The sequence below is a fragment of the Sorghum bicolor genome, chromosome 7 (genome assembly GCF_000003195.3).
Source record: "Sorghum bicolor cultivar BTx623 chromosome 7, Sorghum_bicolor_NCBIv3, whole genome shotgun sequence".
In the NCBI taxonomy this organism is placed as follows: domain Eukaryota; kingdom Viridiplantae; phylum Streptophyta; class Magnoliopsida; order Poales; family Poaceae; genus Sorghum; species Sorghum bicolor.
The window spans coordinates 29,767,698-29,911,876 of record NC_012876.2 but is presented as its reverse complement, the minus strand read 5'-3'; the positions used below and the strand labels follow the sequence as shown (position 1 = coordinate 29,911,876).

Here is a 144,179-nt window from a genome sequence, read left to right as displayed (position 1 = left end):
TCGCGAGCGGAGGGAGGAAGGAGAAGGGCGCGGGTGACAGGAGGGAGGGAATGGCCTGGGAGCCCGAGCCGGCGTCCCGACCAGGGGGTGTTGGAGGCCGGCCGCGGCGCGCTCCTCGCCGGCGTACGGCCGCCACGTGGCCGACGCTGGCTGGGACGAGGCACGTCCGCGCGCGCGGGAGAGAGAGGGAGGGGGAAGGCAGGCCGGGCTGCTCGCTGGGCCGAAAGGGAGGCGGGGTCGGCCCAGCAGCGCCCGCCCCTTTTCTATTTTTTTTTGAATTTCTTTTCTCGAATTCTTTTCTAAATTCATTTGGACTAATTTAGAGTCATTTTCACCTCTTGCCCCCAAAAGCAAAGTTGTTCCAAAACAAAAACCCTACAACTTTTTTTTAATAAGCAAGACCAAATTCCAAATAGAATTTAAATTACAAATTAAAACTAGTTCTAGGTTTTCAAATAAATTCATTTTGGGAAACTTTGTATAAATTCCATTTCTCCAATTCTATAGCTCCAAAAATTGCACAAAAATATTCTTAATTTTTCTTACACATAATTCAACCTAGTTTGAATATTTCACATTTTTAGAAGCAAGCATCATGTTTTTAGCATAATTAAAACATATGAAATAAAGCATATAAAATCATGTTTTGGGATGAATGACATGCTCATGATGCTATGCTTGATGAGAATGCTTATGCATTGCTTTGATAAGGCTAAGTGCAAGCTTAACACCTAGGGTGTTACAGCCCTTCCCCCCTTAGGGAAATCTCGTCCCGAGATTTTGGGTTACTAACCATTTCTTATGAAATTTTGGATAAACTGTTTTTAGGTAATCCTCTGTTTCCCAGGTGGCATCCCTATCGTCATGATGACTCCACACCACCTTATATGTTCTGACAATTCTGTTTCGGGTTACCCGTTCCTTGGTATCCACAATTCCCACTGGTTGCTCCTTATACTCTAAGTCTGCTTTTATTTTGATCCCTCGAGGTTCAATTCTTTGCTCAGGTACTTTCAAATATTTCCGCAGTTGCGACACATGGAAGACCGGAAAGATCGAGCTCAACTCTTTAGGTAGCTGAATCTTGTAGGCCACGGGGCCTTTTCTCTCCAATATTTGTTACGGTCCCACATACCTGGGTGCAAGTTTGCTTCGAACTCGGAAACGTTGAACTTTCTTCATTGGCGTAACCTTGAGGTACACATAGTCACCTACTTTGAATTCAAGTGGCCTTCTTCTCTTATCAGCATAACTCTTTTGTCGTGATTGCGCTGCTTGCATATGCTGCTGTATGATTTGCACCTTTTTCTCTGCTTCGTTCACAAAGTCGATACCATAGTATCTTCTTTCACCAGGTTCAACCCAGTTTAACGGAGTTCTACACCTCCGACCATACAAGGCTTCGAACGGGGCCATTTTGATGCTCTCTTGATAACTGTTATTGTAGGAGAATTCAGCCAGAGGTAACCATGACTCCCATGATCCCCTGGACGATAGCACACAGGCCCTCAGCATATCTTCTAACACTTGATTGAGCCTCTCCGTTTGACCTGAGGTCTGAGGATGATACGCCGTGCTTCTTATCAGACTGGTTCCCAAATTCTTATGCATTCGCTCCCAGAAGTGAGCGGTGAACTGTGGTCCTCTATCTGATATGATGGTATTGGGAATACCATGCAATTTGACAATCTCAGCCATATATATATCGGCATACTCAGGGGGTCTGTATGTGTTCTTAACTGGAATGAAATGAGCCGACTTGGTTAATCGATCTATGATTACCCAAATCGAGTCATTCCCCTTCCTCGTGGTTGGTAAACCTGTGATAAAATCCATGCTGACATCTTCCCATTTGCACTCTGGCACTGATAACGGTTGCAACAGACCTGCAGGTTTCATATGGATGGCCTTAACTCTGCAACACGTGTCACAACGGGCCACATATGCGGCTATTTCTTTCTTCATCTTGGTCCACCAAAAGTGGGGTCTCAAGTCTTGGTACATTTTACTACTGCCAGGATGAATAGAAAGCTTAGAGAGATGGGCTTCATCCATGATGCGATTCTTCAATTCGCGATCCTTTGGAACTACTAACCGATGTTGAAACCACAGTACCCCTTTTTCATCAATTCGAAATTGAGTCTTTGGGTCATCTTTGATCTTCTCCTTGATGTGGAAAATACCCTTGTCTGCCTTCTGACCTTCAATGATTTGACTTTCGAGTGAACAACTGAGTTGTATATGACATAAGACTTGATGCATGAGATTGAACCCATCTTCAAACAACGGTTGAACCATTTGGTAGTGCGGTTTGCGACTCAACGCATCTGCTACCACATTAGCTTTGCCTGGATGATAATGAACTTCCAGGTCATAGTCCTTGATTAACTCTAACCACCGTCGTTGCCTCATATTCAGTTCGGACTGAGTGAAGATGTACTTCAAACTCTTATGATCGGTATAAATGTGACACTTATTTCAAAGCAGATAGTGTCTCCAAATCTTCAAAGCATGTACCACTGCTGCTAACTCGAGGTCGTGAGTTGGGTAGTTGACTTCGTGCTTTCTCAACTGTCGGGAAGCATAAGCTATCACCCTGCCATCTTGCATCAACACACTCCCCAGGCCACTCTTCGATGCGTCACAAAACACATCAAAAGGCTTCTCTATATTAGGTTGTGCCAGAACGGGAGCAGTGGTTAGCAACTTTCGCAAGGTGCAGAAAGCTAACTCACACCCTTCCGTCCAGACAAACTTATGATCCTTTTGTAGCAAACTTGTCATTGGCTTAGCAATCTTGGAGAAGTCAGGTATGAAACGACGATAATACCCGGCCAGACCAAGAAAACTTCTAACTTCCGAGACAGAAGTTGGTGCCTTCCAGTCCATGACTTCCTGCACTTTTGATGGATCCACAGCAATCCCTTCTTCAGACAGAATATGCCCCAGGAAAGGAACTTTCTTCAGCCAGAACTCACACTTGCTGAACTTGGCATATAACTGATGCTCTCGTAATCGTGTCAGCACGATTCTCAGATGCTCGGCGTGATCTTGCTCATTTTCTGAATAAATCAGAATATCATCGATAAACACCACAACAAACTTATCCAATTCTGGCATAAAGACTGAATTCATCAGATACATAAAGTATGCAGGAGCATTTGTCAACCCAAAGGACATGACAAGGTACTCATACAACCCATATCTGGTGGAAAAAAGCAGTCTTCGGGATATCTTGCGGACGAATCATGATTTGGTGATACCCAGACCTCAAATCTATCTTGGAAAACACCTTTGCCTTGGACAACTGATCAAACAGGATATCAATCCTTAGCAAAGGATACTTATTCTTGATTGTCACTACATTGAGTGGACGATAGTCCACGCACATGCGCAATGACTGATCCTTCTTTTTCACAAACAACGCTGGACAACCCCATTCCGACGAGCTTGGCCAGATGAACCCTTTATCCAGTAACTCTTTTAGTTGATTCTTCAACTCAGCGAGTTCGTTTGGTGGCATCCGGTACGGCCTTCTAGATATTGGTGCTGTACCTGGTATCAACTCGATTGCAAACTCTACCTCCCTATCTGGGGGAAGTCCCGGCAAATCCTCCGGAAAAACGTCAGGGAACTCACATACCACAGGTAGGTGTTCTAGCGGAACCACCTGCACTGCACATGAAAGACTGGCGAAGTCCAACCGTCGGGGTAGCTTGACCTGAAGCACACCTTTCCCTTGTGGGTCTCTGAGGGAAAGGGTTCTATTCCCGGCATCTATAACCGCGGCCCAGTCAGTCATCTTGTTCATTCCAATGATGACATCCAAAACCAGCCCTGGCATGACCACAAGGTTTACGCGAAACCTCCGGCCACTGATATCCAAGGTAACTCCTGTTACTATTTTATTAGTCAACACATCGGCTCCGGCTGAGCTGACGCGATAGCCATAACCTAACTCAGTAACTGGTTGGTCATGCTTTTGTGCAAATGCTTGGCTCATGAATGAATGTGATGATCCAGAATCAAACAAAACAACTGCAAGATGTTGGTTGATAGAGAACATACCAGCTGTTACCGGTTCTCCTTCCGGGATTTCCTCGATCGAGGTATGGTGCACACGAGCTGGATAGGTTGGCTGTTGCCTCATGGGGTAGGGACATTCCTTAGCAAAGTGCCCCATCTTGTGGCAGTTGTAGCACGAACCCTTAGTCGCATTGTTGGTGGCAGGTGCTGCAGCTTGAATTGCCTTTGGCTTGGTAGGAGCTATCGCCACCTTGTACGGCTTCTGCTGCGTTGGATGCCCGGGGTTCCTCCTCTGCGGTGGTCTGAACCTAGCACCTAGGGCAGGAGGACGATACTGCTGTCGCCCTACCACTGGTGCCCTAAACTGGGATGATCCAGCCTCCAAAGCTCTCTTACGAGACTTGGATGTACTATAGTTGTTATTATTGTTCTCCTGGGTCAGACAGTCACTGATGTAAGCATTGAAGGTAGCCCGGGTCCCCGTACCCATGGTTTTTAGCATCTTTGGATTCAAGCCTCTCTGAAAACTAGCAATCTTTTTGGCCTCTGTGTTCACAAACTCGGGGGCATAGCGGGCGAGGTTGTTGAAAGCATGTAGATATTCCTTCACAGATTTCGTCTCCTGGGACAGCCTCATAAACTCCCCAACCTTCATTTCCACCACACCCGGAGGAATATAATTTCCCCGAAACGCGGTGGTGAAGCGGTTCCAGGTGATTAGGGTCCCCTCTGGGTAGGTAGTACGGTGATGGGACCACCAAATCCCAGCGGGTCCTTGCAACTGATGTGCCGCATACTCAGCCTTAAGTTCTTCTGTCATCCGAAGAAGACAAAACTTCTGCTCCATAGTGTTGATCCACTCATCGGCTTCAAGCGGTTCCAAGGCCTCCTTGAAGACTGGTGGCTTGGTATCCATGAAGTCCTTGAAAGAGCTGTACTGGTTGACTTCACGGCCGCCCTGGTTATCCCCACGACGGGTGTTGTCAGCTATGTTACGCAGAGCTTCTTCCATATTGCGCTGCATTTGTTCCATGTTGCGTTGACTCCCTAGAAACTGCGCGAAAAACACGTCCGCAGTGTACGGAGGAGGCGGTGGGGGTGGCGGTGTTGGTGCTCTGTCCTCATTCCGTTGAGCCCCACCTCCGGATGTACCTGCTCCAAGACCCGGGTTGCTGTTACCCCCGCCACGTGTTTGCACCATCTGCATACGCCAATGATAAGCAATCGTTAGGAGTTGCCATCAACAGTAGAAATGTGTAGAATCATGCCATACTGAATTTACTGAGGGAATAAATTCGCACAATAAACAGAGGCACAACAATTCAACTTCTACGCACAACATCACTAACAGATTTCTTAACATCCAAGCAACAAAGTTCACATACATCCAAACTTGCCAGCATACATACACTGGACTTTCAGCGTTAACTCATAAATTTTTACAAAGCCCAGATCCAAAAGTACAAGACATGCCATGCAACATACAACAAAAAAAGAAGAAGGACTAGCTCTAGAGCCCTAGCATCTACTCGCTATGGTCACTGTCCATGCCAGAGCCCTCCTCCTCCTCATCTCCACTAGCAGCTGCCCCTATCTCGGGATCCTCATCCATCTCGTCCTCAGAGTCTAGCTCAGCTGCTCCAGGCAGGTGGTGAGGGTGGAGCTGGTTATGCAGCTGGTGGATCTCCTCATGAAAGTTCTCATTGTACTCCTCAGCATTGGCTAGCTGCTGCTCGAGCTCTAGCTGTCGGGCCCTCAAAGTGTCCTCCTCGTGCCAGGCTTCATTCCTCTGTCCAAGCACATGGACTAGCATGCGCTCGCAGTTCCTGTGAGCAGTAGTCACTCTATCCCTCTGCTCTCGTACTGCAAGCAGGTCCTGACTCAGCTCACTGTTCTTCTGGACTGCCTGATCTCTCTCTGTGGTCACACGGGCCAACTCTGCCTGTAGCCTCTCAATCTCAGAGTCAAACTCACGCTGCAACTGACGCTTCTTATCCTGGACAGTGAGAAGAGACCCGGACAAGCGACCCAAACAACGCTCCAGGCCTCCATAGGTCTTCATCAGAGCGTACATGGCACTCATAGCTGTACCGTCACTGTGCTGGTCCTCATCCGCACTCCTCTCTAGAGCATTCACCTCGGACTGATCCCACACCGAAGTGTAGGGGTCACCCCGGGGAAACACCCCAGCGAAGGCGTGGGCCAGCTCCTGTGGAAACCTCTCCATGAGGTCCCTCAAAACTGCGAAAGCTGCCCTGCTGGCACCGTGGAAAGGCGTGACACCTCGGGACTCGTACACCCAGCCGCCCCAAGCAGGGTCTCCTCCACTGGTAGGGACAACTGCCTCGATCCCCACCAGGGTCTCGTCACCAAGCGGCTCCTTATCCCAATAGTAGCGAGGCTCCCTTCCTTCGGGATACCCCATCGAACTGAGCACCCTCCAAAGCAAAGTGGGCATCCCAAACTCCTCCAGGAACTTGCTCTTATGTCGAGAGCTCCTAGCTGCCAACGGATGGCGAGGGGCCCGCCCACCAGTGGACTTGCGAGCGGTGAGCCTAGTGCGCGCCATCTGCTGCAAATGGAATACATTGGGTAAGAGCGAGGATTAACTTTAATTACTTTATTTAGAATTGGGACAGATTAAATTAAGGGGGAAAGTGAGCAATGATGTGAAATGAACATGATGCATGCACGAACTTACGATCTCACAAACTTAAGGAACAGAAGTTAGCACTAAGCGATATATGCGGTGGCACACAACGTTCTCTCATAACGTAGCTAGCGCTCTTAGCGAGAACGTGGTTAGCGTACCTGCAGAAAACTCATTTCAGCCCACCCACAGTATGATCGTGCAGAACAAGAATTTTAAACTATACACTCCACATACACGGACACCCGTCCATGCATATAACGTGTCACTACCCACATCATCGCCCTAATGACGGCATCACCTCTCAGGACGGAAATCCCAACATGCGGTACTGTTTCCACGACACACCAAAACATGTGTGCATGACACAGTGCCTAACAACACTCCCCTAGACCGGCAGTGTATCCGATCATGCTCTCACAGCTCCCACTTACCGTGGCGTAGAGGAAAAATGGATCCATACATTACCACTCAAATGAATGGTACTCATACTATTGCACGTCGTATGAGTGACGAAATAAAATATGATGCATTAACCCCCAAGTCAGTTAACTAGCCACCTTAGAGTCCTTAACTGGGCATAAAGGATATGACCATGGCACACTAGATAGTTTCCCAAAACTGGGTTTAACACCTTGATCATTATTGATTAAATAATAAAAATCTTTTATTAAACTGGTTTAGATTTTTGTTTAGGACGTACTTATAAATAGTAACCCGCTAAACCTTGCTCCGATGCCAGCTGTAACAGAACCGACCAAATTATAAGAGATTAAGCCTAACGGAGACCATTTGCATAGTCAACTCATCAGCCTTAAGCCCATATAATCCCGGTAGTCCGTGAAATCTCGAAGGATTTCAAACCACACATCGCACCACAGCCAAGATCGTAATAAGTTTAGCGGTCGCCATCCACAAATACATCCAGATTACAACATTCATAAAAACACATCAGAGTTCTTAAAATTATTACAAACCAAGTTCTTCAAGTAGCGGAAGCTTCATAGTTCAAAAATACAACACACCCATTTAGTCTGATACAGTGCCATAATTCGGTCATTCCCACAAAAGCAAAAGAGAAGACGGAGTGACCATCGCCCTTGGTCTAGTCATCACCCATGGCTGGGTACAGACAGAGGATGCAATAACCATAGTACATTTGACCATCTGCAAAACAACATGGGAATAGAACCCTGAGTACGAGAAGGTACTCAGCTAGACTTACCCGTCATAAACCTTAAAATAAAGACTCTTCAAAGATCATGAAGGCTATATAGTGGGGTAGCTGACAACCATTTTGCAAAACCGCAGGATTTTACTATCATAACCTACATAAATCTTTCTTCTTTTAATTTTCTCCAGTTGAAAGTGTCATTACCTATTATCTAGGTTTGCACTTGCACTATTACAAGCAAGTATAGGGATATGATAGTACTTCATCATAGCATTCAAAAACCCTTTTATTTTAACCCAAGTGTTCCATAGTCCTTACTACAAGGACGAAGCTCGTGTCAAGTGCTCACTATCCAGGAGCGATCGCGATTCGAATCGATTTCTAACCAGCTGGCGAGTTTATTCCCCACACAAACCACGCTCACTGATCAAGTGAGCTACAGGTCTCCGTATTGCACTATCCAGGACCAATTCGCGGGATCGACAGGCACCGCCCGTACCCGAGGACCGTTCCGGCGACCGAGGTATCCAAGGTATACCAAGGTTGCGCGCCGCGCCCTCGTCGTTCTCCTCAGCCATCACCAATACAGCGCGTACATCAGGCCGATTCCCGGCCCGGATAGTGCTCAGGCTTCGCGGTCGGAACGACTTATCCTTCCAGCTAAATGTGGGGCATGCGTTCAACATGACAAGAGGGCCGTCAACGATCGGTCCTTAATCGACACAGGCAGGGGCACTATGGTCAACCCACCATAAGACCCTGCCCGGTCTCCAATTACATTCCACACTTGGTTATTCTTTTCTCCAAGCAACCACTGCTTGATCAAGCAAGCATCCACCTATATCTCGCAGGTGACCGGAAATCACCCGATTTCTACCAGACTAAGCAAGCTAAGCATCGACTCCGTACCTATCTACATAGGACAAGGTAGATAAATGAGGGGTGATATCAAGGAGTACCAATGCATCAACGGTATCAACCAACTCCTATCACTTAGATGCAGTAATATAGAACAAGCATAATATATCCTGTAAGTTAGCGAGAATAGGGAGACTTAGAATGCTCCGGGGCTTGCCTTTCTCAAACGTGCTGGGTCGGTGATCTGGACACTCCTGTAGCTCCTCTCCGGGTTCCTGTGCTTCCGGAGGTTCCGGCTCCTGAATCTCCTCTGGCTCCTCGGGTCCCACCTCGTTCTCCTGCGAGCCTGTATGATGCATGTGTGCTCATGAGTGGAGTGCGAGATGCCCGAGTGGATGATTGCAGGAAAAGGTACCAAATGATCATGACATGATGCATAGGTGATTCACTGGGTCATGCTTGTTACAAGGTAGTCAACATCATCCAAGAACAGACAATTGAATTAAACATCTATTGCATTCTGTTTTACAAATTTTTTTCAAGTGTAACCAGCAATCCACAAGTTGTTTCAAGATACACCAAACCCAATCTTATTCTATTTAACTTATACATAACAATTCATAATTTTCTTTATTCATTTCTAGGCCATCAAAAATTTGCATGCAGTTCTGTTCATCAATAAATCCCACAAAAATTACAGAGGACTATCAGTCTACTGTAAATTTTTCATAATTTTTGGATACTTATTTTGAGCCACAAAAATCACAAGATTATTACATAAAGGCAGTTACAATTACTCTACTGTGGTGTAAGTGTCAAACAACAGATTTCATATTTTTACAATTTGTCTAGTATCATAAGAAACATCCACAAAAATTTCTAGATTAATTGCATGATCCAAATTTTTATTAAAAATCATAAACCACTACCATGCAAGCATTTAAATTACCATAAATTCATTTATACACCAAATAATGTGTAGCAATATTTTCCCAGTGAGTAAACATACATGCAGAGCCAACAAATTAAGTTTTACATTTTTTTGAACCATATTTTAATTACTATGCATTTTCCAAGTTTAGCAAAAACATGGATTAAGTATTTTCATACAGAAAAGTTACTCAAACATGACATGCAATTTTCATACAGATCTCGCCGGCGGTGAGGTTCCCGGCCACGGGGTGAGCACCATCGTGCTCCTCGCAGCAAGGCGCACCCAGCGGTACCCTCGGATTGACCGGAGGATGGCCGGAGCACCTCCGACGAGCGTGCATGGCGGCACGGCGGCGCTGCTCGCCGTGGCCAGGCCGCTCCGGCGCGGTAGAGCGTGCGCAAACGGCTCTCCGAGCTTCCTCACCACCCTACCGACCTAGCGCAACCAAAAACCAGTGAAAAGAGGCAGGGAAACGCAAGATCCGTCGCGGCGGAGTACTCCGGCGAGCTCGGGGTAACTTCGGCGAGCTATTCACGGCGCTCGACGGACTCTCACCTCGGTAGAACTCTCGCACAAGCTTACCCTAACGATGGCGAAGGCGCTGGTGGCTTCGGCGTCGAGTTTTAGCCACCGGAGTGGCCGGCGGTGAGCAGCGGAGCTGCTCCGGCGATGGCGCTGCGGCGGAGTTCTACGGCTCGGTTGCGCTCGCGAGCGGAGGGAGGAAGGAGAAGGGCACGGGCGACAGGAGGGAGGGAATGGCCTGGGAGCCCGAGCCGGCGTCCCGACCAGGGGGTGTTGGAGGTCGGCCGCGGCGCGCTCCTCGCCGTCGTACGGCCGCCACGTGGCCGACGCTGGCTAGGACGAGGCGCGTCCGCGCGCGCGGGGGAGAGAGGGAGGGGGAAGGCAGGCCGGGCTGCTCGCTGGGCCGAAAGGGAGGCGGGGTCGGCCCAGCAGCGCCTGCCCCTTTTCTATTTTTTTTTGAATTTCTTTTCTCAAATTCTTTTCTAAACTCATTTGGACTAATTTAGAATCATTTTCACCTCTTGCCCCCAAAAGCAAAGTTGTTCCAAAACAAAAACACTACAACTTTGTTTTAATAAGCAAGACCAAATTCCAAATAGAATTTGAATTACAAATTAAAACTTGTTCTAGGTTTTCAAATAAATCCATTTTGGGAAACTTTGTATAAATTCCATTTCTCAAATTTTATAGCTCCAAAAATTGCACAAAAATATTCTTAATTCTTCTTACACATAATTCAACCTAGTTTGAATATTTCACATTTTTAGAAGCAAGCATCATGTTTTTAGCATAATGAAAACATATGAAATAAAGCACATAAAATCATGTTTTGGGATGAATGACATGCTCATGATGCTATGCTTGATGAGAATGCTTATGCATTGCTTTGATAAGGCTAAGTGCAAGCTTAACACCTAGGGTGTTACACCTGTCTCCATCCCGCTGGGGATGAGGACTAGCCGTCGGGCACGGTTCTCTAACAAATCTCGTATCTGATGCTTTTGGAAGGATGGCATAGACTCTGGCAATAACCAAAAACCTGTGAACTGAACTTTGAACAAGTGTGTGTAATTATTTTGCTTCCGCTACTTCGAACGTGTGTTGTAATAACTTAATGACTCCGATGTGATGCCGCTTCGACGGCAATGAATGACTATGTAACATTCGCTGTGTTTATGTTGAACTATTACGATCTTGGTTTGTTGCGAGTTGGTTTGAAGTCCTTCGTGATTTCGATTGACTACCGGGATTATATGGGATCAAGTTTGGAAACTTGATTGCTTGTCGATCGTTTCTATACTTGATTTCTTATAATTTGGTCGGTTCTGTGACAGCGGGCGCCCCCTGGTGGGCCCCACTAGCCCCGGCCCGAAGCCCGTTGCCTTTCTCTCGGGCCCCTGAGTCCAAATCCACCTGCAAATTGATGCACTTCTATATTGGGCTTTTGGGTACTTGTTTATTTGCGCATTTTTTTGACGTGTCGGATTGCGCCTTTTTATTTGCTTTCCACCTGTATGCCTGTATATGATCTGCAAAGCACAACTTGCACTACATGTGGAACTTGGTAAGCATTTAATAAGTATATGTGAGTAAAATACATGCTTTTCTTCCTTCGCATGGACTATGTTGGCGGGGTAAATATGTCATTAAGAACCGCCAACAGTTACAACCGAATACGACTAAGATTCAAACAAGGTAGACAAGGCTCTTACATATAAGGTATACTAAAATAACTATAGAAAAAGAAATAATAACTACCTATCCCTATGTTCACCTAGCTACGACAAAGCCTTCATCATCTCCAGTCTTAAGTCTTCATCGGGTCCTGCCCCATCGGCAGCAGCCTCCATACCTTCCTCCATCAGCATCGGCCATCATAGTAACAATTAGCAAATATCGTTTTTGACCTTATACCAATCCTGAACCATCAGAAGTCTTCTATCGATCGTCCCTTATCATCAGCACTATCTTTATCTATCGATCCCCATCGGCATCCCTCTACCACGATACAATAACCTTTCAATCGGTTTGCTTCAGTTTAACTTGACCCGTCCCAAAAACGGTGTCAACACATGCCACCCACTTTTGGAATATAAAATCATTAATACTTTGAAATTTCTTCCTAACAATGATTATCTTTGCACAATTATCTCTCTTTTTAACAAAAATCTATTACCAAATCTAGATAAACCCAGCCTTGATTTTCGCATTTTAGTAAACACCATATATCTCTGAACCACCCGTACTCCGATTAACACCAAATCATAGGGAAAACCGCCCATCGACAAAAAATTGATATCAAGACATGCTGCCGATGACTTATTAAAATATTGCACACAGTGAAATATCCTCAAGATCATGATTACTTGCCATCAAATCACCTGCACAATCCCTTGATTATCGTACAAACAGTTACCATATCCATTTGAACAACCTTGAATTTCACGAATGCGGCAAAGAGATAAGTCAAAAAGACCCCCACTCATCTCAACTTATAAATACTTCCTTCCTCAGTACTCATCTTCTACCTTGCCATTCTCCAACTCCAATCTCATCTCTTCTAGCGGCAACCTCGACGAGAAACTCAAGAACTTCAACAACGGGAAGCTCTCCTGTAGCAGGACCCTCAAGCCAGGATCTTCAAGTCCCTAGTCTCATCCTCACCTCACTCTGAAGAAATGGCCATCAACTTCAACGTACCTGAGGTTAATCCTATTCCTGTCCTCTTTTTCCTTACTGTAGCTTCCTTTACTTTCGTAAGTTCATATACTCAGTATTTTTCTTCCTTCTTTCTGTCTTTTTTTATTCCCCAAACATAGGAACTGAGCAACAAAATAGTCATTCCCACTAAACAACCTCACGTCTAGTGCTTGGGTCCAATGGTCAATCCAGATCCAACTGATATAATAAATATAGAAACCAACAGGATCTCTTTCAAAGTCGAAAACTTTAGTCTAGATCTATGGAAAGACACCTTTCGATCCTGGCCGAAAACCCCTAAGGGATGGAAGGACTGGTTTCTGAGAGTTTGTGGGGCCAAAGAGCGATACTGGGCAGAACACAAACTAGACTAATGCATTAGACTCTCCATTGCCGATATGGAGAAAATGTGTCGATGATGATAGCAGCTGTATACGTTTGGTCAGATACCTTCAATGCTTTCATGTTTGGTCACGGCCCGGCTGCCCCCACACTTGTCGATGTGCTCATGCTTACAGGCCTAGACATCAAAACTACCGATGATCGTAGTCTTTTCAATCGGAAACCCAAGCACAAAGCAGACACCCATAACATCGGCGGTTGGTCAGGATATATCCAAAAGTATCGGCAAACTGGATCAATTGGCTAGAGAGAGCATGCCATTTTCTTGAACATGTGGCTGGATAAGTTTATCTTTTGCGGCCGATCGGTAGGGCCGACTTGCATTTACCTAGCAGCTGCCGAGCGGTTAGCCAATGGTTCCCGATTCCCCCTTGGCCGATACCTTCTGAGTTCTGTGTATCATCTCCTTCATCAAGTGACTGAGAAGCTTTTGCTGGGTGAACCCATCAGTAATTTGGGAGGCCCCTGGTGGTTCATCAATATGTGGCTTAATGCCCATATGCATTAGCGTCTGCAATGGGACTTCTTTGCGCAGCAGTTTCCACAAGATATTGCTGAAGAGTACGAGTTGGTTGAAGATGAATCGGCAACTCGTTCGCCCCTCAACTTTGGCAAAGCCATCATAGTCCTTCCTAGGACCGATGCAAATGAGAACCAGATCGGCAGATTCTTTTGGACTTTCTACAATTGTTTTTCCCAGGATCTTCGAGCTTGGATGCCTTATGTCGATGAGGAGTCTAGATTCCCTCTCCTCTTTCATCCCACCGATGAAGCACTCAACAAGGATAATGACTTGATGATGGCCATTATCACCCCAAGGGCAATTCCAGTGAACACTTTTGGCAGTGGAAATAATACCAATACAACTGTTGGTCAACTGCCAATCAAACTCTGCTATGCCGATGTGGTCAAGCTAAGGGAAACAATCACTAGTGCCCTTGAGTGGATCAGAGTAGCTCAACTCCCACTAGACACCGATACAGCAGATGTCGATTTATCGACCTGGGTTCCAGCTTCCTTCGTCACCAAATCCCATAAGTTATGGTGGGAATAATAGAAAGAACAATTATTCACAGCATCGGCTCATGTATAGCAGAACATGATCGACTCCGAGCACGAAATCCCCATTGACGTTGTAAGTGTCCTTCCGATTCTGAATTCTTTCTTTACTTCTAACTTCATCGGCAACTGACTTCCTTATTTTGATAGGTTGATGACCCGGCACCATTGGTGAGCAAAAGTGGGTGTCCGTTCGATCTCCGACCAGTATCTCTAGTCTCTTCGATCGGCCATGACACTCCCAGCCAAGCAGCTCTGATGCACCGAGGAGTTCGCTACAAGAAGATGACCACCAAGCGAACAAAGGCCACTCCGTCGGTTGCAGCTGCCACCCTGGCACAAGCTTTTAAGGTAAAAATCCTCAATTTATTCTCGTCATACCAATTTAAGCCTATACTTATACTCTCCTTTCAGGGTGTATTGACTACGAGTGGAACGTCATCGGTAACTTTGCTCTGCACTAGACACCTTTTATTCTTAATGAGTTCTAGAAATATTCCCCTACTTTTATACTCAACTATTATATCTTGTAACAGCAAACCAGTGCATCGACAAGGGTCCAAGATGTTCAATAATCAGTTGCCGATGCCCCCCAGTCAACAGCTAGCAAAGCTGAACCCATGAGGAAATGGCAGAAGGCAGCACCATCCTCTCCATCTCATCCGGCGCCCTAAAGTCAAGCAGAACTGGCTGATACACCTGAATAGACAATTGATCCGTCTGACCAGGGCACTTCATCGACCGTTGTTCCTGAGCAAACAACCATCGCTTGCCCTCAACGTAAAATATCGATCATGAAGTCATTGCTGATGAACTCTTACAAAGATACCATCATCATTTTTAGTATTTAAACGACTTTGTAGCTAAAGATATTCCATCGACAGATCCAGCAGATCATGGCATAATACAAGTCACATCTCTAAGCCAAAGGCAAGAGATCGCTCTGAAACAAGTAAGCCATCTGACCTGTTCGATTTTGTACTATCCATATTCAACCTTGACTAACTCATCTTCTCTTCCTGCCTTCAGGAACAAGACTCTCTTGACAGCCTATTTTCTTTCACCATCGACATCTCTGATGATGAAGGAGAAGAAGCGAGTTGTTCCTTGGCACTTGGAATCGCATCGGCGGAAATCAAATCCAAGTTGGAAGATCTGTTAGGCCTACTGCAGCAAGACACAGCGCAACTGGTAGATGAATCCGACCTGGCCAAAGCTATCTTCAAGACTCTTCATGGTCAGATCGTTGCCGATGCCGAAGAGGTGCTTTCCCAAGTTGCCCATCTGGAGAGCCGCCAGCTGTAGTACCAAAAAGTTGTTCAACGCCTTGCCGACAGAGCTACCCAGGCCCAACTCAAAGAGGAGATGTTGCAGGTAAAACATGCTACCAATGAGAAGCACAAGAGCATCGGCACATTGCAATCTTCAGGCGCTGAACTAAAGCAGAAGATCTCCGATCTATTGGCAAAAAGAGAAGCTCTTCTTGCCGAACTTAAACAGGTTGAAGAAGCGCTAACCCAACCCAAGCAAGAAGAAAGCCAACTGCTCGATATGCTCAAAGATCTTTAGCAAGAAAGGGATCTCCAAGCCCACAAGGCCCTATAGATGAAGAAGAAACTGAAACTAGTAGAAGGCTCGACCGATGAAGACACCCGAGAAATAGAGGAAGCCAACTAGATTCACCTGCGTGTGATATCAGCCATCGAGACTCTGCTGAATTTATAAACTTGTTCATCGGCCATATGTCACACCAACTTTCTTACAAACACTAGTATTTGTCCAGCAGATAGGATTGTTATCGGCACTTAAACTTTATATGCATCGACCCAGATACTAGGGTAGTACCTTTTTAAATACTTTCCATTTAATGCTCTGGGAAATTCAACCCCTTCGAGGGTCTCCAGGATGTATGCATTGCCAGGAGCAGATCGACTTATCCAATAGGGACCTTGCCAATTAGGAGACCATTTTCCAAATTTTGAACTTTTAGTCCCAATCAGTAGAATTAATTTCCAATCCAAATCTCCATTAGCAAACTCCTTAGCTTTTACTCTTTTATCATACCATCTAGCTACTCTCTTCTTGTTCTCTCCTATATTCACCAAAGCTTTCAACTGATGCCCTGCCAAATCCTCTAACTCATCTTTCATCAGAGTAATATAATCATCGGTAGTTAAATGATCTTGAGAGAATACCCGTCGGGAGCCAATTTTGATCTCCCAAGCTAATACAACATCGTGCCCATATACCAACTGATATGGTGACACTTTAGTCGCACCATAACACGCCATCCGATACGACCATAGGGCTTCATTTAATACTGTATGCCACCGTTTAGGATTTTCTTCAATCTTACACTTGATGAGCTTAATGTTCCCCTTGTTAGAAGCTTCGGCCTGCCCATTAGCTTGAGCGTAATAAGGAGAAGAATTCAACACTTTAATTCCCATATTGATTGCAAATTCATCAAACTCCTCTGATGTAAACATGGTACCCTGTTCGGTCGTAATCATTTGAGGAATACCAAATCAGTAAAAAATATCCTCCATTACAAAATCAATCAGGTTGGCCAATATCACTTTTTTGAAGGAATAGCTTCAACCCATTTAGTGAAATAATCAGTGGCAACAAGACTAAACTTATGCCCTTTACTTGACGGTGGATAATTTTGGCCGATGAGATCAATAGCCCATCCCCGGAATGGCCAAGGTTTAATAACAGGATTCATAGCCAATGCGGGTGTTCTTTGAATATTGCCAAACTTTTGACATCCTTGACACCCTTTGAAATATTTGAAGCAATCTCCAAGAATAGTCGGCCAATAATATCCATTTTTTCTAATCATCAACTTCATTTTAAAAGCCGATTGGTGTGCTCCACATACCCCCTCATGAATTTCACCCATCAAACTTTTTGATTCATCGTCACCGAGACATCTGAGTAAAACTCCATCCACAGTACGATAATATAGCCTGTCATCAAGAAGTACATACTTGGTGGCTTGAAACCTAACGCGTCTCTCAACTTTCTTAGATGGATCTTTTAAGTACTCAATGATTTTCATTCTCCAATCATCGATACCGATTGCCGCTGAAAACGCCTCTAAGATAGGCTGATACACCGAAGCATGTTGAGCTAACCGATTGGCTACTTTGTTATGTAATCGGGGAATGTGTTCTAGATAGAAATCCTTGAATTCCTTCAATAATTGTAAACACCTCTCATAATGATATTAAAATTTCACTTCGGCATTCAAAAACTCCAACCAACTATTTTATAACAAGCATAGAATCACCAAATATTTCAACAGCATCGACACGAACTTCTCTCAGTAACTTTAATCCTTTCACCAGAGCTTGGTACTCAGCATGATTGTTTGTCGATGTAGCAACAATCGGTAATGAAAATTCATATCTCTTTCCTAGGGGAGAAATTAACACTATGCCGATACCTGCCCCTTGATCACATGTAGATCCGTCAAAGAAAAGCGTCCAAGGAGCAACTTCCAAAGAACCCACCGAACTACAATGTTGGGTGAAAAAATCGGCCATAATCTGTCCCTTGACTGCCTTAGCCGATTCATAACGTAAGTCAAACTCCGACAATGCTAGTACTCATTTACCGATTCCACCACTCATAATCGGCATTGACAACATGTATCTGACCATGTCTTCTTTGCATATGATAGTACATACGACCAATAATAAATAATGCCTTAATTTAGTACAAGAAAAGTATAGACATAAACACAATTTCTCAATGGCCGAATACCTCGTCTCAGCATCCACCAATCTTCTACTTAAATAATAAATCACATGTTATTTCCCTTCAAATTCTTGAATTAGAGCTGAACTGATAACTGTATCAGCGGTCGATAAATATAATCGGAAGGGTTTTCCATGTTGAGGTGGAACTAGCACCGGAGGATTTATCAAATAATTCTTAATTTCATCTAAGGCCCACACAAACTCTTGATCAGCTTTTAATTTGAGCAAAGGACTGAAGGCTTTGATCTTAGCCGACAGATTGGATATGAACCTCCTAATGAAATTAATCTTGCCGATCAAGGACTGTAGCTCAGTTTTATCGACAGGAGCGACTACCTTGTTGATTGCATCAATTGACCTTCTACTAATTTTAATTCCCCTCTGATGTACCAAGAAACCCAGGAACTGTCCTGCCGATACACCGAATGCACATTCTTCAGGATTCATCTTTAAACCATGCTGCCTGGTGCATTCAAGTATCTTTCGTAGGTCGGCTAGATGCTTTATAAAATCTTCAGACTTAACCACCACATCGTCAATATAGATCTCCACTAACGTGCCGATGAACTCATGAAAGATAAAGTTCATAGCCCTTTGATAGGTAGCACCGGCATTTTTCAAACCAAAAGTTATAACTATCCATTCAAACAAACCAACATGACCTGGACATCTGAAAGTAGTCTTGGGTATATCTTCTTCAGCCATGAATATTTGATTATACCCTGCATTGCCATCCATAAAGCTAATAACCTGATGCCAGGCTGCAGCTTCGACCAATAAATCGGCAACTGGCATCGGATAGTCATCCATTAGTAAAGCTTTATTAAGATTCCTAAAATCAATGCATACGTGAAGTTTTCCATTTTTCTTGTATACAGGAACAACAATTAGAAATCCACACAGCATACTGACACTGCCGAATGAACTTAGCTTCAATTAGTTTGGTTATTTTAGCCTTAATATCGGGAAGAATATTAGGGTTACATCGACGCGTTGGCCGCTGATGTGGCCGAAATCCAGACTTAATAGGCAACCGATGTTCAACAATTGATCGGTCCAATCCAGGCATCTCAGTGTAATCCAAAGCAAAACAATCTTTATATTCTCTTAGCAAATCGGTCAATTGTTACTTACACTCGGAATCTAACTTAGCACTAATAAAAGTAGGCCTTGGTTTATCTACGCTACCTATATCTACTTCTACCAAATCATCAGCCGATGTAAACCCTATCCTAACTTTCCATCATCGGTGAATTTATCCATTAAAACTCTTCATCAGAACCGACTGCTTGGATCGGTGGAATTTCATAATCAACAATTTTTCGGAAATCTTTTTCCCTGGCTTCCCTTGATATGCACCTAGTTCCTTCATAAGTATCTGACTCTATCGATGCAATGATGTAAGAAGAATCTCAAGGGACGACTTCAATTTTATCGCCAACCCATTGAACAAGGCACTCATGCATTGTGGAAGGAACACAACAATTGGCATGAATCCAATATCTCCCCAACAGTAAGTTGAATGCGCCCTTTCCATTGATAACAAAGAACGTCATCGGCAAAGTCTTATTGCCTATAGTCAATTCAACACAGACAGCTCCTTTAGCTGGAGACACATTGCCCTCAAAGTCTTTTAGCATCATATCGGTCTTAGTTAAATCTTGATCTCCTTTGCAAAGCTTCGGATACATCACATAGGGCATAATACTGCTAGCAGCTCCTCCATCAATGTGTATTTTAGAGACCGGCTGCCCATCAACCCTACCTTTAACAAACAGAGCCTTGAGATGCTGCCTCTCATTATTAGAGGGTTTCTAAAAAATAGCCATCATTGGATCAAGTGCCAACTGAGCTGTCTGACCAGGGAGACTAATTTCCTCATCATCACTAGAGGGTGCAAGAAATTCCATTGGCAACATGAATACCATATTGACATCTGCCGATAGTCCTTTCCCCTTGCGGTTCAATTGTTGCCGATTTTCAAACTTAGAAGAGCTTTCTTCCCAATACAAATCTTCCTGATGTTCCCACTGCATCCTCCTCCTTTGTGTTCTTGTCAAACCTTCCGGACACCATCGGGGAAGTTTTGTCTTCCAAACTGGCTGATAGCGGACTTCCTTTGACTCCACAAGATGAATGGTAGAATCTCTGCAGAATATCCATTCATCGGGAACCCGTGCATTCGCCATCTCTTCAAGTTCTTCTTGATTCATTGGGAAATAACCGACACGTCCACCAAGTCTTTCATGCACATTAAGCGTGCTGCCAGCTGATCATGTACTGATGTTATTCCCCTTATCAGCTCATTGAAATGTCGATCATTGAACTGGAATCTCTGATTTGTCTAATCATGTCAACAGTAGCAATTACATTCAGGACAATCTTCAACAGTCGGCAACTTGATATTTTGTTCCCAATAGTGAACAAAGAATGTGCAATCCCAATGATCTTTATGTCGATTCCACTCTTCTCGATGCCTTTCTTCCTGCTGACGTCGATACTGATCCTCATGTTGCTGCCAATTCTCTTGATACCACCTATGGGTAATCACAACACCAGATCGGGGACACCATCCAGAGCTGCTGCCTTCCCTTAATAAACCCTTTTCTTTGGTGTCATCGATAGTTATCTGATGTTGGGGATCTACCAATGTGTTCTTCTCAGCTGTTTCTAACATCAAGACCTTAGTCTTACCCTTGGCATGTAATATATTTGTGGGGAAAGGGTGCTAATCAAGTTTCATCGGCTTCTGAGTTTTATCAAACTTGATCCTCCTAGATTCTCTAGCCGATTGCAACTGCTGCCTAAATACTTTGCATTTATTTGTACTATGTGTCGGTGTTTTGACCTCGGGGGGTGACACCAACGAGTGAATTTCTGCGCATGCTCCCTTTTCCAGGTGGTGATACAAGAATGACACAAAGATTTATCCTGGTTCGGGCAAAGGAAGGCGCTACGTCCAGCGGGGGAGGAGACTTTGTATTATCTTGCACCGAAGTGCTTGTACAGGGGTGAATACAAGCAAATGTAGCCAAGAGTTCTAAGTCCTAGCAAATGGTGGTGGGTGAATCGTATTCTACGAGTTGTGTTCTATGCGTATGTCGCCCTCAGTGTCCCCTTTTATAGTTCCAAGGGGAGACCTAGGTTACAGGGTATAGGCATTAGAATAAGCCTTGATAGGGGTATGGCGCGCTGACCTACTCGAGGCCTCCGTACCGGCGTGACCACGAGCCGTCTTGTTATAGGGTACTTCGGTGACAATAGCGCGTGCGCTCCTGAATTCAGCTCCTATACATCGTCTTGTATTGGCTTAGGCGCTAGCACGCTTGTACGTCGTGGCAGTAGTCACGTCTGGGGTGGTTGAAGCGCTGACTTCCATCGTCTAATCCTTTCCTGGGAAGGAACATGTCTGCTCGAGGGCCGGGTGGCACGAGCGGCCTTGCTGTGTGGGAGCGCTAACTTCATGCGTCTCGAGGGGTGCCGTGATGAGATACCACGTCTGCTATACTGTACCGCATCATACCTTTATCCATCCTTGGGGATAAAGCTGGAAAAGGTGGAGATTTGATGGGTGCTTGTTCCCCTATCACGCTTCCCATGACTGTCGAGTTAGGTGGGAGCATGGCAGTCGCATTAAATGCCCTGACTTCTATACCCGCGATAGGCGGCGGGAGACGCTTTTGCGCTCGAGGCGTGTCGGCTCGCTCGAGCTACTTCCGTATTCGACGGTTTCTGGTTATCGAGCCCCTAACAATTGGCAGGACCCTGTTTCCGTGCTCGATGCCACGATCGACACCGGGCCCTGGCGATCGCGCATTTATGCTGGAGCGTTGAGTTGGAGCCTTGATTTGTTCGTGAATCCTCTTGTTGTGAGCGTTGGCTAGGATACCCCCTATTGATATCCTCAACAGTAGCCCCCCGAGCCTCTGTTCGAGCACTTGTGTTCGAGCAGAGGTTCTTCTGATGGTCGAGTTTTCGTAGGGGTTCCGCGAGCGACCCCAGCGGGGGTAGCCCCCGAGCCCTTGGAGGAGTCTTGGACTCCTTTGAGGGTTGTATTGCTTTTCAGATGCGACAGCTAACCTATTCTTCCTTTTCACCAAATGGCGTTTGTTCCGGGAGGGAGCCTCTGATCCTCGTTGGCTGGCTTTACCTTTTCGAGGCAAGGAGCATGACGTACTCCCGGTGGAGCGAGTGTCATCGTCCTAGGTGAGCTTCTATCGTGTAATCCAAGCGAGAACTCGTGCCGCGTTCGATGAGGTTGGCTGCAGCCTGGAGGTGTTCTCATTAAAGCTGGGCCAGCGTGGTCGAGGATACTGGTCTCGTTCGATAGAGTCCAATGGCTCGACGCCTCCCTCAGTGGGGACTCCATTCGACCTTCTTGCCCCTGCCTTGGATACTCCCAGCGGGTTCTTGAGGCAGGCCTCATTTTGACCCCTCGCTGGGCGCCCCTGACTCTGGTACTCGAGGATGACCGTCGAACCCATCCGGTGGGTCGGTCTACACTCCCTCGAGGTTTTCATGGCGGCGCGTGCCTGCCTTACCTTGCGACGGAAGGAAGCGTCGTGGCGGTTCACTTTCTTGCCTCTTGGGCGCACCTTTTTAGGAGGGAGCCGTTGTGGTGTAGTTCAGTTGGCGGAATCCGTAACGTCTTGTCAGAGAGAGAAATAAGACCGTTAGGCCGTGCATTTGTTGAGGAAGTTACCGTGTTTGTCGGATCCGTCCGTTGGGGAGCATCTACAAATATCAGGGGGTTGTCCGGCTGCCGTCTCTTCTGCATCCTACCACTGCTCTCGCCCTTGCTTCCTCTGCATCTTCTTGTGCGCTTTGAAGCACAACACACCCTCGAGTGAAGAGATCCATAGAGTCACCCTCCACCTCCAGATGCCTGTGAGACTCTGTCGACGAAAGCTAGTCGGCAGTCTACCTTGGGGTATACCCACGGTAGTAGTTTATCGGTAGACGGTGCGCAAACTACGAACTCGATGGTGACGCAAGACACGGACAAGCTTTTTATCCAGGTTCGGCCGTCGAGTTGGCGTAATACCTACGTCCTGCGTCTGGTTGTATTGATTTGTGCTGAGAGAATATGATGTCCTAGGGGGGTCCCTTGCCCCTCCTTATATAGTCTGGAGGGCAGGGTTACGGATCTGGAAACTAATCCTAGTCGGTTACAATTGCCATAGATAATTCGATATCAATTCCTATTCTAACCGACTAGAATCCTGCTTGATCTCCACGTCTTGTTTCCTTGCGCGAAACTCCGAGCTGTCGGATCAAGCCTTGAACTCGTCTCGTAGTGGGCCAAGCTTCCTGGCTGAAGTCTAGCCGTAAGGGTATAGGGGTTTATACCCCCACAGCTAGTCCCCGAGCACCATGTATTGTGATGCAACACGCCGTCTTGAGCTTCTTCGATCAGCGAGGCTTGGCGTCTTCAATAAGTGGGAAGATCGCCCAAACAGTTGCAACGGTTCCTTGACCAACTCGAAAGACAGTTGATCAACATTGACATCGAAGAAGCAGGTTGTTCGAAGAATGCATGGTGCTCTTAAAAAAAATTTCTTTCCTGGTGAAGTGTGCCCACTTTACCTTTTTGAAAGGTAAAAGCATCAAAAAAGCAAGCAAATTCACCGCTAGGTGAAGTGTGCCCACTTAGTCCCCGAGCCTGGTAGTAGGTGACGTAGGCACGTGGTGCCAGGGTCAAAAGAAAATTCCCCAAAAAGTTTTGAGACTGAGATGCATCGCTAGATGCATCGTACCGATGTAGTCCCCGAGCTTGCTGGAAGGCGAATTATGAGCCTTGGAGCAAGGTCTAAAGTGAATTTACCAGTCCCCGAGAATGTCATGCTCGCCTGCAATTGAAAAGACCAATCGACCAGTCCCCAAGCACTTAGTGTGCTTCTTGGAATTATATGTTGCTATACTGTACGACCAGTCCCCGAGCGTCGAGTGCTTAGTGGTCGGTGCATGCTTTAAAGCTTTGAGCTGATAGACTGAGCGACCAGTCCCCGAGCGTCGAGTGCTCGGTGGTCGGTGCAGTCATTGAAGTTCCGAGCTGAAAGACTGGGCGACCAGTCCCCGAGCGTCGAGTGCTCGGCGGTCGGTGCAGTCCTTGAAGTTCTGAGTTGATAGACTGGGCGACCAGTCCCCGAGCGTCGAGTGCTCGGTGGTCGGTGCAGTCCTTGAAGTTCTGAGTTGATAGACTGGGCGACCAGTCCCCGAGCGTCGAGTGCTCAGTGGTCGGTGCAGTCCTTGAAGTTCCGAGCTGATAGACTGGGCGACCAGTCCCCGAGCGTCGAGTGCTCGGTGGTCGGTGCAGTCCCCGGATTGTTGACTCACTGGCGTATGTGTCTTCTTACTTTTGAAAAGATCTTTCCAGTTAAAGTTGACGTGACGAGGTCTCCTGACGATATGTCAGACGGATGCATGAAAAGTTGCGCCTGGCAACTGTACAACCGCTCTTTGCATGGTTTGAGAAAAGGAAACCATCAATTGGTACGAAAACTCCGCCGCATTAATTGTCTATAATCATTGTAAACCGAAACGCCGCGTCCGCCGCATGGCCTGCCCACTTCCCGAGAATACAGGAAGTGGGAGAGGTGGAGTCGCGGGTTTATAAGGGCCTAATAGGTCCGCCTGTACCGCTTCGCCTGCCATTGCCTTCAAACCTTCCGCTCTCATCTTCTCCAATCTCCTGCATCTTCCTAACTCCAGCCCACATTCGCACCTCTAATGGCGAAGAGCGACTCCAGGAAGAGGGCCGAACTGATGGCCAAGGAGTGGAAGAAGTCTCGCAGCACCACAAAATCTCTTGGTGACCTCGTCGATATGGGGCTTCTGCACGGCGCAAAGCTCGGCGGCTGGAGGGCACCGGAGGGGGAGAGCTACCCCGACCCTCGCGCCGGTGAGATCGTCGTTTTTGAAGATTTCGTTAAGAGAGGCTTTGGTGTTCCTGTTCATCCTTTTCTTCAAGGTCTTTTTTTGTACTATGAGATCGGGATTTGCAATCTGCACCCGAACTCAATTCTCCTTATTTCCACCTTCATCCACCTGTGCGAGGCCTATGTTGGCATAGAGCCGCACTTCGATCTTTTCCGGTATCTTTTCTGCTTGAGGAAGAAGGGAGCAGTTGGAGGCTCCAAGGTTGCAGGTGGAGTATACCTCAACCTTCGTGATGGGATGAAGAATCGCTACCTGCACTGCCCATGGAACACTTCCTTGACCGAATGGTACAGGAAGTGGTTCTACATCAGGGAGGAACCGGGCAGCTCCACATTCTGCGACGTGGGATACATTCCTGAGAAGAGGACGAGCTGGACCGACCGCCCGAAGTTCGACGGTCCAGTGGCGGATCTCATGAAGCTGATCGACTGGTCGCGCCTAGACGGGCTTGGCGTGGTCGGCAACTTCATTTGCCGTCGGGTGATGCCCTGCCAGAAGAGGGTGCACTCGGCGTACGAGTATGCCGGAAGCGCAGACCCGACCAGGATGCGGTCGGAGATCTTGGAGAAAGCGGAGGTACAACAGCTGTTGAACGAGCTGTTTAACTTCGCGGATGGGGGCTTCATCCGTGGCAGTGATCGGGTGCAAGCCTTCAAGTTAGGACGACCAGCACCAAAGGTATGTAGCAGATTCTGTTTGATCATTCGTATATCGTCTGCAGTTGACTCATCTCTGTTGCTTTTGCAGGTCGGCGATGTCGACCGGTGCACAGTGTATGTATCACTGGCACCGGGGATGGAAAATCCTGCGGGAGAGGTCCCGCCAGAGGAGGACGCTGCTCGGTGTACTCATTACACCAGCAGTGAGGAAGAACAAGCCCGCCCCGTCCCGACCTCCGAGGAGAGGGTAGCGGGGAAAAGGCCATTGCCGGCAGATCCCTTGCCGACACCGGAGCTGCCGGCAGATCTACCGGCGGAGAGCAGCCAAGCACCGAAGCGTCGTCGGCTCGTGCGGATCGTCGACAACGACGACGACGAGGAGGCTGCGCCTTCGTTGGTCCGACGGCCTCAGAGCCACCCAGACACTGCGCCGGTCGCCACTGATCGAGTGGCCAGCGGCGCCGCTGCCCCGCAAGTTGTCGAGATGGGGGCACAGGTGCCGACCGGCCGGGCGAGGAGGAGGTTCACCGCGACCCACCGTCGATCAGACCTGTAAGTGTTCGACTTACGTATTTTGGACTCCTCTTTTTTTTTTAACTTTTGTTCCTGTAGTGCGGCATCGGATGTCGACCCTGGTCAAACTGCCAGCCAGGGAACGGGCGAGCCTGCCCGCGGTTCTGGGGATGCGGCCCCCCAGACCACTGAGCAGCCAACAGTTGCAGTCGCGCCTGGGAGCACCGAGGGGCTCCCGAGCGCGGCGCCGACTACAACAAGCAGCCCGACCAGAGTTGGAGAGGCTCCCCCAACGGACTCCTCAGAGAAGGGAAGATCTCCGACCGCTCCTCCTGCCGGGGGGAGTGAAGTCCCCCCGCCGCCCCGAGCAGGGGCCTCTTCGGCTGCGGGCTCCCCAGGTCTGGTCCAAGGGCCAGTAATACCTGGGACCACCACCGGGGGTGACGCAGCACAGGAGGAGGAAACCCGGGCGGCCTCCGATGACGAGGTGGAAGAGATCGAGGGTCGTCCCCGTGATGGCCGCCAACACGTGTATGTGTGGCGCCAACGCGGGGATCACTTTATCGGGCATGAGGAGCTCGCCGAGACCGAAGAGGCCGCCAGGGTGGAGCGCGCGGCCAAGCGCCTCGTCGACGAAGTCAAGGTAAGCGGCTTTTTGTACTGCTGCGCATTCTTTTGCCTTGTCTTGCATGGTCGTTATATGCTTGCTTTGTAGGACGTAATGAAAACGGCGAAGTACCGGAAACGGTGCTTTGACCAGATAGAAGGCGTCATGGCCGAGAACAAGGCCCTTGCCGCGGAGGTAGACCGGTTGCGGGCGGAGGTCGGGGAGAAGGTGGTCGAGATGAGTGCCGAAAAGGAGCGTCGTCTCGACCTCGCTCGTCGTTTGGCCGACCAGTACCGGCTGCAAGAAGGTTAGTCACACGCTCCGAGCAGCTTCGCGTACTTGTATAGTGTGCTTTGCTGACCAGTTTAGGATTCACGCAGACTTGGAGGAGGAGGTGGCGAGCCTCCGACAAGAGAAGGAGCAGCTCAGCCAACAGCTCACCGGTGCGCTGGAGTCCGGGCGGCGAGCAGAAGAGGAATTGGGTCGAAAAGACCGGGAGCTATCTGGTAATGGTTGCCGCCTTGTTGGTTGCTGCCTGTCCCTTTGTTTGATTAGTATGCCGAAAATAACGCTTCGTTTCGTTTGCAGTGCTCAAGGTGAACGCCAAAAAGCACCTGGATGATCTGGTCAAGGATCGGGACTCCTGGAAGGTCAACTGTTGCAGGATCTGGAAAGGAGTGTCCCCGGTCCTAGACCTGATCAGTCCCAAGCTCCCGGAGAGCCAGCCCCGCGCGCCGCAATTGACCCCGGTCGAGAAGGCGCAACGGGCGTGGGATTGGCTCCAGCAGTTCGTGAAGGACGCCGGGGAGTTTGCGGGCGCGCACGTCCTCAGCATGGTGCGCGCCCACTACCCCCTGGTCGACTTGAGCAGGCTGGAGAAGGGGTACCCGAAGGAAGTCGGCCCACAGGAAGCGGACGAACTCCGGGGTAGTCTGCTGGACTTGTCGTCGACAGTGATCGGCGACAACAATCTGTGCGGAACGGCCACTCCTCCAGACCAGCCGAGTTCAGATAGGTCAGCCAGGGAGTTGTCGGGCGCGTCCGTTGCGGGAGATGGGCGGTCGACGCCTGCAGTCTCGACCAGCCAGGCGCCAGTGGCCCCGACCCCTTCGTCCGGGCAGCAGGGCCAGGCGGGTGATCAGCCCGAGCAGCTAGGCCAATAAAGTAGTCTGTAGGAATAGACTAGTGTCTGCCCGTCAGGGTATTTATTGTAAACTTTGTATGTAAAGTTTGTAATAAAGTTTGCTTTTTGTCATGACTGTTGTTTTGAGCGCTGTAAGAATATCTGAGTGACGTGTCACCGTATTTGTCTTGGTTGTCGCTAAGAGCATCCGTTGCAGGAGTTTTGCCGAGTGCTGTGTGTGACAAGGTATGGGCCAAAAATAGAGAATTTCATTATCAAAAATTATAAGATACTTACAAAAGAAAGTCATTAAAACTTTATGGATAGAAACGTCGCAGTTTGTCGATGTGCCAAGAGTTAGGCACTCGTGTTCCGTCTGGGTATGCCAATCTGTAGGACGTAGGTCGTGTGACCTCGGTCACCACGAAGGGTCCTTCCCAGGGAGTGGATAGCTTGTGCATTCCCTCCTGGCTTGTTTTCCATCGAAGCACCAGATCGCCGACCACGAAAGAACGGTCCTTGACATTCCTGTTGTAGTATCGCCTGACTGCTGCGAGATATTTTGCTGTTCGGAGACACGAAACTAAACGCTTTTCCTCCATGCAATTGATTTCGAGTTCTGTGGCGTTGTCGGCGGTCGCCTGGTCGAAGTGCTCGATTCTAGGAGATCCGAAGTGTATGTCAGACGGCAAGACCGCCTCTGCACCGTACACCATGAAGTAGGGAGACACCCCTGTGTTTCGACTGGTCTGAGTTCGGAGGCCCCAGACCACTGCCGGCAATTCTTTCATCCATCGACCGGGTGCTCTGTCGTTTTCGGTGTACAACCTTTTCTTTAGGGCGTCAACGATCATTCCGTTAGCACATTCAACTTGACCGTTGGCACGTGGATGTGCCACTGACACATATTTTATGACTATGCCTCTGTCATCGCAGAAATCCCAAAAAGTGGTGCCAGTAAACTGAGTGCCCAGGTCGGTGATTATGCTGTTCGGGATGCCGAATCTGTGTATGATTTGATTTAGGAACTCCACAGCCTTCTCGGAGGTTGCCTTGACCAGGGGCATGTATTCAATCCACTTGGAGAACTTGTCGATTAACACGAAGACAAACTTGAAATTGCCCGGGGCTGGTTTAAATGGTCTGATCATGTCAAGCCCCCAGCAAGCAAAGGGCCAAGACGACGGGATGGTTTGAATTTCATGGGCAGGTACGTGGGTCCTCTTAGCGAAAAACTGACATCCTTCGCAATGCCGAACCAGTTTTTCTGCGTCGCCGACCGCGGTTGGCCAATAAAAACCTGCTCGGAAAGCCTTTCCGACCAGCGTTCTAGATGCGGCGTGATTGCCGCAGGATCCGGCGTGTATGTCCTCCAAGAGCTTGATACCATCATCTTGAGGTATGCACTTGAGCAGTACTTCGGAGCTTGCGTTTTTCCGCATGAGTTTTCCGTCGACCAGGATGTAGTTCTTTGATCGTCGGATGAGGCGCTCGTTCTCTGTTTTGTCCTGAAAGCCTGTCCCGTCTGATATGTATTTGATGAACGGGGTACGCCAGTCACGCCCACCGGTTGTCGGAGTGGCGTCATCTATGAGCATTGCCTCGGTGTGTTGCTTGTCGACCAGGGGGGAGCTTACGCTTGGCTCATGGATATCCTGGACGAAAATACCCCGCGGGATTTGGGCCCGAGATGAGCCTAACTTTGACAACGCATCTGCTGCTTGGTTCTTATCCCGGACTACGTGGATGTACTCTATGCCATAGAAGTTAGTTTCCCATTTGCGAATTTCTTTGCAGTAGAGATCCATCTTCTCGTGGGTTGCGTCCCACTCCTTGTTGAGCTGGTTGATGACCAAAGCGGAGTCGCCGTAGACATAGAGGCGCTTGACCCCCAGTTCAACGGCTAGTCGTATGCCATGTAAGCATGCTTCGTATTCGGCGACGTTGTTTGACGCCGGAAAAAGGATCCGAAGGACGTAACGGAGTTTGTCCTTGTTGGGTGATACGAACAATATCCCAGCGCCTGCACCGTTGATGTTCAAGGACCCATCAAAGAACATTGACCAGTGGTCTGAGACATCTGGAACGGAAGGCTCGTTGAGATCCGTCCATTCGGCAATGAAATCGACCAGGGCTTGAGACTTGACAGTGGTGCGACTCTGGAACTCTAGGGAAAATGGACATAATTCCATTGCCCATTTCACGATTCTGCCATTGGCGTCTTTATTGCGCAGGATGTCCCCGAGAGGAAAGCTGGTTGTCACCAGGACTCGATGGCCGTCGAAGTAGTGCTTCAGCTTTCTTGACGTTATCAGGATGGCGTATATAAGCTTCTGTATTTGTGGGTACCTGGCCTTGGATTCGTTTAAAACTTCGCTTATGAAGTAAACGGGTCTCTGGACCTTGAAGACGTGACCTGGTTTATCTCGCTCGACCACTATTGCCGTGGAAACAACCCTGTCGGTTGCAGCAATGTAAAGGAGTAGGTCTTCATTGGGCTGAGGCGCTGTGAGGACAGGCGGTGAAGTGAGGAAGGTCTTAAGCTGAGTGAACGCAGCGTCGGCTTCCTCTGTCCAAGAGAATTTTTCTGACGCTTTCAATAGTTTGAAGAAAGGGAGGCCTTTTTCTCCCAGCCTTGAGATGAAACGACTGAGGGCGGCCATGCATCCGGTTAGCTTCTGAATATCCTTGACGTTCTTCGGTGGTCGCATGTCGAGTACGGCTTTGACTTTTGAAGGGTTTGGTCGTATGCCGTCGCGACTGACGACGTTGCCGAGCAGTAGACCGGAAGGAACGCCGAAAATGCATTTCTTGGGGTTGAGCTTCCACTTGTACCTATTGAGTGCCTTGAAGGTTCGGTCTAAGTTGTCGATTAGGGTGCTCGCGTCCCTTGTTTTTACGACCACGTCGTCCACATAGGCCTCGACGAGGTCATCGCGAATCTCGTCGTGGAGGCATTGCTGGATGGCCCTTTGATAAGTGGCCCCGGCGTTTTTAAGTCCGAAAGACATGGTAGTGTAACAGTATGCGCCGAAGGGTGTGATGAAGGATGTTTTGATCTGATCTTCTTCCTTTAACGAGATCTGGTGATAACCAGAGTAGCAATCTAGAAAGGAGAGGAGTTCGCATCCGGCCGTTGAGTCGACCACCTCGTCGATGCGAGGAAGACCAAAAGGATCTTTAGGACAGTGTTTGTTGAGATCGGTGTAATCAACGCACATTCTCCATTCATTATTCTTTTTGCGTACAAGAACCGGATTGGCGAGCCAATCGGGATGATACACTTCTTTTATGAATCCGGCTGCTAGAAGCCGTGTTATTTCTGTCCTAATAGCCTCCTTTTTGTCACGAGCGAACCGTCGCAGTTTTTGCTTGATTGGTCTTGCGGTCTTCGAGACATTTAAGGAGTGCTCGATCAGGTTTCGTGGGACACCGGGCATGTCTGCGGATTTCCATGCGAAAACGCTCACGTTGTCCCTTAGAAACCTGACGAGCGCGTCTTCCTATTTTGGATCCAGGTTAGCCCCGATGAGGGCTGTCTTCTCGGGGTTGCCTTCGACCAGCTGCACTTCTTTGTACTCCTTGGATTTCGAATTCTTTCTGGCTGTCTCCTGCTCAGGTAATCGGAGCTGGTCGGGAGGCAGCTGTGCGGCTTGGTTTGCTGTTTCCGCCATGCGGATTGAGAGGTCAATTGCCTCGGTGATCTTGAAGCTTTCTTCTTCGCAGGTGTACGCAGTGTAGACATTGCCTCTGACGGTTAGGACACCCTTCTCCGTGGGCATCTTAAGGACTAGGTATGAGTAGTGCGGGACTGCCATGAACTTTGTCAGCGATGGGCGGCCCAGTATGGCGTGGTAGGTCCCGTCGAAGTCCGCGACTACGAAGTTGATGAACTCCGTCCGGAAGTGATCGGGTGTGCCGAATTGGACAGGCAATGTTATCTGTCCGAGGGGCACCGAACTTTGACCTGGCAAAACCCCCCAGAATTGGGCGTCGTAAGGTTTTAGTTGCGCCGGTGATATCTTGAGGGCGGGCAGGCTGTTGCGGAAGAGGATGTCGATGGAGCTTCCCCCGTCCACGAGCACGCGCTCGAATCTGATGCTATTGATGCAGGGATCAAGAATCAGTGGGAAACGACCCGGCTCTGGGATAGCGGCCCACTGGTCCTTCCTGCTGAACGAGATCTCCCTGTGGGACCACGCGGGAAATTTCGGATCTGCGATCAGCCCGTCCGTGCTGTCTATGTTGAGGCAGGCTCTCTTTAACAGCTTTCTTTCTCGCTTGGACTCAGTGCAGACCTTGCCCCCGAAAATGGAGGGGACCACGTCGGTGGGGCTGACGTATTGGTGTCGGGGGTCCCTGTCTTGGTCCTCATCCTCATCTTCGTGGTCGTGCCCGTCGCGCTTGTTATTTTTCTTGGCGGAGTCCTCTTGGGCGGCCCGCCGTGTATAGATACTTTTGAGGACGCGGCACTCTTCCATGGTATGGTTAGACTTTGGGTGTAGCTGGCACGGTCCCTTCAACGTTTTGTTGTAGTCGTCTTGGTAGTCCCGTCGTCCATTGGGACGTTTGACCGTATTTACTTCGTGGTCGTATTCGCGAGGGCGCTTTCCTCTGAAGTCGTCGCGGCTGTCGCGCCGCCGATCCCAACCCTCTCGGTGATCGCGGTTGTCGGAGCGGCGGTGATTTCTGTTGTCGTAGCGACCACGACCGTCATCTCGCCGGGAGGGCTGGTCGGGGCCTCTCGCATCGTCTCGGATTAGTTTTTCTGCGTCATCAGCATCGGCGTAATTTTTAGCCGTGGCGAGGAGCTCTGCTACCGTTGATGGGCGCTTACGCAACAGCTTGTTCCTCAGCGATTCATGGAAACGCAAGCCCTTGATAAAGGCTGATATGGCCTCGTCATGAGAAATTTTCGGGATTTTGAGGCGCATATCCGAGAATCGTCGGATGTAATCGCGCAGAGGTTCATTCTTCCTGTCTCTTATCCTTTCAAGGTCATACTTGTTTCCGGGCTGCTCGCATGTGGCGATGAAGTTGTCGATGAAAGCCTGTCGTAGCTCTTCCCAAGAGTCGAAGGAGTCCTCGGGCAAGCCGAGAAGCCACTGATGACCAGCCTGGTCGAGGACTACGGGGAAGTAGTTAGCCATGACGTGCTCATCTCCTGCCGCTGATCGGACGGCGATTTCATAGAGAGTGATCCAGTTCTCTGGATTTTCCTTGCCGTCGTATTTTTTAAGTTTTTCGAGTTTGAAATTGCGGGGCCACACGACCTGGCGGAGGTGTGAGGAGAACTGCCTTAGGCCCGGAGGACCGTGAGTTGCATCGTACTCGATGCGGCGCAGGTTTTCGTGGGCTGCCCTCTCTGCGGCGCGCCTGTTGATGCGGTCCCGGGCATCTTTGGGAGGGATGTTGTGGCGGAGATCCCTGTGTTGATTTTCTTCTTGGCCGCGTGCGCGGTTCTGCTGGCGGCGGCCATCGGCGTCCCGACCACCATCGTCGCGCCGTGAGTCCCCTCGACGGTTGTCGGGGGAGCAGCTGCGGTGACGCCTGCTGGGTGAGGCCCGGCTACGATTAGTCTGGTCGGAGGCGGCTTCCGTATAAGAAACGTCCTGGACTCTCTTGAGCAGAGTGGCTGTCTGTCCCATTGCGGCGATCAGGTGTGCTCGGATGCTGGTCCGGACTCCCTGGCATTCGGGGGTGTCAGGAAGCCGATCCAGGTTGGCCATGGCGACAGCCACATTGGCGCTTGGCGTTTTGTAGACCGGCTGGTCCCCGACCATGTCAAAGGCATCGTTGAGGTTACTTGGTGGCATCTGTTGTTGCTCGTCCGCACGCCGTCGGGCGCGATCGGCGTTACGCTGTTCGCGGAGTTGCCTCTGGTCATCTGTTTCTCCGTCAACAGCCGGTTCGTCGGCGCTGACATTGAACACAATATCCCCTCGCCGGGGGGGGGGGAATATCGGGAATCGGTCGAAACCCGGAGGGTGTGAAGGAAAATCCAGGTCGTAGCCCTCGTCTTCGGTGTTTATAACCTCGGTGGGGACGGAGCCGGTGCTTGAGTTGGTGCTGGAAACCTGGCCGTCCCGTAGCTCTCGGATTGTCACCATGTTGACATGGTGACGATTGTTCCTTGTCGGCGACCAGCCCGCTTTGCTGAAAACGGATTGGACATGCTGTGAGTAAACAGAGGCCGAGTTGTTCAGGCCGCAAGGATAGTCTTCCTTTTTGAGCTCGACGGATCGTCCTGAGGGGGTTGAGGTTATCGTCAGGGACGTTCCCAGCCATTCGTGTGTGGCGACACGAGTTGGCCGGCGGGATTTCGAAAAATCCGCTCGAGCAGCTTGGTCGGGCCGGCGCAGAACTCCATCTATTAGTTGGGAGACTTCGAGTAGCTTGGAGTCAGCGCGATCGAGCGCTTGGAGGAGGTCCGAGCAGTCGATCTCCTTTCCCTTGTAGAGTGGGAACGGTGGTCGGGAGCTTGGTGCCGTCATGCGTGCGGTCGGAGACGGCGTGATCTCAGATTGGATCTGTATTTCCTTCGGAACCGTGGTCGCGAAGCCGCCGCTGCACGTCGTCCACGTGATCTGGCCGACGGTGAACGTGAGGCCTTCGGGCACGGTCGCGGAAGCTGGGATCGTGACCATCTTGTTCGCCGGAAAAGTTGCACGCACACCCCCTATCTGGCGCGCCACTGTCGACGAAAGCTAGTCGGCAGTCTACCTTGGGGTATACCCACGGTAGTAGTTTATCGGTAGACGGTGCGCAAACTACGAACTCGATGGTGACGCAAGACACGGACAAGCTTTTTATCCAGGTTCAGCCGCCGAGTTGGCGTAATACCTACGTCCTGCGTCTGGTTGTATTGATTTGTGCTGAGAGAATATGATGTCCTAGGGGGGTCCCTTGCCCCTCCTTATATAGTCTGGAGGGCAGGGTTACGGATCTGGAAACTAATCCTAGTCGGTTACAATTGCCATAGATAATTCGATATCAATTCCTATTCTAACCGACTAGAATCCTGCTTGATCTCCACGTCTTGTTTCCTTGCGCGAAACTCCGAGCTGTCGGATCAAGCCTTGAACTCGTCTCGTAGTGGGCCAAGCTTCCTGGCTGAAGTCTAGCCGTAAGGGTATAGGGGTTTATACCCCCACAGACTCGTCGTCCCCGATGACTGGCGTCAATCGACGATGACAGAGCGCTGGCTGCGGGACTTGGAGAAGGAGAGGCTCCTACGCTCCTGTGCCTCATCCACGTGGCCTGAGTGGATCGCGCCACCGGCGAATCACTGGGAGCCAAACCCGCCGAAGGGCTATGTCGTCTCCTTCGCCAAGTTCCGCCGCCAAGGGCTTGGATCCCCTTCGAGCCGCTTCATGAGGGCCCTCTGCCACCATTAAGGGGTCGAGCTCTAGCACTTCTCCCCCAACGCCATCACCGCCGCGGCGATCTTTGCCGCGGTGTGTGAGGGCTATCTAGGGGTGATGCCACACTAAGACTTGTGGCTCCACCTCTACCGAGGTGAGCTGTTCCGTGCCCCTGGTGGGACCACTGGGGTGAGGAAGGCGGTGCGGGCCGGCTGCCTCAACATAGTCCAGAAGACGGGCCGGGTAGAAGAGCCTCGAGAGTACATCCCCACTGGGTTGACGTCCAACCACACCCAATGGGACTCCCAGTGGTTCTATCTCCGCAACAATGACGACCTCTTCCTCGCCTACACCGGGCGGTTGATCTCGGAGCACCCAAAAACTGGAACTACGGCGTCGTCAAGACCCTCCAGGCTCGACTCCGCCCCCTCCTCGATGCACTAAAGAAGCTGCGTGAGGAAGGTCTGACCGCTGCACTCGTCCTCTCGGTGGTCCACCATCGACGGGTGCTCCCATTGATGTCTCGACGGTTGAGAATGGACGAGATGGGGCCTGATGTCTCGTCGCGGGAACTTGAGGCGTGTCGGATGTCCAACGTGGCGACTGCGGACGAAAAGGTTGCTGCTAGGGTTAGGGCGGCCGTCGCGGGCGATTTCTAGCCGGAACAGGTGAACGCCTTCCCCATGAAGTGATATGACCATGCCACCAAGCAAGATGTCACAAGCTCCAAGTCAAGCTACACCCACTCAAGTTTCACCTACACCGACACCAGCCCAAGTCATTGATGGACCGATTACACGTAGTCATGCAAAGAAGCTACAACAAGAGGTCCACGTGCTACTTTGTGAGATTCATTTTAACATTAATAAGAATTATGTACTACCTAAGTGTTATACCTTGATTGTACACACGTATATAGAAGAAGAGAAGGATGAATCGGACCCTGAAGAATGGACCAGTGCAAGTTCCAGAAGAAGTCAAAAACGGACCAGTGGAAGTCAAAAACGGACTAGTGCAAAGTAATCTTCATAATGTTTTACTCACAAAAGCTATGAAGGTCCATGAGGACTTGTTGGAAATCTTGTCGAGTCTACTTTCCAATGAATCTAGTGGCGACCAGTTTGGATACTCCATATTGCCTGCAGACCAGTATTAGTACAGACTGCTCAGAAGGTCAACAATCTGTCATGACAGAATGTTGGTACAACTTGCCAAGTAAAACTGTACCAATTGACAAAGTTTCGTGTAGGTTGGCATACATTTCTGGAAAGCCCTTTGAGTCTAGTTTCACAGCCAAGAAACGGGTCATCATTCGGACTTCCCAATAAAAAGTTATGGTCAATTTATTGGAAACTGCTCTAGAGGCCAACAGTCACGCGAAGCCACTTCAGGAATCCATTTTGAGGGGACATTTCACATTGCATTCCCTCAGAAACTCTCTTTCGCTTTCATACCTATCTAGCAGGGCTATTGCAAGTATAAATACCCCCTAAGACTCATTGTAATCTTAGTCTTTTGATAATTGAAATACAGAACCCCTTTGTTCAGCTCCGTGCTAACAAATTCTGAGAGTGATCTCTACCCCTTTGCTCTTGTGATTTCCTCGCATGATTACATAGGCGGCGGCTTCATCCACTCCCAATTGGTGCTCCTACTCCCTTCAAGGTATTCCGTGATTGATTGTAGGTTGTGTTGGTTGGTTCTTTGAGACTGTGGTTGGGCGAATCCTCGATTCAGGTTGCCGGTTAAAATGGTGGTTGGCTTTGAGCTTTATTTGCCGGGTTGCACTAGTTATCGCTGCTTGCAGCAAGTTATCCGGCTGTTCTTGAGCTAGTTGTCGGTGTTCTTCCTACGTCGTGAAGATCGGGATAATGTGTCGCATCATCTAGTATCAAAGCTTTCGATACCACGGTAGGATGTTTATCCCTAGCTACATATATATTTTGCATCGTCTTATCCACCAAAAAGCCAGAAAAATATATTTGCTTAGACCTTTGTTTCAAAAAAGGAGAAGAAAGGAAAGAGAAAAAAATTCAGAAAGAAAGTTGCAAGATCAGGTTATGTCAAGTGCATCATTGCTGGAAGTTTTTGTATTGAGTTGAACAACCAGTTTGCTATCTCTAATTGCTGCAATATTTTGGTTGGGTCTGATTGCAACACTTGCATCCCAATCATACTCCTTGTTTGCATCAAATCCAAATCTTCTTTGCGCGTGTGTGTGATCATTTACTTCTTTCATATCTTGTGGTCAGCGCTAGGCAGAGAACTTCTAGTTTGGATCGCTAATTAACTTTACAACAACTAGAATTCAGATGGCATTCCTTGTTAATTTTTCCCCACAAAGCTCCACATAAAAACCATTGTAATCGGTACTCTGTGTTCTTGTATTTGCCTCGCCATCACTTTCATTTGCCACCACACATTTATTTTCTTTGTAATCCGCAGCAGAGGAATTCATAAGAGTTTTTGTAGTTAAAGAGGTGAGAGCTACCAAATTTTCATATTCCACAAATACAAATTATTTGTATTCAGCTAACCTTACAGGAAGATGGGTGATGGAATAGAGGATTGTGTCTCTATAGCACAATTTAATGAACTCCGACAAAGCATGGAAGAAAAGCAAGATAGGTTGACACAAGATCTTCAGAATCTTATGACTAAAATCAGAAGGCGTCGCCAACCTCATGATGGTGCAAGCAACCATGGTGAAGACGGAGATATGAGTGATAGAAGTGCTGCTAGTAGAAGCTCAAGAGAACAAGGGAGGAGGAACTAAGGTAGGGGAAGAGGTAAAGGTCGAAGAAATCGATGAAAAATCTGAAAAAGAGGATGATGATGATCATTCTCAATATCGACATGGTCGCCGACATCGTAGAGGAGGCAATCATGAGGATAGGCTGGGAAAACTGAAGTTTACCATACCAAAGTTTGATGGTCGGTCTGATCCTGAAGCTTATTTCACTTGGGAGTTGAAAGTGGATAAAATTTTTCGCTTGCATAATTATTCAGAATAGAAGAAGTTGGCAATGGCATCTCTGGAGTTCGAAGGATATGATCTGATATGGTGGGAGCAGCTCCTCAGTGATCGTGAAGAAGATGGAAGACATCCTATTGCAACTTGGGATGAAATGAAGAGAGAAATGAGAAGTTGTTTTGTGCCGAAGCACTATCGGCGTGATCTTTCTAATAAATTGTAGAATTTGAAGCAAGGAAGTCTCTGTGTTGAAGAGTATTACAAGGAGATGGATAAAGCTATGATTAGAGCCAATGTGTATGAAGATGAAGAGCAAACTATTGCACGTTTTATGGCTGGGCTGCATCGCAATATTCAGCGCATTGTTAAGTTTCAGCCATACCGTCATGTTATTGATTTGGTACATCAAGCAACCAAAGCTGAACGTCAATTGCAGCAAGATGCTAAGAGCAGCAAGTCCTTGTCCTTTGGTACGAGGTATTTCTCTAGAGGAAGCAAATCAATCACAAAGTTTGTTGCTGAACCATCCATGGTGAAAGGCTCAAGTGGAGGCTGACGATCTAATTTTCAGGGTACTTTTAGTGGAAAGAACACTGCTGCACCAAGTTCAAAACCAGCAGCATCAAACACTACTTCAGTGGGTTCCACTTCCAAGAGTAGTCGAATTCAGTGCTTCAGGTGTCGAGGCTGTGGACATGTATCAAGAGAGTGTCCAAATAATTGTGTGGTCATTGTGAATGATAGTGGAAAATTTGAATCAGCTAGTGAAGAGGTAGCTGAGGAAGAAGATGTTGATGAGTCCCATAAAGATGAGGAACCTACTGGGTGTGAATTTGAGCATGGTGCTGCTCTTGTGGTGACTCAAATCTTGAGTGTTCAAATGAAAGAAGCTGAAAATGGGCAGCGACATAATTTATTTCATACCAGAGCAAAGGTGCATGATAAGGTGGTGAAGGTGATTATTGGAGGGAGCTGCCATAATCTTGCTAGTCGTGAGATGGTAGATAAACTTGGCCTGAAGCTGCTATGACACCCTCATCCATATCATGTACAGTGGCTGAATGATTTAGGAGATATCAAGATTGGATATAAAGTAAACATTCCATTCAAGATTGGTTAATATGTTGACACAGTAGAGTGTGATGTGGCACCTATGTTGTTGTATCACTTGCTGCTTGGAAGGCCATGAAAATATGATCGACATAGCCAGCATTGTGGGAGAACAAATCACTTTACTATCGATCTAAAGGGGAAGAAGTTTGTTCTCAAGCCTATGACACCCCAACAAATCATGGCTGAACACTTACAAAAGAAATTTGAAATTATTCTAGTGAGTAGAGAGGAAGGAGAGCAAAAGAAATTGAGTGTCATCCACAATTCAGTGAGTGAGTGCCACAAGCCAAATTTTAGGGAGAAAAAGAAAGGAGAGGGAGAGCATTTAGTCATGCTAGCCACAAAATCTGAAATGAGAGAAGTGAGGAACAACCCCAAACAATTGCTCTTTTTTTAGACCCAAGGCATTCACCCAGCTTTATAGAAAGCGTATCAAACACCCAAAGGACAGGTTACTGGGGTTACCAGTTTTACATAGAGCGCAAGAAAGAAAACAACTCTAGCTGACAAAGGGAAACAACTCAAAAAACTGAAACTCTCACAAACGCCCCTCCAACAAGCCAGCAGAGAAAGCAAACTCTAGCAGAAAGAGAGACGCTAAGAAACAGAGAAGAACTAAGACGGCACTTTTAGTGCGCATTTGCCGACATAAGATTGATCATGTCATCGGTCATGGCGCTGAGTTTCGGCTTCACCAGGGGTCGCCAAGTCTTGATCAGCATCAGCGTTTTGTAAACCACCACCATTGGTGTTGAAATCACTTTCTTGTTGAAGACCAGATCGTTGCGAGTCTTCCAGATGGTCCACATGGCTCCTGCACAAATAAATAGCGTAACTTTTTGAATTTTCCTCTACGATTGTCAACAAACTCTAATAAGAACTCCTCACAACTCGTTGGTGACTTTGACCAACCAAAAGTATAGCGCAGAAAGACCACAAGAACACAGCAATAGAACATTGAAAAATAATATGGTCAGAAGTTTCAATCTTATAACAAGTTCAGCATGTTTCTGACCGAGACCATTTCTGCTTCCTCAGTTGCACTGCCGACTGTATTCTATCATGTGCCAACATCTAAATAAAAATTTTAACTTTCAGAGGGATGTCACAACCCCACACTGCCATCATGCGAATATCTCTAACACCCCCAGTTGTTAAATTCTTATACAGAGATCGAACTGTGAAATTTTTTGATTTCTCTAAGGCCCAGTGCACCCGATCTCTATCATTATTCAAATTAATCCCCTCCAACAAGGACTGCAATCTGCACCATTCCTCAATTTGTGATTCATGAAGTTGTCTTCTAAACTGTATGTCCCACTGACCATTGACAAAGACCTTAGCTACCTCAATATTGGGGTTTGAAGAAATCTGAAACAAGCTGTACAAAGACACTTTAATTTTAGCTAACGACCTGACCTCTCTCCCTAGTGTTGTGTGTCATCTTTTGCAGGACTATGGAGATGTTTTTCCAGAAGAAACACTAGCTGGACTACCTCCAATTCGTGGGATTGAGCATCAAATTGATCTAATTCTAGGGGCTGCACCACATAATCGACCACCATACCGAACCAATCCAAAAGAAACAAAGGAGATACAAAGGCAAGTGCAAGAACATCTTGATAAAGGTTTTGTTCGTGAAAGTTTAAGTCCTTGTGGTGTTCTTGTAATTTTAGTGCCTAAGAAAGATGGTTCTTGGAGGATGTGTGTTGACTGTAGAGCTATAAATAATATCACTATTCGCTATCGCCATCCTATTCCACGTTTAGATGACATGCTTGATGAATTAAGTGGTTCCACCATATTCACTAAAATTGATTTGAGAAGTGGATACCATCAGATAAGAATGAAAACAGGGGATGAATGGAAAACTGCATTTAAAACAAAATTTGGGCTGTATGAATGGTTAGTTATGTCTTTTTGTTTGACTAATGCTCCTAGAACTTTCATGAGATTAATGAACCATGTCCTGAGAGCTTTCATTGGAAAATTTGTTGTTGTCTACTTTGATGATATCTTAATTTACAGCAAGACTTTTGAGGAACATGTGAATCATATTCGGCAAGTCTCGGAAGAGCTTAGACAGGAGAAATTATTTGCTAATCTTGAGAAGTGCAGTTTTTGCACAGACCATGTGGTGTTTCTTGGCTTTGTTGTTTTAGGAAAAGGCATATAAGTGGATGAAAGCAAGGTGAAAGCCATCAAGGATTGGCCAACTCTGACAAATGTAAGTCAAGTAAGAAGTTTTCATGGCCTTGCTAGTTTTTATAGGAGGTTTGTGAGAGATTTCAGTACCATCGCTGCTCCTTTGAATGAATTGACGAAGAATGAATCACAATAAAATGCATTTCAAGAATTAAAGAAATGTTTGACTGAAGCACTTGTGCTTGTTCTTCCTGATTTCACTAAAACTTTTGAAATAGAATGTGATGCTAGTGGAATTAGGATAGGAGTTTTAATGCAACAAGGAAAAGTTGTAGCATATTTTAGTGAAAAATTAGGAGGTGCTCAACTGAATTATTCTGTGTATGATAAAGAATTATATGCTTTGGTGCATGTGCTTGAAACATGGCAGCACAACTTATGGCCAAAAGAATTTGTTATTCACTCTGATCATGAAGCTTTGAAGTACTTGAAAGGACAAGCAAAACTAAACCGTCGTCATGCCAAATGGGTTGAGTTCATCGAAACATTTCCATACATTGTGAAATATAAGAAAGGTAAGGACAATGTTGTTGCTGATGCTCTGTCACGAAAGAGTGTGTTGCTAAACCAACTTGAGGTAAAGGTTTTGGGACTTGAAAGTTTGAAAGAACTATACAGTAATGACCCTGAATTTTCAGAACCATATAATCATTGTAAAAATGGAAAAAGGTTGGGAAAAGTATCATATACATGATGAATTTTTGTTTAGAGCTAACAAAATCTGTGTTCCAAATTATTTGGTTAGATTGCTTTTGTTGCAGGAATTTCATGTGAGAGGATTAACAGGCCATTTGGGACAAAGGAAAACCTATGAGCTGCTAGAAGATTATTTTTATTGGCCCAAGATGAAATAGATGTCATCAGATTTGTGGAGCGATGCGTCACTTGTCACAAAGCTAAGTCTAAACTGAACCCTCATGGTTTATATACTCCTTTATCTACTCCTAAAACTCCTTGGGAATACATAAGCATGGATTTTGTCTTGGGGTTGTCTAGAACTCAGAAAGGAAAAGATTCAATTTTTTTTGTGGTTGATAGATTTTCAAAGATGGCTCATTTTATTCCTTGTAACAAGAGCGACGATGCTTCACATATTGCTAATTTGTTCTTCAGGGAAATTGTGCAGCTGCATGGAATGCCTAGAACCATTGTATCTGATCGTGATGTCAAGTTTGTGAGCTATTTTTGGAAAGCATTATGGGCAAAGCTCGGAACCAAGCTTTTGTTCTCCACCACTTGTCACCCTCAAACCGATGGACAAACTGAAGTGGTGAATCACACATTGTCAATGTTGCTGCGAACAATGGTAAAAAGAACCTGAAGGTTTCGGAGGAATGCTTGCCACATGTGGAGTTTGCATATAACAAGGCAGTACACTCTACCACTAATATGTGTCCTTTTGAAATTGTATATGGGTTCAAACCTATTGCTCCCATAGACTTGTTGCCCCTTCCATTGCAGGAAAGAACCAATATGGAAGCCTCCAAGCGTGCTACATATATCAAGAAGGTACACGAGAAGACCAAGGAAGCCATTGAACTCAAGGCAGGACACAAGGCTGCAAGTATGAACAAACATAGGAAGAAGGTGTTATTTGAACCCGGGGACTTGGTGTGGATACACTTGCGCAAGGATCGCTTTCCTCAGCAGCGCAAATCAAATTGCTGCCACGAGGAGATGATCCATTTCGTGTTCTTGAGAAGATCCATGACAATGCATACAAGATTGATCTTCCTGCAAGTTATGGCGTGAGCAACTCCTTCAATGTTGTTGATCTCTCACTATTCACAAGTGAAGACACTTTAGAGTCGAGGACGACTCCTTTTCAAGGGGGGAGGATGATATGACCATGCCACCAAGCAAGATGTCACAAGCTCCAAGTCAAGCTACACCCACTAAAGTTTCACCTACACCGACACTAGCCCAAGTCATCGATGGACCGATTACATGTAGTCGTGTAAAGAAGCTACAACAAGAGGTCCAGGCGCTACTTTGTGAGATTCATTTTAACATTAATGAGAATTATATACTACCTAAGTGTTGTACCTTGATTATACTCAGGTATATAGAAGAAGAGAAGGATGAATCGGAACCTGAAGAACGGACCAGTGCATGTTCCAGAAGAAGTAAAAAACGGACCAGTGGAAGTCAAAAATAGACCAGTGCAAAGAAATATTCATAACATTTGACTCACAAAAGCTATGAAGATCCATGTGGACTTGTTGGAAAGCTTGTCGAGTCTACTTTCTAATGAATCTAGTGGCGACCAGTTTGGATACTCCATATTGCCTACAGACCAGAATTAGTACAGACTGCTCAGAAGGTCAACAATCTGTCGTGACAGAATATTGGTACAACTTGCCAAGTAAAACTATACCAATCTACAATGTTTCGTGCTGGTTGGCATACATTGCTGGAAAGCCCATTGATTTTAGTTTCACACCCAAGAAACGGGTCATCATTTGGACTTCCCAATAAAAAATTATGGTCAGTTTATTGGAAACTCCTCTGGAGGCCAACAGTCACGCGAAGCCACTTCGGGAATCCATTTCGAGAGGACCTTTCACATTGCCTTCGCTCAGAAACTCTATTTTGTTTTCATACCTATCTAGCAGGGCTGTTGCTAGTATAAATACCTCCTAAGACTCATTGTATTCTTATACTTTTGATAATTGAAATACAGAACTCCTTTGCTCAGCTGCATGCTAACAAATTCAGAGAGTGATCTCTACCCCTTTGCTCTTATGATTTCCTCGCGGGATTACATAGGCGGCGGCTTCATCCACTCCCAATTGGTGCTCCTACTCCCTTCAAGGTATTCCTTGATTGATTGTATGTTGTATTGGTTGGTTCTTTGAGAGTGTGGTTGGGCGAATCCTTGATTCAGGTTGCTGGTTAGAGATGGTGGCTGGCTTCGAGTTTTATTTGCTAGGTTGCACTAGTTATTGTAACACCCCAGTGTTATGGTTGCATCAATCACATGCATAACATGAGCATCATCATCTACTTAAGCATACCATGATCATCATTTACCTTGGGTCATGTCATTTTATGCAAAAATGTGATTTAACTTGCTTAATTATGCTTCCTATGCTTGTGTTTGTTGGTACCATGCTCATGCTTGTGTGCTATGCCTTGGTAATTAGTTTAACTATGCTTAACTCAATCTTAGGAACAATGTTCATGTTGATCACTTCTCCAAATTAAGTACTTAAGTCATACTTCCATGTATAGGCCCTAGAAACCTCTTTTGCTTCAGCTTTTAAAAAGTGTTTCATAAAGTGTTTGCATGTCAAAACTTTGTACAGCACAGTTGTAGAAAATTTTATAAGGAACAAAAGTTGTTTTATGGCCATCTCATGAAAATGTTCACATCATGCCCAAAAATGGCCCACAAGGCAGATTTGGGGCTGTTTCCAACACAGAAAATTTTCTAAGTGTGGGATCGTAGCAGTCTGCTCGAGGGTGTTTTGTTTAGCTTCCAGTTTGAATTCTATGCCGAATCAAACCATGTTCTTGTAAGCAATGTTGGAGTCCTCATGTAGCTCTACAGCATGGAGCAATTAGCCAGCAAAATCATCAAATGGATTAGGAGATAATCGCAGTGCAAAATCGAGTTTCAGTCGGCTTTTGAAACTGAATGGAGACGCCATCAGTAGAGGGGAGCTCACCGGTGACGCCGCGTGTCTGGACTCGTGGCGTCCTTACGTCGCCCTTGGTCCCGCTCGTCAGTCCTCAGGGTGTCCTACAGCTCGCCACGGCGCCCTCGGTCGCGTGGACAGCGCCATTTCCACTCTGGTTCGCCCTCTCTCGCGTCTGTCGTCTTCTCCGCGTCGCCGCCGCTGCTTCGGCGAGCTCACGCGCTCGCGTCTCAGCGTCTCCGGCCAAGCGACTATGTCCAGTGCTCCGCTAGCTTCCTCGCAACACTGTCGTCGAGTTGGCTGCGGCTGCCGAGCCTCGGTAAGCCCGCATTGTCTTCTCCGTCGCGAGCTTACCTCGTCGGAGCTCCGCCGTGGTCACCGGTGTCGTGGCCAGGGCTCGGTAGTCCACCATTTCTCCTCGTTCTTGTCCCAAAAGCTCCGCTGAGTCGTGCTGATGCTCGTTCAAGTCCTCTTTCGCCTGGTCTCCAACCAGAGACGCCGGCGGTCGGCCGCACACCACCGCCGTGCCGCCATTCGTGATGGCGCGGTACCTAGGGTTCGGTAGAGTTAGGGTTTCTGGTACCAATCGGTGTGGAATGAAGTGAGGAGCACGATGGTGCTCTTGGCCATCACCAAGACCTCGCCGTCGACGAGATCTCCGGCGGTCAAGTCGTGCCTCTGCTCTCGGGTCACTGACATGTGGGGTCCGTTGACCTGCGGGGTCCCGCTGTCAGTCTCTCTTTCCCTTTTTTGTTTGATTTAGGGTTTGTGCTGTTTTGCAGAAATCATATCTCTAGTTCCTGTGATACAAAAATTATGAAATAAATTTTGTGATGTTCCTTGAGATGGCTAGTTTTTAATAATAATATAAAATGCACCATGTTTTCTAGGAAAAATAATTGTTATGATTTAATCTTGTTATTTATGTGTAAATTCATATCTTTGGTATACTGCTCCTTTTGCTATGAAATTTTTATGGTAGGCACTGTGTAGTATTAGAATGCTATTATAATTATTTCATGATTTTTGGAGTATTGTACCTGTGATATGTAACTTATGTTTGCGATATGGCTTGTTTTCTTACTCAAATCATAATAAATGTTTGGTGCTTATGCTGGTGCTCTACTGTGGTGTCAAACTTGTTTATGGTAATAGTAACCTGTAAATAACTTGTTTGACACTATCTAAGCTATATTTCTTAATTTATGAAATAAGCACCTTGTCACATGTTAAATGCTTATCTTGAATTTGGCACGTGCAATTGTTCTAAAAATTTTATGGTAATGTCAAGATGCTATGCTTGTGCTTGTGTAATTTTTGTAGATTTTTCTGAGCAATTTTGCTGGTATCTTGTAATCATGTCCTTTATGGAGTTAATTTAATAAATGCCATGTTATTATATGTTTAGTGGTTAATATGTGGTGCTCTGGTAACCTTAGGATATACTTATGCTTGTAATCCATTTGGTTGGCACTAATTATGTTTTGGCTTTGTCATCAAATAATTAATTAAAGGGGTAAAAGCTGTTCTGGACAGCAAGGGAGTAATCTTACCTTTGCTTGATGATAACTTGGTTTTCTGGAAGACTTGTCTAAATCAAAGTTGGTGTAGACTTTATGAACTAGCTGTGGTTTAAATTTGGGATCAATTGGTCTAATAGTCTAAAAGTTATGGCTCTTCCAATTTAGGTTCCAGAAATAGGTGCTTTCTGTTTTTTCTGGGACAGAACCTGTAACTTTGTTTAATTGACTTGTTTAACTTAAGAATCTTACTGTGATGTTTAAATATGAAATGTAGACAATTTCTTAAGATTTCCAAAATGTCTTCATTTATGTTTGTTAGATTTATATAGCAATAGTTATGATCCGTTTACTGAGCTGTTATGTTATGTGATGCTTGACTTGGTAAGTTTGGCTAAGCTAATTAGTCATCTTGTGTGAAATTGTTATGAAAGTTACTCTGTAAATGAGTGTCCAGTGAGTTCTAATTATGTATCAAGCATTCATCCTCATCCAGGGTGCACACATTCTTATTCATCGTGCATGCAATTGGTGCACCGGAAGCGACAACTGCGTTCGAGCTCCAGGTGAACCCCGAAGGCCAGGAGACCAACCCGGAGACGGAGGTTCAGCCAGCCGGACACGAGGAGCCCGAAGAGGAGATCGAGTGCCCTAATCACGAGCCTGCATCGTTCGTGAAAGGCAAGCCCCGGAGCATCTCAAGTCTCCCAATTTAATTTTGAAAGCTTACTTGATTATGTTATATCTATTGGTGCATTACGTATAGGAGTTGTGATGAAACACTTGCTGCATTATACTCATTCCTTGTCTAGATATCTTACCACTACCTAGTTGTAGAGTTAGGCTCGAGTAGATGCTTAGCTATTCTTTAATCGGTAGAAGTCGGGTGATGTCCTGTCACCTGTGCGAAATAGGGTTGTGTCGGATCACGATTGACTATATGTGCTACCGTGGGAAAGAACCTGATTAAAATGACATAAGCCGGGCGGAGTTTTGCCAGGTTGTAGTAACTCCGTCTGTGGTAGCTAAGGACCGATCGCTGTACGTCCTCTTGTCATGTTGAACGCATGCCTAACACTTAGTTGGCCAGATAACTCGTTCCGACCGCGAAGCCTAGTAGTATGACTCAGGCCGGAAGATCGACAAGTATAAAGTGCACACTACCGGAGGAAGTGCGGTGTGCGAGGGACCATTGGCGTAAGACCAAAGGCAGGTGAGTTAAAAGTCCTGACCTCCCTGGCAGAGTGGTAGCCCTGGGAGTGCGGTGCTGATCGGAGCCGCGATTCCTGAGTCGTACCAAAGGTGACCCGCTTGCTCTCCGACGGGGGATGCTTGGGTGAGTGCTAGGAATAACCCTACAGCTGGATAGGAATCGATTCGAATCGCCGTCTCTCCCGGATAGTGAGAACTTGACAGAGCAGCGGCAACTGTAGCATTCACTAAAGAACAATGGTTCGTAATAATGATGATAGCAAGGAAGAGCATATGATGAATTTGATATGGTTATTATTGTTTGTATTAATCAAAGTGAAGTGCTTTAGTACAGGTGATAATCTAATGATAGGCTAATCAAGATTAATATGATGCCTTTACAAATAGTATATTAATCATTTGAGATTTTAGCAAATGTGGAGTCAAGCCAGCTACACTTTATACTTAGCCTTGCATGATCCTTGGTGTCTTTTATATTTTACTAGACGGGTAAGTCTAGCTGAGTACATTCTCATACTCAGGGTTTATTCCCACCTGTTGCATATGATATCTTTTATGATGGCTTCTGCAAGACCTGTCTCCATCCCGCTGGGGATGAAGACTAAACCGTTGGGCACGGTTCTCTAACTACTTCGTACCTGTTGCTTTTGATGGATGGCATGAGACTCTGGCGGAAACAAGAACTTGTGAACTGAACTTTGGAATGTGTGTTGTAAACTATTTTGCTTCCGCTACTACAAACTTGTGTTGTAATAACTAAGTAACTCTGATGTGGTGCCGCTTCGACGGCGATGAATGACTATGTAACATTCGCTGTGTTATGTTGAACTATTACGATCTTGGTTTGTTGCAAGTTGGTTTGAAGTCCTTCGTGATTTCAGTTGACTACCGGGATTATATGTGCTCAAGTTTGGAAACTTGATTGCTAGTCGATCGTTTCTACACTTGAACTCTTATAATTTGGTCTGTTCTGTGACAGCTGGTATCGGAGCAAGTTCAGCATTATAAATGCAGCGTTTGTGTATTTAAAAACAAAAGAGTTTTTAAATAAAATTGTGAAAATCAATACTTAAGTTATGCCAGTGGTCGAATCCTCCTTGCCCATATAAGGACTTTAGGTGGCTAATTAAGTACTGACTTGGGGGGTCTTATTTATGCATATCCGACAGTACTCAGGTATGGACGTGTGATGACCGCACTATGCTACCCTGTGGTCAAATGGTAGTGGTAGCCTTCATATGTGAATTAGCCACATATGTCGCTAGATTTAAATTATACAACGTCGCACCTATGCCCTAGTAAGTGTGAGCTGTGAGAGCATGATCGTCCAAACGGTGGTCTAGGGGAGTGTTCGCGGTGATTTTTTGGAGTGGTTACATGTCAGACCATGGAACCCCAAAAGAAACTTAATTGGGGAGAATTTATTTTCTTGGGTAGCTGTGGTGTTATTGTTTATGCATGTTGGGCATGTATAAGCAATGTGCACTTAGTTTACTGCTTTCTTGAGTGATATATTGGAAATTGTTGGGTTGCAATGAAGTTTTCTGCAGGTACTCTAACAGCGCACATGTAAACCACTAGTTATCGTATCGAGAGATGAATGTATGCCACCGTATATCCGTTAGAATATTAATTTTCTATGTTTGTGAGGACGTACGGTTCGCTCATGCATCATGTCGCATTCATACATACATTTTGTCTACTCCTTCCCTTACAATGTCGTCCCTTTTAATTAAACAAATGTTGCTTAAACTAATCCTCTTTTACCCATGGTTATTCCTTTCCACAGATGGACGTGCCCGCTTCACCTCGCCCTAGTGACACCTTTTTGAGCGAGTTTGGCACTCCTACACTGCTCTGGAGGGTGCTACAGTCTGTGGGGTATACTGAGCCACCTCAATACTCTTGGTGGGAGGTGGATATGACGGGAGATTTGCAGGGGTTCGCTGTGCAGGGGGTTGTCCCACCACATGGGGGCAGGCCTGCATGGACTGGGTGGACCTGCAACTCAGATGGGTAGACCCCATGGGAAGCAGCTCAGGTTGCAGCCCATGCTATGCTGCTCAACATATGTCAGAGGTTTGGCGATGAGCTGACAGGAGGGCCAGCGGCCTCCATTCCCTGTGCTGACCCAGCAGCAGCGGAGGCTGATGGTTGTGCATTGGTCCAAGGCCGAGGAGAGCGAGCTGAGAGTTCTAGTACTGCTATGAGTGATATGATGGCTGTGCTCAAGCTGTTCAGTCAGCGAGAGGACACCTATGCCCAGGTGATGGTGGCTGTTCGCCAGGAGATGCAACAGAAAGCTGAAAAGCGTGCTCGCAAGTTGTGCAAGCAAGCTAGACTCCTGGAGCAAGCCTAGAAGGACCGCAATGACTAGGAAGACATTGCGGAGTACCGTAGGCAGCAGTGGGTGAAGGCCATTAGAGAGAGAGATCACAAGCAGGATCGGATGAGTCAGTTGGCTAGGGAGAGGGAGACAGTGCAGGAGCGCTTGGTGCAAATCACTCATGAGAGGGATACTGCGCTCCGCGTGTCGGAGAACAGGCTCCGGGCTTGGGAGATGCACCGGATCCAGTCGCTTGAGCGGGAGAACTATTTGTAGGATCAGATTGAGGCTGGTCTTGTGGAGATTCACCGTCTCAACAACTTACTACACCCTATTCCTCGCCCTGCACCAGTGTACCTAGAGGTGGGACCTCAGGTAATCGTGGCCGATGATGATGGTATGGAGGTAGATGGACCGGCCACCGCTGCACCATTTTTGCACGAGGACGTGGAGGACGAGGATCTTGAGCCGGTTAGCGACAAAGAAGGAGAGGCGATCTTCGACGCTGACTCGGACGACGAGCCTAGAGTGTAGTGGATAGTTGCTAGTTATCCTGTGAGGATCTTTTGTAGTTTGGCGGTCAGCAGTTGTGCTTTTGTAATCATGTTGTAATCCGGAACCTTGATCTTTAACTTATAATCTGTATTGTGATGGTGTAATAACTTTATGGACCCAATGTTGTTAACCTTATCATGTTCGACCAGTTGTGACGATGTTTTCTGTTGTTGTGCATATTGCAGATATCTGTGTTATGTGTTGGATTGGTGATGTTGTTTTGTGGAATTGAATTATTGTGCCTTTTTCTGTAAAGTTATTCTCTCGAATACTTTCAAGCATGAATATAAGTTCTTCTACGGCAAATTTTGGTCATCATCAATGCTCACTGTCTGTGTCTTTACAGATGTCTCGTGGCACTCGAGGTGCGGAGCAGCGTGCGAACATGAACCCACCCCCTCCTCCTCCACCACCAAATCCAGCTGAGCTGATGCAAATGATGGTGGAAAATCAGAGGCTGCTCACTGAGACCATCAATCAGATGGCGAATCTGGGTGGTCGGAATGCACCAAATGGGCAAGCGCCTAACCAGTACAATAGCTTCAAGGATTTCATGGATACTAAGCCCCCATCTTTCAGAGAGGCTGAAGAACCCCTTCAAGCTGAGGAGTGGCTGAACACGGTGGAACAAAAGTTCCGCTTGCTTCGGCTGACTGATGGTTCAAAAGCCGAGTATGCAGCTCACCAACTGTAGGGACCGGCAGGCATATGGTGGAATCAGTATCGAGAGGCTCTTCCGGACAACGCTGTGCTTGACTGGAATCTCTTCCGTGAAGCTTTCAAGGGGCATTTGATACCTCCTGGTGTCATGGAGATGAAGCATACTGAGTTCATGCAGTTAGCTCAGGTAAACAAAACTCTGAAGGAGTATTTGCATGCTTTCAATCATCTGTCTAGGTATGCTCCTGAGTTTGTGAGTACGGAGTCAAAGAAGATTGCTAGCCTCAAGCGGGGTCTTGGCCCCAAGTTGCTGAAGACTATGGGCCGCACTAAGTGTGCAACATTCAATGAGTTTGTCAGTGATGCTCTCACCCAAGAGAACTACAACACCGTGTACACTGCGACCAAGACTCGCAAGAGGGCTTTTGAGGCCGGGGTAGGGGCATCTCAGTCCAAGGCTCCAGTGGCAGCTAGGCCCCAGTATCGTGCTCCAACTCCTAACCAGCGATATCTTCCCCCATCGAAGAAGAATCAGGCGAAGACAGGATTCCGCAAGGGTTACTCTATTGCTCTTCCTAGGGGCAACACGAGTCCCAGCTATGCCAAGACTCCACCTTACCCGCCAAAGAAGGGCAACCAAGGGATTGTCCGCCAGGGGCGTGTTCACTATACGACTGTGGAAGCAATCCCTGCTGGTGAGGTAGTTACGGCTAGTAAGTTTCTAGTTAACCAATGTGGTGCACTTGTGCTTTTTGATTCAGGAGCATCGCATTCTTTTGTGAGTTCAGACTTTGTGTCTAAGCGTAATCTCAAGGCAATTACACTTGATAAGGGCAGTTATTGCATTAGTGCTGCTGGAAATGATATTTCTACCAATCAAGTGGTTTTGGGGGCAACTCTAGAAATAGGAGACCGTCAGTTTCTTGTTGATCTGGTTGTTTTACCCGGTGTGGGTATAGATGTAATTCTGGGTATGAAGTGGATGAGTGGCGACGGAGTTCTTATCGACACCACCACTCGTGTAGTGATGTTGAGAGACCTGAATACCAAAGAGGCGTTCTTAGTGCAACTTCCTCGAGATATTCATATCCGTAGCACAATGAATGCAGTTACATCTAGGGCCATCGAGGATATTCCGGTCGTGTGTGAATTCCCGGATGTATTCCCTGATGATTTGCCCGGGCTTCCTCCAGATCGGGATGTGCAGTTTAAAATTGAATTGATTCTAGATACTGCTCCTATCTCTAGAAGACCATATAGAATGCCACCAAATGAGCTAGCTGAACTTAAAACCCAGCTGAATGAGTTGTTAAAGAAGGGTATTATCCATCCTAATTCTTCTCCTTGGGGTTGTCCAGCTATCTTTGTAAAGAAGAAGGATCAGTCCTTGCGCATGTGCGTGGACTATCGTCCTCTGAATGCGGTGACCATCAAGAATAAATACCCTCTTCCTTGCATTGATATCATGTTTGACCAGTTGTCTAAAGCCAAGGTATTCTCCAAAATTGATTTGCGATCTGGGTACCATCAGATCCAGATCCGTCCTAAAGATGTACCTAAGACAGCTTTCTCGACGAGGTATGGGTTGTATGAGTATCTCGTCATGTCCTTCGGTCTTACAAATGCACCTGCTCACTTCATGTATCTCATGAATTCGGTGTTCATGCCCGAAGTGGACAAGTTTGTGGTGGTCTTCAGTGATGATATCCTGGTATACTCTCGCAATGAAGAAGAGCACACGGAGCATCTGCGTGTGGTGTTGTCGCGTTTGCGTGAGCATCAACTTTACGCCAAGCTCAGCAAATGCGAGTTTTGGCTAAAGAAAGTACCTTTCTTGGGCCACGTCTTATCTGAAGAAGGTATATCGGTGGATCTGGCTAAGGTGCAAGAAGTGCTGGATTGGAAGGTTCCAACTTCGGTGCACGAGGTTCGGAGTTTTCTGGGTCGGGCTGGGTATTATCGTTGATTCATTCCAGAATTCTCAAAAATATCCAAGCCTATGACTTGCCTACTCAAAAGGATGAGAAGTTTGTGTGGACGCCTGAATGTGAAGAGGCATTCCACAAGTTGAGGACATTGCTAACATCAGCTCCTGTCCTAGCTCAACCCGATATCGAGAAGCTCTTCGATGTCTTTTGTGACGCGTCTGGTATCGGCCTAGGCTGTGTGTTGATGCAAGAAGGTCGCGTTATCGCGTATGCCTCACGCCAACTCCGAAAGCATGAGGTCAATTACCCTACTCATGACTTAGAACTGGCTGCAGTTATCCATGCCTTGAAAATCTGGAGGCACTACTTGCTGGGTAATCTGTGCAATATCTACACTAATCATAAGAGTCTCAAGCACATCTTCACTCAACCTGAGTTGAACATGCGGCAGCGAAGGTGGCTTGAGTTGATTAAAGATTATAATCTTCAAGTGCACTACCATTCGGGCAAGGCAAACGTAGTTGCAGATACCTTGAGTCGGAAGGTGCACTGTCATTCAGTTCAAATGGAAGATCCATTGTTGTCACATTTGATGCACCCACTTGTGCTCAGCCATATTTCTCTGGATAGTTTTCTTCGCAATCGAGTCATCGAATTGCAGCAAACCGATGTAGGCATCTACCATATAAAGAGGAAAATGAAGGAAGAAGAAACCAGGCATTTCTGGGTCGATGAGAGCAGAATCCTATGGTTCAAGGATCGACTCGTGGTCCTAAAAGACTGTGAGCTGCGAAATCAAATCTTATCTGAAGCTCATTCATACAAGTTTTCTATCCATCCTGGTAGTAGTAAGATGTATCAGGATCTGAAACCTCGGTTTTGGTGGACAAAGATGAAAAAGGAGATTGTTGCTTTTGTCGCTCGTTGCGACAACTATTGTCGTGTGAAGGCCGTTCACATGAAAGCAGGTTTACTTCAACCATTATCAATTCCTGGTTGGAAATGGGAAGAAGTCAGCATGGATTTTATCATTTGACTCCCAACTTTTGTTAAGGGTTATGACTCTATCTGGGTGATTGTAGACCGTTTGACCAAGGTTGCTCGTTTTATTCCAGTCCGAACTGACTATCGTCCACATCAGTATGCAGAGTTGTACTTCGAGCACATTGTCCGTCAATATGGTGTGCCTCGAACTATCATATCAGATCGTGGACCACAGTTCACTGCCCGTTTTTGGGAGTGTCTTCATGAGCAAATTGGTACTTACTTGGTTCGTAGTTCGGCATATCATCCTCAAACAGCCGGTCAAACTGAACGTGTTAACCAAATCCTAGAAGACATGTTGAGGGCATGTGGTCTCTCTTCAAAGGGTTCATGGGTAAAGTGGTTGCCGTTAGCTGAGTTCTCTTATAACAATAGTTACCAAGAGAGCATCAAAATGGCTCCATTTGAAGCCCTATATGGTCGAAAATGTTGAACCCTGTTGAATTGGGTGGAATCCGGGGAACGAAGGTATTATGGCATCGATTTCATAAACGAAGCGGAGCAGCAAGTCCGTACCATCCAGCAACATCTGGAAGCTGCTCAAGCTCGTCAGAAAAGTTATGCTGATAAGAGAAGGAAGCCGATCGAGTTTGCAGTTGGTGACCATGTGTATATCAAGGTGTCTCCGATGAAAGGCGTACAAAGGTTTGGAGACAAGCGAAAGCTTGCACCTCATTATGTGGGTCCTTATCAGATTCTCGAGAGAAAAGGGAACGTGGCGTACAAAGTTCAACTACCAGTTGAGCTTCGAGCTATTTTTCCATTCTTTCATGTATCACAATTGAAGAAATGCCTTCGTGTTCCGGAAGAACGAGTGGAAGTTCGGGATATCAAGTTGAAGTCTGACTTGGTGTATGAAGAGAAACCTGTAGCGGTTGTTGACCGCAAGGAACGGGTAACCCGCAATCATATGGTTAAATTCTACAAGGTGTTCTGGAGTAACCACGGGGAGGAAGATGCCACTTGGGAAACGGAGGACTATTTAAAAGAAGTTCATAAAACTTTCTTCGAAAATAAGTAAGCTTCCAAATCTCGGGACGAGATTTTTGTAAGGGGCAGGGCTGTAACACCCCAGTGTTATGGTTGCATCAATCACATGCATAACATGAGCATCATCATCTACTTAAGCATACCATGATCATCATTTACCTTGGGTCATGTCATTTTATGCAAAAATGTGATTTAATTTGCTTAATTATGCTTCCTATGCTTGTGTTTGTTGGTACCATGCTCATGCTTGTGTGCTATGCCATGGTAATTAGTTTATCTATGCTTAACTCAACCTTAGGAACAATGTTCATGTTGATCACTTCTCCAAATTAAGTACTTAAGTCATACTTCCATGTATAGGCCCTAGAAACCTCTTTTGCCTAAGCTTTTAAAAAGTGTTTCATAAAGTGTTTGCATGTCAAAACTTTCTACAGCACAGTTGTAGCAAATATTATAAGGAACAAAAGTTGTTTTATGGCCATCTCATGAAAATGTCCACATCATGCCCAAAAATGGCCCACAAGCAGATTTTGGGCTGTTTCCAACATTTAGAAAATTTTCTAAGTCTGGGATCGCAGCAGTTTGCTCGAGGGTGTTTTGTTTAGCTTCAAGTTTGAATTCTAGGCCGAATCAAACCATGATATTGTAAGCAATGTTGGAGTCCTCATGTAGCTCTACAGCATGGAGCAATTAGCCAGCAAAATCATCAAATGGATTAGGAGATAATCGCAGTGCAAAATCGAGTTTCAGTCGGCTTTTGAAACTGAATGGAGACGCCGTCAGCAGAGGGGAGCTCGCCGGTGACGCCGCGTGTCTGGACTCGTGGCATCCGTACATCGCCATTGGTCCCGCTCGTCAGTCCTCAGCATGTCCTACAGCTCGCCACCGTGCCCCCGGACGTGTGGACAGTGCCATTTCCACTCCGGTTCGCCCTCTCTCGCGTCCGTTGTCTTCTCCGCGTCGCCGCCGCTGCTTTGGCGAGCTCGCGCGCTCGCGTCTCAGCGTCTCCGACCAAGCGACTCCGTCCAGTGCTCCGCTAGCTTCCCCACAACACCGTCGTCGAGTTGGCTGCGGCTGCCAAGCCTCGGTAAGCCCGCATTGTCTTCTCCGTCGCGAGCTTACCTCGCCGGAGCTCCGCCGTGGTCACCGGTGTCGTGGCCAGGGCTCTGTAGTCCACCATTTCTCCTTGCTCTTGTCCCAAAAGCACCGCTGAGCCGTGCTGATGCTCGTCTGAGTCCTCTTTCGCCCGGTCTCTAACCAGAGACGCCCGCGGTCGGCCGCACACCACCGCCGTGCCGCCATTCGCGAGGGCGTCGTACCTAGGGATCGGTAGAGTTAGGGTTTCTGGTACCAATCGGTGCAGAATGGAGTGAGGAGCACGGTGGTGCTCTTGGCCATCGCCGAGACCTCACCGTCAATGAGATCTCCGGCGGTCAAGTCGCGCCTCTGCTCTCGGGTCACTGACGTGTGGGGTCCGTTGACCTGCGGGGTCCCCCTGTCAGACTCTCTTTCCCTTTTTTGTTTGATTTAGGGTTTGTGCTGTTTTGCAAAAATCATATCTCTAGTTCCTTTGATCCAAAAATTGTGAAATAAATTTTTTGATGTTCCTTGGGATGGCTAGTTTTTAATTAAAATATAAAATGCACCATGTTTTCTGGGAAAAATAATTGTTATGATTTAATCTTGTTATTTATGTGTAAATTCATATCTTTTGTTATACTGCTCCTTTTGCTATGAAATTTTTATGGTAGGCTCTGTGTAGTATTAGAATACTATGATAATTATTTCATGATTTTTGGAGTATTGTACCTGTGATATGTAACTTATGTTTGTGATATGGCTTGTTTTCTTACTTAAATCATAATAAATGTTTGGTGCTTATGTTGGTGCTCTACTCTGGTGTCAAACTTGTTTATGGTAATAGTAACCTGTAAATAATCTAAAATCTGTTGTTTGACACTATCTATGCTATATTTCTTAATTTATGAAATGAGCACCTTGTCACATGTTAAATACTTATCTTGAATTTGGCATGTGCAATTGTTCTAAAATTTGTATGGTAATGTCAAGATGCTATACTTGTGCTTGTGTAATTTTTGTAGATTTTTCTGAGTACTTTTGCTGGTATCTTGTAATCATGTCCTTTTATGGAGTTAATTTAATAAATGCCATGTTATTATATGTTTAGTGGTTAACATGTGGTGCTCTGGTAACCTTAGGATATACTTATGCTTGTAATCCATTTGGTTGGCACTAATTATGTTTTGGCTTTGTCATCAAATAATTAATTAAAGGGTTAAACGCTGTTCTGGACAGCAAGGGAATAATCTAACCTTTGCTTGATGATAACTTAGTTTTCTGGAAGACTTGTCTAAATCAAAGTTGTTGTAGACTTTATGAACTAGCTGTGGTTTACATTTGGGATCAATTGGTCCAATAGTCTAAGAGTTCTGGCTCTTCCAAGTTAGGTTCCAGAAATAGGTGCTTTCTGTTTTTTCTGGGACAGAACCTGGAACTTTGTTTAATTGACTTGTTTAACTTATGAATCTTACTGTTATGTTTAAAGATGAAATATAGAAAATTTCTTAAGCTTTCCAGAATGTCTTCATTTATGATTGTTAGACCAATATAGCAATAGTTATGATCCATTTACTGAGCTGTTCTGTTATGTGATGCTTGCTGTTTATAGTTGACTTGGTAAGTTTTGCCAAGCTAATTAGTCATCTTGTGTGAAATTGTTATGAAAGTTACTCCATAAATGAGTGTCCAGTGAGTTCTAATTATGTATCAAGCATTCATCCTCATCCAGGGTGCACACATTCTTATTCATCGTGCATGCAATAGGTGCACCGGAAGCAACAACTGCGATCGAGCTCCAGGTGAACCCCGAAGGCCAGGAGACCAACCCGGAGACGGAGGTTCAGCCAGCCGGACACGAGGCGCACGAAGAGGAGATCGAGTGCCCTAATCACGAGCCCGCATCGTTCGTGAAAGGCAAGCCCCGGAGCATCTTAAGTCTCCCAATTTAATTTTGAAAGCTTACTTGATTATGTTATATCTATTGGTGCATTACTTATAGGAGTTGTGATGAAACCCTTGCTGCATTATACTCATTCCTTGTCTAGATATCTTACCACTACCTGGTTGTAGAGTTAGGCTCGAGTAGATGCTTAGCTATGCTTTAATCGGTAGAAGTCGGGTGATGTCCTGTCACCTGCGCGAAATAGGGTTGTGTCGGATCACGATTGACTATATGTGCTATCGTGGGAAAGAACCTGATTAAAATGACTTAAGCCGGGCGGAGTTTTGCAAGGTTGTAGTAACTCTGTCTGTGGCAGCTAAGCACCGATCGTTGTACGTCCTCTTGTCATGTTGAACGCATGCCTGACACTTAGTTGGCCGGTTAACTCATTCCGACCATGAAGCCTAGTAGTATGACTCAGGCCGGAAGACCGACAATTATAAAGTGCGCACTACCGGAGGAAGTGCGGTGTGCGGGGGACCATTGGCGTAAGACCAAAGGCAGGTGAGTTAAAAGTCCTGACCTCCCTGGCAGAGTGGTAGCCCTGGGAGTGCGGCGCTGATCGGAGCCGCGATTCCTGAGTCGTACCAAAGGTGACCCGCTTGCTCTCCGACAGGGGATGCTTGGGTGAGTGCTAGGAATAACCCTCCAGATAGATAGGAATTGATTCGAATCGTCGTCTCTCCCAGATAGTGAGAACTTGACAGAGCAGCGGCAAACGTAGCATTCACTAAAGAGTAATGGTTCGTAATAATGATGATAGCAAGGAAGAGCATATGATGAACTTGATATGGTTATTATTGTTTGTATTAATCAAAGTGAAGTGTTTTAGTACAGGTGATAATCTAGTGCTAGGCTAATCAAGATTAATATGATGCCTTTACAAATAGTATATTAATCATTTGAGCTTTTGGCAAATGTTGAGTCAAGCCAGCTACACTTTATACTTAGCCTTGCATGATCCTTGGTGTCTTTTATGTTTTACTAGACAGGTAAGTCTAGTTGAGTACATTCTCGTACTCAGGGTTTATTCCCACCTGTTGCAGATGATATCTTTTATGATGGCTTCTGCAAGACCTGTCTCCATCCCGCTGGGGATGAAGACAAAACCGTTGGGCACAGATCTCTAACTACTTCGTACCTGTTGCTTTTGATGGATGGCATGAGACTCTGGCAAAAACAAGAACTTGTGAACTGAACTTTGGAATGTGTGTTGTAAACTATTTTGCTTCCGCTACTACAAACTTGTGTTGTAATAACTAAGTAACTCCGATGTGGTGCCGCTTCGACGGCAATGAATGACTATGTAACATTCGCTGTGTTATGTTGAACTATTACAATCTTGGTTTGTTGCAAGTTGGTTTGAAGTCCTTCGTGATTTTAGTTGACTACCGAGATTATATGGGCTCAAGTTTGGAAACTTGATTGCTAGTCGGTCGTTTCTACACTTGAACTCTTATAATTTTGTCAGTTCTGTGACAGTTATCGCGGCTTGCAGCAAGTTATGGCTGTTCTTCAGCTAGTTATCGGTGTTCTTCCTATGTCGTGAATATCGGGACAACGTGTCGCATCATGAAGCCTGAGGAAGGTTACTTTGATTTGGTAAGCCTCTCGAGCTATCCCTACTCGACCTTTGTTGTTGGCTCCGTCGTTTTCTTTCCAATCATTCTGAGACTTATGCCTATTTTGCCAGGGGACGATCGACGCCCGATCCTCTAGGCCTCCGGTGGAGGATGACGCCGAGCGCAAGAAAAGGCGCGCCTCCACGGAGAAGCATAAGTCCGCAAAGGACGCGAAGAAGAAGAAGGAAAAGAAGAAGAACCTCGAGTGGCAAGCGCTCGAGGAACGTCGAGCCAAGTCGAGGCACGAGTGGGTTGTCCTTCCTGTAGGGTAAGGTTTTCATACCGTGATTCTGTTTTTGTTATCTTATTTGTCAACCGGTGCCCACCATCTTAGGCCCTTTCTTCATTGCTCAGGTTGAAGAGGCCATTGGAACAGGCCCAACCCTCGATGGCTAAGAGGCTCAAAGTGGGGCGCAAGCTCCAAGGCTCTGGGTAAGTGACTTCGCTCCTCTTCTCGTGGTCTTGGGGTTAGCTTTACTTAGAACTGAGTTTCCTTGTGATTGATGCATCGTTTTGGGTCGTATGCAGGTTCTCCCAACCCTCGACCGCCCACTGGAGATGACAAGACCCCGCCTCGATTGTCGGAGGGGGGTGGTGGTCCTGGAAGCGTCTTGCTGTCCGCTGGACAAGGCGAGACGCCTCGCCTACAAGGTCAGGAGGGAGCCCCCGAGCCGCCCAAGTCGGGGGAGCGGGTGACCCCGTCACTATTCGATGAGAACTCATGTCACGGACGAGAGGGTCGAGACCCCATAGGTTAAGGGACGGACTCTGTGGCCCATTGGGCTCCACTCCATCGAGGAAGCGAAAAGGAGGAAGGACGAGGAGGAGCAGCAGGAGATGAGGGAGGAGGAAGAGGGAGAGCATCATCGTCGGCAAAGGCAGCAGCAGCAGCAGCAAGAGGCGTAGGTGCAGCAGTGGCAGCAGCAGGAGGCATAGGAGCAGCAGCAGCAAGAGCAGGAGGCACAGGTGCAGCAGCAGCAAGAGGCGCAGGTGCAGCTTGAGGAGCAATTGGAGCAGCATCGGCAGCAAGAGCTGCCGGAGCTTCAACTGCAGCAGCAGCTGGAGGAGCTGCTCGAGCAGCAGTAATCGCAAGGGCCGCACGAGTAGCAGTCACAGCCGCTGCAAGGGCTCGAGACAGGAAAGGAGGAGCTTCCAGTTTATAGCCCCACGACTCCCGCGTGGCTCCGTCTTGGGGGGCTGTTACCATCCCGGCCGAGCCACGGCGGGAGGACGGTGTTGTGGCGCTGGCGTGTGCCGTGCGCACACCGGCGGATCCCCGCTCCGAGATCAAAGGTACCATCTATGGTATCGAGGGGATCGCCCCAGGGTTCCTTGAGGGTCGACGACCGTGGGAGGATCTTAGTGCCGGTGGTGGAGACGAGGCTGGGACCTCAGGCGGCGGCGAGGCGGACGAGGCCGGGACTTGGAGGTCTATGGACGATGATGGGCGGTTTCCCTCTCTCGTCAACCTGTTCCTGCGCCATGGAGGCTCGCTCGAGACGGTGTAGGAGCTTATCCAGGGCGTCAAGGCACGCACGGAGGAGGAGCTCGAGCACTAGGGTCTAGGCAGGATCCGCCTTCGAGCCTCCACATCTCCGGATGAGCCCAACATCATGATGGACGATCGGAAGGAGGCGGAGAAGTGGGAGCACCTCGAAGAGCTTCATCTCTGGATGAAGCAGGGCGTGGGCCTCATGTCCGACATCGTCAACAACGGCCTAGGCCAGGCCTTCTTTGTAAGGATTCCTATACTCTCGTTACTTTGACTTTTCTTGCTAGGCCAGTATGCTTATCGCCTCGTATTTCATTACAGGATTTGAAAGAAACATCCCAGCTGAAGTCGGGCTTCATTCACGCGACAAGGGGCGGCTGCGAGCAGATTCCTCTTCTCAAGGATCAGCTCCTCGAGTCGCAAGAGAAGCTCCTCAAGGTGTACAAGGATCTCACTGTGGCTCTGGAGGAGAAGAAGGAGAAGGAGGCCGCTTTGACCGGCGCTCGGAAGAATTTGTCTAGCATGAATGGCGAGGTTTCCTGTGCAGAGGAAGATGCCCAAGTCGCTCGAGAAGCCACGAAGAAAGCAAAGGAGGAGGCTACTCGGTCGAGGGAGCAGGCCGTCTCGACCGAGGAGGCGGCGGCTAAGGCACGGGAGGAAGCTGCGCGATATAAGGGCACGGCCGCCGAGCTAGACAAGGAGAAGAGGCTTGTGGAGTCAGACCTTGCCGCCGCTTGGAGTGCTTATGGCGGGGTGAAGGAGGCACTCCTAACGAGTGAGATCACTTGAGGCGCCGCAGAGGAGGCTGAGAAGAATGACCGTGAGGACCTTGAGGCAGAGCGAACCCACTCTTGCGGCCTTTCTGACGATGTTGATCGTCTAAAGAAAATGCTGCAAGAGAAAGTAGAAACTATACTACAGTCGGGCAAGATGATCGAGGACCTGCGGGTCAAAAAGACAGAGTTGGCTCGATCCTACAAGGAGATCGAGAGGGCCAACACCGACCTGGTTGGTGAGAACACGACTCTCGAGGAGAAGATCCATGGTAAACCTTTCATGCCCTTGTGTTTCTTTTGTTTCTGTTATGCAGCTTTTCTGTCGTCTAACTCCTTATCTCAATTTCTACAGGGCTTAAGGATGATCTACTTGCCGCCCAGGTCGACGTCCAATCTTGGAAGGCTCAGCTCGAGGGGGAGGTCACCTTGACTGGTCGACTAAGGACGGCGATCAACAACCTCTCGACCTCCTGGGAGCTAGAGCCTGCGAATGAGGCGGGGGAGGCTGCTCGAGGCGATGCCCTGGTCGACCAATTATGCTATCTATTGACACCGTTTTTGGACACGTATCTTTGGATGCACACCTGGTGTTAATGAAGTGTAGATCGGCAGGTGGAAAGATGGGACTAGTCTATAGGAGAGTTGCCGATGAGGGTTGGTGCCGATGGAAAAATGATAGGATATGACTAAGTCCAGGAGTGGTGATGGGTTCGTGCTGATGACTAGTATTGATGGCTGCCGATGGCTGCGAAAGGTAGTCTGCCGATGGTTATGAAGAAAAGCACAGGGGTTGCCGATTGATGGAAAAACGATAGGATATGACTAAGTCCAGGAGTGGTGATGGGTTCGTGCCGATGACTAGTATTGATGGCTGCCGATGGCTGCGAAAGGTAGTCTGCCGATGGTTATGAAGAAAAGCACAGGGGTTGCCGATTGACTCGTGATGGTGTACCGATCGGTTGTGGAAAATAATTTAATGCTTTCCATAGTTATTAGAGTTTGTTTTGTATACGGGTTCTGTTTAATATGGAGTTCGAGTCCTAGTCGTGTCTGGTTGTAGCTCTTTGGGACAGGGTATAAATTTAGACCCCGTGGCAATGTAGTGAGATATCAATCATTCAAACACAAGTTTTTACACATATTCTAGCATCTACTTTTCAACGACTTCTTCATATTTTTCTTTTTACTATGAGTTCTTAAGGATTCTTCGAGTCAATCTCGACGAATTCTTGAGTTCCGCGTGAGCACCTCTTGGCCGTGACATCCGGGCGTATCGCTGTTGTCGGGACCAAAGTGTTTGAGTTACCACCTTTGTCGGTTGTAAGGTCAAATCGGCTGGCACGCCTTAACATTTAAATCGGGTATTAGCCCTTTGTGTTTGCAGATCAGCTTTTGCATCAACATATCTTTTGGCATGCCTGGTGGGACATAGATTCAAGATCAAGATCAACATGTCAAATACCGATTTTGACTTGGAGAACGTCATCCCCGTGACAGAAGCCAATCTCAGAGATGAGCAGAAGCAAGCTATGGCGAAAGCTATGGAGGACTACAAGCAGCTATGCTTGAAATCCTTCAGTATCAACTGGAGTGGCGAGGTGATCCAAAAAGAAGCATTACCGGCACCTCGGCAGATTACTTTTGAAGCCAATCCTGGTAAACTTCAAGAGATGGTCGATAGTGCTATCAACCGTGCTCTGATCAATCAATCTGGTGTACTGTCCAATACAGTTTTCAATGTTGTGGCTAGAACTTTCAAAGAAGGACAAGTGCCACCATCTTATGTGGGTCCTACCTATCATCGGCTAGGGTCATCATTGGTTATGGCTCCATCGGCTACTACAGCTGTTGCGGGTACAGAAGCTACTTCTCCAAGCACATTGGGATCACTAATGCGCAGTCTACACCAATGACGACTAATCCGTCAACGTCAGACGGGCAAATCAAACTTGCTACCTATTTGTTAGCATCGGCAATGTCAGGATCTGTTCCTCTCAACTGGTGGGGATATGGTATGCCTCCAGAATTTATGGCAAAAAGCTCTGGGACATCTCAAGCGGCTGACGTGACAGGCAAGGCTCCTATGGCATCGGCACCTCCAGGCTCGCCGATAACCCAGAATCCCCAGTAATCTACAACTACTACGATAAGACCTTTTACTGGGAATTCTCAAGCACCAACGTTCTAGATGCCTAACGCATCGGCAGATCCAATGCCAACGCAGCAAAGGTTCATGACACAACCAGGGTATGTCAATTCAATGATGATGCCCAACTATCAATCATCGGCAGGACCTACGCCGATGAATGTTAATAATGGATGGACAGGGCAGTTTGTCTTTCCACAGGTGCCTCACTAGAATCTTCAGGCTATGGGATTTTAGCAGGGACCGATGCAACCTGGATTTCAGAATCAAGGGATGATTAACCAGCCGATGAATCTTGGTCAGCAAGGTGGTGGTCAGCAGGTAATGGCTAATCCAATGTTCCCTGGAGATCGTGCGCCATACAGACACGTGGAAGCTTATTAGTAGGTGCCAGATCCATAGCCAGTTCATTGGCAAGATGCCAATGCTTATTGGGTCGATAAGATAGCTGAGGTGATGAGAGAGCAATTTGGGATAAAACCAAAAGTCAACACTTACTCTTATCGGACATCGTATCCTCCTGCATATGACTTAATCCCGCTTCCAAATCGGTACAAGGTACCAGATTTCACCAAGCTCTCTGGGCAGGATGATACATCGACTATGGAGCATGTTAACAGGTTCATCATCCAGTGTGGAGAAGCTGCTAACAGAGATGAGTTAAGGATTCGCTTGTTCTCATCATCTTTGTCTGGATCGGCCTTTACTTAGTTTATTTCATTACCTCCTAACTCAGTGATCACTTGGGCCGATCTAGAGAAACAATTCCATAAATACTTCTTTTCTGGAGTTCATGAGAAGAAGATTACCGATTTGGTCAGGCTAAAGCAGCGCAATGATGAATCAGTTGAAAGCTTTGTGCAAAGGTTTCGAGAGGTTAAGACTAAATGTTATAGTCTGGTTCTGGACGATCGGCAGCTAGCCGATTTGGCTTTCCAGGGATTGTTGCCACATATCAGAGACAAGTATGCTTCTCAAGAGTTTGAAAGTCTGAGTGATTTAGTGCAGAAGATTTCTGACCAAGATATCAAACCTTTTGAACCTAAGAGAGCATGGAATAAAAAGGTATCATTTATCGATGAGGCAACAAGCTCAGATTCTGATGAAGAACCAGTCATCGGCTTAGCAGAGTGGGTGAAAAACAAGAAGCCAATGTCTTGCCCTTTTGGGCATAAAGAGCAATAAAAGTTTGCATTTGATATCACAAAATCCGATAGGATATTTGACTTTCTACTTCAAGAAGGGCAAATTAAATTGTCACCCAATCATGTGACTCCATCAGTAGAGGAATTAAAGAAGATGAAATACTGTAAGTGGTATAATGCAACATCTCATAGCACAAATGAGTGAAAGCTTTTCAGGCAACAGCTGCAATCGGCTATAGAATCTGGGAGAATTAAGTTTGATAATTCCAAAGCTCAGAAGCTGATGAAGATCGATCAACATCCTTTCCCTACAAATATGTTGGATGCTAAGGGAAAAACCAAGGTCTTGACATCTGAGGCAGCTGAAAGAAGTGCATCGGTAGATCCTCAGCACCAGATTACTGCTGATGATGCCAAAGGCAAAGGTTTGATCCAGGAAGGGACCAGCTCACAAAGACCTCCCCGTTCTGGCATTGTGATAACTCATAGAAGGCATCGGGAGACCTGGCAGCAATGTGAAGATCGGTATCGACGCCAACAGGTGGATCGTCGTCGAGAAGAAGAAAGACGCCGACAAGAGTGGAATCGGCATAAAGATCACCAGAATTGTCCGTTTTTTATCCACTGTTGGGAGCAAAACATCAAGCTACCAACTGTTAGAGACTACCCTGAATGTAATGGCTATGATCGATATGATAGACGAAATCGGCAGTATCAGGACAATAATCGGCGTTTTGATGGGCCGATTAGGGGAAGAGCATCAGTTCATGATCGGCTGGGGAGCAGGCTCAGTGTGCATGACAGGCTTGGTGACTGTGTCGGACATTTTCCTAGAAATCAAGAGGAGCTTGAAGAGATGGTGGATGCACAAGTTCCCGATGAGTTCATATTTTGCAGAGATGTTAATACTTATCGAGTGAAGTCATGGGAAAATCGTCGCCAATCGGTAAGGCAGCCACAACTTCCTCCATGGTGTCCAGAGGGGCAGACTAGAACACAGAAAAGAAGGCTGCAGCGCGAAAGACGAGAAGAGTTGAGTAACGGAGAGAATTTTGCTAAGTCTGAAGATCAGCAGCAGCCAGATCCTAAAGGAAAAGGGCCATCGGCAGATGTTAATATGGTATTTATATTGCCGATGGAGTTCCTTGCGCCATCCAGTGATGATGAGGAGGTGGATTTTTCCGACTAGATAGCTCAGTTGGCTCTGGATCCGATGACGGCTATCTTTGAGAAGCCTGCCGACAATGAAAGGCAGCATCTTAAAGCTCTGTTTGTCAAAGGTAGGGTTGATGGACAGCCGATGACCAAAATACTTGTTGATGGTGGGGCTGCTATCAATATTATGTCGTATGCAGTCTATCAGAAACTTGGGAAAGGAGATTAAGACTTAACCAAGACCGATATAATGTTGAAAGATTTTGAAGGGAATGTGTCCCCAGTTAAAGGAGCCATATGTGTCGAGTTGACTATCGGCAGCAAAACATTGCCGACAACTTTCTTCGTCATCAGCGGAAAGGGTGCTTATAATCTATTGTTGGGGAGAGATTGGATCCATGCCAATTGTTGCATCCCGTCTACAATGCACCAATGTTTGGTTCAGTGGGTAGGTGACAAGATTGAAATTGTCTCGGGAGATTCTTCTTATGTCATCGCATCGGCAGAAACAGATACTTATGAAAGGACTAGATGCATTTCTAGGGAGATTTGGGAAAAATATTTTCTTAAAGTTACCGATTATGAAATTCTACCGATCCAAGCAGTCGGTTATGATGAGGAGTTTTAATGGATAGGTTCACCGATGATGGAAAATTATGACAGGGGTTTACATCGGCCGATGATTTAGTAGAAGTAGATATAGGTAATGATGATAGACCTAGGACTACGTTTATTAGTGCTAAGTTAGATTCTGAGTGTAAGCAACAATTAACTGATTTGTTAAGGGAATATAAAGATTGCTTTGCTTGGGATTATACCGAGATGCCTAGTTTAGACCGATCTATTGTTGAACATCGGTTACCTATCAAATCTGGATTTCGGCCACATCAGCAGCCAGCTCGCCGATGTAATCCTAATATTCTTCCTGATATTAAGGCCGAAATAACCAAACTTATCGAAGCTAAATTTGTTCGGCAATGTCGGTATGGCGAGTTGATTCCCAATGTCGTTCCAGTTTACAAGAAAAATGGGAAGCTTCGAGTTTGCATTGATTTCAAGAATCTTAACAAGGCTACACCGATGGATGGCTGTCCAATGCCAGTTGCCGATTTGCTAGTTGATGCTGCAGCTGGACATCGGATTATTAGTTTTATGGATGGCAATGCAGGGTAAAGAAGATATTCCAAAGACCGCATTAAGATGTCCTAGTCATGTTGGGTTGTTTGAATGGATAGTCATGATCTTTGGCTTGAAAAATGCTGGTGCTACTTATTAGAGGGCTATGAATTTTATCTTTCATGAGTTTATTGGTAAACTGGTAGAAATCTACATTGATGATGTGGTGGTTAAGTCTAAGGATTTCACAATGCATCTTGCTGATATGAGGAAAGTGTTGGAGTGCACAAGAAAACATGGCTTGAAGATGAATCCTAATAAATGTGCCTTTGGTGTATCGGCAGGGCAATTTCTTGGTTTCATGGTGCATCAAAGAGGGATTGAAATTAGTAGGAGATCTATTGATGCCATCAACAAAATAGTTGCTCCTACCAACAAAACTGAACTCCAGTCTTTGATCGGCAAGATAAATTTTATTAGGCGGTATATATATAATTTGTCTGGTAAAATTCATGCTTTTAGTCCTTTACTTAAATTGAGAGCCGATCAAGAGTTTGTGGGGGGAAAACAGCAACAATCATCCTTGGATGAAATCAAGAATTATTTAACAAATCCTTCAGTTCTGATTCCACCACAGCAGGGAAAGCCTTTCAAATTATATTTGTCTACCGATGGGATGGTCTTTGATTCAAGAATTTGAAGGGAAGGAGCGTGTGATTTATTATTTAAGTAGAAGATTGGTTGATGCTGAGGCCAGGTATTCGGCAATCGAGAAGTTATGTTTGTGCTTATACTTCTCATGTGTTAAGTTGAGACATTATTTGCTATTGGCTGAATGCACTGTTATATGCAAAGATGATGTAGTCCGATACATGCTATCTATACCGATTATGAGTGGTAGAATCGACAAATGGATTTTGGCGCTGTCGGAGTTTGGTCTAGTTACGAATCGGCTAAGGCAGTTAAACGATAGATTATGGCTAATTTTGTGACTCAGCATTGTGCTATAGTGGAGACTTTGGAAATTGTTCCTTGGACGGTCTTCTTTGATGGATCTACGTGTGACCGGGGGGTAGGAATCAGTATAGTATTAGTTTCTCCTAAGGGAAAGAGGTATGAGTTCTCTTTGCCGATTGTTGCCACGTCCACAAATAATCAAGTTGAATATCAAGCTTTGATCAAAGGGTTGGAACTGTTGAAAGAGGTTCATGCTAATGCTGTTGAAATCTTCGGTGATTCTATGCTTATAAATCAATTGGTTGGAATTTATGAATGCCGAAGCGAAGTCTTGATAACCTATTATGAAAAGAGTATGCAACTATTGAAGGAATTCAAGGATTTCCGATTAGAGCATGTTGCTCGATTACATAATGAGGAGGCTAATCGGTTGGCTCAACATGCCTCGGGATATCAACCCATATTAAACGCGTTATCGACAATCAGTGCCGAGGATTGGAGAAAGGGAATCATTGATTATTTGAAAGATCCATCTAAAAAGGTTGAGAGGCGTGTCAGGTTTCAAGCCACCAAGTATGTACTCCTTGGGGATGAGCTATATTATCGAACGATAGATGGAGTTCTTCTTAAGTGCTTAGGTGATGATGAAGCTAAAAAGTTTGATGGGTGAGATCCATGAGGGAGTATGTGGAGCGCATCAGTCAGCTTTTAAGATGAAATGGATGATTAGGAGAAACGGGTATTATTGGCCGACTATACTCAAGGATTGTTTTAAATATTTCAAAGGATGTCAAGGATGTCAGAAGTTTGGCAATGTTCAAAGGGCACCCTGTGCTTGTTCTTCCTGATTTCACTAAAACTTTTGAAATAGAATGTGATGCTAGTGGAATTGGGATAGGAGTTTTAATGCAACAAGGAAAAGCTATAGCATATTTTAGTGAAAAATTAGGAGGTGCTCAACTGAATTATTCTGTGTATGATAAAGAATTATATGCTTTGGTGCATGTGCTTGAAACATGGCAGCACTACTTATGGCCAAAAGAATTTGTTATTCACTCTGATCATGAACCTTTGAAGTACTTGAAAGGACAAGCAAAACTAAACCGTCGTCATGCCAAATGGGTTTAGTTCATCGAAACATTTCCATACATTGTGAAATATAAGAAAGGTAAGGACAATGTTGTTGCTGATGCTCTGTCACGAAAGAGTGTGTTGCTAAACCAACTTGAGGTAAAGGTTTTGGGACTTGAAAGTTTGAAAGAACTATACAGTAATGACCCTGAATTTTCAAAACCATATAATCATTGTAAAAATGGAAAAAGGTTGGGAAAAGTATCATATACATGATGGATTTTTGTTTAGAGCTAACAAAATCTGTGTTCCAAATTATTTGGTTAGATTGCTTTTGTTGCAGGAATCTCATGTGAGAGGATTAACAGGCCATTTTGGACAAAGGAAAACCTATGAGCTGCTAGAAGATCATTTTTATTGGCCCAAGATGAGAATAGATGTCATCAGATTTGTGGAGCGATGCGTCACTTGTCACAAAGCTAAGTCTAAACTGAACCCTCATGGTTTATATACTCCTTTACCTACTCCTAAAACTCCTTGGGAAGACATAAGCATGGATTTTGTCTTGGGGTTGTCTAGAACTCAGAAAGGAAAAGATTCAATTTTTGTTGTGGTTGATAGATTTTCAAAGATGGCTCATTTTATTCCTTGTAACAAGAGCGACGATGCTTCACATATTGCTAATTTGTTCTTCAGGGAAATTGTGCAGCTGCATGGAATGCCTAGAACCATTGTATCTGATCGTGATGTCAAGTTTGTGAGCTATTTTTGGAAAGCATTATGGGCAAAGCTCGGAACCAAGCTTTTGTTCTCCACCACTTGTCACCCTCAAACCGATGGACAAACTGAAGTGGTGAATCGCACATTGTCAATGTTGCTGCGAACAATGGTAAAAAGAACCTGAAGGTTTCGGAGGAATGCTTGCCACATGTGGAGTTTGCATATAACAAGGCAGTACACTCTACCACTAATATGTGTCCTTTTGAAATTGTATATGGGTTCAAACCTATTGCTCCCATAGACTTGTTGCCCCTTCCATTGCAGGAAAGAACCAATATGGAAGCCTCCAAGCGTGCTACATACATCAAGAAGGTACACGAGAAGACCAAGGAAGCCATTGAACTCAAGGCAGGACACTGTTGATATTTGGGAACGCAATAAGGAATTGATCCGCAAGGGCACGGATATCGGTGAGCACTTCACCCGGGAAATTATCCAGAGTATCGTATTTATTTTTTTACCACTAGGAGAAAGAGTGCATCTGACTAACCGGTCTATTACTACTAACCCTTTAGGCACAAAGAATGTCTTTCGATGTGAGTGATAAATAGAGAAGACTGCAACCGTAGTCTCCTTCTAACCTTGGTAAGGATGATCTACTGTTCTAATGGGGAGGCTAACGGAATCTAGACACCACAAAGGATGTTCAACCCGCACCTATAAACCTATCCTTCCTGCTCACTAGATGTGATCTGCAAAGGTAACTCGGAATTGTCACGTTCCTTACTACTACCACGGTCTAGCTAGTCAGGGAATATCTATGAGTACCCCAGCCTAAACACCATGTTTACGCCAGCAATGATTACTCTAAACTCTACGCAAAGAGATTAAAGTAAACTCATAAACCAGAAGAACAATAAAACATGAACTTACTAGAATTTAGAAGTCGAAATACGGAAGAATCCTACTAGCAAGCTTCGGGTTAGGAGAACTTGATCCCGCAGGTACAAGCTTGGAGTAGACACCGACAGGCTGGGCTTCCTCCAATCTACACCTCCACTCTATCTCACTCAATCTAGTAGAAACTAGAAGATCTATTTCTACCTTACATTGGTTGCTAAGCCTAAAAAGAAATATTAATTAGAGAAGAGGTTTTCCTTCGAGGGCACCCCTCAATCTCTATGATAATTTTTTTCATGTCTTCTCCAGGGGCTAGGAGTGTCTCCTTATATAGTCCTCCTCCTCTATGCGTTTTTGGGTCGGTAGACGAGGTGGTACTATGTTTTTCTTGCTCCAATAGGTCGGTGGAATATCCCGTGCGAAGAGAGTCCTGATTGACATCCAGCAGGGGGCGGGCGCCCAGGTCACCAGGGTGGGCGCCCTGGGCCTGGCCCCTTTCGGCCTCTGTTTTCTTCCCGTGGCTTCTGGAGTCTTCTAGATGGTAGAAAATCATGCGGTGCGTTGATATCTCTATGTAATCCCGACATGTGGGCCTTTCTTCCTTGTTTCCTGATAACCCCCTGCAGAAATAGATAAACAACAAAACTCATGGAATTCCGTCAGATCAAACCCTAATTCTAGGTGTTGGTTGCATATTGGTCCTTTCCCTTGTTTATTTGATAATTAAAATTGGCACTTAAGAACCGTCAACAAATACCCCCATACTTAGGCTTTTACTCGTCCTCGAGAAAAGGATGGTTAAGAACAATATCTGGGGTAAAACATTTTAAAACATTCTTTATATTTGCAGGGTGTTAAAATTCCACTATGTACCATAGTCAGGGATGTTTATGGTTAAGAGTAAAGATCCTTTATTCTCAATCCTGTCACTTGGAGTTTTTGTATATTTTTGAAAGAGAGTTAGCATACCTTTTTATCCTCATAGGTTCTCTCAGATCACTCATTATCTTTTATATATCTCACTAAGGTTGTTTTAATTTGCAAAAATTCTCAAGCATACTTACTTTGCATTTATTGCCTCATCAAAACGGGATCCGAGGAGGGGAATGTCATACTCTTAGATCAAAGACTTTGGAAATTAAAATCTTTGTCAACTCTTGCTGGCATATTGCTTATTAGAGGGACCATGGGCTATCATTTTTTTCCTTTCTCTCTTTTTTTTAAGTGGATACCGAGGTACCCCTAATTCTACTGCCGGACACTTGTCCATTTTTTCTGCGAGGTTGTCGAGCACTTGCTCCTTTTTATTTCCTCAATATATCTCTATTTTTGCATAGCCCATGCCTCTAATGTAATAATACTTCGGAAGAGTGAATCTTTCTGAATAAATGTCTTGATCTTAGGAGCATGAAAAATCTCTCAACAAGGGTCTAACTCATTTTGGACTAACTCAATACAGAGTAGATAACTTTTATAATTAATATTCAATATTTTCAGTTCTATCAGGCATATAAAACATTGAGGATGGTAGCTAGAGTTTTGAATATTTTGAAATAAATTCTCCAAGCAACAATGATATCCATAATGACTTAAGTAACACAGGGTTTTAAAATGATTTTCAATAATTGCAAGTTTTCAGGAAATATCACAGATTGAGATTAGTCATGATTAGAAATATTTTAATCTTTTTAATTTATCATGTCGGAAACAGTAATCTGCATAATCAAGATAGTTGTATGTGTAAAGTAAAGTGTGCAGAGTGTGTACCTGAATCGTGGAGTGGTGTAGTCGGAGTGTGTTTGGCATGTCGAGGGATCTCCCCCATACTTGTTTTCTGCTTTCTTGCACAAAAAATAAAGTAGAGACACACAAGACATAATAATAATAATAATAATAATACTCTTTATTAATCTTGAGGCATTTATTACAAAAGACTAGTAGCAAACTGATAATAGCAAACTGATGATAATAGCAAACCGAATTTAAGGATAGATGACTAAAATGCATTGCCTCAAGGTCTAATCTAGATAACTTAGCGGCGCTCTAATTCCTTAATCTTCTTGTTGGCACCGGCAAGATCCTGCCTAAGGCCTAGTATAATAGTGTTGTGGTTAGAGAGCTGCCTTGTGAGGGAATTAATCGAGGACTGGAGGTCTATGATAACTCTGTCTAGTCTGCGAACGTCCTCATCAATATCCATTATAGTCTTGCGACGCTTGGGAGGTGTCTCAAAAGCATTGAGAGCGTGCTTCGGGGCTGCCCTTGGAGGGATGAAACGTACTTTTGCTGCTCGAATCCCTTCAAAGTAAGGCCTTTCCTCCTCCGTAGTGTAGCGTACACTGCTGATCTCGCCGCTCCGGTTGGTCTTGACTCCAACGACCCTCTCATTGGGTCTAGGTGGAAGGGTCCTCGTGCCGGTTGGCACCTTGATAGTGGGGATGATGATCCTTTGAGGAGTAGGGGTTGTGGCGGTGCGGTGAGAACTGGTTGAGCATGGTAGGATTGGGCGGAGCTGTGTTGGCGTAATGGCATGGCTTCTAGCTGTCGCTCTGTGTTGGCCGGGACGAGAGCACGGGCATCGGGGTCTTCCACAGGCTCCATGTTGAGGTTGAAGGGGACGACTTCCAAATCATCATGGTACTTCTCGGCCATTGGAGCAGCAAGGAACTAATCAAGCTCTAATTGAAGGGGAGAAGGCTTGGTGGCTTGCTGTTTGAAAACTGAGGTCAGGGGTCTGTTTATATAGGGGTCAAAAGGTGCCTCTATGGGTTGTTCGGGTTGCTCCCGTCGACGTGCGTACGAAACTTTCCATCCGAGGGATTATTCGAATTACCATAAGTGCATTTTCCATAACAGAGAAAATCGGGACCGAGAGGGAACAGGAGCTGGGCGCCCGCCCTCTCTCTGGCCCCTCTGTGGGCCCACTTTCTCGAGCGCGTTTCTAGATGCAAAATTAATTAGAAATATATATATGACCCAAAATCATCAGACTAAAAAGGTCGGGCTCTAATTCTCCATGGGAAGGTAAAAATGGACTACGTCTATTTCTTCAAATTCTTCATTGGGCTCTAAAAATAATTTAAGACGTTGACCATTTAGCTTGAATAACGTACCTTCGCTATTTTGAAGTGTGATAGCTCCGTGGGATGATGAATTAATTACCTTGAATGGTCCTTCCCATTTGCTTCGAAGTTTTCCATGCCCGAAAAGCTTCACCCTGGAATTAAAAAGTAATACCTTATCTCCGGGTGTGAACTCCTTCTTCTTGATTCTCTTGTCATGCCACCTTTTGACTCTTTCTTTGTAGATCTTTGAATTGTGATATGCCTTCTCTCGCCATTCTTCCAATTCTGATAGTTGCATTCTTCTATAATCTCCAGCAACATCTAGGTCCATATTCCATCTCTTTATGGCCCAGTGTGCTTTGAACTCTAGTTCAACAGGTAGATGGCAAGTCTTCCCGTACACCAATTGGTATGGAGATATTCCGATTGGGGTATTGTATGCTGTCCGGTATGCCCAGAGTGCATCGGGTAACTTGTCTTTCCACGCCGTTCCCATTTCATTTACTGTCTTCTGAAGAATATTCTTGATTTGTTTGTTGGAAGTCACTGCTTGGCCACTTGTCTGAGGATGATAAGGGGTAGCGACGTTGTGACGGATTCCATGTTTTGATAGATATTGCTTGAAGCGTTTGTCGATGAAGTGTGCTCCTCCATCACTTATAACTACTCTGGGGACTCCAAATCTTGGAAATATAATTTCTTCAAACATCCTCTTTCAACTGACGTTGTCGGCATGCTTGCAAGGTAATGCTTCTACCCACTTGGAGACATAGTCAACCGCCACCAAGATGTACTCGCACTTCTTTGATGGAGGAAATGGACCCATGTAGTCTATTCCCCAGACATCAAAGAGCTCAATCTGAAGGTTGTTGGTGAGTTGCATTACATCCCTTGTATTTATGTTTCTGTGTCTTTGACATGGCCCACATCTTCTGATATATTGCTTCGTGTCTTCATACATTGTAGGCCAGTAGAATCCACGCTGCCAGATCTTTGAATGTGTACGGAATGCTCCATAGTGACCTCCATATGGTGATGAATGACATCTGTCGATGATCTTCCATCCTTCTTTAGTGGTCACACATCTCCTGAGTAAGCCATCAGAGCATACTCGGAAGAGGTATGGCTCATCCCATATATGTGAACGACTTTCTTGAATAAGTTTCTTCTTGTTTGCTCCTGGTGGTACATACCCTGAAACCATAAAATTAACAATATCTGCATACCAAGGGTCAGACCTGTTAATCCCGTAGAGCATGTCGTCCCGAAGTGAATCATTGATGGGGGTTTCCTGTGGACTCTTAAAATACATTCTAGACAAGTGATCAACAACAGAATTTTCTATTCCCTTTTTATCTTTTATTTCTAAGTCAAATTCTTGGAGTAATAAGATCCATCTAATTAGGCAAGGTTTAGCAGTAAAAATATTCAGACATGATATTGATCCCCACAACAGGATTATATAGAGCATTAAATCGATCAGAATTATAAGCACAACGTATAGTTATAGAGGGTGTGTCCAAACAGATCACATCAGAGGAAAGCTCTGATTCCTCCAACCATTCGCTACTCATTACTGAGATAAGCTCTCTCAATTGATATTCACTTGGCAAATAAATGCTAAACTGGCCATTTTGGGATTTGTCAATAGAATGGTAGTTTGAAATATTTCCAAAATCGGCAAAAAGATCGGATTCTATATCCTGCATGAAGTCCGATGGTGGAATTTCTTCCTCTTGTGGCTCAGAACTTGGGATAGCTAAAGTAGATGAAGAATTTGGCAGAGTGTCTACTTCGGCTTCGTAGGTTTCATCATGAAGGGTATTATCCATCTCAGCTTCTAGGATTCTATCTAGGATCACTCTAGCTTCATCAGTAGGGATTCGAAAGAAAGAACCTCTAGACATTGTGTGTAGCATTTGTTTGTGATTTTTCTGAAGACCTCGAAAAAAGTGGAATAAAAGAACAGGGTCTTCAAGATTAAGGTTTGGACCAGATTCTAAAAGATCAGAAAAACGTTTCCAAGATTTTCCCAAAGTTTCATTATCTTTTTGTTTAAAAGATAGGACTTCGAGTCTAAGGTCGGCTATACGGTCAAGGGAATAGAAATCTAGACAAAAGTTAGCTCGTAAAACTCGCCATTCACCTTGTTGTTGACTTACCTTCTTACTGTACCATTGTCTAGCTTCTCCCCTTGAGGAAAAAGGAAAAAGCTTCCAACGTAAAGTTATATCAGAAATGCCTTCAATGCGAAGACAATCACATGTTTGCTCAAAATCTCTAATATGAAGGTAAGGGTTTTCATCTTCCTTTCCCGAAAAAGATAGGTTTTGAATCATGGTAATCAACCTAGAACTTAACTTATACTGGGATGTTTGGATAGGCTGTGATGACTCCCATGGTAAAAGGTCAGTTGCTAAAGGGATTGCAGATTCATGGATCGATTTAGAATTTTGGTTTTCCATAAGGTAAGAGTAAAGAAAATAAATAAAGAATATAAAAGACAAGAAAAGATAAAAGTATAGATACAAGCTAGTAGTAAGACTCAGGTCATCTCAGCAACCGTCTTTCTCCCCGGCAACGGCGCCAGAAATGCTTGTTGATATTTGGGAACGCAATAAGGAATTGATCCGCAAGCGCACGGATATCAGTGAGCACTTCACCTGGGAAATTATCCAGAGTATCGTATTTATTTTTTTACCACTAGGAGAAAGAGTGCATCTGACTAACCAGTCTATTACTACTAACCCTTTAGGCACAAAGAATGTCTTTCGATGTGAGTGATAAATATAGAAGACTGCAACCGTAATCTCCTTCTAACCTTGGTAAGGATGATCTACTGTTCTAATGGGGAGGCTAACGGAATCTAGACACCACAAAGGATGTTCATCCAGCACCTATAAACCCTATCCTTCCTGCTAACGAGATGTGATCTGCAAAGGTAACTCAGAATTGTCACGTTCCTTACTACTACCACGGTCCAGCTAGTCAGGGAATATCTATGAGTACCCCAGCCTAAACACCACGTTTACGCCAGCAATGATTACTCTAAACTCTACGCGAAGAGATTAAAGTAAACTCATAAACCAGAAGAACAATAAAACAAGAACTTACTAGAATTTAGAAGTCGAAATACTGAAGAATCCTAGGAGCAAGCTTCGGGTTAGGAGAACTTGATCCCGCAGGTACAAGCTTGGAGTAGACACCGACAGGCCGGGCTTCCTCCAATCTACACCTCCACTCTATCTCTCTCAATCTAGTAGAAACTAGAAGATCTATTTCTACCTTACATTTGTTGCTAAGCCTAAAAAGAAATATTAATTAGAGAAGAGGTTTTCCTTCGAGGGCACCCCTCAACCTCTATGATAATTTCTTCATGTCTTCTCCAGGGGCCAGGGGGGTCTCCTTATATAGTCCTCCTCCTCTATGCGTTTTTGGGTCGGTAGACGAGGTGGTACTATGTTTTTCTTGATCGAATAGGTCGGTGGAATATCCCGTGCGAAGAGAGTTCTGATTGACATCCAGCAGGGGGCGGGCACCCAGGTCACCAGGGCGGGCGCCCTAGGCCTGGCCCCTTTCGGCCTCTGTTTTCTTCCCGTGGCTTCTGGAGTCTTCTAGATGGTAGAAAATCATGCGGTGCGTTGATATCTCTATGTAATCCCGACATGTGGGCCTTTCTTCCTTATTTCCTGATAACCCCCTGCAGAAATAGATAAACAACAAAACTCATGGAATTCTGTCAGATCAAACCCTAATTCTAGGTGTTGGTTGCATATTGGTCCTTTCCCTTGTTTATTTGATAATTAAAATTGATACTTAAGAACCGTCAACAGACACAAGGCTGCAAGTATGAACAAACATAGCAAGAAAGTGTTATTTGAACCCGGGGACTTGGTGTGGATACACTTGCGCAAGGATCGCTTTCCTCAGCAGCGCAAATCAAAATTGCTGCCACGAGGAGATGATCCATTTCATGTTCTTGAGAAGATCCATGACAATGCATACAAGATTGATCTTCCTGCAAGTTATGGCGTGAGCAACTCCTTCAATGTTGTTGATCTCTCACTATTCACAAGGGAAGGCACTTTAGAGTCGAGGACGACTCCTTTTCAAGGGGGGAGGATGATATGACCATGCCACCAAGCAAGATGTCACAAGCTCCAAGTCAAGCTACACCCACTAAAGTTTCACCTACACCGACACTAGCCCAAGTCATCGATGGACCGATTACATGTAGTCGTGTAAAGAAGCTACAACAAGAGGTCCAGGCGCTACTTTGTGAGATTCATTTTAAAATTAATAAGAATTATATACTACCTAAGTGTTGTACCTTGATTATACTCAGGTATATAGAAGAAGAGAAGGATGAATCGGAACCTGAAGAACGGACCAGTGCATGTTCCAGAAGAAGTAAAAAACGGACCAGTGCAAAGAAATATTCATAACATTTTACTCACAAAATCTATGAAGATCCATGTGGACTTGTTGGAAAGCTTGTCGAGTCTACTTTCTAATGAATCTAGTGGCGACCAGTTTGGATACTCCATATTGCCTATAGACTAGAATTAGTACAGACTGCTCAGAAGGTCAACAATCTGTCGTGACAGAATATTGGTACAACTTGCCAAGTAAAACTATACCAATCTACAATGTTTCGTGCTGGTTGGCATACATTGCTGGAAAGCCCATTGATTTTAGTTTCACACCCAAGAAACGGGTCATCATTTGGACTTCCCAATAAAAAATTATGGTCAGTTTATTGGAAACTCCTCTGGAGGCCAACAGTCACGCGAAGCCACTTTGGGAATCCATTCGAGAGGACCTTTCACATTGCCTTCGCTCAAAAACTCTATTTTGTTTTCATACCTATCTAGCAGGGCTGTTGCTAGTATAAATACCCCCTAAGACTCATTGTATTCTTAGACTTTTGATAATTGAAATACAGAAATGCTTGTGTTTGTTGGTACCATGCTCATGCTTGTGTGCTATGCCTTGGTAATTAGTTTATCTATGCTTAACTCAATCTTAGGAACAATGTTCATGTTGATCACTTCTCCAAATTAAGTACTTAAGTCATACTTCCATGTATAGGCCCTAGAAACCTCTTTTCCTTAAGCTTTTAAAAAGTGTTCATAAAGTGTTTGCATGTCAAAACTTTGTACAGCACAGTTGTAGAAAATTTTATAAGGAACAAAAGTTGTTTTATGGCCATCTCATGAAAATGTTCACATCATGCCCAAAAATGGCCCACAAGGCAGATTTGGGGCTGTTTCCAACACTTAGAAAATTTTCTAAGTGTGGGATCGCAGCAGTCTGCTCGAGGGTGTTTTGTTTAGCTTCCAATTTGAATTCTAGGCCGAATCAAACCATGTTCTTGTAAGCAATGTTGGAGTCCTCATGTAGCTCTACAGCATGGAGCAATTAGCCAGCAAAATCATCGAATGGATTAGGAGATAATCGCAGTGCAAAATCGAGTTTCAATCGGCTTTTGAAACTGAATGGAGACGCCGTCAGTAGAGTGGAGCTCACCGTTGACGCCGCGTGTCTGGACTCGTGGCGTCCTTACGTCGCCGTTGGTCCCGCTCGTCAGTCCTCAGCGTGTCCTACAGCTCGCCACGGCGCCCCCGGTCGCGTGGACAGCGCCATTTCCACTCTGGTTCGCCCTCTCTCGCGTCCGTCATCTTCTCCGCATCGCCGCCGCTGCTTCGGCGAGCTCGCGCGCTGGCGTCTCAGCGTCTCCGGCCAAGCTGAGGACTGACGACGCAGTGCTCCGCTAGCTTCCCCGCAACACTGTCGTCGAGTTGGCTGCGGCTGCCGAGCCTCGGTAAGCCCGCATTGTCTTCTCCGTCGCGAGCTTACCTCGTCGGAGCTCCGCCGTGGTCACCGGTGTCGTGGCCAGGGCTCGGTAGTCCACCATTTCTCCTCGTTCTTGTCCCAAAAGCTCCACTGAGTTGTGCTGATGCTCGTCCGAGTCCTCTTTGGCTCGGCCTCCGACCAGAGACGCCGGCGGTCGGCCGCACACCACCGCCGTGCCGCCATTCGTGATGGCGCGGTACCTAGGGTTCGGTAGAGTTAGGGTTTCTCGTACCAATCGGTGCGGAATGAAGTGAGGAGCACGATGGTGCTCTTGGCCATCACCAAGACCTCGCCGTCGACGAGACCTCCGGCGATCAAGTCGCGCCTCTGCTCTTGGGTCACTGACGTGTGGGGTCCATTGAACTGCGGGGTCCCCCTGTCAGTCTCTCTTTCCCTTTTTTGTTGGATTTAGGGTTTGTGCTGTTTTGCAAAAATCATATCTCTAGTTCCTGTGATCCAAAAATTGTGAAATAAATTTTGTGATGTTCCTTGAGATGGCTAGTTTTTAATAATAATATAAAATGCACCATGTTTTCTAGAAAAAATAATTGTTATGATTTAATCTTGTTATTTATGTATAAATTCATATCTTTGGTATACTGCTCCTTTTGCTATGAAATTTTTATGGTAGGCTCTGTGTAGTATTAGGATGCTATGATAATTATTTCATGATTTTTGGAGTATGGTACCTGTGATATGTAACTTATGTTTGCGATATGGCTTGTTTTCTTACTTAAATCATAATAAATGTTTGGTGCTTATGCTGGTGCTCTACTGTGGTGTCAAACTTGTTTATGGTAATAGTAACCTGTAAATAATCTGAAATCTGTTGTTTGACACTATCTAAGCTATATTTCTTAATTTATGAAATAAGCACCTTGTCACATGTTAAATGCTTATCTTGAATTTGGCACGTGCAATTGTTCTAAAAATTTTATGGTAATGTCAAGATGCTATGCTTGTGCTTGTGTAATTTTTGTAGATTTATCTGAGCAACTTTTCTGGTATCTTGTAATCATGTCCTTTATGGAGTTAATTTAATAAATGCCATGTTATTATATGTTTAGTGGTTAATATGTGGTGCTCTGGTAACCTTAGGATATACTTATGCTTGTAATCCATTTGGTTGGCACTAATTATGTTTTGGCTTTGTCATCAAATAATTAATTAAAGGGTTAAAAGCTGTTCTGGACAGCAAGGGAGTAATCTTACCTTTGCTTGATGATAACTTGGTTTTCTGGAAGACTTGTCTAAATCAAAGTTGGTGTAGACTTTATGAACTAGCTGTGGTTTAAATTTGGGATCAATTGGTCCAATAATCTAAGAGTTATGGCTCTTCCAAGTTAGGTTCCAGAAATAGGTGCTTTCTGTTTTTTCTGGGACAGAACCTGGAACTTTGTTTAATTGACTTGTTTAACTTATGAATCTTACTCTGATGTTAAAAGATGAAATATAGAAAATTTCTTAAGCTTTCCAGAATGTCTTCATTTATGATTGTTAGACCAATATAGCAATAGTTATGATCCGTTTACTGAGCTGTTATGTTATGTGATGCTTGCTGTTTATAGTTGACTTGGTAAGTTTTGCCAAGCTAATTAGTCATCTTGTGTGAAATTGTTATGAAAGTTACTCCGTAAATGAGTGTCCAGTGAGTTCTAATTATGTATCAAGCATTCATCCTCATCCAGGGTGCACACATTCTTATTCATCGTGCATGCAATAGGTGCACCGGAAGCGACAACTGCGTTCGAGCTCCAGGTGAACCCCGAAGGCCAGGAGACCAACCCGGAGACGGAGGTTCAGCCAGCCGGACACGAGGAGCCCGAAGAGGAGATCGAGTGCCCTAATCACGAGCCTGCATCGTTCGTGAAAGGCAAGCCCCGGAGCATCTTAAGTCTCCCAATTTAATTTTGAAAGCTTACTTGATTATGTTATATCTATTGGTGCATTACGTATAGGAGTTGTGACGAAACCCTTGCTGCATTATACTCATTCCTTGTCTAGATATCTTACCACTACCTAGTTGTAGAGTTAGGCTCGAGTAGATGCTTAGCTATGCTTTAATCGGTAGAAGTCGGGTGATGTCCTGTCACCTGCGTGAAATAGGGTTGTGTCGGATCACGATTGACTATATGTGCTACCGTGGGAAAGAACCTGATTAAAATGACATAAGCCGGGCGGAGTTTTGCAAGGTTGTAGTAACTCCGTCTGTGGTAGCTAAGGACTGATCGTTGTACGTCCTCTTGTCATGTTGAACGCATGCCTAACACTTAGTTGGCAGGATTACTCGTTCCGACCGCGAAGCCTAGTAGTATGACTCAGGCCGGAAGACCGACAAGTATAAAGTGCACACTACCGGAGGAAGTGCGGTGTGCCGGGGACCATTGGCGTAAGACCAAAGGTAGGTGAGTTAAAAGTCCTGACCTCCCTGGCAGAGTGGTAGCCCTGGGAGTGCGGCGCTGATCGGAGCTGTAACAGAACCGACCAAATTATAAGAGATTAAGCCTAACAGTGACCATTTGCATAGTCAAACCATCACGCTTAAGCCCATATAATCCCGGTAGTCCGTGCAATCTCGAAGGATTTCAAACCACATATCGCACAACAGCCAAGATCGTAATAAGTTTAGCGGTCGCCATTCACAAATACATCCAGATTACAACATTCATAAAATACATCGGAGTTCTTAAAGTTATTACAAACCAAGTTCACAGATAGCGGAAGCCTCATAGTTTGAAAATACATCACACACACTTAGTCTGATACAGTGCCATAATTTGGTCATTCCCACAAAAGCAAAAGAGAAGAAGGAGAGACCATTGCCCTTGGTCTAGTCATCACCCATGGCTGGGTACAGACAGAGGATGCAATAACCATAGTACATTTGACCATCTGCAAAACAACATGGGAGTAGAACCCTGAGTACGAGAAGGTACTCAGCTAGACTTACCCATCATAAAACAAAAATAAAAACTCTTCAAGGATCATGAAGGCTATATAGTGGGGTAGCTGACAATCTTTTTGCATAACTGCAAGATTCTATTACTATAACCTATATAGATCTTTCTTCCTTTAGTTTGCTCAAGTTGAAAGTATCATTACCTATTGTCTAGGTTTGCACCTGTACTATTACAAGCAAGTATAGTGATATGATAGTACCTCATCATAGCATTTCTTAAAACCATTTATCATTATAACCCAAGTGTTACATAGTCCTTACTACGAGGACAGGGCTCATGTCAAGTGCTCACTATCCAGGAGCGATGGCGATTCGAATCGATTTCTAACCAGCTGGCGAGGTATTCCCCACACAAACCACACTCACTGATCAAGTGAGCTACAGATCACCATATTACACTATCTAGGACTAATTCGCGGGTTCGGCAGGCACCGCCCGTACCCGAGGACCGTTCCGGCGACCGAGGTATCCAAGGTATACCAAGGTTGCGCGCCGCGCCCTCGTCGTTCTCCTCAACCATCACCAATACAGCGCATGGTGGCTCGATTCCCGGCCCGGATTGTGTTCAGGCTTCGCGGTCGGAACGACTTATCCTTCCAGCTAAGTGTGGGGCATGCTATCAACATGACAAGAGGGCCGTCAACGATCGGTCCTTAATCGACACAGGCAGGGGCACTATGGTCAACCCACCATAAGACCCTGCCCGGTCTCCAATTCCATTCCACACTTGGTTATTCTTTTCCCAGAGCAATCACTGCTTAATCGAGCAGGTATCCACCTATATCTCGCAGGTGACAGGAAATCACCCGACTTCTACCGGACTAAGCAAGCTAAGCATAGACTCCGCACCTATCTACATAGGACAAGGTAGATAACGAGGGGTGATAACAAGGAGTACCCATGCATCAACGGTATCAACCAACTCCTATCACTTAAATGCAATATAGTAGAACAAGCATAGTATATCATATAAGTTAGCGAGAATAGGGAGACTTAGAATGCTCCGGGGCTTGCCTTTCTCAAACGTGCTGGGTCGGTGATCCGGACACTCCTGCAGCTCCTCTCCGGGTTCCTGTGCTTCCGGAGGTTCCTGCTCCTGAATCTCTTCAGGTTCCTCGGGTCCCACTTCGTTCTCCTGCGAGCCTGTATGATGCATGTGTGCTTGTGAGTGGAGTGCGAGAAGCCCGAGTGGATGCTTGTATGAAAAGGTACCAATGATCATGACATGATGCATAGGTGATTTAATTGGTCATGCTCTTTACAAGGTAGTCAACATCATCCAAGAACAGACAATTGAATTAAACATCTATTGCATTCTCTTCTATCAATGTGTTCAAGTGTAACCAGCAACCCACATGATGCTTCAAAGATACACCAAACCCCTTTTATTCTATTTAACCTATATATAACAATTCATAATTTTCTTTATTAATTTCTAGGCCCATCAAAATTTACATGCAGTTCTGTTCATCAATAAATTCTACAAAAATTACAGGAGACTATCAGTCAAGCATAAAGTCTACTATAAATTTTTCATAATTTTTGGGTACTTAGTTTGAGCTACAAAATTTACAAGATTAATTAATAAGGGCAAGTACAATTACTCTACTGTGGTATAAGTGTCAAACAACAGATTTCATATTTTTACAATTTGTCTAATATCATAAGAAATACCCACAAAATTTTCCAGATTTATTGCATGATCCAATTAATTATTAAAAATCATGAATCACTGCCATGCAAGCATTTAAATTACCATAAATCCATTTACACACCAAATAATATGTAGCAATATTTTCCCAGTGAGTAAACATACATGCAGAGCCAACAAATCAAGTTTCACATTTTTCTGAACCATATTTCATTTACTATGCATTTTCCATGTCTAGCAAAAACATGGATTAAATATATTCATTCAGAAAAGTTACTCAAACATGACATCCAATTACATCAAACTGTAGATCTGGAAATATAGAGCACACCAAAATTTATTTCATCCACTTTGGAGCTGTAGAACTCAAGATATGAATTCTACAAGTTTTGAATCAATTTCTGGAAATCATTTATTCAAAAAAACCGATGAAAAAGGATACGCGCACCCAGATCTACACCCACCGGGGTCCTCCTGCGACTGACAGTGGGTCCCCGACCCCACCGGTCAGCGAGACCGAGAGGGAGCTCACCCCGACGAGCAGATCTCGCCGGCGGTGAGGTCTCCGGCGACGGGGTAAGCACCAACGTGCTCCCCGCAGCGAGGCGCACCCAACGGTACCCTTGGATTGGCCGGAGGATGACCGGAACACCTCCGACGAGCATGCATGGTGGCACGGCGGTGCTGCTCGCCGTGGCCAGGCCGCTCCGGTGTGGTAGAGCGCGCGCAAACGTCTCTCCGAGCTTCCTCACCACCCTACCGACCTAGCGCTACCAAGAACCAGCGAAAAGAAGCAGGGAAACGCAAGATCCGTCGCGGCGGAGTACTCCGGCGAGCTCGGGGTAACTCCAGCGAGCGATTCACGGCGCTCGACGGACTCTCACCTCGGTAGAACGCGCGCAGGAGCTTACCCTAACGATGGCGAATGCGCCAGTGGTCTTGGTGTCGAGGTTTGGTCACTGGGGTGGCCGGCGGTGAGCAGCGGAGCTGCTCCGGCGATGGCGCTGCGGCGGAGCTCTCGGCTTCGGTTGCGCTCGCGAGTGGAGGGAGGAGGAAGAGGGGCACGGGCGACAGGAGGGAGGGAATGGCCTGGGAGCCCGAGCCGGCGTCCCGACCAGGGGTGTAGGTGGCCGGCCGCGGCGCGTCCAACGCCGGCGTACGGCCGCCACGTGGCCGGCGCCGGGTGGAGCGAGGCGCGTCCGCGCGCGCGGGAGAGAGGGGGAGGGGGAGCAGGCCGGGCCGCTCGCTGGGCCGAAAGGGGAGTGGGGTTGGCCCAGCAGCGCCTGCCCCTTTTCCTTTTTTTTATTTCTTTTCTCCAAATTCTTTCTAAATTCATTTGGACCAATTTAAAATCATTTTCACCTCTTGCTCCCAAAAACAAAGTTGTTCTAAAACAAAAATCCTACAACTTTGTTTTAATAAGCAAGACCAAATTCCTAATAGAATTTGAATTACAAATTAAAACTAGTTCTAGGTTTTCAAATAAATTCAATTTGGAAATTTTTGTATAAATTCTATTTCTCAAATTCTATAGCTCCAAAAATTGCACAAAAATATTCTTAATTCTTCTTACACATAAATCAACCTAGTTTGAATATTTCACATTTTTAGAAGCAAGCCTCCTATTTTTAGTATATTTAAAGCACATGGAATAAAGCACATAAAATCATATTTTGGGATGAATGACATGCTCAAGATGCTATGCCTGATGAGAATGCTTATGCATTGCTTTGATAAGGCTAAGTGCATGCTTAACACCTAGGGTGTTACAGCCCTTCCCCCCTTAGGGAAATCTCGTCCCGAGATTTAAGTTACTTACCATTTCTTATGAAATTTTGGATAAACTGTTTTTAGGTAATCCTCTGTTTCCCAGGTGGCATCCCTATCGTCATGATGACTCCACTCCACCTTGCACGTTCTGACCACTCTGTTTCGGGTTACTCGTTCCTTGGTATCCACAATCCCCACTGGCTGCTCTTTATATTCTAAGTCTGCTTTTATTTTGATCCCTCGAGGTTCAATCCTTTGTTCAGGTACTTTCAAACATTTCCGTAGTTGCGACACATGGAAGACCGGAAAGATCGAACTCAACTCTTCAGGTAACCGAATCTTGTAGGCCACTGGCCCTTTCCTCTCCAGTATTTGATACGGTCCCACATATCTGGGTGCAAGCTTGCTTCGAACTCGGAAACGTTGAACTTTCTTCATTGGCGTAACCTTGAGGTACACATAGTCACCTACATTGAATTCAAGTGACCTTCTCCTCTTATCAGCATAACTCTTTTGTCGTGATTGTGCCGCTTGCATATGCTGCTGTATGATTTGTACCTTCTTCTCTGCCTCATTCACGAAGTCGATACCATAGTATCTTCTCTCACCAGGTTCAACCCAGTTTAACGGAGTTCTACATCTCCGACCATACAAAGCTTCGAACGGGGCCATCTTGATGCTCTCTTGATAACTGTTATTGTCGGAGAATTCAGCCAGAGGTAACCATGACTCCCATGATCCCTTGGACGATAGCACATAGGCCCTCAGCATATCTTCCAATACTTGGTTTAGCCTCTCCGTTTGACCTGAAGTCTGGGGATGATACGCGGTACTTCTTATTAGACTGGTCCCCAAACTCTTATGCATTCGCTCCCAGAAGTGAGCGGTGAACTGTGGTCCTCTATCTGATATGATGGTCTTGGGAATACCATGCAACTTGACAATCTCAGCCATATATATATCAGCATACTCGGGAGGTCGGTAACGAGTTTTTACAGGGATGAAATGAGCCGACTTGGTTAATCGATCTATGATCACCCAAATTGAGTCATTCCCCTTTCTCATTGTTGGTAATCCTGTGATAAAGTCCATGCTGACCTCTTCCCATTTCCATTCTGGAACTGACAATGGTTGCAACAGACCTGCAGGTTTCATGTGGATGGCCTTAACTCTGCAACACGTGTCACAACGGGCTACATATGCGGCTATTTCTTTCTTCATCTTGGTCCACCAAAAGTGGGGTCTTAGGTCTTGATACATCTTACTACCGCCAGGATGGATAGAAAGCTTGGAGAGATGGGCTTCATCCATGATGCAATTCTTTAATTCTCGATTCTTCGGAACTACTAGTCGGTGTTGAAACCATAATACCCCTTTCTCATCAATTCGGAACTGAGTTTTTGGGTCATCTTTAATCTTCTCTTTGATGTGGAAAATACCCTTGTCTGTTTTCTGACCTTCGATGACTTGACTCTCAAGTGAACAACTGAGTTGAATGTGACATAAGACTTCAGGATGCATGAGATTGAACCCATCTTCAAACAACGGTTGAACCACTTGGTAGTGCGGTTTACGACTCAACGCATCTGCTACTACATTAGCTTTGCCTGGATGATAGTGAACTTCCAGGTCATAGTCCTTGATTAACTCTAACCACCGTCGTTGCCTCATATTCAGCTTGGACTGAGTGAAGATGTACTTCAAGCTCTTATGATCGGTATAAATGTGACACTTATTCCCCAGCAGATAGTGTCTCCAAATCTTCAAAGCATGCACTATTGCTGCTAACTCGAGGTCGTGAGTTGGGTAGTTGACTTCGTGCTTTCTCAACTGTCGTGAAGCATAAGCTATCACTCTGCCATCTTGCATCAACACACTTCCCAGGCCACTCTTCGATGTGTCACAAAACACATCAAAAGGCTTTTCGATATTAGGTTGCGCCAGAACGGGAGCAGTGGTTAGCAACTTTCGCAAGGTGCGGAAGGCTAACTCACACCCCTCCGTCCAGATGAACTTATGATCCTTTTGTAGCAAACTTGTCATTGGCTTAGCAATCTTGGAGAAGTCAGGTATGAATCGACGATAATACCCGGCCAGACCAAGAAAACTTCTAACTTCCGAGACAGAAGTTGGTGCCTTCCAGTCCATGACTTCCTGCACCTTTGACGGATCCACAGCAATCCCTTCTTCAGATAGAATGTGCCCTAGGAAAGGAACTTTCTTCAACCAGAACTCACATTTGCTGAACTTGGCATATAACTGATGCTCTCGTAATCGTGTTAGCACGATTCTTAGATGCTCGGCGTGATCTTGCTCATTTTCTAAATAAACTAGAATATCATCGATAAACACCACAACAAACTTATCTAATTCTAGCATAAAGACTGAATTCACCAGATACATAAAGTATGCAGGAGCATTTGTCAACCCAAAGGACATAACAAGATACTCATACAACCCATATCTGGTGGAAAAAGCAGTCTTCGGGATATCTTGCGGACGAATCTTGATTTGGTGATACCCAGATCTCAAATCTATCTTGGAAAACACTTTTGCCTTGGACAACTGGTCGAACAAGATATCAATCCTCGGCAAAGGATACTTATTCTTGATTGTCACGGCATTGAGCGGACGGTAGTCCACGCACATGCGCAACGACTGATCCTTCTTTTTCACGAACAACGCTGGACAACCCCATTCTGACGAACTTGGCTAGATAAACCCTTTATCCAGTAACTCTTTTAATTGATTTTTCAACTCAGCGAGTTCGTTTGGTGGCATCCGGTATGGCCTTCTAGATATTGGTGCTGTACCTGGTACCAACTCGATTGCAAACTCTACTTCCCTATCTGGGGGAAGTCCTGGTGATTCCTCAGGAAAAACATTAGGGAACTCGCAGACTACTGGGATCTGTGGTAATGGAACCATGTGCGTAGCACAAGAGATGCTAGCAAAGTCAAGACGACGGGGCAGAGGTACTTGAAAAGAGCCACCGCCCTGGGGTTCTTTGAGAGATAACATCCTCTTCCCAGTATCTATGAGGGCATCCCATTCTCTCATCCAGTTCATGCCCACGATAACATCCAAAACTAACCCAGGCATGACCACTAGATTTACTTGAAAAACTCGGCTACTTATATCCAGGGTTGCCCCTCGAACCACTCTATTGGTCAACACATCTGCCCCTGCTGAGCTGATGCGGTAGCCATAACCCAGATCTGTAACTGGTTTACTATGCTTTTGTGCAAATGCCTGGCTCATGAATGAATGCGATGATCCGGAATCAAACAAAACAACTGCAAGATGTTGGTTGACAGGAAACATACCAGCCGTTACCGGTTCTCCTTCCGGAATCTCCTCTATTGAGGTATGGTGCACACGAGCTGGATAGGTTGGCTGTTGCCTCTTGGGGTAGGGACATTCCTTGGCAAAGTGTCCCATCTTGTGGCAGTTGTAGCACGGACCCTTGGTCGCATTGTTGGCGGCAGGTGCCGCGGCTTGAATTGCCTTTGGCTTGGCAGGAGCTATCGCCACCTTGTACGGCTTCTGCTGCGTTGGATGCCCTGTGTTCCTTCTCTGCAGTGGTCGAAACCTAGCACCTGGGGCAGGAGGACGATATTGCGGTCACCCTGCCACTGGTGCCCTGGATTGAGACGACCCGGCTTCAAAAGCCCTCTTCCTTGACTTGGATGCACTATAGTTGTTGTTATTGTTCTCCTGGGTCAGACAGTCACTGATGTAAGCATTGAAGGTAGCTCGGGTCCCTGTACCCATGGTTTTCAGCATTTTTGGACTCAAGCCTCTCTGGAAACTAGCAATCTTTTTGGCCTCCGTGTTCACAAACTCGGGGGCATAGCGAGCGAGATTGTTGAAAGCGTGTAGATACTCCTTCACAGATTTCGTCCCCTGGGACAGCCTCATGAACTCCCCAACCTTCATTTCCACCACACCCGGAGGAATGTAATTTCCCCGAAATGCAGTGGTGAAGCGGTTCCAGGTGATTGGGGTCCCCTCTGGGTAGGTGGTACGGTGATGGGACCACCAAATCCTAGCGGGTCCTTGCAACTGATGTGCCGCATACTCAGCCTTGAGTTCTTCCGTCATCCGAAGAAGACGAAACTTCTGCTCCATGGTGTTGATCCACTCATCTGCCTCGAGCGGTTCCAAAGCCTCCTTGAAGATTGGGGGCTTGGTATCCATGAAGTCCTTGAACGAGCTGTACTGATTGACTTCACAACCACCCTGGTTATCCCCACGACGGGTGTTGTCAGCTATGTTACGCAGGGCTTCCTCCATGTTGCGCTGCATTTGTTCCATGTTGCGTTGACTCCCCAGAAACTGCACGAAGAACAGGTCCGCAGTGTACGGAGGAGGCGGTGGTGGTAGTGGTGATGGTGCTCTTTCCTCATTCCGTTGAGCCCCACCTCCGGAAGTACCTGCTCCAAGACCGGGGTTGCTGTTACCCCCGCCACGTGTTTGCACCATCTGCATGCGTCAATGATAAGCAATCATTAGGAGTTGCCATCAACGGTAGACATATGGAGAATTATGCCGTACTGAATTTACTGAGGAAAATAAATTCACACAATAAATAGAGGCACAACAATTCATCATCCACCCACAACATCACTAACAGATTACTTAACATTCAAGCAACAAGGTTTGCATACATCCAACTTGCCAGCATACAAACACTGGACTTTCAACATGGACTCATAAAGTTTTACATAGCCCAGATCCAAAAGTACAAGCCATGCCATGCAACAACAAAAGAAGAAGGTCTAGCTCTAGAGCCCTAGCATCTACTCGCTATGATCACTGTCCATGCCGGAGCCCTCCTCGTCCTCATTTCCACTAGCAGCTGCTCCTATCTCGGGATCCTTGTCCATCTCGTCCTCAGAGTCTAGCTCAGCTGCTCCAGGCAGATGGTGAGGGTGGAGCTGGTTATGCAGCTGGTGGATTTCCTCATGCAAGTTCTCATTGTACTCCTCGGCATTAGCTAGCTGCTGCTCTAGCTCCAGCTGTCGGGCCCTCAAAGTGTCCTCCTCGTGCCAGGCTTCATTCCTCTGACCAAGCACATGGACTAGAATGCGCTCGCAGTTCCTGTGAGCAGTAGTCACCCTATCCCTCTGCTCTCGCACTGCAAGCAGGTCCTGACTCAGCTCACTGTTCTTCTGGACTGCCTGATCTCTCTCTCTGGTCACACGGGTCAACTCTGCCTGTAGCCTCTCAACCTCAGAGTCGAACTCACGCTGCAACTGACGCTTCTCATCCTGGACGTTGAGAAGAGACCCGGACAAGCGACCCAAACAACGCTCCAGGCCTCCATAGGTCTTCATCAAAGCGTACATAGCACTCATAGCTGCGCTGTCACTGTGCTGGTCCTCATCCGCACTCCTCTCTAGAGCGCTCACCTCGGACTGATCCCACACCGAAGTGTAGGGGTCACCCCAGGGAAACACCCCAGCGAAGGCGTGGGCCAGCTCCTGTGGAAACCTCCCCATGAGGTCCCTCAGAACTGCGAAAGCTGCCCTGCTGGCACTGTGGAAAGGCGTGGCACCTCGGGACTCGTACACCCAGCCGCCCCAGGCGGGGTCACCTCCACTGGTAGGAACAACTGCCTCGATCCCCACCAGGGTCTCGTCACCAAGCTGCTCCTTGTGCCAATAGTAGCGAGGTTCCCTTCCTTCAGGATACCCCATCGAGCTAAGCACTCTCCAAAGCAAAGTGGGCATCCCAAACTTCTCCAGGAACTTGCTCTTATGTCGAGAGCTCCTAGCTGCCAACGGATGGCGAGGGACCCGCCCACCAGTGGACTTGCGAGCGGTGAGCCTAGTTCGTGCCATCTGCTGCAAACGGAATACCTTGGGTAAGAGCGAGGATTATCTTTAATTACTTTATTTAGAATTGGGGCAGATTAAATTAAGGGGGAAAGTAAGCAATGATATGAAATGAACATGATGCATGCACGAACTTACGATCTCACAAACTTAGAAACAAAGGTTAACACTAAACGGTATATGCGGTGGCACACAGCGTTCTCTCATAACGTAACTAACGTTCTAAGCGAGAACGTGGTTAGTGTACCTGCAGAAAACTCATTGCAGCCCACCCACAGTATGATTATGCAGAATAAGAATTTAAAGCTATACACCCCACATACATAGACACCCGTCCATGCATATGACGTGTTGCTACCCACATCATTGCCCTAATGACGGCATCGCCTCTCAGGACGGAATTCCCAACATGCGGTACTGTTTTCAAACACACCAAAACATGTGTGCATGACACAGCACCTAACAACACTCCCCTAGACCGGCAGTGTATCCGATCATGCTCTCACAGCTCCCACTTACCGTGGCGTAGAGGAAAAATTGTTCCATACATTACCACTCAAATGAATGGCATTCATACTATTGCACGCCGTATGAGCGACGAAACAGAAATATGATGCATTACCTCCAAGTCAGTACTTAACTAGCCACCTTAGAATCCTTAAGTGGGCATAAAGGATATGACCATGGCACACTAGATAGTTTTCCCAAAACTTGGTTTTAACACCTTAAACCGGTTTAGATTTAGTTTAGAACGTACTTATGAACAGTAACTCGCTAAACCTTGCTTCGATGCCAGCTGTAACAGAACCGACCAAATTATAAGAGATTAAGCCTAACAGTGACCATTTGCATAGTCAAACCATCACGCTTAAGCCCATATAATCTCGGTAGTCCGTGAAATCTCGAAGGATTTCAAACCACATATCACACAACAGCCAAGATCGTAATAAGTTTAGCGGTCGCCATTCACAAATACATCCAGATTACAACATTCATAAAATACATCAGAGTTCTTAAAGTTATTACAAACCAAGTTCACAGCTAGCGGAAGCCTCATAGTTTGAAAATACATCACACACACTTAGTCTGATACAGTGCCATAATTCGGTCATTCCCACAAAAGCAAAAGAGAAGACGGAGAGACCATCGCCCTTGGTCTAGTCATCACCCATGGCTGGGTACAGACAGAGGATGCAATAACCATAGTACATTTGACCATCTGCAAAACAACATGGGAGTAGAACCCTGAGTACGAGAAGGTACTCAGCTAAACTTACCCGTCATAAAACAAAAATAAAAAATCTTCAAGGATCATGAAGGCTATATAGTGGGGTAGCTGACAATCTTTTTGCATAACTGCAAGATTCTATTACTATAACCTATATAGATCTTTCTTCCTTTAGTTTGCTCAAGTTGAAAGTATCATTACCTATTGTCTAGGTTTGCACCTGTACTATTACAAGCAAGTATAGTGATATGATAGTACCTCATCATAGCATTTCTTAAAACCATTTATCATTATAACCCAAGTGTTCCATAGTCCTTACTACGAGGACAGGGCTCATGTCAAGTGCTCACTATCCAGGAGCGATGGCGATTCGAATCGATTTCTAACCAGCTGGCGAGGTATTCCCCACACAAACCACACTCACTGATCAAGTGAGCTACAGATCACCGTATTACACTATCCAGGACTAATTCGCGGGTTCGGCAGGCACCGCCCGTACTCGAGGACCGTTCCGGCGACCGAGGTATCCAAGGTATACCAAGGTTGCGCGCCGCGCCCTCGTCGTTCTCCTCAACCATCACCAATACAGCGCATGGCGGCTCGATTCCCGGCCCGGATAGTGTTCAGGCTTCGCGGTCGGAACGACTTATCCTTCCAGCTAAGTGTGGGGCATGCGTTCAACATGACAAGAGGGCCGTCAACGATCGGTCCTTAATCGACACAGGCAGGGGCACTATGGTCAACCCACCATAAGACCCTGCCCGGTCTCCAATTCCATTCCACACTTGGTTATTCTTTTCCCAGAGCAATCACTGCTTAATCGAGCAGGTATCCACCTATATCTCGCAGGTGACAGGAAATCACCCGACTTCTACCGGACTAAGCAAGCTAAGCATAGACTCCTCACCTATCTACATAGGACAAGGTAGATAACGAGGGGTGATAACAAGGAGTACCCATGCATCAACGGTATCAACCAACTCCTATCACTTAAATGCAATATAGTAGAACAAGCATAATATATCATATAAGTTAGCGAGAATAGGGAGACTTAGAATGCTCCGGGGCTTGCCTTTCTCAAACGTGCTGGGTCAGTGATCCAGACACTCCTGCAGCTCCTCTCTGGGTTCCTGTGCTTCCGGAGGTTCCTGCTCTTGAATCTCTTTAGGTTCCTCGGGTCCCACTTCATTCTCCTGTGAGCCTGTATGATGCATGTGTGCTTGTGAGTGGAGTGCGAGATGCCTGAGTGGATGCTTGTATGAAAAGGTACCAATGATCATGACTTGATGCATAGGTGATTTAATTGGTCATGCTCTTTACAAGGTAGTCAACATCATCCAAGAACAGACAATTGAATTAAACATCTATTGCATTCTCTTCTATCAATGTGTTCAAGTGTAACCAGCAAACCACATGATGCTTCAAAGATACACCAAACCCCTTTTATTCTATTTAACCTATATATAACAATTCATAATTTTCTTTATTCATTTCTAGGCCCATCAAAATTTACATGCAGTTCTATTCATCAATAAATTCTACAAAAATTACAGGAGACTATCAGTCAAGCATAAAGGCTACTATAAATTTTTCATAATTTTTGGGTACTTATTTTGAGCTACAAAATTTACAAGATTAATTAATAAGGGCAAGTACAATTACTCTACTGTGGTATAAGTGTCAAACAATAGATTTCATATTTTTACAATTTGACTAATATCATAAGAAACACCCACAAAATTTTCTAGATTTATTGCATGATCCAATTAATTATTAAAAATCATGAATCACTGCCATGCAAGCATTTAAATTACCATAAATCCATTTATACACCAAATAATATGTAGCAATATTTTCCCAGTGAGTAAACATACATGCAGAGCCAACAAATCAAGTTTCACATTTTTTGGAACCATATTTCATTTACTATGCATTTTCCAAGTCTAGCAAAAACATGGATTAAATATATTCATTCAGAAAAGTTACTCAAACATGACATGCAATTACATCAAACTGTAGATCTGGAAAAATAGAGCACACCAAAATTTATTTCATCCACTTTGGAGCTGTAGAACTCAAGATATGAATTCTACAAGTTTTGAATCAATTTCTGGAAATCATTTATTCAAGAAAACCGACGAAAAAGGCTACGCGCACCCAGATCTACACCCACCGGGGTCCTCCTGCGACTGACAGTGGGTCCCCGACCCCACCGGTCAGCGAGACCGAGAGGGAGCTCACCCCCGACGAGCAGATCTCGCCGGCGGTGAGGTCTCCGGCCACGGGGTAAGCACCAACGTGCTCCCCGCAGCGAGGCGCACCCAACGGTACCGTTGGATTGGCCGGAGGATGACCGGAACACCTCCGACGAGCATGCATGGCGGCACGGCGGCGCTGCTCGCCGTGGCCAGGCCGCTCCGGTGTGGTAGAGCGCGCACAAATGTCTCTCCGAGCTTCCTCACCACCCTACCGACCTAGCGCAACCAAGAACCAGCGAAAAGAAGCAGGGAAACGCAAGATCCGTCGCGGCGGAGTACTCCGGCGAGCTCGGGGTAACTCCGGCGAGCGATTCACGGCGCTCGACGGACTCTCACCTCGGTAGAACGCGCGCAGGAGCTTACCCTAACGATGGCGAATGCGCCGGTGGTCTTGGTGTCGAGGTTTGGTCACTGGGGTGGCCGGCGGTGAGCAGCGGAGCTGCTCCGGCGATGGCGCTGCGGCGAAGCTCTCGGCTTCGGTTGCGCTCGCGAGTGGAGGGAGGAGGAAGAGGGGCGCGGGCGACAGGAAGGAGGGAATGGCCTGGGAGCCCGAGCCGGCGTCCCGACCAGGGGTGTAGGTGGCCGGCCGCGGCGCGTCCAACGCCGGCGTACGGCCGCCACGTGGCCGGCGCCGTGTGGAGCGAGGCGCGTCCGCGCGCGCGGGAGAGAGGGGGAGGGGGAGCAGGCCGGGCCGCTCGCTGGGCCGAAAGGGGAGCGGGGTTGGCCCAGCAGCGCCTGCCCCTTTTCCTTTTTTTTATTTCTTTTCTCCAAATTCTTTCTAAATTCATTTGGACTAATTTAAAATCATTTTCACCTCTTGCTCCCAAAAACAAAGTTGTTCTAAAACAAAAACCCTACAACTTTGTTTTAATAAGCAAGACCAAATTCCCAATAGAATTTGAATTACAAATTAAAACTAGTTCTAGGTTTTCAAATAAATTCAATTTGGAAATTTTTGTATAAATTCTATTTCTCAAATTCTATAGCTCCAAAAATTGATCAAAAATATTCTTAATTCTTCTTACACATAAATCAACCTAGTTTGAATATTTCACATTTTTAGAAGCAAGCCTCCTATTTTTAGTATATTTAAAGCACATGGAATAAAGCACATAAAATCATATTTTGGGATGAATGACATGCTCATGATGCTATGCCTGATGAGAATGCTTATGCATTGCTTTGATAAGGCTAAGTGCATGCTTAACACCTAGGGTGTTACAGGAGCCGTGATTCCTGAGTCGTACCAAAGGTGACCCGCTTGCTCTCCGACGGGGGATGCTTGGGTGAGTGCTAGGAATAACCCTCCAGCTGGATAGGAATCGATTCGAATCGCCGTCTCTCCCGGATAGTGAGAACTTGACAGAGCAGTGGCAACCGTAGCATTCACTAAAGAACAATGGTTCGTAATAATGATGATAGCAAGGAAGAGCATATGATGAACTTGATATGGTTATTATTGTTTGTATTAATCAAAGTGAAGTGCTTTAGTACAGGTGATAATCTAGTGATAGGCTAATCAAGATTAATATGATGCCTTTACAAATAGTATATTAATCATTTGAGCTTTTAGCAAATGTTGAGTCAAGCTAGCTACACTTTATACTTAGCCTTGCATGATCCTTGGTGTCTTTTATGTTTTACTAGACGGGTAAGTCTAGCTGAGTACATTCTCATACTCAGGATTTATTCCCACCTGTTGCAGATGATATCTTTTATGATGGCTTCTGCAAGACCTGTCTCCATCCCGCTGGGGATGAAGACTAAACCGTTGGGCATGGTTCTCTAACTACTTTGTACCTGTTGCTTTTGATGGATGGCATGAGACTCTGGCGGAAACAAGAACTTGTGAACTGAACTTTGGAATGTGTGTTGTAAACTATTTTGCTTCCGCTACTACAAACTTGTGTTGTAATAACTATGTAACTCTGATGTGGTGCCGCTTCGACGGCGATGAATGACTATGTAACATTCGCTGTGTTATGTTGAACTATTACGATCTTGGTTTGTTGCAAGTTGGTTTGAAGTCCTTCGTGATTTCAGTTGACTACCGGGATTATATGTGCTCAAGTTTGGAAACTTGATTGCTAGTCGATCGTTTCTACACTTGAACTCTTATAATTTGGTCGGTTCTGTGACAGCTGGTATCGGAGCAAGTTCAGCATTATAAATGCAGTGTTTGTGTATTTAAAAACAAAAGAGTTTTTAAATAAAATTGTGAAAATCAATACTTAAGTTATGCCAGTGGTCGAATCCTACTTGCCCATATAAGGACTTTAGGTGGCTAATTAAGTACTGACTTGGGGGGGTCTTATTTTTGCATCTCCGGCAGTACTCAGGTATGGACGTGTGATGACCGCACTATGCTACCCTGTGGTCAAATGGTAGTGGTAGCCTTCATATGTGAATTAGCCACATATGTCGCTAGATTTAAATTATCCAACGTCGCACCTACGCCCTGGTAAGTGTGAGCTGTGAGAGCATGATCGTCCAAACGGCGGTCTAGGGGAGTGTTCGCGGTGATTTTCTGGAGTGGTTACATGTCAGACCATGGAACCCCAAAAGAAACTTAATTGGAGAGCATTTATTTTCTCGGGTAGCTGTGGTGTCATTGTTTATGCATGTTGGGCATGTATAAGCAATGTGCACTTAGTTTACTGCTTTTTTGAGTGATAAAATTGTTGGGTTGCAATGAAGTTTTCTGCAGGTACTCTAACAGCGCACATGTAAACCACTAGTTATCATATCGAGAGATGAATGTATGCCACCGTATATCCGTTAGAATATTATTTTTCTATGTTTGTGAGGACGTACGGTTCGCTCATGCATCATGTCGCATTCATACATACATTCTGTCTACTCCTTCTCTTACAAAGTCGTCCCTCTTAATTAAACAAATGTTGCTTAAACTAATCCTCTTTTACCCACGGTTATTCCTTTCCACAGATGGACGTGCCCGCTTCACCTCGCCCTAGTGACACCTTTTTGAGCGAGTTTGGCACTCCTACACTGCTCTGGAGGGTGCTACAGTCTGTGGGGTATACTGAGCCACCTCAATACTCTTGGTGGGAGGTGGATATGACGGGAGATTTGTAGTGGTTCACTGTGCAGGGGGTTGTCCCACCACATGGGGGCAGGCCTGCATGGACTGTGTGGACCTGCAACTCAGATGGGCAGACCCCATTGGAAGCAGCTCAGGTTGCAGCCCATGCTATGCTGCTCAACATATGTCAGAGGTTTGGTGATGAGCTGACAGGAGGGCCAGCGGCCTCCATTCCCTGTGCTGACCCAGCAGCAGCGGAGGCTGATGGTTGTGCATTGGTCCGAGGCCGAGGAGAGCGAGCTGAGAGTTCTAGTACTGCTATGAGTGATATGATGGCTGTGCTCAAGCTGTTCAGTCAGCGAGAGGACACCTATGCCCAGGTGATGGTGGCTGTTCGCCAGGCTCAGGAGATGCAACAGAAAGCTGAAAAGCGTGCTCGCAAGTTTCGCAAGCAAGCTAGACTCCTGGAGCAAGCCTAGAAGGACCGCAATGACTAGGAAGACATTGCGGAGTACCGTAGGCAGCAGTGAGTGAAGGCCATTAGAGAGAGAGATCACAAGTAGGATCAGATGAGTCAGTTGGCCAGGGAGAGGGAGACAGTGCAGGAGCGCTTGGTGCAAATCACTCATGAGAGGGATACTGCGCTCCGCGTGTCTGAGAACAGGCGCCGGGCTTGGGAGATGCACCGGATCCAGTCGCTTGAGCGGGAGAACTATCTGTAGGATCAGATTGAGGCTGGTCTTGTGGAGATTCACCGTCTCAACAACTTACTACACCCTATTCCTCACCCTGCACCAGTGTACCCAGAGGTGGGACCTCAGGTAATCGTGGCCGATGATGATGGTATGGAGGTAGATGGACCGGCCACCGCTGCATCATTTTTGCACGAGGACGTGGAGGACGAGGAGCTCGAGCCGGTTAGCGACGAGGATGGAGAGGCGATCTTCGACGCTGACTCGGACGACGAGCTTAGAGTGTAGTGGATAGTTGGTAGTTATCCTGTGAGGATCTTTTGTAGTTTGGCGGTCAGCAGTTGTGCTTTTGTAATCATGTTGTAATCCGGAACCTTGATCTTTGACTTATGATCTGTATTGTGATGGTGTAATAACTTTATGGACCCAATGTTATTAACCTTATCATGTTCGACCGGTTGTGACGATGTTTTCCGTTGTTGTGCATATTGTGGATATCTGTGTCATGTGTTGGATTGGTGATGTTGTTTTGTGGAATTGAATTATTGTGCCTTTTTTCTGTAAAGTTATTCTCTCGAATACTTTCAAGCATGAATATAAGTTCTTCTACGGCAAATTTTGGTCATCATCAATGCTCACTATCTGTGTCTTTACAGATGTCTCGTGGCACTCGAGGTGCGGAGCAGCGTGCGAACATGAACCCACCCTCTCCTCCTCCACCACCAAATCCAGTTGAGCTGATGCAAATGATGGTGGAAAATCAGAGGCTGCTCACTAAGACCATCAATCAGATGGCGAATCTGGGTGGTCGGAATGCACCAAATGGGCCAGCGCCTAACCAGTACAGTAGCTTCAAGGATTTCATGGATACTAAGCCCCCATCTTTCAGAGAGGCTGAAGAACCCCTTCAAGCTGAGCAGTGGCTGAACACGGTGTAACAAAAGTTCCGCTTGCTTTGGCTGACCGATGGTTCAAAAGCCGAGTATGCAGCTCACCAACTGCAGGGACCGGCAGGCATATGGTGGAATCAGTATCGAGAGGCTCTTCCGGACAACGCTGTGCTTGACTGGAATATATTCCATGAAGCTTTCAAGGGGCATTTGATACCTCCTGGTGTCATGGAGATGAAGCATACTGAGGTCATGCAGTTAACTCAGGGAAACAAAACTCTGAAGGAGTATTTGCATGCTTCTAATCATCTGTCTAGGTATGCTCCTGAGTTTATGAGTACGGAGTCAAAGAAGATTGCTAGCTTCAAGCGGGGTCTTGGCCCCAAGTTGCTGAAGACTATGGGCCGCACTAAGTGTGCAACTTTCAATGAGTTTGTCAGTGATGCTCTCACCCAAGAGAACTACAACACTGTGTACACTGTGACCAAGACTCGCAAGAGGGCTTTTGAGGCCGGGGCAGGGGCATCTCAGTCCAAGGCTCCAGTGGCAGCTAGGCCCTAGTATCGTGCTCCAACTCCTAACCAGCGATATCGTCCCCCACCGAAGAAGAATCAGGCGAAGACAGGATTCGGCAAGGGTTACTCTATTGCTCTTCCTAGGGGCAACACGGGTCCCAGCTATGCCAAGACTCCACCTTACCCACCAAAGAAGGGCAACCAAGGGATTGTCCGCCAGGGGCGTGTTCACTATACGACTGTGGAAGCAATCCCTGCTGGTGAGGTAGTTACGGCTGGTAAGTTTCTAGTTAACCAATGTGGTTGTTGACACTTCTTAACGCAACCACCGGATATCGGCGACGGCGCCAGAAGTGCCCTGGTAGGGTAACTCTATTTACTATTGGATAATTCCGCAAGCGCACAGAATGTACCGCTGTAGCACTTCACCAAGGAGTATTCCAAGGTATCGTAATTTATATTTTCCCAAGGGAAAGCGGCTAAGTGTGTTTAACAAAAAGGGGAATGAGATTCCTTGAGTTGTCTAGTATCAACTAGTGAATAAGGGTGGTAAATAACGAATAGGAAGGGTAGTGGTGAATCCAAGGTCCTATGCTAAAGGTAAATGGTAGAGTTAGCTAGGTGGGAGCACAACGAGTGAGTAAAGGACTCCTATGTATCTAACTTGACTTCTGTGACTTACTTTAATAGATAATTGCCTTAACTACGCTAGAGCCTTACTAACTGTGTGCGAGGGATAGCCGAGCTGGTAAGACGCTTAGAAGGTTTTTCACCTAACCCCTTACCGAAAGCGACTATTGGGCTTATGGACGCCTTACCTTTTAAGAACTAGCCTGTACGTGAGGAGAACCTAATGCCGCCCACGATCTGTCACCTACTAGGGAGTGCGCTCCTACTTTCGGTTCAAGCCAGCGGTAATCAAAGGTAATCTTAAGTATGAGCACCACGCTCACACTTAATCCTACAACGCTAACTAGTTGCAGCTAGCTAGAGCTCCTATACAAGATAGGATGATGATGCACACACAGGAGTGGTTACAGGTCACTAACTTCACTAAGACAACTATATTACTAAAGTAAATGCACAACAAGACTAAAAGACTTGCACTAAGTAAGAACTTAGTAAAGTAAAGTAAGAATAATATATTAATAAAAGGAAAGTCTTACAAAAGTAGAAAGGTACAAGAGCTATACCAGACTCTCCAGAAGATGACTCCGGAGACCCCGAGCTTCGCTCGACTCGACTCTAACTCCCACTCTAGACTAACTACTACTCTACTTGTATGCTTGGAACTTGTAATGCATTTGGCCTTGGAATTGCACACTTGAAATGAAGGGTGGAGGCTGCCTTTTATAGAGGGAGATGGAGTAGGGGTTCCTCCATCGCCACGTCATCGATCCGCGTGACATCTTCTCTCCACCCTTGGATCAAACCGACCCCACAACCGCCATTTGATCAACGGCAGGGGCAAATCAACATGTGGGACATGTGGGGAAGGTCGGTGGGAGGCCACCGACCCTGGAACCGCCTTTGATGTGGGGTCGGGCGACCCCACTTCTGGGCCTCTGGGCCCACCAGCAGTGTCCACAGGGGTCCCTTATGTCGGTGGACTAGGTGGCACACCTGGGTCCCACCAAAGAGGGGTCGGGCGACCCCCTCCCTGTGGGCCCAGGGTGTCACCTGTTGTCCCCTCGATCTCCTCTTGATGATTCTGATGTTGGCTTTGTCAAATAATGTCTTGAATTTGTTGTTCCTGCATAAACAAGCTAAGAGTACAAGTGGAACTAGTTATGGATAAATTATGTTCATGTCATGTCATTTCCCCTTGCAACCGAGGCATGTTGACGGTGTTTTGTATGTGGATTTCTATGGTATATCCACCGTCAACAAGATCCCCCAAGCTTAACCTTTGCTCGTCCCGAGCAAACAATCAAACTTAGCCTCGGTGGATCAGGTATTGTTACTATGTTCACATTTCAAGAGTACCATGTGTACAACAAAGTTCTTCTCTTTGCATGAAAAATTTAGCTATGTAAACTTACCCCTATTACCTTAGTCCCTTATGGGGCTTATGGCTTTTCCTTTGTCTTAGGTGGTTGAGAGACAGAACAGTTTGACTTGAGCACTAACTTTCTCATTCTTAGCAAGTTTCATATCAGAGGTTTTGTGATATTTTCAAAAGAAAGCTTAAATGTTCCTCTTATGGTTCTCTCATGTCACTCAAATGGTGTATGATTCCTCACCAAGGCATATGGTAAGAGTTGCCTTCTCTATTTCATCCTATTTCTAAAAGGCTTATGTGGAGTTCAAGGTAGGGATGAAAGGAGATAGCATACTTACTTTGCATATATTGCGAAGTCAAAGCTCGGATCCTTGAAGAGAAGTGTCATACTCCCAGATCAAGATGTGCAAGTGTGATATATGGTGGACTAGGTTGCTCCTTTATTTGATAGACTCTCTATGTATTGAGACATGGCTAGCTTTTTTTTTTATATATATATATGAGCTTTCATGTGCTCAATTTTCTTTTTCTGTGGACTTGCATATGTCCATCTTTTTATTTCATTTTGCCTAGCCTTTTGATGTCTCATTTACCAAATAATGCTTAGAGAGATGTTCTAACATTTAGAGTATGGAGCAACCTATTTAGTGGATGCGAAATACATGTGGTTGCGTACTTCCAGTGTAGAAGCAGCATATATATATGTGGTGTGTACGTGATCTTGATCTTAGGAGCATGAAAAGTCTCTTAACAAGGGTCAACAAGACTTGACGACACTCAACACAAAGCAAATAGCTTATGTGGAAAGATTGCAATTATGTAAAGTAGATATGGCTGTGGTAGGAATTCATCACCATTGAGGAACAATTAAGGTTTTGATCATTTTAAGAATAAATCTCTGATAATCATGCATGCTTAGAAAAATATTATAGTAGCTCTTGTCTTACTATCTCATGTCCCACAACAACTTAGACTTAGTTCTAGCACTTGCAACCCACAAAGTTTTTAGGTTCATGGCCGTTTAAGTGAGCTAAGTGATCCATACTTAGAGAAATACTAAGTTGTATACTAGGTACTAGAGAAACATTAACAAGCAACTAGTCATCATTTCCATGAGGGATATAAACATACATGAAGCATATATGCTAAAGGGAAATGCTAATAAATATTTTTTTTTAAGTAAGAATGATAAAATGCATGAAAATAAATAGGATAGAATACTTACCTTAGTGGGGGAGAGGATCTCCCCCAAGCTAGATCTTCGCTCACTGTGGTGGCGGGAAATTCTGGTACCATCCAGCCCAGCGTTGTGCGTCTTCCTCTCGCACACGTCGGATATGTTGGCCGTTTTGTAACGCCAGTTGCAATGTTGCTTCTTGCCCAATCTGCAATTCGCCCATGTCATTAATGAGACTGTCCATACCTGTGGGCTGGTGACGCCTAGCCCTGTCCCTTGGGCGTGGAGTGCGTTGTGGAGGTAGACCCATGGAGTCTGAAGCATCCACTGACATCGCTTCATCGCCCTCTTCAACGTCATGGTGCGAGGATCCTCCTTGCTCCATCTGGGCGGCTTGCATCATCCTTCTTGTCACCCTGCGTGTCCCTGCAATATCTGGACTTGCCACTTGGGCTAGTCTAATGGTAAGTGTTCGGACCCCATACAACCGGCGCCTCGCACATGGGAGAGGAATTTCGGTTGTATAGCCCGGATAAATCATTTTAAGTTCACCATTTGGATTTCTTATGAGCATGTTAGCATTGATAAAGAAGTTCTCATCTACCACTCCTCTAACATAGCCAATGTCTTCAAAATAATGTGATTCAAGTAATCCAAAAGTATCGGCTATTCGAGTAATAAAGGATGTGAAATAGATGGGCTTCCCATACTCAATAGAGTTAAGCCAATAGTTCACTAGCAGTTTCACAGGGGAGACCTTGATTTTACTAACCATGGCATAGAGAATTTTAAGTTCGTCATCAATTAAAGTATCAGTTCCCATGCCAGGATATAGAGTGCACATGATCCAGAAGTGAAGAAAGCGCAAGGTTGGATTATGGATTTCAATGGGAGTAGGATTTGAACAATCATTAGAGCCAGAAATTGCTTTCCAGAATCTAAATTTATCGAACATTCTAGTGGCATGATCTAGATCAAGTTCACATTCATGTTCACACCCTAAAGCAGTGTTTAGCAAACTCCAATTTAATTGATGTTCTTGCTCACACATGCGAAAAGATATTCCATTATTTGTGAGTTTTAGGGTGCATAGAAATTCCTTAGCAAGCAATTCTTTTCCAAATTCAGGCACTTGCCAAAAACTACTCCAACCAATTGCTCTAAACACCTTATCGAATTCAACATCCATACCTGTGCGGGCCAAAAGGTCCGGATCGATGATGCTAGTGTGTAGGAAGAGACTTTCTCGGATGATGTAGCACCTTTGCAACTCTTCTTGGCTTAACATGAGGCCGCTCTCGGGCTCTCTCATCCTTGATGGAGGCTCGTAGGGTACCATCCCATGGTAACCTTCTTCTTCCTCCCTTCCATGAGCATGGTGAGAGCCTTGAGAAGAGCTCTCACCCTTTGCTTTCTTGAACTTGCCGAAGATATGCTTCTTCATCTTCCTACACAAGTGAGGCAAAACAAGCTCCTACTACTACTACTATGCAAGGGGAATCTTTTTGGGTTTTGGTTTTGATGACTATTTCTAAACTAAACTTGAGAAATGGCTTGTAACAAAGAGAGAAGAGAAAGGATTGTGAGCTCGAAATGGTTCTGGTGGTTTTGGGTGTGGAGTTGAGCTCACAATGCTGTGGTATTTATAGGGGGAGAAGGGCAAGTAGTGGACCCACAATATAGGGGTCCGCCGACCCCCCCTAGAAACACTTTGAATTTGAACTTAGCTTTATACAGGGAACCATTCTGCATGCTTTCAAGATTTTGCAGAGATGGTCCAAAATGGGGGTCGGCCGACCCCCATCCTAGCCCCTCCTCCACTTTAAACATTGTGTCATTGATTGTCCAGAAAAGTAAAGGCTAGGTGTGGACCAAAAGTTTTCAAATTGTTTCTGAGATTCCCTGTTTTAGTGCTTTGTGAAAGGTAAAAGATGAATGGCAAAAGTGGAGACATGTCTAAAGTGATTCCTATGGACCATGGGAGCACTCAAGCATGCCTAGGTGACCACTTTGCAGAATTTAAGCTAGTGGAGTGGTCCCAAAAGAATCAAAGATGAAAGGAGCATCTTATGACTAAAGTAAAGGATCAAGGGACCACTCTTTTTCAAACTTTAGCTAGTGTTACAAGCATAGGACTCCATTGTGATTCAAATGGTGGCCAGCAGGAAGCAAGTGGGGCCAATATGGGGGTCGGCCGACCCCCACATTGGAGCTCCCAGAGCATCCAAGTGCTGGGTTGGAACCTCTATGACTAGCAAGGTTGAAATGTGGTGAAGTGGGCCCTAAGGTGGGGTCGGGCGACCCCCCTTTGGGAGCTCCAGCAGCTCAAATTTTTATGACAAGTTATTCTCAAGATTTTATTTATTATGGCTAAACATTTTGTCGAAATAAGATATGCAAAATTCAAAGTAAGAATGCAATTGAAAAGTGAATAGTAGAAATTGAAATGCAGAAAATAAATATGGGATAACTACTGATTTACCTTATCAGCAAGGGCTCCATGTTTTAGGTCCGTAGAGCAGGACCTCTCCATCTTGTTCATTCTTTGGGTGCATCAGATGGTCCCGGAGACGTGGACCTTGATTGCACCTCTTTCTCCCGCCATACTTGCTTGGTATTGATTTTTGGTTCAGCGGGTTCCTCTTCTTTCTTTTCGGCCCTTTTGGCCGACTTACCTCTCTTGTCCCTTCGGCGTCGCATGTGGCGAGGCTTAGTCGGAGGTTCTTTGTCCTTCACCTGCATGTTAGCTTTATAACCATTGAATGGACATTTTACCTTCCATCCTGGGAATTGGAGGTGAATCTGGCCGGACCCCACATAGATGACTGCATTGACCGTGTTGAGGAATGGCCTTCCCAAGATGATCGAGACATCATTATTGGATCCCATATCCAAAATGATGAAGTCGGCAGGGACGTAGTCGTCTTGGACCTTTACCAGTATGTCCCTTGCCAACCCCTCAGGGATCCTGATCGTCTGATCTGCCATCTGCAAACGAACAAATGTGGGGTGCAAAGGCCCCCCTAGCAAATTATCATAAGTTACCTTGGCCATGATGTTGACACCCGATCCAAGGTCGCAGAAGGCGTTGTGGAAGATTTGCGGTCCGATCTCACAGGTGATGGTCGGCAGGCCTGGGTCGTCTTTCTTGGTGATGAAGGGTGAATCCAGAAGATAGCTCCAGTTGGATTGTACCGGAGGCTTACCGAACCTCGTAGTAACTAGTTTAACTCCTTCAATTGGGTCCTCAGGTTTCCCTGGGATCTTACCTTGCTCGAAGGATGGGACAGCTGCTGCTAATTGAGCTAATTGTGTTTCTAGCATTTTGTTAAAGCTCAACTGATTTTTCATAGCAGAGTTAAAGCTATCCAACTTTTCACTTAAGTTTTCAAGGATCTTATCATTAGCCATCATTTTCTTGTTAATGCTATCATTGATTTTAGATTGGCCTAAGACAAGATCTCTAAGAGAAGGTTGGTTACCAAAAGAATTATTGAAATTTTGATTGTAACCATTACCTTGATTACCTTGGTAGAAGGGGCGCGAGTTCCATTGCTGTTGTTGGGGCCGGTACCCATTGTTGTTGTTGTTGATGAAGCTCACTTCCTCCTTTGTTTCGGGACAATTGTTTCCCGAATGATCATCTCCTCCGCACACTTCGCACCATGAATCAGATTCAATGGCCCGTGCAGTGGCGTAAGGTTGAATGGTCTCTTGCTTGGAACTTTCTTCCATCTTCTTCATTAAGAGGTCCATCTTAGCAGAGAGCATGTCCACCTCATTCAAGGCATGGACACCTCTTCTCTTGGGTTGGAGGCGTTCCTCATTCCATCCTTGGTTTATAACCATCTTTTCAATGAGGTCCTTGGCATCCTTGACATTGTGTTGCAAGAATGCTCCTCCAGCGGCAGCATCAAGGTGACTACGGGCCAAACCGGTCAGGCCATGGTAGAAACCTTGGATTAGGAGCCACTCCTCTATCCCATGATGAGGACAGGCGCGAATGTACTCCTGCAGACGTTCCCATGCTTCGGGAATCGTCTCATCCGCTTGCTGTTGGAAGCTGGAAATCTTTCCACGAAGGGCGCTGGTCTTGCCCATCGGAAAGAACTTCTTGAGAAATGCATTGGCGCACCTCTCCCACGTGGTCACTTCACCCTTGTTGGCGTAGAACCATTGCTTCGCCTTCCCCAATAACGAGAATGGGAAGAGGCGAAGACGGATGGCGTCTGCGGCGACATTCTTGATGGTGAAGGTGCCGCACACCTCCAAGAAGTGTTGGAGATGGGCATTGGCATCCTCGTGTGGCTTTCTACAGAAGGGATTGGCTTGCACCATATTGATAAGCGCAGGCTTCAACTCAAAAGTCGCATCCCCCAAGTTAAGCTGCGGACCCGTGGCGACATTGTCAGCCGACGGCGCAGAGTACTCAGAGATGGTCTTCTGGGCCATAGCTTCTTTGATAACCGGTGCAGATACTCCTTCCTCTAACGGATTCAGGTTCGAGATGAACCTTTGAGGTGGAACTTGACGACGTCTAGTTCTCCTCAACAGTTGCTCAGGATCTTCAACGAAGTTTGACGGCAATTGGAAACCGCTCATACACTGTCAGGCTTCACAATAAAGGAAGACAAGACAAGTGATGGGTTATCCCTATCACTACTTGATAACTAGCAAACTCTGGATTCTCTTTTTCTTAAAACTCTTAGACAGACGGTCTCCCCGGCAACGGCGCCAGAAATGCTTGTTGACACTTCTTAACGCAACCACCGGATATCGGCGACGGCGCCAGAAGTGCCCTGGTAGGGTAACTATATTTACTATTGGATAATTCCGCAAGCGCACAGAATGTACCGCTGTAGCACTTCACCAAGGAGTATTCCAAGGTATCGTAATTTATATTTTCCCAAGGGAAAGCGGCTAAGTGTGTTTAACAAAAAGGGGAATGAGATTCCTTGAGTTGTCTAGTATCAACTAGTGAATAAGGGTGGTAAATAACGAATAGGAAGGGTAGTGGTGAATCCAAGGTCCTATGCTAAAGGTAAATGGTAGAGTTAGCTAGGTGGGAGGACAACGAGTGAGTAAAGGACTCCTATGTATCTAACTTGACTTCTGTGACTTACTTTAATAGATAATTGCCTTAACTACGCTAGAGCCTTACTAACTGTGTGCGAGGGATAGCCGAGCTGGTAAGACGCTTAGAAGGTTTTTCACCTAACCCCTTACCGAAAGCGACTATTGGGCTTATGGACGCCTTACCTTTTAAGAACTAGCCTGTACGTGAGGAGAACCTAATGCCGCCCACGATCTGTCACCTACTAGGGAGTGCGCTCCTACTTTCCGTTCAAGCCAGCGGTAATCAAAGGTAATCTTAAGTATGAGCACCACGCTCACACTTAATCCTACAACGCTAACTAGTTGCAGCTAGCTAGAGCTCCTATACAAGATAGGACGATGATGCACACACAGGAGTGGTTACAGGTCACTAACTTCACTAAGACAACTATATTACTAAAGTAAATGCACAACAAGACTAAAAGACTTGCACTAAGTAAGAACTTAGTAAAGTAAAGTAAGAATAATATATTAATAAAAGGAAAGTCTTACAAAAGTAGAAAGGTACAAGAGCTATACCAGACTCTCCAGAAGACGACTCCAGAGACCCCGAGCTTCGCTCGACTCGACTCTAACTCCCACTCTAGACTAACTACTACTCTACTTGTATGCTTGGAACTTGTAATGCACTTGGCCTTGGAATTGCACACTTGAAATGAAGGGTGGAGGCTGCCTTTTATAGAGGGAGATGGAGTAGGGGTTACTCCATCGCCACGTCATCGATCCGCGTGACATCTTCTCTCCACCCTTGGATCAAACCGACCTCACAACCGCCATTTGATCAACGGCAGGGGCAAATCAACATGTGGGACATGTGGGGAAGGTCGGTGGGAGGCCACCGACCCTGGAACCGCCTTTGATGTGGGGTCGGGCGACCCCACTTCTGGGCCTCTGGGCCCACCAGCAGTGTCCACAGGGGTCCCTTATGTCGGTGGACTAGGTGGCACACCTGGGTCCCACCAAAGAGGGGTCGGGCGACCCCCTCCCTGTGGGCCCAGGGTGTCACCTGTTGTCCCCTCGATCTCCTCTTGATGATTCTGATGTTGGCTTTGTCAAATAATGTCTTGAATTTGTTGTTCCTGCATAAACAAGCTAAGAGTACAAGTGGAACTAGTTATGGATAAAATATGTTCATGTCATGTCATTTCCCCTTGCAACCAAGGCATGTTGACGGTGTTTTGTATGTGGATTTCTATGGTATATCCACCGTCAACAGTGGTGCACTTGTGCTTTTTGATTCAAGAGCATCGCATTCTTTTGTGAGTTCAGACTTTGTGTCTAAGCGTAATCTCAAGGCAATTACACTTGATAAGGGCAGTTATTGCATTAGTGCTGCTGGAAATGATATTTCTACCAATCGAGTGGTTTTGGGGCAACTCTAGAAATAGGAGACCGTTAGTTTCTTGCTGATCTGGTTGTTTTACCCGGTGTGGGTATAGATGTAATTCTGGGTATGAAGTGGATGAGTGGCAACGGAGTTCTTATCGACACCACCACTCGTGTAGTGATGTTGAGAGACCTGAATACCAAAGAGGCGTTCTTAGTGCAACTTCCTCGAGATATTCATATCCGTAGCACAATGAATGTAGTTACATCTAGGGCCATCGAGGATATTCCGGTCGTGTGTGAATTCCCGGATGAATTCCCTGATGATTTGCCCGGGCTTCCTCCAGATCGGGATGTGCAGTTTAAAATTGAATTGATTCCAGATACTGCTCCTATCTCTAGAAAACCATATAGAATGCCACCAAATGAGCTAGCTGAACATAAAACCCAGCTGAATGAGTTGTTAGAGAAGGGTATTATCCATCCTAGTTCTTCTCCTTGGGGTTGTCCAGCTATCTTTGTAAAGAAGAAGGATCAGTCCTTGCGCATGTGCGTGGACTATCGTCCTCTGAATGCGGTGACCATCAAGAATAAATACCCTCTTCCTCGCATTGATATCATGTTTGACTAGTTGTCTAAAGCCAAGGTATTCTCCAAAATTGATTTGAGATCTGGGTACCATCAGATCCAGATCCGTCCTAAAGATGTACCTAAGACAGCTTTCTCGACGAGGTATGGGTTGTATGAGTATCTCGTCATGTCCTTCGGTCTTACAAATGCACCTGCTCACTTCATGTATGTCATGAATTCGGTGTTCATGCCCGAAGTTGACAAGTTTGTGGTGGTCTTCAGTGATGATATCTTGGTATACTCTCGCAATGAAGAAGAGCACACGGAGCATCTGCGTGTGGTGTTGTCGCGTTTGCGTGAGCATCAACTTTACGCCAAGCTCAGCAAATGCGAGTTTTGGCTAAAGAAAGTACCTTTCTTGGGCCACGTCTTATCTGAAGAAGGTACATCGGTGGATCCGGCTAAGGTGCAAGAAGTGCTGGATTGGAAGGTTCCAACTTCGGTGCACGAGGTTCGGAATTTTCTGGGTCTGGCAGGGTATTATCGTCGATTCATTCCAGAATTCTCAAAAATATCCAAGCCTATGACTTGCCTACTCAAAAGGATGAGAAGTTTGTGTGGACGCCTAAATGTGAAGAGGCATTCCACAAGTTGAGGATATTGCTAACATCAGCTCTTGTCCTAGCTCCACCCGATATTGAGAAGCCCTTCGATGTCTTTTGTGACGCGTCTGGTATCGGCCTAGGCTGTGTGTTGATGCAAGAAGGTCGTGTTATCGCGTATGCCTCGCGCCAACTCTGAAAGCATGAGGTCAATTTCCCTACTCATGACTTAGAATTGGCTGTAGTTATCCATGCCTTGAAAATCTGGAGGCACTACTTGCTAGGTAATCTGTGCAATATCTACACTAATCATAAGAGTCTCAAGCACATCTTCACTCAACCTGAGTTGAACATGTGGCAGCGAAGGTGGCTTGAGTTGATTAAAGATTATAATCTTCAAGTGCACTACCATCCAGGCAAGGCAAACGTAGTTGCAGATGCCTTGAGTCGGAAGGTGCACTGTCATTCAGTTCAAATGGAAGATCCATTGTTGTCACATTTGATGCACCCACTTGTGCTCAGCCAGATTTCTCTGGAGAGTTTTCTTCGCAATCGAGTCATCGAATTGCAGCAAACCGATGTAGGCATCTACCATATAAAGAGGAAAATGAAGGAAGAAGAAACCAGGCATTTTCGGGTCGATGAGAGCAGAATCCTATGGTTCAAGGATCGACTCGTGGTCCTAAAAGACTGTGAGCTGCGAAATCAGATCTTATCTGAAGCTCATTCATCCAAGTTGTCTATCCATCCTGGTAGTAGTAAGATGTATCAGGATCTGAAACCTTGGTTTTGGTGGACAAAGATGAAAAAGGAGATTGTTGGTTTTGTCGCTCGTTGCGACAACTGTTGTCGTGTGAAGGCCGTTCACATGAAAGCAGGTTTACTTCAACCATTGTCAATTCCTGGTTGGAAATGGGAAGCAGTCAGTATGGATTTTATCTTTGGACTCCCAACTTTTGTTAAGGGTTATGACTCTATCTGGGTGATTGTAGACCGTTTGACCAAGGTTGCTCGTTTTATTCCAGTCCGAACTGACTATCGTCCACATCAGTATGCAGAGTTGTACTTCGAGGACATTGTCCGTCAATATGGTGTGCCTCGAACTATCATATCAGATCGTGGACCATAGTTCATTGCCCGTCTTTGGGAGTGTCTTCATGAGCAAATTGGTAATTACTTGGTTCGTAGTTCGGCATATCATCCTCAAACAGCCGGTCAAACTGAACGTGTTAACCAAATCGTAGAAGACATGTTGAGGGCATGTGGTCTCTCTTCAAAGGGTTCATGGGTAAAGTGGTTGTCGTTAGCTGAGTTCTCTTATAACAATAGTTACCAAGAGAGCATCAAAATGGCTCCATATGAAGCCCTATATGGTCGAAAATGTCGAACCCCGTTGAATTGAGTGGAATCCGGGGAACGAAGGTATTATGGCATCGATTTCATAAACGAAGCGGAGCAGCAAGTCCTTACCATCCAGCAACATCTGGAAGCTGCTCAAGCTCGTCAGAAAAGTTATGCTGATAAAAGAAGGAAGCCGATCGAGTTTGCAGTCGGTGACCATGTGTATATCAAGGTGTCTCCGATGAAAGGCGTACAAAGGTTCGGAGGCAAGCGAAAGCTTGCACCTCGTTATGTGGGTCCTTATCGGATTCTCGAGAGAAAAGGGAACGCGGCGTACAAAGTTCAACTACCAGTTGAGCTTTGAGCTATTTTTCCTTTCTTTCATGTATCACAATTGAAGAAATTCCTTCGTGTTCCGGAAGAACGAGTGGAAATTCGGGATATCAAGTTGAAGTCTGACTTGGTGTATGAAGAGAAACCTATAGCGGTTGTTGACCGCAAGGAACAGGTAACCTGCAATCGTATGGTTCAATTCTACAAGGTGTTCTGGAGTAACCACGGGGAGGAAGATGCCACTTGGGAAACGGAGGACTATTTAAAAGAAGTTTATAAAACTTTCTTCGAAAATAAGTAAGCTTCCAAATCTCGGGACGAGATTTTTGTAAGGGGCAGGGCTGTAACACCCCAGTGTTATGGTTGCATCAATCACATGCATAACATGAGCATCATCATCTACTTAAGCATACCATGATCATCATTTACCTTGGGTTATGTCATTTTATGCAAAAATGTGATTTAATTTGCTTAATTATGCTTCCTATGCTTGTGTTTGTTGGTACCATGCTCATGCTTGTGTGCTATGCCATGGTAATTAGTTTATCTATGCTTAACTCAACCTTAGGAACAATGTTCATGTTGAACACTTCTCCAAATTAAGTACTTAAGTCATACTTCCATGTATAGGCCCTAGAAACCTCTTTTGCCTAAGCTTTTAAAAAGTGTTTCATAAATTGTTTGCATGTCAAAACTTTCTACAGCACAGTTGTAGCAAATATTATAAGGAACAAAAGTTGTTTTATGGCCATCTCATGAAAATGTTCACATCATGCCCAAAAATGGCCCACAATTAGATTTGGGGCTGTTTCCAACATTTAGAAAATTTTCTAAGTCTGGAATCGCAGCAGTTTGCTCGAGGGTGTTTTGTTTAGCTTCAAGTTTGAATTCTAGGCCGAATCAAACTATGATCTTATAAGCAATGTTGGAGTCCTCATGTAGTTCTACAGCATGGAGCAATTAGACAGCAAAATCATCAAATGGATTAGGAGATAATCGCAGTGCAAAATCGAGTTTCAGTCGGCTTTTGAAACTGAATGGAGACGCCGTCAGCAGAGGGGAGCTCGCCGGTGACGCCGCGTGTCTGGACTCGTGGCGTCCGTACGTCTCTGTTGGTCCCGCTCGTCAGTCCTCAGCGTGTCCTACAGCTCGCCACGGTGCCCCCGGACGTGTGGACATCGCCATTTCCACTCCGGTTCGCCCTCTCTCGCGTCCGTTGTCTTCTCCGCGTCGCCGCCGCTGCTTCGGCGAGCTCGCGCGCTCGCGTCTCAGCGTCTCTGGCCAAGCGACTCCGTCCAGTGCTCCGCTAGCTTCCCCGCAACACCGTCGTCGACTAGGCTGCGGCTGCCAAGCCTCGGTAAGCCCGCATTGTCTTCTCTGTCGCGAGCTTACATCGCCGGAGCTCCGCTGTGGTCACCGGTGTCGTGGCCAGGGCTCTGTAGTCCACCATTTCTCCTTGTTCTTGTCCCAAAAGCACCGCTGTGCCGTGCTGATGCTCGTCCGAGTCCTCCTTCGCCTGGTCTCCGACCAGAGACGCCCGCGGTCGGCCGCACACCACTGCCGTGCCGCCATTCGCGAGGGCGACTTACCTAGGGATCGGTAGAGTTAGGGTTTCTGGTACCAATCGGTGCAGAATGGAGTGAGGAGCACGGTGGTGCTCTTGGCCATCGCCGAGTCCTCACCGTCAATGAGATCTCCGGCGGTCAAGTCGCGCCTCTGCTCTCGGGTCACTGACGTGTGGGGTCCGTTGACCTGCGGGGTCCCCCTGTCAGTCTCTCTTTCCCTTTTTTGTTTGATTTAGCGTTTGTGCTGTTTTGCAAAAATCATATCTCTAGTTCCTTTGATCCAAAATTTGTGAAATAAATTTTGTGATGTTCCTTGAGATGGCTAGTTTGTAATAAAAATATAAAATGCACCATGTTTTCTGGGAAAAATAATTGTTATGATTTAATCTTGTTATTTATGTGTAAATTCATATCTTTTGTTATACTGCACCTTTTGCTATGAAATTTTTATGGTAGGCTCTGTGTAGTATTAGAATACTATGATAATTATTTCATGATTTTTGGAGTATTGTACCTGTGATATGTAACTTATGTTTGTGATATGGCTTGTTTTCTTACTTAAATCATAATAAATGTTTGGTGCTTATGTTGGTGCTCTACTCTGGTGTCAAACTTGTTTATGGTAATAGTAACCTGTAAATAATCTGAAATCTGTTGTTTGACACTATCTAAGCTATATTTCTTAATTTATGAAATAAGCACCTTGTCACATGTTAAATGCTTATCTTGAATTTGGCATGTGCAATTGTTCTAAAATTTTTATGGTAATGTCAAGATGCTATACTTGTGCTTGTGTAATTTTTGTAGATTTTTCTGAGTACTTTTGCTGGTATCTTGTAATCATGTCTTTTTATGGAGTTAATTTAATAAATGCCATGTTATTATATGTTTAGTGGTTAACATGTGGTGCTCTGGTAACCTTAGGATATACTTATGCTTGTTATCCATTTGGTTGGCACTAATTATGTTTTGGCTTTGTCATCAAATAATTAATTAAAGGGTTAAAAGCTGTTCTGGACAGCAAGGGAATAATCTAACTTTTGCTTGATGATAACTTAGTTTTCTGGAAGACTTGTCTAAATCAAAGTTGTTGTAGACTTTATGAACTAGCTGTGGTTTAAATTTGGGATCAATTGGTCCAATAATCTAAGAGTTATGGCTCTTCCAAGTTAGGTTCCAGAAATAGGTGCTTTCTGTTTTTTCTGGGACAGAACCTGGAACTTTGTTTAATTGACTTGTTTAACTTATGAATCTTACTGTGATGTTAAAAGGTGAAATATAGAAAATTTCTTAAGCTTTCCAGAATGTCTTCATTTATGATTGTTAGACCAATATAGCAATAGTTATGATCCGTTTACTGAGCTGTTCTGTTATGTGATGCTTGCTGTTTATAGTTGACTTGGTAAGTTTTGCCAAGCTAATTAGTCATCTTGTGTGAAATTGTTATGAAAGTTACTCCGTAAATGAGTGTCCAGTGAGTTCTAATTATGTATCAAGCATTCATCCTCATCCAGGGTGCACACATTCTTATTCATCGTGCATGCAATAGGTGCACCGGAAGCGACAACTGCGTTCGAGCTCCAGGTGAACCCCGAAGGCCAGGAGACCAACCCGGAGACGGAGGTTCAGCCAGCCGGACACGAGGAGCCCAAAGAGGAGATCGAGTGCCCTAATCACGAGCCTGCATCGTTCATGAAAGGCAAGCCCCGGAGCATCTTAAGTCTCCCAATTTAATCGGTAGAAGTCGGGTGATGTCCTGTCACCTGCGTGAAATAGGGTTGTGTCGGATCACGATTGACTATATGTGCTATCGTGGGAAAGAACCTGATTAAAATGGCTTAAGCCAGGTGGAGTTTTGCAAGGTCGTAGTAACTCCGTCTGTGGCAGCTAAGGACCGATCGTTGTACGTCCTCTTGTCATGTTGAACGCATGCCTGACACTTAGTTGGCCGGTTAACTCGTTCCGACCGTGAAGCCTAGTAGTATGACTCAGGCCGGAAGACCGACAAGTATAAAGTGCGCACTACCGGAGGAAGTGCGGTGTGCGGGGTACCATTGGCGTAAGACCAAAGGCAGGTGAGTTAAAAGTCCTGACCTCCCTGGCAGAGTGGTAGCCCTGTGAGTGCGGCGCTGATCGGAGCCGCGATTCCTGAGTCGTACCAAAGGTGACCCGCTTGCTCTCCGACGGGGGATGCTTGGGTGAGTGCTAGGAATAACCCTCCAACTAGATAGGAATTGATTCGAATCGTCGTCTCTCCCGGATAGTGAGAACTTGACAGAGCAGCAGCAAATGTAGCATTCACTAAAGAGTAATCGTTCGTAATAATGATGATAGCAAGGAAGAGCATATGATGAACTTGATATGGTTATTATTGTTTGTATTAATCAAAGTGAAGTGTTTTAGTACAGGTGATAATCTAGTGCTAGGCTAATCAAGATTAATATGATGCCTTTACAAATAGTATATTAATCATTTGAGCTTTTGGCAAATGTTGAGTCAAGCTAGCTACACTTTATACTTAGCCATGCATGATCCTTGGTGTCTTTTATGTTTTACTAGACAGGTAAGTCTAGCTGAGTACATTCTCGTACTCAGGGTTTATTCCCACCTGTTGCAGATGATATCTTTTATGATGTCTTCTGTAAGACCTGTCTCCAACCCGCTGGGGATGAAGACAAAACCGTTGGGCACGGATCTCTAACTACTTTGTACCTGTTGCTTTTGATGGATGGCATGAGACTCTGGCAGAAACAAGAACTTGTGAACTGAACTTTGGAATGTGTGTTGTAAACTATTTTGCTTCCGCTACTACAAACTTGTGTTGTAATAACTAAGTAACTCCGGTGTGGTGCCGCTTCGACGGCGATGAATGACTATGTAACATTCGCTGTGTTATGTTGAACTATTACAATCTTGGTTTGTTGCAAGTTGGTTTGAAGTCCTTCGTGATTTCAGTTGACTACCGAGATTATATGGGCTCAAGTTTGGAAACTTGATTGCTAGTCGATCGTTTCTACACTTGAACTCTTATAATTTTGTTAGTTCTGTGACAATTATCGCTGCTTGCAGCAAGTTATCTGGCTGTTCTTCAGCTAGTTATCGGTGTTCTTCCTACGTCGTGAATATCGGGACAACGTGTCGCATCATGAAGCCTGAGGAAGGTTACTTTGATTTGGTAAGCCTCTCGAGCTATCCCTACTCGACCTTTGTTGTTGGCTCCGTCGTTTTCTATCCAATCATTCTGAGACTTATGCCTATTTTGCCAGGGGACGATCGACGCCCGATCCTCTAGGCCTCCGGTGGAGGATGACGCCGAGCGCAAGAAAAGGCGTGCCTCCACGGAGAAGCATAAGTCCGCAAAGGACGCAGAGAAGAAGAAGGAAAAGAAGAAGAACCTCGAGCGGCAAGCGCTCGAGGAACGTCGAGCCAAGTCGAGGCACGAGTGGGTCGTCCTTCCTGTAGGGTAAGGTTTTCATACCGTGATTCTGTGTTTGTTATCTTATTTGTCAACCGATGCCCACCATCTTAGGCCCTTTCTTCATTGCTCAGGTTGAAGAGGCCATTAGAGCAGGCCCAACCCTCGATGGCTAAGAGGCTCAAAGTGGGGGCAAGCTCCAAGGATCTGGGTAAGTGACTTCGCTCCTCTTCTCATGGTCTTGGGGTTAGCTTTACTTATAACTGAGTTTCCTTGTGATTGATGTATCGTTTTGGGTCGTATGCAGGTTCTCCCGACCCTCGACCGCCCACTGGAGATGACAAGACCCCACCTCGATTGTCGGAGGGGGGTGGTGGTTCTGGAAGCGTCTTGCCATCCCCTGGACAAGGCGAGACGACTCACCTACAAGGTCAGGAGGGAGCCCCCGAGCCGCCCAAGTCGGGGGAGCGGGTGACCCCATCACTATTCGATGAGCACTCATGTGACGGACGAGAGGGTCGAGACCCCACAGGTCAAGGGACAGACTCTATGGCCCATTGGGCTCCACTCCATCGAGGAAGCGAAAAGGAGGAAGGACGAGGAGGAGCAGCAGGAGATGAGGGAGGAGGAAGAGGGAGAGCATCATCGTCGGCAAAGGCAGCAGCAGCAGCAAGAGGCGTAGGTGCAGCAGTGGCAGCAGCAGCAAGAGCAGGAGGCACAAGTGCAGCAGCAGCAAGAGGCGCAGGTGCAGCTTGAGGAGCAATTGGAGCAGCATCGGCAACAAGAGCTGCCGGAGCTTCAACTGCAGCAGCAGCTGGAGGAGCTGCTCGAGCAGCAGTAATCGCAAGGGCCGCACGAGTAGCAGTCACAGCCGCTGCAAGGGCTCGAGACAGGGAAGGAGGAGCTTCCAGTTTATAGCCCCACGACTCCCGCGTGGCTCTGTCTTGGGGGGCTCGAGACAGGACGGTGTTGTGGCGCTGGCGTGTGCCGTGCGCACACCGGCGGATCCCCACTCCGAGATCAAAGGTACCATCTATGGTATCGAGGGTATCGCCCCAGGGTTCCTTGAGGGTCGATGACCGTGGGAGGATCTTAGGCCGGTGGTGGAGACGAGGCTGGGACCTCAGGCGGCGGCGATGCGGACGAGGCCGGGACTTGGAGGTCTATGGACGATGATGGGCGGTTTCCCTCTCTCGTCAACCTGTTCCTACGCCATGGAGGCTCGCTCGAGACGGTGCAGGAGCTTATCCAGGGCGTCAAGGCACGCACGGAGGTGGAGCTCGAGCACTGGGGTCTAGGCAGGATCCACCTTCGAGCCTCCACATCTCCGGATGAGCCCAACATCATGATGGACGATCGGAAGGAGGTGGAGAAGTGGGAGCACCTCGAAGAGCTTCATCTCTGGATGAAGCATGTCGTGGGCCTCATGTCCGACATCGTCAACAACGGCCTAGGCCAGGCCTTCTTTGTAAGGATTCCTATACTCTCGTTACTTTGACTTTTCTTGCTAGGCCAGTATGCTTATCGCCTCATATTTCATTGCAGGATTTGAAAGAAACATCCCAGCTGAAGTCGGGCTTCATTCACGCGACAAGGGGCGGCTGCGAGCAGATTCCTCTTCTCAAGGATCAGCTCCTCGAGTCGCAAGAGAAGCTCCTCAAGGTGTACAAGGATCTCACTGTGGCTCTGGAGGAGAAGAAGGAGAAGGAGGCCGCTCTGACCGATGCTCGGAAGAATTTGTCTAGTATGAACGGCGAGGTTTCCTGTGCAGAGGAAGATGCCGAAGTCGCTCGAGAAGCCATGGAGAAAGCAAAGGAGGAGGCTACCCGGTCGAGGGAGCAGGCCGTCTCAGCCGAGGAGGCGGCGGCTAAGGCACGGGAGGAAGCTGCGCGATATAAGGGCACGGCCGCCGAGCTAGACAAGGAGAAGAGGCTTGTGGAGTCAGACCTTGCCGCCGCTTGGAGTGCTTATGGCGGGGTGAAGGCGCCACTCCTAATGAGTGAGATCACTTGAGGCGCCGTAGAGGAGGCTGAGAAGAAGGCCCGTGAGGACCTCGAGGCAGAGCGAACCCACTCTCGCGGCCTTTCTGACGATGTTGATCGTCTAAAGAAAATGCTGCAAGAGAAAGTAGAAACTATCCTACAGTCGGGCAAGATGATCGAGGACCTGCGGGTCAAAAAGACAGAGTTGGCTCGTTTCTACAAGGAGATCGAGAGGGCCAACACCGACCTGGTTGGTGAGAACACGGCTCTCGAGGAGAAGATCCATGGTAAACCTTTCATGCCCTTGTGTTTCTTTTGTTTCTGTTATAAAGCTTTTCTGTCGTCTAACTCCTTATCTCAATTTCTACAGGGCTTAAGGATGATCTACTGGCCGCCCAGGTCGACGTCCAATCTTGGAAGGCTCAGCTCGAGGGGGAGGTCACCTTGACTGGTCGACTAAGGACCTGGGAGCTCGAGCCTGCGAATGAGGCGGGGGAGGCTGCTCGAGGCGATGCCCTGGTCGACCAATTATGCTATCTGTTGACACCGTTTTTGGACACGTATCTTTGGATGTGCACCTGGTGTTAATGAAGTGTAGATCGGCAGGTGGAAAGATCGTGACTAGTCTATAGGAGAGTTGCCGATGAGGGTTGGTGCCGATGGAAAAACGATAGGATATGACTAAGTCCAGGAGTGGTGATGGGTTCGTGCCGATGACTAGTATTGATGGCTGCCGATGGCTGCGAAAGGTAGTCTGTCGATGGTTATGAAGAAAAGCAGAGGTGTTGCCGATTGACTCGTGATGGTGTACCGATCGGTTGTGGAAGATAATTTAATGCTTTCCATAGTTATTAGAGTTTGTTTTGTATACGAGTTCTGTTTAATATGGAGTTCGAGTCCTAGTCGTGTCTGGTTGTAGCTCTTTGGGACAGGGTATAAATTTAGACCCCGTGGCAATGTAGTGAGATATCAATCAATCAAACACAAGTTTTTACACATATTCTAGCATCTACTTTTCGACGACTTCGTCATATTTTTCTTTTTACTACGAGTTCTTAAGGATTCTTCGAGTCAATCTCGACGAATTCTCGAGTTCCGCGTGAGCACCTCTTGGCCGTGACATCCGGGCGTATCGCTGTTGTCGGGACCAAAGTGTTTGAGTTACCACCTTTGTCGGTTGTAAGGTCAAATCGGCTGGTACGCCTTAACGTTTAAATCGGGTATTAGCCCTTTGTGTTTGCAGATCAGCTTTTGCATCAACATATCTTTTGGCATGCCTGGTGGGACATAGATTCAAGATCAAGATCAACATGTCAAATACCGATTTCGACTTGGAGAACGTCATCCCCGTGACAGAAGCCAATCTCGGAGATGAGCAGAAGCAAGCTATGGCGAAAGCTATGGAGGACTACAATCAGCTATGCTTGAAATCCTTCAGTATCAACTGGACTGGCGAGGTGATCCAAAAAGAAGCATTGCCGGCACCTCGGCAGATTACTTTTGAAGCCAATCCTGATAAACTTCAAGAGATGGTCGATAGTGCTATCAACCGTGCTCTGATCAATCAATCTGGTGTACTGTCCAATACAGTTTTCAATGCTGTGGCTAGAACTTTCAAAGAAGGACAAGTGCCACCATCTTATGTGGGTCCTGCCTATCATCAGCCAGGGTCATCATTGGTTATGGCTCCATCGGCTACTATAGCTGTTGCGGGTACAGAAGCTACTTCTCCAAGCACATTGGGATCACTAATGCGCAGTCTACACCAATGACGACTAATCCGTCAACATCAGACGGGCAAATCAAACTTGCTACCTATTTGTTAGCATCGGCAATGTTAGGATCTGTTCCTCCCAACTGGTGGGGATATGGTATGCCTCCAGAATTTATGGCAAAAAGCTCTAGGACATCTCAAGCGGCTGACGTGACAGGCAAGGCTCCTATGGCATCGGCACCTCCAGGCTCGCCGATAACCCAGAATCCCCAGTAATCTACAACTACTACTATAAGACCTTTTACTGGGAATTCTCAAGCACCAACGTTCTAGATGCCTAACGCATCGGCAGATCCAATGCCGACGCAGCAAAGGTTCATGACACAACCAGGGTGTGTCAATTCAATGATGATGCCCAACTATCAATCATCGGCAGGACCTACGCCGATGAATGTTAATAATGGATGGACAGGGCAGTTTGTCTTTCCACAGGTGCCTCACTAGAATCTTCAGGCTATGGGATTTTAGCAGGGACCGATGCAACCTGGATTTCAGAATCAAGGGATGATTAACCAGCCGATGAATCTTGGTCAGCAAGGTGGTGGTCAGCAGGTAATGGCTAATCCAATGTTCCCTGGAGATCGTGCGCCATATAGACACGTGGAAGCTTATTAGCAGGTGCCATGTCCATAGCCAGTTCATTGGCAAGATGCCAATGCTTATTGGGCTGATAAGATAGCTGAGGTGATGAGAGACCAATTTGGGATAAAACCCAAAGTCAACACTTACTCTTATCGGACATCGTATCCTCCTGCATATGACTTAATCCCGCTTCCAAATTGGTACAAGGTACCAGATTTCACCAAGTTCTCTGGGCAGGATGATACATCGACTATGGAGCATGTTAACAGGTTCATCATCCAGTGTGGAGAAGCTGCTAACAGAGATGAGTTAAGGATTCGCTTGTTCTCAACATTTTTGTCTGGATCGGCCTTTACTTGGTTTATTTCATTACCTCCTAACTCAGTGATCACTTGGGCCGATCTATAGAAACAATTCCATAAATACTTCTTTTCTAGAGTTCATGAGAAGAAGATTACCGATTTGGTCAGGCTAAAGCAGCGCAATGATGAATCGGTTGAAAGCTTTGTGCAAAGGTTGCGAGAGGTTAAGAATAAGTGTTATAGTCTGGTTCTGGACGATCGGCAGCTAGCCGATTTGGCTTTCCAGGGATTGTTGCCACATATCAGAGACAAGTATGCTTCTCAAGAGTTTGAAAGTCTGAGTCATTTAGTGTAGAGGATTTCTGACCAAGATATCAAACCCTTAGAACCTAAGAGAGCATGGAATAAAAAGGTGTCATTTGTCGATGAGGCAACAAGCTCAGATTCTGATGAAGAACCAGTCATCAGCTTAGCAGAGTGGGTGAAAAACAAGAACCCAATGTCTTGCCCTTTTGGGCATAAAGAGCCAGAGAAGTTTGCATTTGATATCACCAAATCCGATAGGATATTTGACTTTCTACTTCAAGAAGGGAAAATTCAGTTGTCACCCAATCATGTGATTCCATCGGTAGAGGAATTAAAGAAGATGAAATACTGCAAGTGGCATAATGCAACATCTCACAGCACAAATGAGTGAAAGGTTTTCAGGCAACAGCTGCAATCGGCTATAGAATCTGGGAGAATTAAGTTTGATAATTCCAAAGCTCAGAAGCCGATGAAGATCGATCAACATCCTTTCCCTACAAATATGTTGGATGCTAAGGGAAAAACCAAGGTCTTGACATCCGAGGCAGCTGAAAGAAGTGCATCGGTAGATCCTCAGCACCAGATTACTGCCGATGATGCCAAAGGCAAAGGTTTGATCCAGGAAGGGACCAGCTCACAAAGACCTCCCCGTTCTGGCATTGTGATAACTCATAGAAGGCATCGGGAGACCTGGCAGCAATGTGAAGATCGGTATTGACGCCAACAGGTGGATCGTCGTCGAGAAGAAGAAAGACGCCGACAAGAGTGGAATCGGCATAAAGATCACCAGAACTGTCCGTTTTTTATCCATTGTTGGGAGCAAAACATCAAGCTACCAACTGTTAGAGACTACCCTGAATGTAATGGCTATGATCGATATGATAGACGAAATCGGCAGTATTAGGACAATAATCGGGGTTTTGATAGGCCGATTAGGGGAAGAGCATCAGTTCATGATCGGCTGGGGGGCAGGCTCAGTGTGCATGACAGGCTTGGTGACTGTGTCGGACATTTTCCTAGAAATCAAGAGGAGCTTGAAGAGATGGCGGATGCACAAGTTCCCGATGAGTTCATATTTTGCAGAAATGCTAATACTTATCGAGTGAAGTCATGGGAAAATCGTCGCCAATCGGTAAGGCAGCCACAACTTCCTCCATGGTGTCTAGAGGGGCAGACTAGAACACAGAAAAGAAGGCTGCAGCGCGAAAGACGAGAAGAGTTGAGTAACGGAGAGAATTTTGCTAAGTCTGAAGATCAGCAGCAGCCAGATCCTTGGTATTTATGTTGCCGATGGAGTTCCTTGCGCCATCCAGTGATGATGAGGAGGTGGATTTTTCCGACTAGATAGCTCAGTTGGCTCTGGACCCGATGACGGCTATCTTTGAGAAGCCTGCCGACAATGAAAGGCAGCATCTTAAAGCTCTGTTTGTCAAAGGTAGGGTTGATGGACAGCCGATGACCAAAATACTTGTTGAGGGTGGGGCTGCTATCAATATTATGTCGTATGCAGTCTATCGGAAACTTGGGAAAGGAGATTAAGACTTAACCAAGACCGATATAATGTTGAAAGATTTTGAAGGGAATGTGTCCCCAGTTAAAGGAGCCATATGTGTCGAGTTGACTATCAGCAGCAAAACATTGCCGACAACTTTCTTAATCATCAGCGGAAAGGGTGCTTATAATCTACTGTTGGGGAGAGATTGGATCCATGGCAATTGTTGCATCCCGTCTACAATGCACCAATGTTTGGTTCAGTGGGTAGGTGACAATATTGAAATTGTCCCGGGAGATTCTTCTTATGTCATCGCATCGGCAGAAACAAATACTTATGAAAGGACCAGATGCATTTCTGGGGAGAATTGGGAAAAATATTTTCTTGAAGTTGCCGATTATGAAATTCCACCGATCCAAGCAGTCGGTTTTGATGAGGAGTTTTAATGGATAGGTTCACCGATGATGGAAAATTAGGACAGGGGTTTACATCGGCCGATGATTTAGTAGAAGTAGATATAGGTAATGGTGATAGACCTAGGCCTACGTTTATTAGTGCTAAGTTAGATTCTGAGTGTAAGCAACAGTTAACTGATTTGTTAAGGGAATATAAAGATTGCTTTGCTTGGGATTATACCGAGATGCCTAGTTTAGACCGATCTATTGTTGAACATCGTTTACCTATCAAATCTGGATTTCGGCCACATCAGCAGCCAGCTCGCCGATGTAATCCTAATATTCTTCCTGATATTAAGGCCGAAATAACCAAACTTATCGAAGCTAAATTTGTTCGGCAATGTCGGTATGGCGAGTTGATTTCCAATGTCGTTCCAGTTTACAAGAAAAATGGGAAGCTTCGAGTTTGCATTGATTTCAGGAATCTTAACAAGGCTACACCGATGGATGGCTGTCCAATGCCAGTTGCCGATTTGCTAGTTGATGCTGCAGCTGGACATCGGATTATTAGTTTTATGGATGGCAATGTAGGGTATAATCAGATATTCATGGCTGAAGAAGATATTCCAAAGACCGCATTTAGATGCCCTAGTCATATTGGGTTGTTTGAATGGATAGTCATGATCTTTGGCTTGAAAAATGCTAGTGCTACTTATCAGAGGGCTATGAATTTTATCTTTCATGAGTTTATTGGTAAACTGGTAGAAATCTACATTGATGATGTGGTGGTTAAGTATGAGGATTTCAAAAAGCATCTTGCCGATCTGAGGAAAGTGTTGGAGTGCACAAGAAAACATGGCTTGAAGATGAATCCTAATAAATGTGCCTTTGGTGTATCGGCAGGGCAATTTCTTGGTTTCATGGTGCATCAAAGAGGGATTGAAATTAGTAGGAGATCTATTGATGCCATCAACAAAATAGTTGCTCCTACCAACAAAACTGAACTCCAGTCTTTGATTGGCAAGATAAATTTTATCAGGCGGTTTATATATAATTTGTCTAGTAAAATTCATGCTTTTAGTCCTTTACTTAAATTGAGAGCCGATCTAGAGTTTGTGTGGGAAAAGAGCAACAATCAGCCTTGGATGAAATCAAGAATTATTTAACAAATCCTTCAGTTCTGATTCCACCACAGCAGGGAAAGCCTTTCAAATTATATTTGTCTACCGATGGGATGGTCATCGGTTCGGCTTTGACTCAAGAATTTGAAGGGAAGGAGCATGTGATTTATTATTTAAGTAGAAGATTGGTTGATGCTGAGGCCAGGTATTCGGCAATCGAGAAGTTATGTTTGTGCTTATACTTCTCATGTGTTAAGTTGAGACATTATTTGCTATTGGCTGAATGCACTGTTATATGCAAAGATGATGTAGTCCGATACATGCTATCTATGCCGATTATGAGTGGTAGAATCGGCAAATGGATTTTGGCGCTGTCGGAGTTTGGTCTACGTTACGAATCGGCTAAGGCAGTTAAACGACAGATTATGGCTGATTTTGTGACTCAGCATTGTGCTATAGTGGAGACTTTGGAAATTGTTCCTTGGACGCTCTTCTTTGATGGATCTACGTGTGACCGGGGGGTAGGAATCAGTATAGTATTAGTTTCTCCTAAGGGAAAGATGTATGAGTTCTCTTTGCCGATTGTTGCCACGTCCACAAATAATCAAGCTGAATATCAAGCTTTGATCAAAGGGTTGGAACTGTTGAAAGAGGTTCATGCTAATGCTATTGAAATCTTCAGTGATTCTATGCTTATAAATGAATTGGTTGGAATTTATGAATGCCGAAGCGAAGTCTTGATAACCTATTATGAAAAGAGTATGCAACTATTGAAGGAATTCAAGGATTTCCGATTAGAGCATGTTCCTCGATTACATAATGAGGAGGCTAATCGGTTGGCTCAGCATGCCTCGGGATATCAACCCATATTAAACGCGTTATCGGCAATCAGTGCCAATGATTGGAGAAAGGGAATCATTGATTATTTGAAAGATCCATCTAAAAAGGTTGAGAGGCGTGTCAGGTTTCAAGCCACCAAGTATGTACTCCTTGGGGATGAGCTATATTATCGAACGATAGATGTAGTTCTTCTTAAGTGCTTAGGTGATGATGAAGCTAAAAGTTTGATGGGTGAGATCCATGAGGGAGTATGTGGAGCGCATCAGTCAGCTTTTAAGATGAAATGGATGATTAGGAGAAACGGGTATTATTGGCCGACTATACTCAAGGATTGCTTTAAATATTTCAAAGGATGTCAAGGATGTCAGAAGTTTTGCAATGTTCAAAGGGCACCCGCATCGGCCATGAATCCCATTATTAAGCCTTGGCCGTTCCGGGGATGGGCTATTGATCTAATTGGCTAGATTTACCCACCATCAAGCAAAGGGCATAAGTTTATCTTAGTTGCCACTGATTATTTCACTAAGTGGGTTGAAGCTATTCCTTTGAAGAAAGTGACATCGGCTAATATGATTGATTTTGTGAAAGAGCATATTGTTTACCGATTTGGTATTCCTCAAACAATCACTACCGATCAGGGTACTATGTTCACATCGGGAGAGTTTGATGAATTTGCAATCGGTAGGGGAATTAAATTATTGAATTCATCCCCTTATTATGCTCAAGCCAATGGGCAGGCCGAAGCATCTAATAAAGGGATTATTAAGCTCATCAAGAGGAAGATTGAAGAAAATCCTTGGAGGTCGCATATATTATTGAATGAAGCTTTATGGTCATATCGGATGGCATGTTATGGATTGACCAAAGTTTCACCTTATCAGTTAGTGTATGGACACGATGTAGTGCTACCATGGGAAATTAAGACTGGATCTAGGCGACTATCTTTTCAAGACCAGTTGACTGCCGATGACTATGCTACTTTGATGAAACATGAGTTAGACGATTTAGCAGGGCATCGGCTAAGGGCTTTGATAAGTATAGAAGAGAAAAAACAAGAAAGTTGCTAGATGGTATGATGAAAGGGTAAAAGTTAAGGAGTTTGCCGATGGAGATTTGGTATGGAAATTAATTTTACTGATTGGGACTAAAAGTTCAAAGTTTCGGAAGTGGTCTCCTAATTGGTTAGGTCCTTATCGAATAAATCGGTCTGCTCCTAGTAATGCTTATATTTTGGAAACTATCGAAGGAGTTGAATTTCCCAGAGTATTGGATGGAAAATATTTAAAGAAGTATTACCCAAGCATTTGGGTCGATGCATGAAAGTTTAAGTGCCGATAACACTCCTATCGGCTGGATTAAGATGTATCTGGGACTGAGCATAATGTTTTAAAGGATGCTGATAGCAATCCTATCGGCTAGACCAAAATAATCAGAAGTTTCTAAAGGCAGAACAAAACACGCTGCTGATGGAGAGCTCATATGTTCAGCAAGGCTGGGATGGCCGATATGGCGCGCAGATGGATTTGATGGGCTTCTTCTATCTCCCAGATGTCTTCATCCGCAGAGCCCTCCATATCGCTTCAACTTCTTCTTCATCTGCAGCGCCTTGCGGGCCTGAATGTTTCGTTCTTGTTGGAGGGACTTGATCATTTCGGGTAGCTAACTTTCTTCTTGCTGATCTTGAGAGAGAACCTCTTCTACTTGTTTGAGCTCTGCAAACAGGGCTTCCCTTTTTGCCGATAGATCGGAGATCTTCTGCCTTAGTGTCTCCCCTAAGGATTGTAGAATGTTGATGCTCTTGTATTTCTCATCAGCAAGGCGTTTCACTTGCATTACTTCCTCTGAAAGCAAGGCGTGGGTGGCTCTATCGGCAAGACGTTGGGTAGCCTTTTGATATTGGAGCTGACGGCTTTCCAAGTGTGTAGCTTGGAAAAGAGTTTCCTCGACATCGGCTGGGATATGACCTCTAAGAGCTTTGAACAAAGCTTTGGCTGGATCAGTGTCATTGACCAATTGAGCGGTGTCTTGGTGTAGCAGGGCCAGCAGATCTTCCAGTTTTGCTCTGATTTCTGCCGATGAAATCCCTATTGCTTGAGAGGAGCTTGCTTCCTCGCCTTCATCATCACAGATTTCGATGGCAAAGGAAAACAAGCTGTCCAGAGAGTCTTGTTCCTAAAAAAATAAAAATAAGATAAGTTATTTGATCATTAGATATTAGTCATAAGGAATAGAAATCAGATAACTTACTTGTTTTAAGGCTATTTCACGCCTCTGGCTAGTTGACGCTGTCGGTACAATGTCAACTGAAAAGATGATAAGGTTGCTTATAATTTGAAGAGATAAATCCATTGGTGATAGTATTATGGGCAGTAATTTACCATGAGGGGGTACAACGCTTGTCTGTTCTGAAAAGACCACCGATGGTATGATTGGATCTACCGGATAGGCAGTTTGCTCAAGCACATCGACCGATGCTTCTTGAGGCTGAGGTGCTTCCTATGGTTGAGGTGAAGATGGTGCTTGCTGTTTCTGGACTTCTGGTGAAGAAGGGTGTTGACACTAGCTAACACTACTTAGATACTTGGTTGTCATCCCCAGCATGGTGCCAGAGTGTACAATGGTATTTATAAATGTAAAGGCTCTTTAGAAAATAATCTATTCTATCCGCAAGCGCACAGATAAAACACCTCATTGTAGCATTTCACCAGGATAAGTATTCCAGGTATCGTTATTTATAATTTTGCTCAAGGGATGAAATTAAAATAAGGGGGCAAAATCTATCAAGGCATAGACTAGAGATAAACTTGCAAGAACATGATTACTAATGAGAAACTCGTCACACAGTCACTTACTTTAGCAGGGGGTAAACCATAAAGATAATGATAATGAATTATAAGTTCAAGGGATAAATAACACAGCGATTAGAAAATAGACTACTCCTCATATATGTAGATGATGTCGGATTAGCTAGAGAATGGATTCTAAGTTATCTACTAACTACTAAGTCATAATCTACTCTAGTTATCTACAAGATCATATATAGCATAAAAGACTCTTCATTCATGTATAAGGAACATTGATAAAGCAAATCAGAGCATCGCATGACTTACTCCACAATACCGGTTCTGCCTGTCCTATCAACGGAGGGTGGACTATATAAGAATCAACGAAGCTGTCACTATCGCGAACTACCACACGACCCGGCCAATAGGATACATTTGCAGATAAATAACATCTAAGCACCACGCTCACATGTGATCTATCACCTAACTCCCTTGCGTCAAGAGCTAAGCGCTTTGCAAACTTATACATAAACTCATTATCAGTTAGAACTATATCAAATATAGAACTAGAGCAAACTAAGAACATAATAATTAGAGACATAATGCAATTAGAACAAAGAATTAGAGAAAGATATGGATAATACCAATCTTTATTACCGAAGATCTGAATCCAGAGCGTAGTGCTCTACTTCTCTAATTGCTATCTAATCAAACCTCTAAACTTGAAGGATTAGGGAGTAGCTAATTCTAATTCTCTGTGGGAGAGAAGTTCTAAACCCCAACTTTGATGGCTACCTCTGAATAATGATTTCTTCTTTTCTCCTCTCTCTAGGGGGGTTTGGCCTTGGTTTTATAGTCCCCTCAAGTGAACGTGAGCCATTGGATCAAACCGACATAGATTGTATGGTTTAGATTGATCCTTTAGGTCGGTGGAGCGTAGCCCCGAAGCAGAGTCCCGATTGGGTTCCAACCCTGGCCGGGCACCCAAGGGGGGTGGGCGGCCGCCCTGCCCCCGAGCCCGATCCTCTTCTCGTTCGTTCCCGTGGCTTCTGGACTCTTCTAGATTGAGGAAAATTGCGCGGCACGTAATTCTCTCGTTGTAAACATGACATGTGGGCCTTCTCTCCATATTCTCTGATAACGCCCTGTAGAAATAGATAAACACCAAAGCTCGTGGAATTCTGTCAGATAAAACCCAAATTCTAGATGTTTGTTTCATATTGATCCTTTTTCATGTTTATTTGATTATTAATTTTAGCACTTAAGGACCGTCAACAAACTCCCCCAAGCTTACCCTTTGCTCGTCCCCGAGCAAATAGCTGAATCAGAAGTTGCTTCGATGTTTTCTTTCCTGATAGGCACACATGCTTTTGCATAAAATTCTTCCAGATTAGAGTGAAGTGTTATGGAGTTTAGTACCTGCACTTAAATATTAAGTGATCGAAAGACAAAATAATTAAGTCAAGCACTATTCCTTCTGTCTATACTTCACCTTTGTTCCAGAGTTTTTTCATAAGTTTTCAAAATAAAACTCAGAGTTCCCAGCAATGATCTCTCAAGTCTCTCTATATGTGGTATTTGTGGATCCTTACCATAATGTCACTTACCTATAGCTAATGGGATATTTAAGTGGGGCTCATAGGAGTGAAAAACAGCTCATATATATGTTGTCTAATCGAGCTATCGATCCAAAAGGAACTCAGCATATAATTTAATCAAGATGTGCATGTGTGGTGGAGTAAATGATAGTGATGATAAAAAATGATAATGAAACTTACTTCTCATTGCTCCTCATATTGCTATCTCTCCTCTTCTCTGATCTTTGCTTTGGGAGAACATGGGCTATCTTTTTATTCTTTCTTTTTTTCAGGTGGGAAGTAGATACCCCTAATTCTACTGTCGGACACTTGTCCATTTTTTCTGCTCAAGTGGGCATCTTTGTACCCCTAATTCTACTTCGGACACTTGTCCATTTTTACCTCTCGTCTCACACTTTTTCTTTCTTTTTCGAGGTTCTGGGCACTTGCCCCTTTTTATTTCCTCGCATATTTTTGCATAACCCATGCCTCTTCTGCATTGAATCTTTTTAGAGAGAGAGAATAACAATACTTGGGACAGTGAGTGATAATATTTTTAGCAATTTTAATGAATGGTGATGGATGGTGTAGTAGATGTGTGCAAGTGAATATCTTAATTTAACCACATGAAAAGCTCCCAAGGATCTACACAGCTCGATCAAACTCAATGTAAATATAGTAAAAGATGTTATAGCAAGTATGGCTGTGGTAGGTAGTTTGGTGTGCTAGGAACTCTTCATGTGATTTGTAAGTTTTCAAAATAAATCTCCAGAACTTAGTGTAGTAGGAACAAGATAAACAGCAGCTCAACTTTATATCATGCCTTTCTCTTACCTAGACTTTAGTTTTATGCTTCCCAAAGATAGTAAATTCAGTTTTAATAATTCCTGGAAGAACTCTAATGTAAAAGCTAGGTACTTGAAAGTAAGCAACAGAGCAACTGTTCATTTTTTCCATCATGTATCTTTTTGGTCTTTTATTTTTCTAGAGATTAAACTTAGTAGGGAAATAAAGCACACTCATCTACACACTCTTTTTATTTTGTTTTCATGTTTATGAAATGCAGTAAATTAAAGTAAGAAAATATTTATTGGGTTTTCTAAGTTTTCCTTTTAAGATAAAATACTAAAATAGAAAAGAATAAATAAGAAGAGCAAATAAAAACTTACTTGATAAATTGGGGAGGAACTCCCCCAAGCTGGATGTTGACGTCGGTCTTACCCGATGTTCCAGAACCGCATCATGGTTGTGATGTTGTCATTCGTTGTTGTTGTATCTTGTCTTAGTTCTTGCACTGCAGCGGCATGGTCCTGGTTCCATTTTTGTTGCTCTTCCAGGAGTCTTCCATGTTATGCTTGCGTGTTTTGGATGTCGAGGAGGGTGTTGTCGGTACGAGTGAAGAAAGCACCGGCCTCTTGATAGTAGTCATTTGTGAAAGCGTAAGAGGCATCGGAATATCGTCCTGCATCAAATTGGGGCGGAGGTCTGGATCCTGAAGCTCCATATGGATCAGTGGAGTACCTGCCCGTATGAAAAGGCGGGTTTGTCCACTGGTGATCTTGGCTCTCCGGCCATGTCTCCTATGTTGGCTCTTGTGGTTGCGCATGACGAACCCATGGGTCTCGAAGGACTCGAGGGTTGTAATCACAATAATGCAGGTGCGCTGCTTCTTCTGGTCCGGGGTCAGCTCCATACCAGGTGCGTTCTCGATGGGTGGTCATCCTTTCAGATGCCACTCGCTGTGGAGCTCTCTGGTTCACTGGTGTTGCTGCAATCTCAATAAAAAATTTTGGACAACGTATAGGCCAAGGTTCGGGTTAGGTAACCGAATCTTGCCTCTATCATCATATAGCATATATATTATATTCCCGTCTTTCTTTAACATCCGAGCTTGTCTAAATGTGTCATAGCCATGGTAAATTCTTAATTCCTCTATGAAATCCAATGATGAGTTTTCTAGTAAGTGAAGATTAGAGGCTAGACGAGTGATAAGTGAAGTACATCCTACTGGTCCCTGAAGACTAGGTATACTAAGCCAATGAGAAACTAATAGTGTATAGGTGAAGTAGGTACTTTATTAATAGCAGCATATAAAAGTTGTAAATCTCCTACTCTTACTTTCCTAATATCATCACGATAGAAAAGATTGTACCCAAGCCATTTGTGAAACATCCTAAGAGTGGGGTGTTCCATGTCACTAGTTCGGGCTTGACTATAAAAATTATCTCTAGATATTTCTCTCCAAAACTGGTGTCTCTCAAAATTGGGTAAATCGGAGTCAATGTTCAGGATGCATCTTGAAGAGAAACCAAGATGGTCGCTCAGCTCTCTCCAAGACAACATAATTTCCTGTTTAAACATCCGAAAAACAATTCCCCCCTCACAGTATTGTAAAATGCAAAGAAATTCGAGGGTGAGAAGACGAGAACCCAGCTCAGTTATATTCCAAAAATTTGTCCAACCTAACATTTGGAAAATTAAGTCAAATTCAGTGTCCATACCTGTTTCTTGTAGTAAGATTGGATCGATAGTAGGGTTGTGAATGAAATCTTTGTTTTTCAACTACTAATAGACTTCCTTCTCTCTTCGGGTCTTCAGTCCAAGGTCTCCTATCTTGAGAAGGACCTTAACTTGCTGACCTGATGAAGATGACAGAGCTTGTGTGGGTGTCGGGTCGACGCTCATCTCTGATGGCTGTGAGGAGTGTCGGGCTGAACTCCTTGTACCAATGTTCTTGAGAGCCTTCCCTGCATTCTTCACCTTCTTAAACATCCTGCAAACAAAAGTTGGCGAAAACACAACTAGTGGAAAATGTGAGAGAAAATGTTAGTGGTCAGCTGTCCGGAATATCAGTAGTCCAGGGGTTAATCGTTCAAGACAAGTTTCTATTTTGGTAGAGCCTCCCCCTAAACAACTTTTACTTCCGCTTAGACAGCGGGATCACTACTTGCTAAGTGATATTCACTCTCTATCAACTTCCTTCCCACTCTTCTCTTTCTCTCTAGTCTCTTCTCTCTTCACTACAAGAGCTCTTTCTGGAAACTAATACTTGTGTGGTTTTCTGGAGTGCTTGTGTGGAGAGGATGGAGGTAGAAGGTGGCTATCTATAGGAGCAAGAGGGAGCAGGGCGGGCGCCCTTGGTAGGTGGGCGGGCGCCCACTCCTGGTGTCCATCCTAGGTGTGCCTTCTCCACTTGCTTCCTTGCTTTGATCTCACGCAGAATAATATTGTGTTGGTGGTGGTTGGACGGTGGAAAGATGTCAGGTAAGTGGAAACATATCGGTGGAATGAAATAATGTGATGGGATGTATGTGAGGTGAAGTGTATGACATGTGGGACCCAAAGAGTGTGGGTCATGCTTCTAGAAGATTAATATAATTAAATATAATGCAGGACAATCTATGAAAATTGAAAATTAATTAAAATGATTATGGAAAATATTTTTTGTGCCTCCATAATAATTAATAAATATGGTTTGTTACACACCACGAATATTATTCATATGGGGCTTTTTGATTATTATACTAATGCTATGAATATATATGACTAATGCAAGAATTAATTATGCAAGAATTTAAATATGAAAAAATTAATAATGCAGATAAATACCGTTTTACCTCCCGGTGAGGGTTTGGGATTTTTAGGTCCCCCAAGCTGGACCTCCAAATCTTTTAATCTTCTGAGTTACCTTCCTCCAGAGATGATGTCTCCAGTGGTTCTTCATGAACTTCCTTCACTGTAGCGTCTCTCTCTGGTCTGGGTTTGAATGTGAAGTCTTCTTCTTGACCGTTTATGTTGAACTTGAGTTCTCCTTTCCCGACATCAATGTGGGCATTGGCAGTGCTCAGAACTGGCCTTCCAAGGATGATGGACACTTTTGAGTCAGGACTCATGTCCAATACTATGAAGTCTACTGGCATAAGGAAATCTCTGATCTTGACTGGGATGTTCTCGGTGATGCCCAACGGGTGTCGAACCGATGATCCGCTAGTTGTAAGCACATTGATGTTGGTTCTAGGGTCGCATGCTCAAGCTTTTTGTAGACTAATGCTGGCATCACACTGACACTTGCTCCGAGATCACAAAGTGCATTGTTGAAGTGTTGGTTTCCGATCGAGCAATCAATAGTGGGGCATCCTGGATCTTCCTTCTTCCTTGGTGGCTTATTGAGGATGGTCGCACTACATTCTTCTGTCAGCTTGATAACCTCAGTGGTGGGTGGTGGTCTCTTGTTGTTAAGAATATCTCTGATGTACTTTGGATATGTAGGTACCTGTATGGCATCGAGCAGAGGTATGTTGACATATAATTTCTGAATGACCTCTACAAACTTACCAAACTGCACATCCGACTGCAGTCCTCTGTTTCTTCTGGGAAATGGCAAATAGTTGGTGTCGTAAAAATCTTTCCTCATTTCTCTAGTTCTTGGTGGTTGGAGCAGATCTTCTGCTTCAACTGGGCTTTCTTCTTCTATTACTGCTGGTTGCACTGGTGCTGATGTTCTTTGTTTCTCTTTTGGGTATGGGGGATCTCTGGTAGCTTTGCCTCCTCTAGTAGTTATATTCTTTACCTGCTCAATGTTAGTAGCAACAGGCAGTGCAGCAGCTATCTTTATTAATTTAAGCTCTACCCTTTTTATTAAGAGTGTTTTGCTCATCAAAGGCAGTTAGTAGAAAATCCATTTTATTGTGTATATCTTTTAGAGATGATTCATTTGTATCTAGCCTTTGTTTAACTTCATCATTAATTTTGGTTTGTTGAGCAATTATCTCTTTTAATGAAAGTTGCTTGAAAGTATTACCTGAATTCATACCTTTGCTATTGGGTTGACTCGAGGTAGGTTGATATTTGTATGCTGTCTCAATAGCCCTTTGATCTTCTTTGAACTTGGCCCTCTGGTCAATCCAATGGAGCAAATTTTTCATCTTAGTTGATAATGCATTTACTTCTTCTGGTATTTCTTCAGTTTGATGACATTGTTGAGCTTTATCTTGGAACCAGCTTTGATTTTCTGCTATCTTATCCAAAAGTATCTCTGCTTTTCCAGTTGTAAGCTCCAAGAATGATCCTTTAGCAGATGCATCTAGGCACTCACGAGCCTTCTGGGTTAATCCATGGTAGAATGTCTGCATAAGTAACCATGTGGCCATTCCATGGTGAGGACAATCTGATATGTATCCTTGAAAATGCTCCCATGCTTCTGAAATGGCTTCTGTCTTCTGCTGTTGGAAACTGACAATATTTCCTCTTAAGGCAGTTGTTTTGCCTATAGGGAAAAACTTTGATAGAAAGGCATCTGACAAGTTCGTCCAGTTGTTGATGTTATCTTGATGAGTGTAAAACCACTTTCTCGCTTTCCCTTCTAGTGAGAATGGAAAAAGGCGAAGCAGTATGACGTCTTTGTCAACTCCGTTGATGTGGATTGTGCTCCCAATCTCTAAGAAATTCTGCAAGTGTGCACTAGCATCTTCATGTGCCTTTCCACTGAATTGTGTAGCTTGTACCAAATTGATGAGGCTTGACTTGAGCTCAAACTCGGATATTCCTTCTTCTACTGCAAATCTTGGACCAGTTGGATTGTTCTCAAGGCTTGGAGCAGAGAATTCTTGTAGGGTCTTTTGTGCCATAGCTTCAGCAATTGGTAGCTAGCTTCTTCTTCTCTTGATTGCTTTGGTTCTGATGATGAAGAGTTGAATGTACCCAAAGTCAATCCTAATATACCCTGTATAAAAATATAAACATAGAAAAACAACAAGGTGAACATGCCAAAGCAGAGGTGCCATGTTATGATTTCTCACTTAGTAGCTGTTTTATGCAATTATTTCTCTATAGTCTAGTCTAATATTTTATGTGAATAACCTTGACTGATTTTCTGACTTTCCTTACAGTTCCTAAGTATTACCCTTTTGTTCCCCTCTATGACTTATTCCTGAGACTCGTATAATATCCCCGGCAACGGCGCCAGAAATGCTTGTTGACACTAGCTAACACCACTTAGATACTAGGTTGTCATTCCCAGCATGGTGCCAGAGTGTACAAAGGTATTTATAAATGTAAAGGCTCTCTAGAAAATAATCTATTCTATCCGCAAGCGCACAGATAAAACACCTCATTGTAGCATTTCACCAGGATAAGTATTCCAGGTATCGTTATTTATAATTTTGCTCAAGGGATCTAATTAAAGTGAGGGGCAAAATCTATCAAGGCATAGACTAGAGATAAACTTGCAAGAACATGATTACTAATGAGAAACTCGTCACACAGTCACTTACTTTAGCAGGGGGTAAACCATAAAGATAATGATAATGAATTATAAGTTCAAGGGATACATAACACAGCGATTAGAAAATAGACTACTCCTCATATATGTAGGTGATGTCGGATTAGCTAGAGAATGGATTCTAAGTTATCTACTAATTACTAAGTCATAATCTACTATAGTTATCTACAAGATCATATATAGCATAAAAGACTCTTCATTCATGTATAAGGAACATTGATAAAGTAAATCAGAGCATCGCATGACTTACTCCACAATACCGGTTCTGCCTGTCCTATCAACGGAGGGTGGACTATGTAAGAATCAACGAAGCTGTCACTATCGCGAACTACCACACGACCCGGCCAATAGGATACATTTGCAGATAAATAACATCTAAGCACCACGCTCACATGTGATCTATCACCTAACTCCCTCGCGTCAAGAGCTAAGCGCTTTGCAAACTTATACATAAACTCATTATCAATTAGAACTATATCAAATATAGAACTAGAACAAACTAAGAACATAATAATTAGAGACATAATGCAATTAGAACAAAGAATTAGAGAAAGATATGAATAATACCAATCTTTATTACCGAAGATCCGAATCCAGAGCGTAGTGCTCTACTTCTCTAATTGCTATCTAATCAAACCTCTAAACTTGAAGGATTAGGGAGTAGCTAATTCTAATTCTCTGTGGGAGAGAAGCTCTAAACCCTAACTTTGATGGCTACCTCTGCATAATGATTTCTTCTCTTCTCCTCTCTCCAGGGGGGGTTTGGCCTTGGTTTTATAGTCCCCTCATGTGAACGTGAGCCATTGGATCAAACCGACATAGATTGTATGGTTTAGATTGATCCTTGAGGTCGGTGGAGCGTAGTCCCGAAGCAGAGTCTCGATTGGGTTCCAACCCTAGGCGGGCGCCCAAGGGGGGTGGGCGGCCGCCCTGCCCCTAAGCCCGATCGTGCTCTCGTTCGTTCCCGTGGCTTCTGGACTCTTCTAGATTGAGGAAAATTGCGCGGCACATAATTATCTCGTTGTAAACATGACATGTGGGCCTTCTCTCCATATTCTCTGATAACCCCCTGCAGAAATAGATAAACACCAAAGCTCGTGGAATTCTGTCAGATAAAACCCTAATTCTAGATGTTTGTTTCATATTGATCCTTTTTCATGTTTATTTGATTATTAATTTTAGCACTTAAGGACCGTCAACAGTAGATACCCCAAATTCTACTGTCGGACACTTGTCCATTTTTTCCGCTCAAGTGGGCATCTTTGTACCCCTAATTCTACTTCGGACACTTGTCCATTTTTACCTCTCGTCTCACACTTTTTCTTTCTTTTTTCGAGCTTCCGGGCACTTGCCCCTTTTTATTTCCTCGCATATTTTTGCATAACCCATGCCTCTTCTGCATTGAATCTTTTTAGAGAGAGAGAATAACAATACTTGGGACAGTGAGTGATAATATTTTTAGCAATTTTAATGAATGGTGATGGATGGTGTAGTAGATGTGTGCAAGTGAATATCTTAATTTAACCACATGAAAAGCTCCCAAGGATCTACACAGCTCGATCAAACTCAATGTAAATATAGTAAAAGATGTTATAGCAAGTATGGCTGTGGTAGGTAGTTTGGTGTGCTAGGAACTCATCATGTGATTTGTAAGTTTTCAAAATAAATCTCCAGAACTTAGTGTAGTAGGAACAAGATAAACAGCAACTCAACTTTATATCATGCCTTTCTCTTACCTAGACTTTAGTTTTATGCTTTCCAAAGATATTAAATTCAGTTTTAATAATTCCTGGAAGAACTCTAATGTAAAAGCTAGGTACTTGAAAGTAAGCAACCAGAGCAACTGTTCATTATTTCCATCATGTATCTTTTTGGTCTTTTATTTTTCTAGAGATTAAACTTAGTAGGGAAATAAAGCACACTCATCTACACACTCTTTTTATTTTGTTTTCATGTTTATGAAATGCAGTAAATTAAAGTAAGAAAATATTTATTGGGTTTTCTAAGTTTTTCCTTTTAAGATAAAATACTAAAATAGAAAAGAATAAATAAGAAGAGCAAATAAAAACTTACTTGATAAATTGGGGAGGAACTCCCCCAAGCTGGATGTTGACGTCGGTCTTACCCGATGTTCCAGAACTGCATCATAGTTGTGATGTTGTCATTCATTTTTGTTGTATCTTGTCTCAGCTCTTGTACTGCAGCAGCATGGTCCTGGTTCCATTTTTGTTGCTCTTCCAGGAGTCTTCCATGTTCTGCTTGCGTGTTTTGGATGTCGAGGAGGGTGTTGTCGGTTACGAGTGAAGAAAGCACCGGCCTCTTTCTAGTAGTCATTTGTGAAAGCGTAGGAGGCGTCGGAGTATCGTCCAGCATCAAATTGGGGCGGAGGTCTGGATCCTGAAGCTCCATATGGATCAGTGGAGTACCTGCCCATATGAAAAGGCGGGTTTGTCCACTGGTGATCTTGGCTCTCTGGCCATGTCTCCTCTGTTGGCTCTTGTGGTTGCGCATGATGAACCCATGGGTCTCGAAGGACTTGAGGGTTGTAATCACAATAATGCAGGTGCGCTGCTTCTTCTGGTCCAGGGTCAGCTCCATACCAGGTGCGTTCTCGATGGGTGGTCATCCTTTCAGATGCCACTCGCTGTGGAGCTCTTTGGTTCACTGGTGTTGCTGCAATCTCAATCAAAAAATTTTGGACAACGTATAGGCCAAGGTTCGGGTTAGGTAACCGAATCTTGCCTCTATCATCATATAGCATATATATTATATTCCCGTCTTTCTTTAACATCCGAGCTTGTCTAAATGTGTCATAGCCATGGTAAATTCTTAATTCCTCTATAAAATCCAACGATGAGTTTTCTAGTAAGTGAAGATTAAAGGCTAGACGAGTGATAAGTGAAGTACATCCTACTGGTCCCTGAAGACTAGGTATACTAAGCCATGAGAAACTAATAGTGTAACAGGTGAAGTGGGTACTTTACTAATAGCAGCATATAAAAGTTGTAAATCTCCTACTCTTACTTTCCTAATATCATCACGATAGAAAAGATTGTACCCAAGCCATTTGTGAAACATCCTAAGAGTGGGGTGTTCCATGTCACTGGTTTGGGCTTGACTATAAAAATTATCTCTAGATATTTCTCTCCAAAACTGGTGTCTCTCAAAATTGGGTAAATCGGAGTCAATGTTCAGGATGCATCTTGAAGAGAAACCAAGATGGTCGCTCAGCTCTCTCCAAGACAACATAATTTCCTATTTAAACATCCGAAAAACAATTCCCCCCTCATAGTATTGTAAAGTGCAAAGAAATTCGAGGGTGAGAAGACGAGAACCCAGCTCAGTTCTATTTCAAAAATTTGTCCAACCTATCATCTGAAAAATTAAGTCGAATTCAGTGTCCATACCTATTTCTTGTAGTAAGATTGGATCGATAGTAGGGGTGTGAATGAAATCTTTGTTTTTCAACTGCTGATAGACTTCCTTCTCTATTCGGGTCTTCAGTCCAAGGTCTCATATCTTGAGAAGGACCTTAACTTGCTAACCCGATGAAGATGACGGAGCTTGTGTGGGTGTCGGGTCGACGCTCATCTCTGATGGTTGTGAGGAGTGTCGAGCTAAACTCCTTGTACCAATGTTCTTGAGAGCCTTCCCTGCATTCTTCACCTTCTTAAACATCCTGCAAACAAAAGTTGGCGAAAACACAACTAGTGGAAAATGTGAGAGAAAATGTTAGTGGTCAGCTGTCCGGAATGTCAATAGTCCAGGGGTTAATCGTTCAAGACAAGTTTCTATTTTGGTAGAGCCTCCCCCTAAACAACTTTTACTTCCGCTTAGACAGCGGGATCACTACTTGCTAAGTGATATTCACTCTCTATCAACTTCCTTCCCTCTCTTCTCTTTCTCTCTAGTCTCTTCTCTCTTCACTACAAGAGCTCTTTCTGGAAACTGATACTTGTGTGGTTTTCTGGAGTGCTTGTGTGGAGAGGATGGAGGTAGAAGGTGGCTATTTATAGGAGCAAGAGGGAGCAGGGCGGGCGCCCTTGGTAGGTGGGCGGGCGCCCACTCCTGGTGTCCATCCTGGGTGTGCCTTCTCCACTTGCTTCCTTGCTTTGATCTCACGCAGAATAATATTGTGTTGGTGGTGGTTGGATGGTGGAAAGATGTCAGGTAAGTGGAAACATATTGGTGGATGAAATAATGTGATGGGATGTATGTGAGGTGAAGTGTATGACATGTGGGACCCAAAGAGTGTGGGTCATGCTTCTAGAAGATTAATATAATTAAATATAATGTAGGACAATCTATGAAAATTGAAAATTAATTAAAATGATTATGGAAAATATTTTTTGTGCCTCCATAACAATTAATAAATATGGTTTGTTACACACCACGAATATTATTCATATGGGGCTTTTTGATTATTATACTAATGCTATGAATATATATGACTAATGCAAGAATTTAAATATGAGAAAATTAATAATGCAGATAAATACCGTTTTATCTCCCGGTGAGGGTTTGGGATTTTTAGGTCCCCCAAGCTGGACCTCCAAATCTTTTAATCTTCCGAGTTACCTTCCTCCAGAGATGATGTCTCCAGTGGTTCTTCATGAACTTCCTTCACTATAGCGTCTCTCTCTGGTCTGGGTTTGAATGTGAAGTGTTCTTCTTGACCGTTTATGTTGAACTTGATTTCTCCTTTCCCGACATCAATGTGGGCATTGGCAGTGCTCAGAACTGGCCTTCCAAGGATGATGGACACTTTTGAGTCAGGACTCATGTCCAATACTACGAAGTCTACTGGCATAAGGAAATCTCTGATCTTGACTGGGATGTTCTCGGTGATGCCCAACGGGTGTCGAACCGATGATCCGCTAGTTGTAAGCACATTGATGTTGGTTCTAGGGTCGCATGCTCAAGCTTTTTGTAGACTGATGCTGGCATCACACTGACACTTGCTCCAAGATCACAAAGTGCATTGTTGAAGTGTTGGTTTCCGATCGAGCAATCAATAGTGGGGCATCCTGGATCTTCCTTCTTCCTTGGTGGCTTATTGAGGATGGTCGCACTACATTCTTCTGTCAGCTTGATAAGCTCAGTGGTGGGCGGTGGTCTCTTCTTGTTAAGAATATCTCTGATGTACTTTGCATATGTAGGTACCTGTATGGCATCGAGCAGAGGTATGTTGACATATAATTTGTGAATGACCTCTACAAACTTACCAAACTGCTCATCCGACTGCAGTCCTCTGTTTCTTCTGGGAAATGGCAAATAGTTGGTGTCGTAAAAATCTTTCCTCATTTCTCTAGTTCTTGGTGGTTGGAGCAGATGTTCTGCTTCAACTGGGCTTTCTTCTTCTATTACTGCTGGTTGCACTGGTGCTGATGTTCTTTGTTTCTCTTTTGGGTATGGGGGATCTCTGGTAGCTTTGCCTCCTCTAGTAGTAATATTCTTTACCTGCTCAATGTTAGTAGCAACAGGCAGTGCAGCAGCTATCTTTATTAATTTAAGCTCTACCCTTTTATTAAGAGTGTTTTGCTCATCAAAGGCAGTTAGTAGAAAATCCATTTTATTGTGTATATCTTTTAGAGATGATTCATTTGTATCTAGCCTTTGTTTAACTTCATCATTAATTTTGGTTTGTTGAGCAATTATCTCTTTTAATGAAAGTTGCTTGAAAGTATTACCTGAATTCATACCTTTGCTATTGGGTTGACTCGAGGTAGGTTGATATTTGTATGCTGTCTCAATAGCCCTTTGATCTTCTTTGAACTTGGCCCTCTGGTCAATCCAATGGAGCAAATTTTCCATCTTAGTTGATAATGCATTTACTTCTTCTGGTATTTCTTCAGTTTGATGACATTGTTGAGCTTTATCTTGGAACCAGCTTTGATTTTCTGCTATCTTATCCAAAAGTATCTCTGCTTTTCCAGTTGTAAGCT

General features: G+C 45.3%; 2 protein-coding genes across 2 annotated transcripts; one reads left to right on the top strand and one right to left on the bottom strand.

Annotated features, from left to right (window-relative positions):
* LOC110437252 (testis-specific gene A8 protein-like) lies at positions 60,864–61,316 on the bottom strand. Its single transcript, XM_021465632.1, has one exon. It carries the CDS (start codon positions 61,314–61,316, stop codon positions 60,864–60,866), a length of 453 nt encoding a protein of 150 aa, XP_021321307.1.
* LOC110437251 (putative uncharacterized protein DDB_G0271606) lies at positions 62,532–119,641 on the top strand. Its single transcript, XM_021465631.1, has 6 exons — positions 62,532–62,646; positions 62,730–62,902; positions 118,652–118,848; positions 118,935–119,011; positions 119,108–119,271; positions 119,492–119,641. Exons 1-6 carry the CDS (start codon positions 62,532–62,534, stop codon positions 119,639–119,641), a joined length of 876 nt encoding a protein of 291 aa, XP_021321306.1.

What these genes read in the sequence shown, in the direction of transcription:
- LOC110437251 (XM_021465631.1), top strand. Translation starts at nt 62,532, where the DNA reads ATGATCGAGGACCTGCGGGTCAAAAAGACAGAGTTGGCTCGATCCTAC. An exon ending in CTGCTCGAGGCGATGCCCTG is followed by an intron (nt 62,903 to 118,651) that starts GTCGACCAATTA and finishes CTATTTTGCCAG; the next exon opens with GGGACGATCGACGCCCGATC. An exon ending in GGCAAGCTCCAAGGATCTGG is followed by an intron (nt 119,012 to 119,107) that starts GTAAGTGACTTC and finishes GGTCGTATGCAG; the next exon opens with GTTCTCCCGACCCTCGACCG.
- LOC110437252 (XM_021465632.1), bottom strand. Translation starts at nt 61,316, where the DNA reads ATGGTAACAGCCCCCCAAGACGGAGCCACGCGGGAGTCGTGGGGCTAT.